The following is a 144,179-nucleotide window of genomic DNA, read 5'->3' on the forward strand; positions in this document are numbered from 1 at the left end:
CCATGTTCATCTTTTTGGGTCTGGTTTACCTCACTCAGGATAGTGTTTTCCATTTGCATACAAAGTTCAAGAAGTCATTGTTTTTAACTGCTGAGTAGTACTCTAATATGTATATAATCCACACTTTCTTCATCCATTCTTCTATTGAAGGGCACCTAGGTTGTTTCCAGGTTCTGGCTATTACAAATAATGCTGCTATGAACATAGATGAACAAATGCTTTTGTAATATGATAGGGCATCTCTTGGGTATATTCCCAAGAGTAGTATTGCTGGGTCCTGGGGTAGGTTGAACCTGAATTTCCTGAGAAACCGCCCCACTGATTTCCAAAGTGGTTGCACAAGTTTGCATTCCCACCAGCAATGGATGAGGGTACCCCTTCCTCCACAACCTCTCCAGCAAAGGCTATCACTGGTGTTTTTGATTTTAGCCATTCTGACAGGTGTAAGATGGTATTTCAAAGTTGTTTTGATTTGCATTTCCCTGATCGCTAAGGAGGTTGAGCATGACCTTAAGTGTCTTTTGGCCATTTGAACTTCTTCTGTAGAGAATTCTCTGTTCAGCTCAGTGCCCCATTTTTTAATTGGGTTAATTAGCATTTTGAAGTCTAGTTTCTTGAGTTCTTTATATATTTTGGAGATCAGACCTTTGTCTGTTGCAGGGTTGGTGAAGATCTTCTCCCAGTCAGTAGGTTGCTTTTTTGTCTTAGTGACAGTGTTCTTTGCTTTACAGAAGTTTCAGGAGGTCCCATTTATTCAATGTTGCCCTTAATGTCTGTGCTGTTGGGGTTATACATAGGAAGCACTTTCCTTTGCCCATATGTTGTAGGGTACTTTCCACTTTCTCTTCTATCAGGTTCAGTGTGTTCAGACTGATATTGAGGTCTTTGATCCATTTGGACTTGAGTTTTGTGCATGGTGATAGATATGGATCTATTTTCATTCTTCTACAGGTTGACATCCAGTTATGCCAGCACTATTTGTTGAAGATGCTTTCTTTCTTCCATTGTATACTTTTAGCGCCCTTGTCGAAAATCAGGTGTTCATAGGTTTGTGCATTAATATCCGGGTCTTCTATTCGATTCCATAGGTTCATTTCTCTGTTTTTATGTCAATACCAAGCTGTTTTCAATACTGTAGCTCTGTAATAGAGTTTGAAGTCAGGAATGGTAATGTCTCCGGAAGTACTTTTTATTGTATAGGATTGTTTTGGTTATCCTGGTGTTTTCTAGATGGTTTTTATTTCTTGTTTCTAATCATTTATCATAGATACATTAATATTTACTCACTGTGACCCCGAGAATAAATTTAGTAAAGCAGTAACACTAATTTTGTTTACTAATTTTTGAACTTATATGGACTCCTTGGCTTTTAAATTATTCATTCAAAACATCACTGTTTATTCTCTATTTGTTTTTTCGAGACAAGGGTTTCTGGTTGTCCTGGAACTAACTCTGTCCTAGAAACAGGCTGGCCTAGAACTCATAAAGATCAGTCTTCCTCGGCCCCCTAGCCCTGGGATTAAACACATGTGGTACCACACCCGGCATTGTTTACTATCTTAAGAGAAATAGGTGGTGGTGGTGTGGGCCTTTAATCCCAGAACTTGAGAGGCACAGGCAGGTGGATCTCTTTAAATTTAAGGCAAGTCTAGTAAAAAAGAAATAGTTTCAGGACAGGCACCAAAGCTATTTAGAGAAACTGTTTCAAAAAATTGACATACATACATACATGCATGTATGTATGTAAAATCCCTGAGTTTCGCATATGCCAATAGCTTTTATTTAGAGTTCTTGTTATCAGTGCCTTGTATGATTAATATCCAGGTTATCATCTAATTCAAACTAAACAGGAAATTTGTTCCTATTAGTGATTGCTACAAAATACTACTACTACTACTAACATATATTTTAAAATATTAAGTCTCCTAAGGATTTGATGATAATCACTTAGCAGTTTATTTGTGAATTATACAGGTGATCATGTTTAATGACAATGAATGAGTTGTCACATGGTTAGTAATCCCGCATCATTTCTCTAGTGAAATATCTACCAATATTTTCTTTTTTTTTCTTTTTATCATAAACCATGTTTATCATCAAGATTTTTTTTAATTGAAAAAATTTCCGCCTCCTCCCCACCTCCCATTTTCCTCCCCCTCCCCCCACTCCTTTCCCCTTCCACCCACTCCTCTCCCCCTCCACCCACTCCTTTCCCCCTTCCTCTCCAGTCTGAACAGCACTCAGGTTTCCCTGCCTTGTGGGAAGTCCAAGGTCCTCCCCCCTCCATCCAGGTCTAGGAAGGTGAGCATCCAAACAGGCTAGGCTCCCACAAAGCCAGTTCCTGCAGTAGGATCAAAACCCAATGCCATTGTCCTTGGCTTCTCATCAGTTCTCATTGTCTGCCATGTCCAGAGAGTCCGGTTTTAGCCCATGCTTTTTCAGACCCAGTCCAGCTGGCCTTGGTGAGCTCCCAATAGATCAGCCCCACTGTCTCAGTGGGTGGGTGCAGCCCTCGCGGTCCTGACTAAATCAGAACCTCCAGGATGGACTCTTGACATTATTCATATACACACTAATCAGCAGTTCTGCTCAACAGTCATTAGCCTGACTGCGCAACCAGGGAGAACTCTGTGTGGACTTAGCTTCCCTGTATATCTCAAATTCTGGCAGCTTTCCACAATTTCTGTTAAAGGATCCCATGGGGCTGGACTTGAATACATCAGCATTTGTCTCCATGGAGATGGCGTATCAGAAGATCAAGTTTCTTTCTCAGGACAGAACAAGTGAGTTTGAGAGCTAAAAGGGCAAAACAGCCTCTTCCCCAATCAATCATGACTTTTATCTTTAATCTCCTCAAGCTTCACATTTGGGAGAAAACACACAACTATGTTCTTTGAAAGGCTTATTAAATCCTACATGGCATCTGTGTATATGAGGTTCATACCTGATGTAAGCAGAAGTAAAATAACACTTAAACTAAGCATTGTTAAGCAATGTCTAGTGGGAATAAAGCACTTTTAAAGACTTCAGGCAGAAACGGGGCATAGAGATTATCTGTGTAAAGATGAAGGCTAAAGTAAAAAGATAAATGTTGTTGAGAAACATTTTTAAGTGTTTAGTTAGAGCACAACTCCACCACATGGATTTCTACTGAATTTCACTTCTGTTGGAAACACCATTCTGTGTTTTCTTAATGCATCTGAACTTTAAGCTAATAATTGCAGCCATGTCAAAAATAATCAGTGTTGAGGACTTAGAAGGGCCTGGGAGAAAATATACTCAGATGGAAATATGTCTTGGTATGGGGAGAAAATGTATTTCCTGTTTTGAATATATTTTGTGTATTTCATACCTATCTATCTCTGCATTTGGATCTATATAAATAAGCGATATCATTTTACAAGGAACTTTACAAAGTTCTCAAGACAGCGCTTGGCTTTCTGCGTGACAGAAGAGTCCCGCTGCTTCTGCTCTTGAGTCATGTTCGTAATTGGTTGTGACCTGTAATCCAATAGTTCAATAAAACCATAAGTGAGATAATTGCATTTCACTTCCACCTTCTCCGTTAACTTAGTGTGCTATTATGGGAAATAATTTAATATATCTACTCCAGTTTCCTCCTTAGTGAAATTCAGAAAGCCCCATTAACTTTTATATTTTAAAAACTTTAGTTTACAATCAATAATTTACTCAATTAGTAACTGGAAATAATCACAAATCCACCACAAAAATCCTGATTAATATTCTACTGTGTGATAACAGGAGTTTAGAAATCAAATCAACCTATTACTTTTTGAAAAAGTAGCCAAGTAAATAATGCTAAAAAGCCAAACAAACAAGATTGTGATAAATTAAATTAAAATAAACAAAATAAATGCCAGTGGAGATCTGTTTAGTCGAGGCTAAGATATGACTGGATAAAGCTTCATGAATCAGTTAAGGCAAGCTTTAAGCTATTCAATAAATAAATGCCAGACACACTTATGTTAAGATACATGCTAAGTTTTCCTTTTATACAGGACTGGTTTGGAGGGAGCCATCCAGACAAAGAGGCTGGTCGCTCATATTCCCGTGTTAAGAATTTACTATTCAGCTCTATTGTTCTGTAAAGGAGACTATGGCATGGACTCTCATACGATTCTACTGTGTTGCAAGGGTGCATGGAGAAAGGGAATGCTAAGCTGCCCAACATTCTTCATGTTTTACTTAAACAAAACATCAGAGGGCGACTGTGACTTGGATTTCTCCTCCTTGCTCTCATTCCATAGCTTGAAATTCTATACCTCTGCTAAATGATTCACACTTTTATACTTCTAACCTTGCTTCCCTCCTTAATCACCAGATTGGTACAGTAAGCAACACTTGACCTCATCTCAAACTTAACATGTCAAATCTTAGTGACACCAATATTTCCATGGAATTCGCTGTCCAGATTTTCTTCTACTTTAAATAAAGATAATTACTCATATTTTCCCCTCCTTCTAATTTTTGATTAAAAATCAGTACTTCAGTTAGAACCCATCACCCCATATTCAGGCTGTATTTCTAGCTTCCTTTGCAAAAAGATGTGGTTCAGTGATTAAGATTTTTCTAATGGAACTTAGCTTGAAATTATAATGTAACTTCCAGTTTATATCTGTGTCATAAATGGGTCAACTACTGGTTGGAATGTTTTTGAAAAGTTTGACAATTGCTTATGAAGTTAAAAATAAATTTACCTTTTCACCAAACAATTACATCTTTCTACACAAAAAACTTAAAATTCTTACTAATAATGAAAATGGTTATTCACACAGACTGTATCAAGAATATCAATAGCAACTTTATTTATAATAGATAAACATGCCCACAGCAATTATCAGAAAAAGGCTAATGTAAACATAAATCATGGCATATATCCAATAGCTTATTCTCAGAAATAAAGGGGAAAAAGGTGAAGTTCTACAGATATCAAATCTCAAAAGCATCAAGCTAAATAAGGAAGAGTTGAAAGGAAGTATAAAAGCTGTATTGTTTATCCTCCAAGGAATATTTAAATTTGTTATTACATTTATTTATTTAGTGTTTGGGGGAGGGCACAAATGCCATGGTGGACCCAAAGAGATCATAGGACAATTTCGAAAGTTGCTTTTCTCCTTCCGCCATTTGGGTTCCAGGGATCAAATTCAGGCTGTCAGAGTTGGGAGTCATCCTTTTAACCACTGAACCAGTTCACCAGCCTCCTAATAGAAGAATCTCTCTTTCTCTCTCTCTCTCCATCCTCTCTCCCTTCCTCCCTCCCTCCTTCTCTCTCCCTTCATACTCTTCCTCTCTCTCTCTCTCTCTCTCTCTCTCTCTCTCTCTCTCTCTCTCTCTCTCTCCCAAGTTCTGGTATTAAAGGCATGAGCCACCACTGTCTGGCTCTCATAAGGAACCTTAAGGGAATCATAAACCTAAACTTTTATATATGAAAAAGAATCAATCAGCTCTACTTTAAATCTTTAGAGTACATATCCATTCATTAATAGTTTTTTTATATAAGGAGATTAAAGGCAGAAATGGGTTTAAGAAATTAATCATCACCTTTTGTTATCAACCAATTCTAGTAAGAATAGTGTGTCAGTAATAATTGGGCTGCTTTATTCTTGTTCCCTGACTGTTTCCTAGTGCCGCAAATAGCAAACTCATATACTAATACACATGGAAGTGATATTTTTTTTAGTTAATCCATACTATTTTTATATAAAGGAGGCTGAACCATATCCATAACTTTCTTTTCTATCATCTTCGTAAGCACAATCTGCACAATACTAGGCAAACCTAGAAGGATTCTTGGGCACTTTCAAAAATGATCTCTGTAACGTTGTGCTTTGAAACGAAAGCGTGTTCAAATGTGCTTCCTCAAGAAGCATTTCTGAATGTGGATGAATTTGGGTTCACTGAATGAAGTGCTTACTCCTTCCCTTGCTGGATGCAGGTAATAAACCTGTCTCTGTTATTTTATCTGGGGCTCTGCTTTAGAGTGTCACACTGCACAGCAATAGCAATAGGAAAACCTTTGTGTTTAGTTACAAATTCATTACTGTAATCCTCAGCTCTCCTCAGCTGTCACTCATACACTCAGCACAGACAAGCCAATCCATCGCTGAGTGGTCACAGAGAGGATCCAGAAGGAGAAAAGAAAATAAATAGTACCAGTCCCCAAGCCTGTCTTGTGAATGCTTCAAGTCTCCCAAGCAAAATGTTTCAATTGTTTGTGTAAATGAATCCAGGCAACTTAAAGTTATAATCCATATCATAGCATCTTCAGAAAAATCAGTTGCAAAGGAAAACGCTTTTTTGAACATTGTACTCTCAAATTTAATATAATCATAGCATTTCTTATTTCCACTGAGGAACCGGTAAACAGCTGCTGTGGACACCAATAACCTCACAACTTGCAGCAATCTGCGCGTTCACTCAGATTCTGTCTTCTGAAAGGGTGAAATTGAATCCGAGAGAGACTGGTGAGGTAGCAAAGTTCAGACAAGTTCTATTGCAGAGATAAAAATGAATAAAAAGGAAGAAAAGGAAGCAGAGGCGAAAAAAAGGATGGGAAAGAAGGGCGTGAGTGGGGACTTTGCCTAAGGATTTGCTCATGATGCATTCCTGGGTCCTTAAATTCTCTAATTCTCTTCTCTTTATACCCCCTCCCTTCTGTGTATGTGTGTATGTGTGTGGTGCACACGTGTGACTAGGGGTACCCCCAGAGACTGGAAGAGAAAGTCAGTTACTTTAAAGCAGTAGTTATTACAGGTAGTTTAGAGCTATTTGACATGGTTGCCAATAATATAGCTCTGACTTTCTACAAAAGTAGGAAGCCTAAGAACCACTGTGCCCTCTCTCCACCCATCCTCACTTTGCTACTTGGTTTGGGTTATGAAGAACAAAGAACCACATATAAAATGACCACAAGGAGAATTATAAAATAATAGCAATGTTTTATATAAAGCAAGTCCAAAAATAAGAGTTCTAGAAAATTCTATTACAAGAGCATTAATCTATGATAATCTATCATAATTTTAAATTAGAATGAAATTGCAAATTAATTTTGGCATGCTTTGGAAATCATTATCCCCGAAAATCTAAAATATACAGTTTACTTTTTAACCAGTTTAATTTCTTGGTTTATTTGTCTTAAGTTTAGCTAAGCCACTTTTGCCGTGTGCAATTATTTATAATTGATGTAGCTGTAGGGAAAAGCTAATTTTAAGAAGGGAAAGGCTGGTATTTCAGTGGAAAAGTCATTCATTTCTGATCTTGCCAAGTTTTAATAAGTGTATCATCCTGTCTTCTGGAGATTTATGCACTGCTAGCTATACTTCATTTGAAAAATTTGCATTTTTCTCGTATGCACTCAAGCTGGGAGGCAAAAAACAAGAGTTACAAGGCTTCTTTGACATAAGATGTCTGACAGTAATTTTCTTTCATCAGTTTTATTGTTCTAAAGTTCTAGTCCCCAAAGGTACATTTTTCATTAGATTTTTGAGAAACATTTTATAACAATAGCCTTAGCTTCACAGTTTCTCCCCAAAATGTTTCAGAGGAGTTGTCCTGACTCACTCCACTTGAGAATACATTGATGTATCAGCTCTTACACTAGAAGGGCACCCTGCCCAGATAATGGGCCCATTTTCATGTTGATTGAGAAAAACCGTAAAGCATCTCTCTTAGTTTCTTTTTCTATTACTGTGATAAAATATCCTGAAAAAAAATCAACTTCAGTGGAGAAATGGTTTCATTTGCATACAATCCCAGTCCACCATTGTAGGGAAATCAAGGCAAGACACTTGAAGTAGTTAGATGTATTCAGAGTCAACAGAGAATGATGCAAATCCATTATTCTACCCACTTTCTCAATTCCCATGCAATTCAGGACACAAACTCCATTCCTATGCAATCCAGGACACAAACAACAGGTTTATCGTCCCAAACCAAACTAATGAAATCAATACAATTCACCACAGAAAGGCACATAGGCCATCATGATCTAGACAAGTCTTCATCCGAGACTCTTTTTCTAGGAGATTCTAGATTGTGCCAAGTAAATTATTAGAGTTAACCATCATAGCATTCAACTTAGATGGTTTGGGTAGATGAGAGCTTTATTCAGACATTCCTCAAATGCTCATTGAAATCCAACTCTGTTCCAAGTATTCTGTCAGATAATGTTTTTGATAATTATATTCTGTACAGGAAGAACACATGGTCTTGCTAAGTGATACAAATAAGTGCTCAGAATAATTATTACTAAAAACTGTGAGAACATGGAGTAAGAAAGAATACTGATTCAAGTGTTGGGGGTTAAGAAATAGTCTTAGCTTTAAAGAAACCCTACCTATCTTTGACCCAGATGGTTAAGAAGAAGAATCAGAATGATTTAATGTTGTGAAAATAGTGAGTATTCTGTGTGTAGAAAACATGCAAACATTTCTACAATAAATTAGAAAATGTATGCTTAGATTCCAGTGTAATTAAGTGGATATATATATATATATATATATATATATATATATATGCTTTCTATGTCATAGGCACTTAGTTCAATGTTACATCCAACACACCTAAAACTTGGAATGAGCAGACAAGAAAAAACTTAAAGAATTTGTTATTCAGACCAGCAGGTTCCAAAGAGGTGACAGGTTCCACAGAAAAAGATGACTGGGGGAAAAGAGAGAGAGAGAGAGAGAGAGAGAGAGAGAGAGAGAGAGAGAGGGAGAGAGAGAAAGAAACAGAAAAGCTTGGGATCAGGAGGTCCTTTTTGAGTTATGTCTTATGCCAAGCAAGTTTACTAACAAGAATAGCATCGCATACAGACAGCCGTAGAAATGAATCAAGTAGGCAGTTCATCAAGCACTGTTGCACAAAGGGAACACAGCATATTTCAAGGGTGCTACAGACTGAACATACAGTGCCTTGGGGCTGATAAAGAGAGCCACTTAAGTGGCAAGAGTTGGATTCTCAATATCTGCTGCTGTAGCTCCCCCAAGGCCATGGTGGCGGGTGGAGCTACTGTCTCTGTTAGAAAAGGAATTGTAGTCTTTTTCCATATATAAGAACCTCAGGGGAAACCTACCAACGTCCTGAATCAGGCATTTACTGGATGCTGCTGGTTTAGAGAAAGAGCCATGTTCTTTCTGTATATGTCACGTTATCAGGAAACGCCTTGGATTAGCCTAGCACTCAACAAATCCCTTGAGAAAAGGAAAAGAAGTCACTGTTGAAAAATACCAACTACGTGGCCTACGGTGAAGACAGCAAGGCTGACAGAAAGTAAATCATACTACTAGTTATATAGTAAAATTATTCACTAAACATAGAATTAATTAGGAAGAGAGTACTGAAGAATGATCCTCAAAAATTATAAGACTAACAACAGCGCAAAATTATGCAAATGACATGGACCTCCAGGGAACGTCTGTTTATTTAACACTGAGTGTCTACTCCAGCACAGGTATTTTTGTAGGAGAGAAAACATTCACAAATCAGCTGACTTACTGCTTTCATTGACTTCTTTTCCTTAATTTGAAAGTCATGAAACACCAATGTCAATATGAGAACATCTCTTAGGAAATTGAGTTTCCAGTGAGCCCATGACAAACTGGGAAGGAGCATCACTCCCCTTAGTTGGAAAGAATGAGTGTGAGTGCGGCAGATAAAGAAAAGGAAGTGAGTTATGACGACACTACAGATGGAGGGTAAGCAGATCTAGCTTGTGAGTTTAGAGATGTGGACATGGTAGGATGGAGAACAAGACAAGAATGATTAAAAGAGTGTACAGTAATGTATGTGTATAAAACTCATTTCTTAGAATGATAACTTATAGTTTATTAGAACATTGAAAAGAAATATATTTGTACAGCATTTTGGTTAATAATGAAGGTCATAAACAAGTTTTAAAAGGGAACTAATAAATAATTTATATATCCATGAGTAAAATAATGACTAGAGGATATAAGAAATAAAGGGTCAACAGGAGTCCCGCCAAACCTGAGAGAGAGCTAATGCAATCATGCAGGCAAGATTATCACAAACTGATTATATTAAGGACTTAATCATGGTATTAAGATACAGGATGGCTATATAACAAGATCCAAAGTAGCAGTAGATGAAACAAGATTATCATTGACTTCTCTCTTAAGTGTAAGCAATCCAAACTAAATTGTGTTCAGAATAAGAGGAGCCGAAAATCTTTGTATTGTGTTGCCTACTGGATAATACTTGACTTTCATTTAATGGTCTAAGCAAATTTACCCAACTCTTCTCATGAAGCTACCCTTCAAGGGCAACTAACTCAAAAAAGTAGAGAATAAAAATTGAATATGTGTCTATTTTGGTTTTGTTTGTTTTTAATTAATTAATTTTTTTTAAATGCTCTTTTCTCATTTTACATACTAATCCCAGGTCCCATTCTCTCCCCTCCTCACACTCCTTCTATCTCCCCTCCTCACTTCGTTCCTCTGTCAGGGTAAGGCTTCTTATGGGAAGTCAAAAAAGTCTAACACATTGCTTTGAGGGAGGACCAACATCTTTCCCCCTCTCCACTATATCTAGGCTGAGCAAGGTATCCCTCCAAAGAGAACGGGCTCCAAAATGCCAGTTCAAGCACTAGGAATAAATCCTGGTCCCACTACCAGTGGTCCCACAGTCTGCCCAAGTCATGCAACCGTCACCCACATTCAATGGGCCTAGTTTGATTCTATGCTAGTTCCACTGTTCTGAGTCAGTGAGCTCCCATAAACTCTGGGGGTGGTTAAGATGGGGGAAGGGCAGAGAAGGACAGGAAGGAGATATCTTGATTGAGGCAACCATTATGGAACTATTAAGAAACCTGGCACTAGGAAAATTCCCAGGAATCCACAAGGATGACCACAGCCAAGACTCCTAGCAATAGTGGAGTGGGTACCCGAACTGACCTTCCCCTGTAATCAGATTGATGACTACCTTAATTATCATCATAGAACCTACATCCAGCAACTGATGGAAGCAGAAGCAGAGATTCACAGCAAAGCACTAGGTTGAGCTCCCAAAGTCCAGTTAAAAAGAGGGAAGAGTGATAGTATGTGCAAAGGGATCAAGAACATGATGGGATACCCACTGAAACAACTTACCTGTTTGGGGATTTGTGTGTGTGTGTGTGTGTGTGTGTGTGTGTGTGTGAGAGAGAGAGAGAGAGAGAGAGAGAGAGAGAGAGAGAGAGAGAGAGAGAGAGAGAATGCATGTGTGTATATTCAACTGGGTGTCTGCAACATGTATATGGAGGTCAGATTTCTTTGAATTGTATTTCACTTATTTCACTTTTTTTTTTTTTTTTTAGACAGTCTCTAGCAGAGCCTGGAACTAGCTCACTAATTGGCTGGGCTGGCTGACTAGTGAACTCTTAGAAGCCTCCTGTCTCTAACATATATGCAACCAGTAGGAACTTTTGATATGGATGCCTAGGACTTGAACTATTACCCTCATGTTTATGTGACAAGCAGTCTGCTGACTGAGCCATGTCCCCAGACTCATTGTTTTATTTTTAAATTAATTTCATGTGAAAATTATGTCCTAAAATTTGCATTTCTGACAATGAGCTAGATTTTTTTCTAATAGGCATCCTCTCCATTTCTTTCCTGCTCACCAAAGAAAAAGAGGAAGAGCAAGAAGAAGGAGGAGGAGAGCATGTAGAAGAGGAGGAGGAAGAAGAAGAGGAGAAAGAGGAGGAGGCTATAGATCAGTTTCAGTCCATCATGGCAGGAAAGAAGTGATACGATAGAACAGTCAAAGTCATGACAACCAGGAAAAAGAGCAGAGCAGTTTTAGCAAATGGCCTGAGTAACATAAATTTCTCAGGAACATATCTCTGGAAACCAATGCTATTGAGTAGACACTACTTTACACAGTTCACTGACTAACAAAATTATATTCAAATTTAGAATATATATATGTTAAACTAATTATTGTATCTGATCTTTTTATGATCCAATCATTTTTGGAATAACTGTCAGAAATAGGGGAGTGAAGTGCGATTATTTTAATCCCTAGACATTTTTTCCAATCCAATTAAATTAATAAAATTAATCACCAAGAATCTACTGCGTGTCAATTTAACACTCTAATGCATTTTTTAAGCCATAGCATTCCATTCCTGGTCTTTAAAGGGCTCATGTCCATTTTACAATCTAAAATGAATGCAGGCAGTCTCAAAAATTCTCCATAATATTAATATTTCAACATTTATGAAACCTCAAATTCAAAGTGGAAAGTATAAGGGAAGCTCTTCTTGTGTAGACCCCCTGTATATACAAGAGAGATTGCCGTACTTCTAAGGCATAATGGCGCAGTTTAAGATTTCCATTTCAATAGGAAGTAAGAAAATATCAAGGCACAATATGGCAAAATGCAGAACTATTTCCTCCAAACTGCAACATTAACTCCAGGTGGGCTCATTAGATTAAGGAGTAAGAAGCTCAACACAAAATCTTAAACTCAGAAAAGTGGAGATGTGTGCCTAGGTCAGGGCTTTCTAAAACGGACACTCACAGGATAGGAAATAAGACAAACAAATAAAAATGGGATTTCGTGAGTTATGCTCTTGGCCATAACACAGGAAACTGTCAACTAAGTAAAGAAGTAGCTAAACAGTATAGGATAAAGTATTGAGTATTTATACTATACATGTAGCAGGGAATTAATATCCAGAATACACAAAAACCTTGAAAAACAAAACATGAAATTGGTTTTAAAAATAAGAGATAGTGATATTAATTTCATATTAAAGAAATTTCTTTCAAATGACTTAAAGTTCTATCCTTTGTGCCTATAATAGATGAAGTCAGACAAATTCTTAGACCACTGCCAGATGCAAGCATGAAAACCTAAATTCTGACCATTAATATTCACATAAAAATCCAGGGATGACACATTAAGGCTTCTCTGTGCCTAGTACCCAGCAGGCACCACTTTTCAGAGAGAGAAAGAGGAATGTAAGTCAGGAGGTGTGGGTGAGTGGGATCACCCCTTTCCATCGTCCCAACTGAAGAGCCACAGTGCCTACCCTTGAGGAAGGTTAGAGGAGAGTGGGTTACCCTGCAGCCATCAACAGCCTAACATGTTCGTCTAAATCCAGAGTCTTTCTGGTTCTTTTTAGAAGCCAATGACCTGTAAAATTCCTCCTGACCATCCTCTAAAGTACACACTTGTTAAGATGGTCTGATTTCTAGGCCTGACTGCTGGTCACTCATACATTCCTTCCATTCAATCTCTTTCCTTTGAATGTGTGAAGACAAAAGGTTCCCCAGGATGTATGAGGCCTTAGGTTCATGGCATCTACCTGCTCTGTGTATCACAGGACATGACCAAAGTGCTTGGAATCTATGCCAATAGTTATCAACCTGGTCAGTGTGTAGGACATGTACATATTCTAAGCAATGTACACTGTTTATGTATATGGGGAGATATAACAGAATACATGCTCTTGGTCCAATTAAAATTTTTTTTCTATTAAATGTACTTTTTGTGTGTTTTTGACTGTGCTCTAGCACACATATGGAGGTAAGAAGACACCCTACAGGAGTTAATTCTTTTCTACCACGATGTGGGTTCCAAGGATCAACCTCAGGTCATTAGATTTTGGCAGCAAGAACCCTTGAATGGTATTCTCCTCTGTATTCTATGAATATGTTATATGTATGTATGTATATATATATATATATATATATATATATATTAGTTTAAAAAAAATACCAATCCAAATTCCCACTCCTTTCCCTCCTCCCATTCCCTCCACACACCCTCCAAGTATGAAGTACAACAGAATCTCAATCTTTCTGTCCTCTCTAGAGAGGAAGAGATCCTCAAAGAAATAGCAGCATACCAGTCAACATGATAACAGGCAGCAGTATTTGGACCCAGTGAGTAATTAAGAACAACGGTAAAAATGACAGGAGATGAAAGGGGAAGAGACATATTAAGACTGTCTAGAAGGGTGGGGGAAAGAGGAGTTGAGCTTTGTACAATCATGAGAGTGTTCAAAATAAATAAAAGATATTCTGTGGTTTTTTTTTTTTTTTAACCAAGGATGGCAGCATGTGCCTGTAATCCCATCATTGAGGAGGCAGAAACAGGTGGAGCCATGGAGCTCACTGGTCAGTCAACCTCGTCAAATCAATGCACTCCAGGTTTACTGAAAAACTCTGTCTTGAAAAATAAAATGGAGAAAAAAGTGAGGAAGACAGACAAGACACAATATTGACCCCTGACTTTCAGGGCACTTACATATATGACCCTCATGCACACCTACATGCATACAAAGCATCGTACAGCAAACCCAAAATTTGGATTATTGCTGTTGGCTATGCCAGAGGAGCAGCAAGTGGTGATTGACGTTCCAGGTGTCAGCCAACCAGAAGGGAATAGTCTGATGGGCCAAGAGCGTTTAGGCAACCCTGGGGGACTGCAGAATAGTCTGATGGGCCAAGAGCGTTTAGGCAACCCTGGGGGACTGCAGACCTCAGAATGTCGTTTGCTTCTGCTGTGCCTTTACATGTTTGCTGCAGCTCTCTTTCTCTGGTATCTGGCATGGTGTGAATGGATGTAGAAAGATCGCCACTGCCTGTAATATAGTGTGTTGATCTCTTAGAAACATCTACATCTGTGGATTGTGTTGATGACCCCTTCCTAAGCTTTACTGTCTAATTTGATAATAAAACTGACAGCTTACACAGAGTTTTAATGAATAAAACTAAATGCAAGGATATGTTTCACAGCTAGCATCTGTGAGTCTCATCTAAGGAGCTGCTGCATGGATTGTAACTCAAGTTAATGACTAACAATTGAGTCCCAATAGGCCAGCTAGTATAAATTCTTTTAACTTAATGTTGGGAGATGTGTTCACAGATCTTGGAGTGCATCAGAGCTGAGACAAAGCTTTGAAAATAACAAAATTAGACTAATATGTTTTTGATAATTAACTTGGAGGTGAAAAACCCAAAAAGGCGAACTAAAGTTTCAGAAAAGCACATGGTTGAATGTGGAACTCTTTTCCTGTCTACTAACAAATTTAGCCATATTTTTAACCTTCTTTCTGAGTGACTTGCAGTAAGGTCTTTAAGATAAGGACCAATAACTGGTTTGAACCGAAAGTGTTGAGGTACATGTCTTTATTAATGACATAACCATTCTAGCAATTTGAAAGTTTTTATGAGAATTTCAAATTTTCATTAGTTTCAGTACCTGTATGCTGATGACCCTTTTGTGCACATTGCAACAGCTCATCATTTTCTACCTAACTCGACCTATATTTTATTTCTATTACTCCCTATTCATATCACAAAATTTAGTGACTTCAAGTTGAATTCATTCCCCTTCCTCGATGGGCCCACTGTAGTACACTTGTCCATTCTCCCATGGTCCTTTGCGTGAGTGCCAGTGCTGTCTCCGCAGGTAGGCCAGCTATCGAGTCTAGAGACCATCAGTTCCGCTGGCAGTTCCTGGCCAGTCACATTTCTTTGATCTTCAAAATTTGTTGAGAGTTTACAGTCTAATCATGTGGCCTCTGCTTTCTGCATTGCTTTACTCCGCACTTGGACCACTTTGTCTTGGACTAATACAATTATTGTTTAAGTCTGCATGCCACTCTATACTTTTGTTTCTACGTATCATGGCCAAAATCATCTTATATGCTTCTGCAAGGTTGCCGAGACTCTTATCTTCCTGATTTTAAATGACTGGAAGTTTCCATTATGGATAACGTGCTTTTGAATTTGATCTCATCACAGATTGTTATTCCTATCTATCTAACATATAAACTAATTTTGACTCCTCAGAAATTCCACTGAATGATACTAACGTTTTTACACAATCATATAATGCTTCTGTGTCTCATAATTGTTAGAATCATGCATGGCAGAGTAGATGTTTGTAAATTCTCATATAAGTTCCTTCATGGAATAAACGATGTCCTTTTCTTTCTTTACGTCCATCTTAGTGAAATGCATGGAATAGAACAAGTATTGACTATTACTGGTTTACAAAAGTAGAAATGTTCAAAAGATCCTGTATTTATTATTTAACTTGGCAAGCATTGTGTGCATTTCAGAATATGAACATATGGTCTAATGTTCCTCCTCCACTTGTAGAATATCAGTAATAATTACTTTGTGTTACAAAAATTTATTTGATGAAGAATTCTATGCCATGGGTGTCAGTTAAAATTTATAATTTTGAGAAAAATTTTTTAACTAAAATGAATCATAGATTTTCTTTTTATGTTTTTATCTATTTTGAAATTACAATGTAATTAAATAAATTCTCCCTTCCCTTTCTTCCCTCCAAACCCTTCCATATACCATTCCTTGCTCTCCTTCAAGTTTCTGGCTTAATTTTCATTTTTGTTTTCTTTCCTTTTATCAAAAATAGATTTATTAAAATAAAATATATTATAATTGTAGTTTCCTATGCCCAAACTTCTCCCAGATGATCTCCAAATCCATATCCTCTCCTCCTTCCTTTTCTTTATCTTTCCTTATTTTCTTTCTTTCTTTCTTTCTTTCTTTCTTTCTTTCTTTCTTTCTTTCTTTCTTTCTTTCTTTCTCTCTGCCCTTCCTCATCTTCTTAAGAAAAAAACAGAACTCTAAGCCCTAAGTGGGATGTCTCCATCAAATCCATCCCCTTAGGGCTAGGAAAACCAGGGAAGAAGATCTAGAAAGAGTATAAGTTCAAGTAGGGATGGAGGACACTAAGGAAATATGAGTGCCTCTAAATCAATATGCTCAAAGCTCATATGCACTCACAGAGGCTGAAGCAGGAAGCCCCGGGACTGCATGAGTCTGCATCAGGTCCTCTGCATGTGTATTATGGCTTCTACCTTAGTATTTTTATATTGTACTGAGGACAATGGACTATCAGCAAATATTTGTTGAAGACACAAATATGTGAATAAATGAATGAATAAATGAATGTTGAAATTACCTTGGCTGGTGATTTGAAGAGTATAAGGTTACAGAAAGGACACTGTGCACAAGAAACCTAAAGGTTTAATCTGCCCTATTAACATCCATCATTTTACCAGGTTTAAAGTAAGGACCAGGTAAAGTCTTATCATTGAATCTGCAATGGCAGCTACCAATGCCACGCCACCATTTTTACTATTTACAAGTACTTTCTATGGGTCTAGTAAGGGTTAGGGACTTAATATACTTTGTGCTTTGTTTTATTTAACACACTACAGGATGTATGGCATAGGTGTACTGGTATGTTATCTGACAAGTCACAATTATGGTGACATAGCAAATTTTAAAGTATTATACCACAATTTCAAGTATGTCTGACTCCAAAACCCAGGTTAACGCCTTCTCTTAGGTGGAATAATTGTACTTTTACCCAATTTCCATGGGAAAACAATGAACTCTTTCTCAAGTGGAGGTTGGTGGGTACAAGAGACCAGTGGTGCAGAGGTTACCATAGTAATTTTAATGGATAAGAATTCTTGTCTAGTACTATGATGGATGCATTGTGGCTAAGCGTTCAAGGTTATAGGGGAACCAACTGCAGAATCAATCACATTTTCTACCTGTAGTCTATACATACAGAAATTTAATGAAAAGAAACACTATTTAGAAGCCAAAAATAGAATGAAATCACTACAGCAACCTCTCTGCTCAGAACAAAAATGTTTGAGTAGTACTGAGACTTTGGAAAGTAGCCCAGAATTTCTCTGATACAAACAAAACCAGAAATAGAACCATCATCATGTGACTGGGTCCATCACTCCAGTGGAATTCCCAAAGTCCCCAAAGTCCTACTGCAGAGATGCTTGCACATCCGTGTTTACTGCTGCTCCAGTCACAATTGTTGGGCAAGAGAAGCAGCCTAGATTTAACTCAACTAATGGATGGAGAATCAAAATGTAGTCCATAGTCATAGTGGGATTTTATTGTTATAAAAAACATGATGGCCGGGCAGTGGTGGCGCACGCCTTTAATCCCAGCACTCGGGAGGCAGAGGCAGGCAGATCTCTGGGAGTTTGAGGCCAGCCTGATCTACAAGAGCTAGTTCCAGGACAGGAACCAAAAAGCTACAGAGAAACCCTGTCTCGAAAACCAAAAAAAAAAAAAAAAAAAAAAAAAACATGATGGATATGGATAGGACTGGAGAAACATTATACTCCATTAGCTAACCCAGGTCCAGACAGACAAAGGCCATATTCTCTCATATCTAACTGCTAGCTTCAATCTTTAGTTTCATGTTTTTAACTTGGAGTGCCTCTGGGAGCCACAAAAAATGGAAATAGAAAAGTTTAAGTAGGAAGAGGGCAGAGATAGGCTGATGGAGACAAGAAAGCTTGGGGAAGAGTTAATCAAAAATAAAAGGTATATGAAAATCAATATGGAAACCTATTACCTTATAATCTGATAAAATACAGTTTAAATGATTTTAAGAGACCATACATGTCTGGATAATGTTGCTTCTAGCCATTAGTTAATAAACACAAACCCCAATGCCAGGTGTAGGCTCTGTTCTTATGAGTATTGATATTAGGGAAGTCTCAGTTGCCCTGACATCCACATACTCTTTTGTTTTCCTTCTTGGTTGATAAGATCTTTGTATTCATTTGGGTTTCTATTGTTGTGAAAAGACACTGTGACCATGGAAACTCTTATAAAGGAAAACATTTAATTGGGGCTGTCTTACAGTTCAGAGGTTTAATCCAGTATCATCATTGGGGGAAGCATGGTGGCATGCAGGCAGACATGGTGCTGGAGAAGGAGCTAAGAGCTCTGCATCTGGATTAGCAGGCATCAGGGAGAGAGGAGAGACACTGGATCATGTTTGAGCATCTGAAACCTCAAAATCCACCCCCAGTACCACACTTCTTCCAGTAAGACCATATGCACTCCACCAAGCTCATATCTCTTAACAGTACCACTCCCTATAAGGCTATGGGGAATATTTTCATTCAGTTCAACACAATCTTATCGCTACAGACATGACACATTTTGATATCTACACATGTAGATATATAGGGAAGTGAAAGGAAGTTGGAAACTTCCTACCTGTTGACTAGCTTTTAGAGTCCTGTAAAGTACGATGATGTTTAGTGGGAAGAAAAAGCAAGGACCATCTTACTCAGCTCTGCAATCAACATTACCAACCTGCTCATCAAGGTACACCCATCTGTGTGATAGTTGTGTGACTGTTACAGGGCTAACCAACAACCTTGGATTAAATTCGAGGCCAGCGTCAAAGGAGACAATCCCTGCATGGTACTGTAAACCCAATAAAACACACGACTTGGTACCTTACAGGCATTAGGGGGAACTTAATACTGTGTAGTTAAATTGACGTAGTGCTAAACTACCAGAAAAATACCTGTTTATACCTGTAGATGAATGCTACTCTCAGCCTTAATCTCTTTCCATTGAATGACAGCAGATTCCAAGACTCTCAGCTTCTTCACATGCTACTTAAGCAACCAATGAGTGCTCAGATCTAAACAAAAAATTTGTACAGCCCCCTATAAGGCTCAGATAATGTGGTGGAAGAAAGGACTGGAAGGGTGGAATACCACCTTCTGGGCCTAACACAGCCCTTACTTGTAATCATGTATATACTGTCATTATCTGACTACAGGGTTGTACAAAACTGGCCCTGCCAACAGTCAGTCTTGGCAAGAGAAGAGTTCAAGAGTCCTACCTCTCCTGTCTCATTTATAGGCTATGGAGACTCTGAAAAAAGGACAGTCTTTGTCTTTAGTTTTTGTGCTTACTGGTGACCCCACCAACCACTAGGGGGTTATATAAAACCCATAGGTACACAGATACTCCTGGTTAAACTCATTTACAAAAAACAAAAAGACTTGAATGTGGGTTGAAAAGGGGTTTTGTAGGGGGATTGGTTGGGGAAAGAGGGAGATAATTAAAATGTATTATACACAATATATGAAACTGTCAAAGAGCAACTTCAATTAAAACATTTGAATGCATGATATATCTGTATTTTTATGTATATGCATGTGATATCTTTATAGATATGTCTAAAATATACATCCTTATGGATAAATTATCTGTTATCAAGTGAATTCTGCACTTGACAAGAGAACTAGATTCTTGTCCTAATTTCTTGGCAGTCTTGAAAGCAGTAAAACATACATGGGTGAAGGGCTTACTGAAGTTAAACAGCTAGAGTTAATTTGTGGGCTTGTCATTTGCTAGCTTTGTAATTTGGTGTAAATTACTTGGATTCTCTGTGCCTTAATTTTCACACATAGATTGGGTTGTTATGAGGGTTCTCTGAGTGGTACATGTAGCAATCTTTGATCCGTACTTGCAATGTTATAGCGGATCAGTAAATGTAGATCCATCCAGGCCAACCGAACGTTCTCCCCAACACATAAACCTGTTGAATATCATTGCAGTTTCCTTCCCAGGATCAGAATTCCCATTCTCTTACTCATCATAGACTCTCTTCCTCCCTCTGGAGGCAGACAACAGTACTACCAAACCCAGCATTCTGGTTGCTATGGGTACCGATGCAACGCGGTAACCAAGGGGACGAAGGCGGAAGCTTCAGGCGGCCGTGGCAGCTGCTGCAAGGAGGGTCGCAGGTGAGTTGATGGATTAAGGAGGTACACAGCCAGTGGAGGATTTTGCCGTGGAGAGGCGGGCGATAAGCTGCATCTGAGTGGTACAGAGCGTGCAGCAGCAGGTGAGAAAGGAGACCCTCCGGGGTTGGGAGAAGAGCATCAGTCAGTCTAGGAGGTATATGCTGGACCCTTGCCATAGCAGACTCCTGGGCTTCCAGATATAGCTGTGGATCAGGAGTTACACGTTTCTAAATAAAAGTCTTTGATCAATGATGTCAGTACATACAAGAACCAAGCATGATGCCCAGACAGAGAAAGCCCAGCCTCCCTCAGTTACAGCATCCCCAATTCCCTTCTTTTCAAATGCTGGTCTCTTTTGTCCTTCGAAGCCATTGGTACACTGTGAAACATGTAGCTACTGCGGAAACCATCTCACACACTCCCTTTGCATCTTTCTTTCTGCTTGTCTGTTCTCATTTAGCCACTTTTCTCTTGAAGTTCTCTTCTCTCAAGTAAAGGCAGGAGTGCCTGGTTCCAGAAATACCCGAGGCAGTGGGTGTTTCAGTCTCTTTACCTTTTTCATTCCGTTTTGATTGTTTAGTTTTGAAACCAAAATGGACATGAACTGAGACTTTGGCAAGTCGTGTCAAAAAAAAAAAAATACTTTGTGGAAGTAAATCTAGATAAGATTAAACTAAATTGTTTGCCCTTGATAATCTCACCTCTTTCCCTGATCCTGTTGTTTGACCTGGCAGGCTACACAGAAGCTGGCCCTGATTTCCATAACAATGCTAATTGTCTTACAAAGGAATTCCCTAAAATTAGTTTCCCTCTTTCCTTTTTCCCGGATGCTTAACATTTCCTGCAGTTATTTTGTTTGCTTTTTTCGTGTTTTTAATTCCTTCATCAGAACAAACATTCAGAGAAGATTGGTGTAACACTCACCCTGTTCTTTTGTACTTCATACTCCACATAGAGATATTTGATAAACATTCGTTGATTGCTCATTTGTATTTTGTAGCAGATATGTAAAAACACAAACATTTGTTGTGGGTCGAAGAGTTGATATTTTCCTTCCTAGATATGGTTGTGAAATAAGTTAGGAGTAGTGGAAAATTTTTACAACTTAGTATGAGATTTGTCCCACACTGTCAGATGTGCAGAAACTGTGACAACTCATGGAGATTCGAAGATCAATGAGAAGCTGCTTCACGAATACCTGGGCTACCTAGAAAACAGCATCTATTTAAGTAGTTATGCAAACATAGAGTCAATGATAATAAATGAAAACATACACTGTTTCTAAGCAGAAGATTTCCCTTTCTCTTATGGTGGAGGAAGCAGTAAGAAAGTCAGTCTTCCAACAGCTTAATGAATAGAATAATGGAAAACTAGAACAGGAGACTAGCAGGAAGGTGATACTTAATAGAAAATATTAATCCTAAGTGCCAGCAGAGTACTAGAGTCATAGTTATTGTATGTAGAGTATTCCTTAAAATATTTATTGCAGTGTGTGTGTGTGTGTGTGTGTTACATATGGAGGTCAGAAAATGAGTGCAGAGAAGTTTTCCTCATTCCACCACGTGGATTCCTAGGCTTGGATTCAGCCTTTTAGTTTAATTGTCAAGAGCTTCTAACTGGGGAGTCTCCTTGCTGGCTCTCGAGAACTAGAGAAGCAATTGGACACCAGACAGGTATTAAATATGTCACTATAAAATTTTAAAGTATGTAATCTTCTAAAGTGTGAAAGGTGATGACTGGGAAAGAGGAAGTAATATTTACCAATAAAACCTTGAGTGTGTTTAGGTATTTAGATTGTTATGAATTTGACTTAATGATGTTGAGAGTAAAGAACTGTAACTAGGTTTAACGTCTTAAGAGCAGCTGCCACGACTAGAACAAATAACAGAAGAGTAGTTCTGGTTATTTCACCATCTTCACATGCTTAATGAACGAATGCCTAAAACATGCGTGGGAAAACAGAGTAACGGCGGGTCGTATGAGAACAGATGTTGCTGATAAAATATTAAAGGGCCTGGTTTCTGAAAGCTCTAATCTAAAGATGTAATAATTTCATTGTGGTTCGAAATCATCTAACTTTTTATTTGATCTTAAATTAATAATTGCTTCTTTCACATTGTGTTTTTCATAGATTTTAAAGGCAGCTAGAGAAGTATTTACGTCTACAGAGTCCTCACTACTTAAAGGGGGGTCTTCTGACTTGAATCAGGTCTAACGTAAGATGTAAGTAACTTAAATTCAGTATTCTTTCTCATCATTTTTAACTTTAAAGTGTCCTAAAAGACTATCTTATGTTGCTATCTAAATACAAACCTTCCCAGTTGTTTGGGAAAGCATTGATTTGTGCAGAGTATAAAATATTGGGCTGTGTGTGTACCTTCAGTACGACTGAGCTGTGCCCTCCAGAGATCCTGAGTGGATAAAGGCTGGAAATCAGACCGCCTGACTGATGTCAGGGCCTGTCATGGGCAAACACAACATGTGCTGCTCACACCCAGCATCTTAGGCTGAAGAACATGTATGATCTCTTTACCCCTTATACCTTTTTAAAGATTTGACACACAGCCGGGCGGTGGTGGCGCACGCCTTTAATCCCAGCACTCGGGAGGCAGAGGCAGGCGGATCTCTGTGAGTTTATCCCAGGACAGGAACCAAAAAGCTACGGAGAAACCCTGTCTCGAAAAATAAAAAAAAAAAAAAAAAAAAAATGACACACAGATATTAAGTGTTAATATCAAATATATTGAAATTTAGAGTTAACATTACTTTAGTACTTTGAAGTGTGTGTTTTCTAATAAACTTAATTTTTATTTAACATTTCTTTCGTAAATCTCAGATTTCCTTGGACTATTTTACCCAATGGGGTAAAAGCGTTTAACCCTCCCCCAAAGAATCTAATCATTAGAAACTTTATAAATATGTGTTAAAGTAAAAGAAAAATAAACATTTTAGTGGTAAGCTCTTAAATTTTAGTGTATAAGGTTATTTGAAGCATTAGAAGATTCAAGTAACCCACAAAGGAGTCTTGATTATGGCAGGGTATGTTCATTCATGATCTACTGACCATATACAGACAAGGATAGCTATAATCCTGAATTGTAAGGTCACTTAAACCATTATGAGTTTTTGAGTTTCTGATGTAGCTTAACAACACAGTTCTCGAGTGTTAACTTTTAGGATTATATTATCATTTCTCAAGTTCAAACTCCTGGACAATTCTGCAGAGATAAAACGTTCCTGAATGTTTTCATTCTGCCAGTGGAAGAAGGCTAAGTTCTTTGGAAACTTGGGGCGCCTCTTAGCATTGTTTTTTCTTGTTTCATAGATCATTGTACATTCCTTTCTTCCATCGCAGTTACAAATACTCTCCATTCTGCTGGTCCCCTGGACTGGTTTCTCTCTACCCACAGGGCCCTGCTCACTAACTCCTGTAGGCTGCTTAAGAAATAACCACTTTAAGACTTAATATTAATTATATACTCTTTGGCCTATTACCTCAGGTTTCTTATTAACTAACTCTTACATCTTAAATGAACACATTTCTATTATTTTATATTTTACCACAAGGCTCGTGGTTTGTTACCTCTTGCTTTTTGGGTGGCTACATGGCATTTGCCTGACTCTGCCTCTTTTCTCCCTGCATTCAATTTAGTTTTCCTCTTAGCTATATTCTGCCAGCCATAGGCCAAAGCAACTTCTTTATTAACCAATGGTAATAAAACATACTCACAGCATACAGATCGGTATCCCACATCATTCCATTCTCTGGCAATAGTGATTGGATTTCTTTCTTAAAATGAGAACATGTGTAGAAACAGTATTAAACTGTAATAGTAAATCTGGTATCCATTGATGCATATATGTTAGTGAAAATTAACCTAAATGACAATAAATTATGCAAACTACCTAACCAGGTAAAGGAAATACATGCGAGGTAGCTTCCCTTCACCTCTAACTTCAGTTCTGGGATATCTGATGACCTCTTCTGGCTTTTGTGATCATTTCACATATGTGGTGCACATACCATATATACACACACTCAGACATACACATGTAAATAAATATATAAATAAACAAATCTTTAGAGAAAAAAGTCATTGGTATCCTGTAATTTTATGTTGTGTCTCCAGCTTTATGTTTTGCTATTTATGATTCAGATCTTGTTATAGCTTTGCCATCTTGAGGAAGATGACTAATCATTTGTTGACTTTACCCAAAGAAACAGAGAGAATAGCATGACTCACCATAATAATCTTTCATTTTTATGCATGCCATAAATTGGCTTCTGTGCACGACTTGATAAACATTTAATTGAAAAGAAGCCTCACTAACTGCATTCAGTGAAGTGAAGTGCCCTCTGAATAAGACTGTTTATTAGTTATATCACATTATCATCAGAGCTGTAAATCTGAATAATCTCATTCTAATGAGATTTACAGGTCTTTCTTTCATCCTTTGTATGGATAGAATCAATCCTTGTGTGGAAGTTAAATGTCCTGCATATGGACATGCCTAGAGAGGCACATCCCACAAAGGTCCTAATGTGCAAAGGAAATTAGGACAACAGATTATTTTGATGAACCAGAAGCATTAACTCCGGGCATCTTCTCCTTGTTCTCCTTTGGATTGTACTTACGTAAGTTTAGGCTTTTATGAAGTCATCCAGTTAGGAAAGAAGACTAACAGTTTGATTTCCTGATTAATATCAGGAGGTGAGATGGACTGGGTGGACTCTATCTTACTGTCTGGTAATATTTCTGAAAGAACTGCTTGTTTTATTCCTCTCTGTCTCTCTCTATCTCTTTCTCTCTGTCTCTCTCTCTCTATCTCTTTCTCTCTGTCTCTCTCTGTGTCTCTCTGTCTCTGTCTCTCTCTCGTATGTGTGTATATATATATGTGTGTGTGTGTATGTGTGTTTGTGTGTGTGATATGAATGTGTATGTACACTCATTCATGTTGTTTATCTTCCTCTATCACTCCTCATCCTATTCTGAAGTAACATCTCTCACTGAACTTGTAGCTCAGCCACCTGGCCAGTCATACTCCACCATCCTCCTGTCTCAGCTCCACCCTGAGCCCCAACATTGGCATTACAGACTCACACCTGTTCCTGTCTTTTATGTAAGTACTTGAGATATGAAAGAAGATTCTCATGCTTACTCAGAGAATACTTTATGGACTGAGCAATCTCCCCGGTACTCCTGTAGATGTTTAAAAGATACTTTTTATAGCCCCTGCTTGATATAAATACACAAAGCTACTTCCTACGGAGATAATTCTTAAAGGTGGAAGAGTAGATGAGTATTCCTTTTGCAAATATTACACTCTTCTCCCCCCCCCCCCAAGCCAACCAGGTATTTGTTTTTTATTCCCTAGATACCTTTAGATATCATGACAGTTGCTTTAGCCTTTAGAGACAAGACTTGGTGCCTGAATGGGAGCCAGATGCCTTCCTAGATGCTTTCTTTGATCAGAATGTGCCATAGTCCCACAATATTGTAACTATTCTGTGGACTTTCCCTGGACAGTCTCTCTGGGGTAGACATTATGCTTTTTGTTTTGTTTTGTTTTCTCCAGTATAAGGAGCATGCGGAGTAGCACAATTTCATGTGATGGGACCATGAGAAACAGCTAGAATTATTTTTGTTCATTGAAATTATAAATATACCCCATGACACAACCAGTATATTGCATGACATGCAGCATTTCTGTGATTTTGCTTTTGTACTGAAACATTCGAATTATTTTCTTTGCACTTAGTGACTTTTCCTTATATTATTGTTGGTTATTTGTATGTCTTATTTTCAGAATGTCTATTCAGACTTTTTTTTCATTTTTAAACTGGATATAAATATTAGCTTTCGTGTGGTTGGATTTCCTTGTGTATCTGGAACACTGATTCCTAATCAGATAGTTTGCAAATGCTCTCTTTCATTATTTTTGTTTTTATTAATTAAATTTTTTCATTTGTTTTATACCCTTACCACAGTTTTACCTCCCTCCTCTCCTCCCCTACCCTTCCCCCACCTCCCCCTTATTCCCCCTAATCCACTCCTCCTCTGTTTCTGTTCAGAATGGGGCTTGTTTCCTCTGGTGTCAACATAGCAAGGCCTATCGTGGTGAGGTAGGACTAAGCTTTTCCCTTGTATTAAGACTCCTAGCAATAGTAGATAGGTAGCCTGAACTGGCCATCTCTTATAATCAAATTGGTAACTACTCCAACTGTCTTCACGGAGCCTTCACCCAATGACTGATGGAAATAGATGCAGAGATCCACAGCTAAGCCCTGGGCTAAGCTCAGAGAATAACATTGAAGAGAGGTAGGAAGGGTGGTCTAAGCCTGGGGTAATGGTGGTGGTCATGGTCATCACCAGGGAACCCACAGAAACCATTAACCACTCCTAAGACCTTGCTTTTGGTTTCTGACTCTGAAAAAACAAAAACCAGTCCCTCATCAGCTTCATCCTCTCTCTGTTCCCAGGATTCTATTCTCTAGACACTCTCTGCTCATCACCCAAACTGAATCTGTCATTAGTCCTGTCCTGAACGACTTTTCTCTCCATGTAGTATGGAATCATTATCCAGCTGATGTTCTGATCTCCCAGCCCTTTGTTTCAAAACTTTATTTCAATGTGAGTCAGCCTGGCTTCTTTCCTGTATCATGTCTGTAAGTTTTATGGCCCTTATTATTTCTCCTTTGTTATGTGGCTTTTATATGCAAGTTTATATGTTCTCTTTGACTTTAAGCCATTTGAGTTCAGAAAAAAATTTTCTTAGGCCTTGACTCTTCTTACCTCCCAGTACAGAGCCATGAATACATTAGAGTTCTAGTACATATTTATTGAGGTCCTGGACACATAGCATTAAATAGTTTCAACAGTTAGGATATGGCCAATTCAGTATTTTTAGAAGAGATTTTGAGATTTTTTTTTTTATTTTGTAGATAGGGTTTTATAGAACTACCCATCCTTAAACTCACTGTATAGCTGTTGATGACCTTGAACTTCTGATTTTCATGCTTCTGCTTTCTGAGTATGGGCACAGCCACATCTGTTAACGGTCCTGTTTGGGCTCAAATACAGAGCTTTATGCATGGCAGGCAAGCACCTTTTCAAGGAGATACATCTCTAATCTTAGACATTAACAATTTTTATCAATTGTTAATTTTTAATGATATGAAATACAGCGGTAGTGCATATGAATCTAGTTCAGGATTGCAGAATAAGTTGTTTTAAAATTCTGAGTATTTGAGACACTCAGAAAACAGCGTGCTCTTAATAATTTATTTTATGGTTAACTCAGAGTTAACAAAAATATCTTTGTATTTATTTCTCATGGGGAATGTTTTTTGAAATATTCTTATTTCTTGTCTTAGACAAGAGTGTCCTTAAAGTTGCTTATATTTATGAGAATACGAGAATTCCTTTAGTTAATTATTACACAACTTAATTATTGTGCTACATAATACTTCTTGTAAAAAAGATATTTGAAGTCGATTTCTGCCATCTTGCTGGTCTTATTCAGTTTTGTCAAATTTATATTTATTTAACTTGAAATACATATAAGTATACATTCTGCATGTTAATGTACATAATACTTGTGTTATTTATTCAGGCTTTGAAGCTTTCTCATCCTAAAGATTTTGATTTTGAAGGTTTTTCTGAAGGTCGGCCTCATGACTCAGTCAGCACATGCTTGACATTTCTGAAGCCCTAGCATCAATCTCCAACACTACACAAACAAAGCAAAATAACAAAGACTTCCCTGAATTATGTGTGTGGTTTAGAATTTATAACTGCTTTAATTCTATGGTTACTCTTTGTTTATATTTTTCAGAAGTTTCTGAAGCTATGATAATATTAAGACAGCATTAAGAAACAAATAATCATGAACATCAAAGATTTTGTAGTTATTCCCTGGGGAAAACCTGGAAATTCTGTAAAACTAAAATATAAGTAAGTACAGATATTTTTTTTAAATTAAAGTAGTTGCTAAAGTTTCTACATGTTATAAATTAAACTATTATTTTTTAAACAGGAGAAAGGTAAAAGTCAAATTTCATAAATTCTTACTCCCGTTTTCCTTCATTGCTGTGTTTTGTAGTACAGACTTCAAATTTACAAACTATGTGCATATTATTGAGCATGAATTTATTAACTATTATATTTCCAACGTGAAAAAATTATTTTATCACTTTAATAATAGCATCAGTTTAGTAATATAGCTTGTAAATTTAAGGTTTATAATTGTTTTCAAAATTAGGACTAAAATTATTTTATTAGTAGTAATGGAAATGTGAAGTTCTATATAAAAGTTGGATTCATTTACTATTGAAGCAGTATAAGAGAAGGTTGTATTTTTGTGACCTATACCGAGGGTTAAGAGTTCAAAAAGAAGCTAAATTAATGAGTCAATTAGGGCCAGAGATCTTTGAGCTTGGACACTGCTCAAGACAACATCCCAGGCATGGCATGGAATAGACTTAAAAAAATTTACCCTTCAGGTAAAGCCAAGTACTTCCAGTGCCATGGCCGTCAATTCTGAGAGTCCTCAGTATTTTGTAACTTCTCCTGGGTACTAAAGGGATGCACTCACAGTTTTCCTTAGAGATCGCCTACTGTCATTGGAGGTTTTCTCAACTACTACTAAGAGCCAGCCAGGAAGGGTTGGGAACATGCTGCCCATTTAAAATTTTAGATTTTGACTTCCCTGGTTCAGTTCAGTGGTCTTATAATTATTGGATGTCCTCAGAGCATTTCATAAGTTACTCTTTCTTCACCTGTAAGTCATCGGGTATAAAAATATAGAAACTGGAAAATGTTAGGCAAACACATGCTCTCACCAAATTTAGATTTACGGTTGTTTTGCTGGTTATAGAAGTTGTCAAATTGTGAGTGTTGCTCTTTTGATCTTTAGAAACAAAGAAATGGCTGTGATTATTCTATTGGATGTTTTGTTTCTGTGTCTACACCTGCAAACCATTCACTAACAAATATCTATCAGTGGTATACGTACTCTGAGAGCAAGTGGTGGCTACAGAGGGAAGAAACAAGAATCTTACTCTTTAAGTAGCTTGCAATGGATATGTGGTATAGTTAAATTGACAGTATAGTTTGGTATGTGGTATAGCATAGGCTACATGTAGGCTCAGGGGCTTGGGAGTACATTGTCTATGTGGGCAGAAGTGAGCAGATGAGTCAAGTTCAATGGTAATTGTTGGATGGAAATGTTGTATTGTACAGCATAAACTTTGTTTTTAAGACATTATCAACTTGCCTAAGTTTATAATAATACATAGTCAGAGAGAAGGGACAAGCCTATATAATAACTAATGGGTATGCAATGGTATGATTGGGATCTATCTTTAAAGTGGTGAGTAAAGACACTGCTTTATGTTCCTATATCTCATAGAACTACAACTCACAAGAGTATGAAGAAGAGACACTATGCTTATGACCCTGTAGTTCTCTATTAATCCTTTCCTTGTTCCAAGCGTCCTTCGTGTGGCACTCTTAATAGTGGTCCTTGTATTTCCTGACCCTCTGCTGTCAGCTCACTCCCAACGTTCCCCAACATCCTCTTTTGTCTTTGCTGTGTTTATATGATCTTTTCATGGTATGCCATGGTGCCTGATAGTGGACTTGTCTACCCTTCTAGCCCAGGGTTTAAGGCTTTTTCTTGAAAGGCTCCTTTCTTTCTTTCTTTCTTTCTTTCTTTCTTTCTTTCTTTCTTTCTTTCTTTCTTTCTTCCTTCCTTCCTTCCTTCCTTCCTTCCTTCCTTCTTCCTTCCATCCTTCTTTTTCTTTCTTTCTTTTTTTGTGAGTCATATAAAACCAAGCATAAAATATGCCCATTTATCAAAAACAGTCTTTTCATTTTCAGCTTTTTCCTCTTTATCCGCTACAGTGGGGTCTTTAGAAGCAGTGTGTCTTCTAAGAAAATTAAATGACAATAATGGTTGTCCTTTTTGATGCTTCTTTTGAAAGCAGTAGGTGAACTACTGTAAGCTCTTGGATCATTGAGTATGTGAATCATCATGAGAATGTTTTGAATCCCAGCGCTGTTCTCCTGCTAGGAGTGTTCTAGTCAAGAAATGAGTAGTAATTCTGGCTGTTCAAGTCACTGGTCTGGGGTTACTTTGGATTTGCCATTTTTAATCTCCTTGGTTAGCCATCTACTTCCTATCAGCCTATGAATTTAGTTTATTTTTTAAAATTTAATGCTCCAATTTTCCTCCACATTTTCTCTCCTTAGATAAACATAATCACTACATTTAGGATTTTTGGTGCCTTTCCTTATCTGCCTGTCTTGCTTCTAAGCCTTTTTACTTCTAATTTGAATTTTCATGGTACAGCTGAGTGATCTTTATACACACAAGTCTGATCAAGTGTCTTGAAATCCTGAAAGGGATTCTCATTATTCACAGAGGAGAATTCCCAATCACTGATCACACTCTCAGGGTTCTTTATAATCTGACCACCAGCCACCCAGTAGGCCCACTTCTTGATGTTTTCCCATCTTACGCTTAGTGAGCTGAAGCACGGAACTTCTAGCTCCTTGACTCATGTGTTATCTTTTTCCTCTGTCCATACGTTTCTTTCTTCCTGGACCACTGTTACTAGCACCTCCCTCTGGACAGGTAAATGCTCTAATCCTTTATGTCTTAGCTCAGAATTCATTTACTCCAGGGAATGTTCTTTGCCTGAAGTCAAGGGTGTATTCTCTGCCCACAAGCTCGAAGTCTAGCTGTCCCTTCCCTCAGTAATAGCACAGGGACTGTATGCCTTCACCCATTTCCTTCTTGATTGTGTTCATACTGAATTGGAGGCTGCATCTGTCTTGCTGCCTTTCATCCCTCAGTTCTTGTGTGTCGTTTGATAAGTCTAACCTTTTGGATGTAATTTAAGTAACAAGCCACTCCCTCTATACTTAAGTTACTCTGGACCCTTTGCTAGTCTCTTTGAGATATCACCATGGACTATTTCCACCTGTGAATAAAAGCTTGGTGCATTTGCTTCCCAGTGAAGGTTTGTCACCTCTGTACCTTAAATCTCTTTTCTGTCTTCATCATTTCTTAGTTTGAGCCAGGCTATCATATTCACAATGATGTTGAAAAAGTTTTAAATTCACAATAGATACTGAAATCTAGACTCTTGTGTTGACTTCTAGCTGTAGAATAGTTAGGATGTAAGTCTAGTAGGAGGGTGGAGCTTCAGATGCTAATACGAAAATCTCTTAGGGATATGGAGATGATTCAGTGCAAACATGAAGATTTGAGTTCAGTACCAAGAAGCCACCTAATAAAAACTAGATATGGCGTGACATGCTTAGAATTCCAGTGCTGGACAAAGCAGAGGTGGGGAGATCTGTTTTTCTGGTTGGTTGGTTAAGCCTACTTAGTGAGTTCCAGCTCAGTGAGGGATCCTGTTTCAAAAAAGGAAGAAAGGCAATAAGTAAGCAAATAAATAAATAGGAACAAAGAAAGATGTGGGTGATACCTTAGGAGTGTTAGCCGGTTTATCCTCTGGTCTCCATAGGCAGTCACATAAATGTACACATACATACTTTTGCCTTCTACAAACAAATATGCACACACACTATGCACATACACAAGCACACACACCCCACATGCGTGCATGCGCACGCACACACACACACACACACACACACACAATCTTTTGTAGATAATCTCCTACAAAGTATTAATAGGAGGTTTCTTCCAAAGAGACACAAATTGTTCTGATGCTTAGCTTTTTATATCCACATTAGACATTTACTGAAAGTTTCAAACTGCTGTTTCAACAGAATGAGCTCATGGAGAAGGAAAACAATTGTTTTAGGTGGAGAGTATGAGTAGGTGATGAAATGTTAATCTAGCAGGTATGCAGCTCCAGGTTAAATCTCTATGCATTAAATGGTGGTTTATGTACTATGTTATGAACTATGTGATATAGTAAAGTCAATTATAAAACTATATTTTTCTTCTATTTGTCACAGATACTTGTTTATATATAACATGATTCCTATACAAAAGAAATGATGTTTTTTCTGCTTTTAGATTTGTAGAGACACATGACTCAAAGAGAACATTAATAACAGGCAAATACTCTTAAAAAGCGCATAGGAACAGACGAACTAAGTCATTCTGTAAGCCTTACTAATAGCTACACTTTAAGAGCAGAAGTCTCTATGAAATTTGCTCGCCTCGAGGCTTATTTGTTTGCTCTAAATGACTCTTCGGATCATCTGTCTTTAGAAATGCTCGGGAACTGCAAATGGAGAAAATTCAGCTAGAACTCGAGAACCAAACGATGGAAAAGAAATTCCGAGAATTCCAATCCACATGGAACAAAGGAAAGGAAGAAATGAAGTGAGTGAATGTTCAGAGAAGTTTTAGAATAAACACAACATTCCCTAATGTTATACTGGTTTAAACATTCTGTTCATTTGACTGAATTATATAAAGCTGTTTTGTATACCTTTTGTTATTCTAGTAAAAACATTTGGTGGGCTGATGACTTTTATCTGTTCCCGAGCAAGAAGGGATATCAAATTCCCTTTACTTTTGATTTTTGTGTCGCTCACATGAAACACACTACTTTTTAAAATTACCAGGACTTTGGTTTTTTTTTAGATTACTAGCTTTTTTCTGTTCCTAATTGCCTAATATGTTCAGGTCCACAAGAACGTAAGGCCTGGAATGCACAGAAAAGCAATGAAAATTTGATTCTTTGCTATGAAACAATTGTACTCAGGATACCAGAAAACCAAGCTGATGTTAAGGGCATTGTTGTGAAGTGCAATTTTTCAGTGAGCAAGTGTGTCCTTGCATGACATCAGAATTATGTAAACCTGTAGGTATATTTAAAATATTTTAAGCAAACTATATAATTTTATTTTGTTGATAAAATTTCCCTAACATTATGCTTATGTATTGTCGTGTGTTAATTTAATTTTTTATTATAACACTAACACACATCAGACTTATTTGTGTCAAGAAGAACTGACAGTTATATGATAAAAATGATTTTTTAACTCTAAGCTCACAACCAGTCCATTTCCTTGCACCATTTAATGAATAAAATTATTTTTCCCTGCAAATGTCTCATCTTTGTACAAGTCTTTGTCAGAATACATAGGTGTGTTTGGTGTCTTTATAAATGGACTAATCTATAAGTTATGAAAAATAATTTACATAATAATATTTTGGTCTGTGCTCTATCCATACACTGAATTATCCCATTTGTTAGTGGCTTACCTTAGCAATATTTTACGAATATAAATTCCACCATTGACCTGTACAATTCAACATGTACGTTTGCTTCTATACAATGGCATCTTTGAATAAATTCCTCTCTGTCATTTTAGGTTCAGAAACATGTTTATTTTATATTGTGCTTAACATGGATAAATTGCCCTATAAATGGGCTGCAGAAATTTACAGTCTCCTATAAAGCAGAAGACTACACACTTCATATGCATTTGGTTATTTTAGGTATCATTATAATTTGTAAATTGGAGTTCATGGAACCATTTCCCAGAAGTGACTTTTCTTTAGCTGTGGAACCTTTTCCTGAATGGTCTTTAGAGCGTTCTTCAACTTAAATGGGTTTTAAAAGTAGTAGGACTATTTTCTCCTAAGTTGTCAGAGACAAAATGAAGACATTCCACCCATTGCCTCCCAGGAAAAGGGAGACCCACAATTTCAGTTTGGGGTTTATTATTTAATGTCTATGTGACGTTGGGCAGTTTTCCAATGAAATATGATACTTTAGTCTTGGCATCCTCAAAAATGCTTCCTCCGCCCAGTGGGGGCTCAATGAATTCCACTTGGAAATCTATAACATTAGAACTTGCCTTCTTTATAATCTGTGTTATTTCCAATATAGAAGCTCATTCCATCACCCGGCAGACCTGCTGTATTTTAGGGGTATGAATTTGTTCTTCTTTTTATTTTCATTTGTAGATACCTGATTTTATAAACTTTATAGTCATCTGTAAATTTTTCTGTAAATTAGTAAAAGTCAATCACTGTAAATGCCAAGCAGTGGAACGCTTCTGTGTTTAGATATTTCTTTTTCAGTCACTGCTACACAGACATCACAAATATAGAGAAGTGACCCCTAAAGTGATATACTGGTGGTAAACTAGGACATTTCTGACATCCTAGTCCCAATTTATAGTGGTTATCAGGCTAACACCCAGATTTCTATTTCCTGAAAAAATGGAAATATATTTGTTTTCACTAAAAGGACGAATGTTTTCAATAATTATATTTTGTGTTATGTCCATTGAAGGTCAAGCGGATATTACTGGAATTCTGGAAGTGTGGGCAAATTGGGTAACAAGTCACATCTAACGTCACAAAGTAAAGTGAATGCCAGTAAGGTAAGAAAGAAGCCATTTTCTGAACAAGAGGAAGGACATGCATTATGTTTTCAGGTTTTGCATTCTCTCTCGTACTCAAAGATCCTCCATCCTTGCTTTACTAACTTCTGTTTAGGTTCACCATCTTCAGGTTAATACTGGCTTTCATTTTTCATTATTCAGATATGCTTTGTTTTCCTTGCAGAAGTGTTTTATTTTTTTTAAATAAAACATTTCATAACGTTCTTGAAAATTACTTACAGGGAAAATTTTGAATTCTAAGCACAGTTTTTCTGTTTATTTAGAGGACATTAAATACAATGACAGTTCTATATTAAGGTGAAGACTAATATTATATGATATGATGGATTACGAGCTTCAGTTCTGACTTGATATTATTTTTTATTTCCTTAATATTGTTACATTCTGCTTGCATAATAATTACTCATACACTCTTAGTCACATGAATATAGATGTCCAAGAAAAGATTTGCATGGCAATTCCCAAGCTACATATTTACTTTCTCATTACTGTGCCTCCTGAGTGCAATTGTAAATGATATCATGACATCACATTTATGATTGCAAATAGGTAGGTGTTTTTATATAAGGAAAACATTTCCTCTGGATTTCCTTAGCACAACATTCGTGACTTCATGAATTTTAACTTGCACAGCATTTTATTTTTATATACCTATCATTAAACTTTCATTGGGTCATTTGGCACCAACAAATATCTTACTCGGCACTTCTGTACTTTTTGGCTTCAGAGAAAGCATTTCATCGTAGAGTGCCATCCCCTTTGTGAGTCAGGTTTCTTTTACTCTTGTGTTAAAAATTTATAAGCCATATTTAACTCGTCATCTTTCCACAGTGCTGTTCTGTGTTGCACTTCAGATGTTACTGTAAATATGTTAAACATTTTGGCCGTGAGCAATCTTGGTAGCAACCTCTTGTATTCCCAGAACTCACGAAGTTGCAGCAGCAGGATTGCCAGAAGGTTGAGGCCAGTCTGAGTGATGCTCTAAGATCCTGAGTCAAAAAGAAAAGATCAAAACAAAACGAAAAGTGTTGGTTGTCATTGATCACCAAATTTGTGATCATGAACTTGTATGGAAGGGCATTTGTAAAGTGCTATTTTGGATTTTTAGCGATTTACTCCTTGTTTTCAAGGAAGTCCTTGTCTAATATAGAAAAAATGAGTCACATCAAATATTTTTAGTAAGAGCCAATATGAAACATTTGCAGTCAACATTTTGGATATGAATAATGGATATGGAAATGTACTTGAGAAATAACAGTTTGGTTAATGAGTTTATGTAAGGAAATGTTTGAAGAATAGTCAAAATCCTTGCTTCCACAAACATCATAGTTATAAAAGAAGGTAGAAGTAGATAGTGTGAAAGGGATCTACTCTAGAGAGACTGGAAAGGAGATTTTACAGAGGCTGACCAGTGGAATTACAATGTTAGAAGAATGATTTGTGATGGTTTTTCTTTTCCAACTGACCATTTGTTTGTTACTACCAGTATCAAGCGGGTAGGGTGTACACGGGTTGCTATGAAATAAAACAGTATCGAATAGACTTTGAACATGAATTTCCTATGTATATACTTCCATTTATACAGGTGACTAACAACTTTTCGCCCGAACATTAGCATGGAAATTAAAGGGAAGATAAACAAAAAATACAAAAAGTGTTTCTTTTCTAGTTCCCAGTCACTTTGTGGGATGTTTTCACTATGTGTGCTTGCTGCTCTGGAGATCAGAGGGCACAGAGGTATAGAGGCAGTAGATGGCTAGAAAAACACCATAGAAGTCATGCTAAGGAAGTCTGAATTCAAATGGAAACAGGAGAAATGTAAAGAACAGCACTGCCCCCAAAATACGGTGAGGAAAGAAAGAGGAAGTCAAATACAAAGCATATGGTATAGACTTCATAAAGTAAGAGAGCTTAAAGGAGGAAGCAAGGAAAGTCTGTGGTACAAGTTTAGGTTTTTTTATTTTAATTTTAATGTGATAGGGAAAGCCAAGTAAATCTTCCCCAAAAATTTACATAAATAAGAGAGATGTGAAAAATGAAATGCAAGGGAGGCCAAGGTGTGGTATATATGGTAGCCCTCAAAATATAATATTTACTCAGTATATTTTATACCATCTAGGACCTTATCTTAGTTGAATTTTATTTTACCAAGCACTTATATCTCTCCCAAGAGTCAGTTTCTAATTGTGGTTTCACAGATGAAGTAATTTCACATCAGAGAAGTAACCCGATTTGCTCAATGTCAAGCACAACGACCCACAATTCTGAATGCACGCTGTTAGGCTTGCTGTAAAATAATCTTCCAGTTTTCCAGTGAACATTGCCTGAAAGTAAAAGAAGGGCATGGGGCCAAAAACTTAGGATTTCTTAGAAGATTAAAAGCAAGGAAAAGCCTTTTTAGAACACGTGGAGATGCTAATGACGTCCAATATGTTGTACCATAAAGAAATTTTACTGTAGAGAAACAACTCTCAGTGAGGTAATTTTGTTTCCGCGGATATCTTTGGCAATGTCTGAAGACTTTTGCACTTGTTACTGTCAAGAGAAGTGTTCTGTTTGATTTTGGCAAAGATGCACAATGGGCCAGGACCAACGTTGCTGCTGAACTTGCTACAGTACACTGCAGATACTCCTGGTGTTAGCAGTGCTGAGGCCTTACAAATTAAAATTCTCATTCATTTAGCTATCCCCACAGTCATAGGTAAGTGAACCACTTTGATCCTCTGCTATGCATTCATAAGACACTCATAACTTTTAGAGTTCTGAGCAAGGTGAGAGATGTTACACGCAAACCTATTTTTGAATTGTTACAATATCTATATATGGAAAATAAGAATATTAAAAAGCTGAGCCACCATTAGATCATTGCAACCATATATTTCAAGTATTTAAAAAAATGAAAGAATGGGAGACAATGCAGACAAATAACTGTAGTGAACGTAAGAGCAAGAACACATAAAGATTCAGTGGGGTTAAGGAAAAATTAAGTAGTTTGGGGTTTGGTGGATTCGAGTCAGTCTGTTATAGGCTGATGAATGGGAAAACAAGTAAGGGACAAATTGAAAATGATAATGACAGAAATACCAGTGTTTGGGCTGTGGTCTTTGAGAAGGTGGATCATAAAAGACACCTTCATAAGGGAAGGGAGAACACATTTCCACTGGCAAGCAAAACAGAAAAAAAATATGTGTAAATAAACACAAATGCTAAGAATTGGTTTGACAGATGATACAGTACTGTGGTATAGAAACCTGTAATGAGAGACCAAGATTCTCATGGAGTTGAATGTGATGGCATCTGCTCAAGTGACAGACAGGAAAAAGGACAGCTATGCGTTCTTGAGAGTGGAGGTGTGGAGTAGCATCTGTGGGAATCATGATTAGGGTTCAGCAGTAAATGATTGAACTTAAGGCTAAGAAGTCCTATGTGACCTGGGGGGTGAATTCAGCATGGGCTTGCAGGAAACTACATAGCATTATTTCATCACAATAGTAGGTAGAATGGGAGAGCTGAGAGTAAAAGGAAAAGGGATCTTACCACTGAGAACTTCAGTGTTTGGAATTTTGTACGTGTGGCCATTTAGAATGATGTCTAGCTGCAGGTTTGGTCACAATGGCGGGGAGCTAGAGGCATTGAGATGTTCCCAGCTGCCAGACTGTTGTAGGATCTTCAGTGCTGGATGTCAATGTTTAGCATGACTAACGGGCAATGGGGTAAAGAGAAATATGGAGTAGGTTTCTGAGGTGTAGGTGGAAGGGGAACCTGGACATTGGTAAAGACGGTAAGTAGGAAGTGGTTATCAGTGGATGGGAATCTGCTGAGTGATGATGATGGACTAGCACCCTGGGTAAAAGATGCAGATTTTTCCCACTCTATGCCAGTGAGTAACGGGGAGTGAAACAGTATCTAGTTGTCTGGGTAAGTGGCTCATTTGGCGAATACTTACTTAGTATGCAATAAGTATTGGGAAATGGAGCAAGTGAATTAGAGTTCAGGGTCATCTTCAGCTACATAGTGAGTTGAAGATCAGTCTATCCAAACAAAATAATAGCCTCAACAAACCCAAACCCTCAAAAATGAACTAGTTTCTGTAGACATTATTTTAGAGAAGTTTTGACCCCCAAATGGGCTTCAGTTAATATGAAATGCTTTTAGGAGAGATTAGTTACATGGATTTTTAAGCAGCATTTTATGGAACCCTAAGGAACTTGCATTATATAGATAGTAAGCAGAGATGGAATATTTCAGGAGATGGAAATTATTGAAAAAGTGCTTTGGGCACAGGAAGACAGTAGTGGAAGGTTTCACGCGTCTGTGCTGTTCAAGAGACCACTGACCGTAGTTTAGTCCACACCAGTTGCTCAGATGTTAAAGATTACAGAGCCAATTAAACTGCATTGAGAAGCTCTTGTTCAATACCTTCAGGCACAGCAATAAGAGAGTGGCTTTAGCATAATAAATTATTGTTTCAGATCCTTAGAATCATGTAAACACGAGTGTGTGTATTTGTATCCGTTGGCTAACCCTACTTTATCACTCAATTATTTTCCAAACATAAAAATCATATTTAATGACAAAAATCAATTAGCTCGAAACTAGAAGCTAGCAGTTTGCTCACTCGAATATTTTTATGCAATTTAGATAATTTTAAGTAAATACGAATACATTTATAAGGACAGAGAAATATTACTCATAGCAATCAAAAGAGATTATAAAATTTCCCTAATAACTACTTTATTTTCCTGACATATCTACTCATAAGGAGCTCACAGACAGGCTGGTCACATTGCCATTCAGAATTCAGTTATATCATTAAGGCAATCATGTTGGATAATTCAGTGAGGTTAAATTAGCTATAACTTGTATAACATCGCCAACTTAAAAAAAATAAAAGTGTGGTTCATATAAAGTTTGATTATTTCAATTCTATTTTCTTTTCTGCTGCGTTTGGTACAGAAAACATCCGAACAGCTACTTCAAAGAATGTGAACAATAAGTGTATCTTTGGAGCAAAACCACAGAGAATAATTAGGCCTAAAATTTCAAAGATGACTGCAGTTGGTACAGTCATAGATATAGAGACGGCCATTGTTCTCATATCTCCATGTACAAATTGGGCAATTGAGCATGCAAATTGCAAATTGAAAGCTGGGCATGAATTGACAGTGTCTATGTAAATGCACACCATCCTCTGGGCTCACTCTGCACTTTAAAATGCTGGTTTTAATAAGACCCAGGCGAATGTGTTCAATTGGCAGGTCTCTTTTGCTGCCCACAATGTTAAGATCCAAAGGATTCAAAGGATTGTTTATATTGAAATTCACAGTATTGGCTCTTACGTTCTCAAGCATATTTGCAGTCATGTAGGAAAGTAAGAAATCATAAATAATACATAGGATTGGTTAAGACCACAATGTGGAAATGTGGTTCTCTAAACACTACAAATAAGATAATGCCATTGGCTTCTGCAGTTATGTGAACAGAGTGGTTCAGTCAGAATTCAGTGCGGATTCAGTGTTTATACATACCTTCAGGAGGAAGAAGAGACTTTTAAACCTTCACAGTATGTGAATGCTAGTGTTTCCTTAAAATCAAATCATGATGGCATATAGTAGTTTTTTTGTGCTCCAATTATATTACATACTTGCATAGAAATGTGTTTTGAAACTTTGTATAATAAGAAAAATTCTCTTGGTATGTTGTGTAATAATTGGTCTATGAACTGCATATGGCGGTTCATACTTTTATTGTCAGTGTTTAGGAGGAGTACCAGAAGGATCATGAGTTAGAGGTTTGTCTGAGATACATAGTGAGATCCTGTATCAACAACAGAACACAACTAAAAATGATTTCTGTACCCAATATTTATTAAATTTTTCTTTTAAGTGAAATTTAAAATTTACATATGCAGTTAATTGTCTTTTAGTTTCATGGTATTCTCAAATAATATGTTTTCATGTAAAATGTACCCAGAGGGTAAAGCTACTTAACATTTTGTTAGTATGATGCTTTTTTTGGGTAAGACCCAAAAATAACCTGAAAAATAACATCTATTTCATTCATGCAGCTCTCTTCTGGAAATGTGAAATTAAAAATACTGAAGGAACAGATTCAAGGTAAGCATCTTTCTGTATTATAGCCTAAAAGCAAAGCTCTTCACATATCATCTATAGAATATATATAAAGTCTTCACATATATTGGGTGTAAATTTCGGTATTGTCTAGTGACGACAGGTAAAGGTGAATGCATGGTATGGCCCTTTCTTTTCTCTCTCTCTTTTTTTTTTTTTTTGTTTGTTTTTCGAGACAAGGTTTCTCTGTGGTTTTGGAGCCTGTCCTGGAACTAGCTCTTGTAGACCAGGCTGGTCTCGAACTCACAGAGATCCGCCTGCCTCTGCCTCCCAAGTGCTGGGATTACCCTTTCTTACGAGAGCTAGCAGACATTGCTATAGGTTCTACCATGAGCTGACAGATCAGACCTTCCTCATCCAGTTATGAGGCTAATGCATCAGTGCTGTGTGAACATGTAGAAATGTTCATAGTTTCATTACATTGCTAATCTAAAACAACAACAACAACAAAGCCACCAAAAACCCCACCATACTTTAAACTGATTATTTTAATTCTTTGTTTTCCTTCTAGCACCAGCAAAACAGCAAGTGAATTATAAAATGGCTCAATCTTTTGGAAGGGAAAAGCCCAAGACTAAAAAGAAAGTTTGTGGACAGTGTGAGAACAAAGCTGCTCTCCTTGTAAGTACACAACAACTCCAGCAGGACAGATCTACGAGGGCCCCTTAGACATGCTCTTCCCCCGGGTCTGCTTCCACAGTCCTATCCCTATAACAGCTCCCACATCATGACCAGGGGACTCAGTGTTAGCTACGAGTGCTAGGCCTTATCGTATGCTCGTTTCTTACTAGATCTTATAACTTATTTCTCTTCATCTATGTTTTGCCTCGCTGACTTTTAACTTTTCTTCCCTTCTGTTTCTTTCTTTCACGGCTTCTCACATCTGGATGGCTGGTGATGGTCTGGCTTCTTGCCAGGATGCGTCCCTCTCTTTCTCCCTATTTTTCTTCTCCTCCTCTTCTCAAGCCTAAATTTCTCCTCTCACATGTCCTCTCCACCCACCAACCCCATCTACCCCTCTTCTGCCTAACTATTGACTATTCAGCTGTTCAAACCAATCAGCTGCCTTAGGCAGGCAAGGTGAAACAAACACAATTCATATTTACATAATTAAACAAATGTTTATCTTTACATACTTAGATATCCCACAACATGTGACACTCCTTTTCATTACGGTTACTCTGTGTTCTGGCAGATAAGTTTAACATCTCTGAACGTGATCCCCCCACTCATTCTTGATGGCATCATTTACAATCAAGTCTGCCCTCTTTTCAATTATGCCTAGCAACACACAGAAGCAACAATATTTTCATAGCAAATGCAATGTCCTGCCTTAATTTTGAAAGGATGGACACCTCTGACACCATGGTTCCTTTTAATAGTCTCATACCCTACCTGCAGTATCAAGATAGGTGTAAGCGGTTTGCAATTTGGAGATTTGCACGTCAGGTTTCCCTGTGAAGGACATGACCTTAAGTGAATTACTGAGTCCTTCTGAAGATGATCTGCCACCTGTGACCTATGCCACAAAGCTAGCGACGGTTATAATTTGATAAAGTGCTTGTTGCTACATCTAACACATACAAGGGAAACAATACCTAAAATGACTTTGCTGTTATCTTGTCAGCTTATGACTTTATGCACTTAAAAATATTAATAAAATCCAACACTTTCAATATTTTAAATGACATTTCAGAGGCCTCAGGCAGTTTCTTTATGCTAAAAGTAGAGAGAAAAGTTACCTATTAATTTTGCACATGTGGATGATTTAATTAGAATGAAATGAGTTCTAAAAACTAATACAGCTGCTCTGGAATTTGCCAAATCAACCAGATAGTTCTTAAAATTGCACCCGGGAGTTTTTATCATTGAGGAAACTATGCAGCAAAATGGAATCCTTATCTATGGTTTAGTATGTTGCTGCCAGTTGCACAAACTGCCTAAAAAGATTTTCCAGTTGGCAGTCATTTTAACCCAATTTAAATCCAAATATGCTTGTATAACAAAATATGCGAGCTTACTTGGCAACTCTAGCTTTGATCTTCCAGTCTAGAAATATCTGTTTAGCCGCTTTCATTAAACATTTGTTAATAAATACATGGCTTTGAATTCCATGCTGAGCCTGGATTTTCAGCTCCCTGACTCATATTATGTGGTAGAAACTGCCAAAGGTTTATGAAAAATTCAGAGAAATGTTAACAGGTATGTTCAAGAAAATTGGGATTTTGAAATATTCATTACTGTAATAATACTATCATATAGCTGTGTGAAATTATAACTTTAACATTTATTTGGCACTTAAAATTGTATAATTAAGGACTTTTTGTTCTAACTTCTTAGAAAGACTTTATAGAGCGGTTGCTTTTTCTGCTTACATAAGATTTCCAGCTTTAAGTTTTCAATTATCTTTGAAAATGTATTGAATTAATAATAGACCATGCAGTCATCTGACATATTTGATTCATTAAAGATTTTGTTAGATTTTAAAGAAAGAACTGTTTGTTACATCACACTTGAGGATCTGCCTGGATGTACAAGTTAGTGGAGAAGCCACAATGACATCCAGGTGTTTCAACTCAGAGCTCAAGATTTCAACCATGATAAGCTCCGATGTTTGCTCAGTCAATCCCTGACCATTGAGAGCAGTACTAATCATTTCTTGACACAGACCTTCCGACACTCTCTTCTTCTATATACTTCCTTCTTCATGTGTTCCATCGTTTTCTCATCCTGGGCCAATCTGAAACACATCACACTATGAAGGTGTTTAAGTAATGTTACAGCAACTTCATAATAGCGACTTCAATCCTAGCAAAGCTTTATTTCCTCTTCTCCTCACTCGCACTGGTTCCTAACAGAATCATGGGACAGGTACGCTGCATACCCAAAGTTTCCACAGTTTAGTCAGTACATTTTCCTATTACAGAGAAGCCAGAAGATAAACTGATCTGTGACATTCTCAGTCGCCAGAAACACCACATCTTGTTTGCTCCTTCCTTTGCACACACGTCTGACAACATTCCCAAAACTTTATTTTAAGAATCACCAAGAAAGGAATGCATTCATGGACACATGTGGAAAGTGTTGGAAGGGACATTATATATTGTTTTCAACTAGTGTTGATGTGCATAAAAATAAAACGTGTCATGAAATGAGAGTCTTAATGTATAATATTTCCACATCATTTCCACCGGCTCAAGGAGTTTGACCAGATGCTATTAGTTTTTTATGACTATTATAAAATGATGCGTGTATATATGTATATAATGTGTATAGCCAGAAAGACCACAGCTATTACTTGTTCTCAGAGTAAATAGTTTCTCAGTGTTAAATTTTAGCATTTCCTCACTTTTTCATTCCAATGACATCTGTGTAGTTGGAGGAATAAATACAAAGAATATTAGCATCTTCGTGCAAACCTTTTCTGATAGTTGTGCTGTCTCTGTGTCCTATCATATACACACACGTGCGTGTTTTTAAAGGTGTGCCTGGAATGCGGCGAGGATTATTGCTCGGGATGCTTTGCTAAAATGCACCAGAAGGGGGCACTCAAGTTCCACAGAACGACTCTTTTACAGGTAGGCCTCTTCCTAAAATGTTCCATCACAAATAAATTTAAACATATTTTATTATCTAAGTTCAGGAAATTTCATATTACCTTCTGAAAATCCTGTTATGTATAGTCATCCTTGACTTGTATCTTAAATAATTTCACTGAATGATAATCCAGATTCTATTTTACTGTGTAAACTTTTTAAACACAGTCCCTCAAATACTTAGTTCGATTAAAATCTTCAGATTATGCCTCTCTTGGTAAACATAAAATACTAAAATTAAACAAAACTTTTATCTGTCAAAGTTTTAAATTGATTGTTTCTGTCTTAAGTATCATTTCTAGCTAGTCTGTGAACAGGAATTTGTTTTCTTGTGTGTTGTGTAAACAGTCATTCATCTTCATGAACTATCGTTTAGATAAGCTCATCTCTCACGGGCACTCTTTTCTTTCCATATACTGGGATCTTTTATTTGTTCAGTTAAATCCATTGATTAGTGTGTAAAATGCCTTAGCTTTAGCCCTGATAAATGCCTCTAAAAAGTTTCGCACTAAAAGAATAAATATAGATATAGATATAGAAATATTACACTTAATGTTGCATTAATTTGTACTAAATTTAAATACTTTTATAGAAATTTATTCAACAGCAATTTCTGGAGTATTTTCTAGGATGCTAGGGTCTATGCTAGGGAGTAACATAACACATGCACACATCCTGCTGATAAGAACCCAGAAAAAACATGAGAATCAAAGACCCGACTTACAGTTAAAGATTTCAATAGCCATAGACAATGAAAAGGAGATGATCAAATTTGTGTTTGAAGACATCTTTGTGAGATTCGAATCTTTATATTTCCTTTCAACATAAATATGTTTAACTCCTAAAGATGCTGACCCATAATGAAAATACAAAGCACCTATAAATAAAAATACAAACTCCCTCTCTCTCTCTCTCTCTCTCTCCCTCCCTCCCTCTCTCCCTCCTCTCTCTCTCTCTCTCTCTCTCTCTCTCTCTCTCTCTCTCTCTCTCTCTCTCTCTCTCTCTTTCTTTCTCTCTCTGTTGTGTATACTAGGGGAAACCCATCATTCTTCACAAGCATAAACATTGTTTTTGCGTCTTTGTTTCTCCCTGGGACCCATCCTCACTGCTTAGGCTCTATTGCCTGTCCCAGAAGTTCTAGAGATCGATTTTCTTTACCTCCCCAGTACAAAATTTACCAATGCATTCCATCATGCCTGGAGTTTTATGTATGTGCTGGAGATTCAATTCAGGTCTATGGCTTCCAAGGCAAGAGCACTATTCAATGAGCTACTTCCTCTTTCCCAGTCCATTACTTTGAATTGACACAGTTTTTGGAGCTCACAAACAGAAAAGACAGAGAAGGTGGGAAAATCCTGCTTTTTTTAAAAAAAAAAAAAAAAAAATATATATATATATATATATATATATATATCTTGGGGTAATAAAACTGAATACGACTAGAAATAAAATTGATTTATAAAAAGGAGTCTAATTGTTAAGATGTAACTGCTACAGTTAAGATGTAACTGTACCATCCTGATGAAGGTAAATATCCAACCACCTGTCTGTAAATTTTTATTTATTTATTTATTTATTTTTTTATTTTTTATTTTTTTTCGAGACAGGGTTTCTCTGTAGCTTTTTCGTTCCTGTCCTGGAACTAGCTCTTGTAGACCAGGCTGGCCTCGAACTCACAGAGATTCGCCTGTCTCTGCCACCACTGCTCGGCTGACTGTAAATTCTTACTCGATAGTTACCAGTGGGTGGCTTATTCCCTCACCACGTGTTGGTGAGTGGAAACTTTGTTGCTTTAGAAGGAAGATACAAAGGAGAGTGAACCTCAGCTTCTCTGTTTAACCTTAGTGTCTGAGTTTCTTGACTATACAAACGGACTTCTCCTTTTCTTTGTCTTCTCTTCTCACTTTTCCTCTGTCCCCTCCCCATCTCCCACACATCCTCCACAGGACTTTGATATAATATGAATTTCTATAGATATGTGGATATGAGTCAAATCATGCTTACCAAAACCAACATGAACTAGAGAGAAATTTATGAACACCGAGCTATTTCTATTGCATATTTCTCTATTACTGAAATGGATTCTATTACTCGATTGGATGAATTTGATCGTTTTTATATTAGAATCCTATGGAATTCCAAATGTTGAATTGATCAAGAAAGTACGAAAGCATTTACTATGTATATGTTAACTATTACACTTTTTAAAAACAAGAGTATACTTACTTTGAAATGTAAATCTCCTGTGGACTCCATAGTGCCTTTGTAGAGAGTATTTATAGCGATCTGTAAGCTATTTTCTTCACTTTTATTGACATATAACTTATAGTCACCGTAGCATGTGTTCAAGCCCATTTGCTGTTTCTAAGTCTTGAGAAATACTACCCTAATCAAGTCAATGCACATTTCAATCATTTCCTTCACCGTGTTTCTTTTCCTCTTCTTTTTGTGATAAAAGCCTACAATATTGCTGGCATTGTGCTCTCTAGTTTTGATTGCAGAGAAGAAAATGTTGTCAAGTCACAAATAGTAAAATGATATTTAAGCTCCCTGGGGATTTAAAATTGAAGAAGACACATTTGTCTCAAAAAGTTAGAATGGGTGAATTTCATGTTGTATAGAAGAAATCAAAGAGTATGAGAAACCAATTCCTTGGAGGGGGTTGATGCACATAAAAGTGCTGTCAAATGACTTCTGAGAACACATTCTCTTTGGAGTTCATGGTTTACCATCCCTATTGCCTGCCAGTCTGTTGATACTGGTGCTGACACGGGACGAGTCCTAGGAAGCCTGCCTGCTGTCCTACCTTCTGACTGCCTGTCTTCCTTCTTCCTTCTTCCTTCTTCCTTCCTTCCTTCCTTCCTTCCTTCCTTCCTTCCTTCCTTCCTTCCTTCCTTCCTTCCTTCCTTTCTTCCTTTCTTCTTTCTCTCCCCTCCTGCTCTTTTCCCCTAGAGTTTCCTGTGCATTCCCACTTCTCCCCATTTTTCTTTTTTCTCTTTTCTTTTACATTTACTTCTAAGACATTACCTAGTTTTACTTAAGAAAATCCCTACAATACTAAAATCAAGCTTTTTGTTACCATTTTCTTGCTGACTAACACAATTTTAAACAATATTCTATTTTATTTATGAGTGATTAATGTTTGGCAGTGGTTGAAAATCTCAGGTTTCCATGCTTCTTCAAGCCCTGTTACACAGTCAATCATGTGCGGAGTAAAGTATAAAGGCACAGGAACAACTGCAGACTATAAAAGTTATATTTTTTTAATTAGAAAAATTGTCAAGACTGATACTGGATATTTTCCATAAGAAAATAAGGTCTTAATATAGCAATATAGCAAGCATTCATATTTCTTTTTAACAAAATACACTCAGACACAGGAGAATGCTAATCAGAAGAATAGAAGGCTGTAGAAAACACAAAAAAGGCATTCTACTGTGAAGTAAGACACGCACCAGGGAGGCTGTATTAACTCAATCATTAATTGATAGATTATAGTAAGTATCATTTCTTAATTGGAATGGAGATTATGTTAACTGCAAAGTAGAAACCTCAGAAGATGGGAGGTTATGAACAAGAGAAGAGACCGTCCAGGCAGAATTTCATACTGTTTTGTATGAGGCTGTTTATCTCCAAGGGAAGGTGTGTTATATAAGCATGGATGTAATTAGGAATATATGCTTGTAGGAATAAACTTACCAGCAATAATTTGCTGAGTATATGAATCTCTGTACTAGAATACAATATATACATACTAACTTCATTCTATTTTAAATTATATATTTAATTTGGCGATGTCCATTACCAGGTTTTAGACTCACATTATTAGTGTCCCGTTAATGTTTAAGATGATATATTTTGACATCACAATTAGTCATTTTGGAGAATGGTCTTATGAAGGCCATTTGCCATTCACATACATATTATACGTATGCTGGGCATGGCCCCCAGATTCTTATTTGCTACTTAGGTGCTCCGTTTTCTGACTGCTGAAACACAGCTGCAGATGGGGCATCACTGAGACTTGCCTCCAGAGATTTTCTTGTCTATAGCATCTACCACTTCTAACACTGCTTTAAGGGGTGGCCTGGTTTGTGTGTACTCCGCTAATATTACAAGACCCCACAGACTGGATTAAACATTTGTTCAGACCACAGTTTTGGAGGCCGGAAGGCCCACACTTGTGGGTGGGTGGGGGTGGGGGGGGTTGGCTGCATTTGAAAAGGAGGGCTTTGTGACACGCAAGACTCTGCAGAATGTCAGGTTGTGCAGACCATTGCATGGGTACAGGGACAGAAATCAACTTCCAAGATAAACTTGGAGACATGATTTAATTAGTTATAATCACATGTAAAGATCTCATACCTCCACATCTCACAAATGGGGTTTATATTTCAATGAATTCTGGAAAGAGACCTACAGATCATAGCATAACCCCCACCCACCAAATGTTCAAACATTCTTCTTGTTTCAATTCAGTCCCACTCTGGAGGCCATGACACCTCCCGTTCCCCAGTTTTTTTTTCTTACCAAATGCTCGTCCTAAGAATTAAGTGGGACGTAAATCAGTACTGATTTGCTCAAGCGGTAAGGAGAGGCTCAGAGCCAGAAGAGGTTGCGGCTCTCTTCATCTTTTCCCAGTCTGTATTATGTATTTTATTATATTATAATATATTAGTAAATGTGTTATTTTCCGTGATACATTTTGTTCTCCCAGGCCGCTCTCTTTTTATAGCTGGCACTGAGTTTTTTCTTGCCCTGCTTTTCTTTCTTCTCTTGCTTAGAGTTGGTGTTTCCTGAGCAATCTCGTGAAACACTGGAAGACACATTTTGTGAGCCACCGTGTGGTTGCCGGGAATTGAACTCAGGACCTTTGGAAGAGCAGGCAATGCTCTTAACCACTGAGCCATCTCTCCAGTCCCAAGACACATTTTACAATTATTTTTGAGGAGAACTTGATTCGTGACAGTGTAGAATTCAGAGTTAACTCATAACTCGTTATTGGCTTTGTTTTAGGGAATGAGAGAATTGTTAAAGGTCAGTGCATAGAAACTGAGAAGTTGGTATTCAAGTGCGAAGGTAGGGATAGGAGATGCAGTTGTATTACATACACAGTGAAACCTGCCATTATGCCAACGATGTTAATGCAAAATAACTTCTTGCTGCTTCGTGGAACTGCTGAAATTTCCTTTGGAGGGGAGAATTTGCCCAGAGGATCGGTGGCTATCTAATTGGCAATGCAAACCCTGTACCTGAAACGGAACAGTTGAGCTTGCTCAGTCTTATCCCTAAAGCAGTGGCTCTCAACCTTCTTAACGCTGTGACCCTTTACTATAGCTCCTCATGGCGTGGTGACCCCAGCCATACAATCCTTTCACTGCTGCTTCATAACTCTAACTTTGCTACCGATATGAATTGTAATGTAAAGATCTGATATGTAGGATATCTGTTATGTGCCCCTAAAGTCATTAGTAACGTACAAGGATGCAGATACCAAGACGTTACCCTTCAGAGGGGATTATTACATGTTCACTCGATCTTACAGTCAAACTGCAAAATTATCCTAGAAATAGTATAAATTGACTGCTTATAAATATTCATGATGTATTTCAGGGGAAAGTAAAATACTTAAAATATATATAGCAACTGCATACCGCCATTTTTCCTACTTCTTGAGTATGATTAATGTTTATCCCTACACTACAGGGCCAAGTTCACTGCTCTTTAACCAAACAATTATCAGTCTTGCCAACTCAGTTAAGGGATTTCTCAAAATTACCTTACTGCTAACTGCTCATTCTTTCGTGTCCTCTGATAAAATTCCAACTCCTGTTAGGAATGTGTCAGATTTTTTTTCAGAACTGTATTCTCAGTACCTGTACCTGGCTCCAATAAATCAATTTTTAGGAGAATAAAAATGTGAATGAATCTGTAATGATATGATTAAATTCCCAAAATAACAAAACCCAGCATTTTAGGTAGAAAAGTTTATTTTTCTCCATATTTTGAAAGCAAAAGAATTTATTGACTAAAATTGGATGATGAATATAACTTATCTTAATATGTATGGGTGAAAAACTGACGAAAGTTTTCCCTCTTAAGTTTCAAATTTAGCCTTTAGTTAAATTTGTAGTCCTTTCTTGGAGATGGTTCTGATGTTCACATGAGTAGAGCACTGTGTACCGAGGGCTGTTCCTATGAGTACATAAACATATTTTGGAAGACTTTTATAAAATAGTGAATTAAAGTTCCACATTTTGGTTTATTACATATTTAACAATATACACTCCTCCTTATTCAAAATTTTGAATAATAAAATGCTATTTGGAGAATTTTCAATGACCAACCAAATATCTAATCATTTATTTGATGACATGGTACTGGATATTTCAGGATCCTTTATAAAATATAGATACTAACTACATTGTCTCCTGATTTTTTTTACAAGGTTTGACAAACTTCACAGTTGTTTTGGTGGAATTAGTTTGTGCTCATCGCTTTTTATAGAATAAAATTTTTCATTGGTGATTCAAGAGAGATTCTATATTTAACACCCAAATGTGATGGTTTTTTTGATCACTGTTTGCTGGTGAATTTATTCTGCTATGTCTGAAAATCTGTTATTCAAATAATTGAATATGAAACGTTTGTTCTTCATGTAGTTCAAATATGAGTAATTACTGAAAGCAGCTAACTCATCTGAGTGCATTCATTATACACGTAATATTAGCTGAAAACAACAGTAAGTACTTGCTAAGATAATTATTATAGTGCATAATTATATGGCATCAAAACTGCAAATAGGTAGCAAGATTGCAGGTGTGAATTTCCTGTGTTGCTTTCTTTGGTTATCCTGGCTCACTTTAAAAATTGCTCCTTAAGAAATTCTTGATGCAATAAAAATTGAAAAGTACAATTATTTAGACACAAATCATGCCTTTTGCTTTCCTGAGAGAGGATGCTTACAGTTTTTTTGGTAACACATTATATCTGGAGCAGTAACATTCACATGTCATCTTGTCTTTTGAAAAATGTTTTAATTGAATGAGATGTGTTTTATTTCATATGTACTGTTACTTTATGATAGTATTATATATAAAATCTAGATTAAGTTTATTTGGCATCATTTGTATGTTGTGCAGTGGATTTCCAGACTTTTTATCATTTTGATTATTTCCTTAGGATACAGGAAAAATAATAATGCCTAAATCAACAATTAATAAAACTTGATAGGAACCAGTCAGTCCTTTATGGAAAAGGAACATCTAAAGGTATATGTTGCTGGAACTTCAGGCACATATTTTTATAATTCCAGGATTTGATTCCTGTCAGGTTTGCAGTTCGTGCAATAAGTTTTTCCATATTAGAATGATGCATGCTTATGCAGTTATCTCATGTTTTTAGGGATACAATGAGTAGACAGCTTCTAAATGCAGCCTTTTTCTGTTTTTCATTTGCTGAATTTTCAATGTGTGTGTGTGTGCATGGGCACGTGTGTGTGTGTGTTGCATGCACACAGGTGTGTGTGTGTGTGTGTTGCTGATGCCCAGTCTCATATGCAGAGGATAGAGAAGGATGCTGGTGATTCTGCTCTATCATTGTTTTGAGTCATTCTCAGGATATCTCACTGAACCCAGAATTAGGTCAGAGGGCAGTAACCTCCATCACTCTTCCTGTTACTCTGTTCCTGTAGTGCAAGGTTTATAACCATGCCAGTGAGGACAACTGTCTTTTTTCAGGGATGCCGAGGACTTGAATTTAAGGTTTTACGCTCACATAACAAGCATTCTTTCCCCAATGAGCTCTCCTTTTATACCCCCAAAATGCCATGGGTCCCTGCATTGCAATTTGTTTGAGTCTACACATTTGGCTTTCTCTGCTTCTGTCCATGAACACGTAGGGACTTTGATACAAATTCTGATTTTTTTGTTTCTAATTGCCTGCTGTTTAGAAAGTTTGTAGCTTTTACTTGACGATTTTTTTTTTTGAGTAAAAAGAGTAGAAGAGTAGATGAAACTTTTGACCAATAATTTATTGAACTCCTTCCTAAATTCCTAAACAGAATTCAGTTAAAATAAAGACTACATTTAGGGGAAATACTTTATACATTAATTTGTAAAAATAAATTATTCAGAAAATAATCTAGTTTACTCTATGAACAGAGGTATATTTTACTAATGAAAAATTGGAGATAACACTTAAATTTTCCATACTTACTTAGCTGTTTAAGGTGTATAAAAGCTTGTATTTTTAAATAAGTAATTTTAATTTTTAAAATATTTTAAGATACATTTTTAAAATTTTTTCAAGATATTGCTTTTAATCATAGGCACACAGACTATTACAATTGCTGTATGTATTGATAGGTAATTTAGTATGCAATTTGTTCTTCTAAAAATTATATAGTTAATGGTAATTCCAAATAGTCAATATGTATTAACTATTGTAATGAATTCATAGTACCCATTTTTTTTCCTCTGTGTGTGTATTGCTTTGTCTCTTTATCTCTATGTACAGCAGAACTCTTCTGCCAAGTTTAGAGCGATCAATTTACAGTGAACCCTAGGTTTACAATAAAAAATTTCTAAAATTTCGCAAGTGGAAAATCAGAGAAAGCTAACACTGTAGCAGGAGAGTTCGTGTGGATGTGGTGATGTGTGACAATCAGCACACTGGAGCACCAGAGTCACAAGTTCAAGACCAGTGTCACATTGATTATTTAGTGTCGCTCTCATTCCTAAATCAAGCCGTACCGAAAATATAATGAATGGAGGAGAGGAATTCCCATTTCTGTTTTCAAAAAACGTGCAAAGTAAGATGGTGTGAGCAGTGTGTTAACGTTTTTAGAGCCTGAACTTAAAGAAATATGGCTGTGTCAGTGTGATCACTGGTATTTATTACTGAACACCAAGAGATTTAGTTGACAGCGGGAGGTACAGTCCTGTAGTACCGAGGCTGCCATCAAGCATGCCATGTTTTTAAATTAAAACTTTTCCTCTTAGATTTTAACTTTTACAAGATGCCTGCCATCCACTCCAAAATGCTACAAATTATCAGCTCTCTTCACTTTGATTAATGCTGGATTGTAAGAGTGATGAATTCTTCTTGCGTGTAATTTGAAAGATAATATCACTCTAAGGGAAGAAAAGCTGAGGTGAGAATTTAGAACAGTTACAAGATGAAATCTGACCATCACACTGTGGGGTGAAAGACGTGAGGGAACATAGAAATGCTGGCAGTAGATCATATTCTGTGGCTTCAGTGAAATATACAATTTACTATGTTCTTTCAAGGCCGTGTTTATCTGAAATTAAACATTCTTAACATGGAGTATATTTGCACAGGAAAATTTATGCAATCTTAGTCTCCATATTTTGTTCATACCTGTTAGCACTGCTGTACTTAAATTCTTATGTTTAGAAGATATAAAGAAAATTATCTTTGAGTTGTTTCTCAGTTTGAAAACAATTCCTTAATATATGGTATTATGGTAAATAGACATACTAATCCATTATAAACACAATCATCTTTACAATATTATTCATTGACAATTTAGTGTCTAAGATGATTGCTGTTGTATCACTAAATGAAAGATGATGTGACTTGCATTACAAGTTTAAATGTGTACCTCTAAATAGATGCAAAATTTTCAGGGATGTGTTCCCACATGTTAACTGTAGTTATCTCTAGGAAGAATTTAAGAATTTTAAGACTTTGATATGATGGGATGTTAATTTATATTTGCATGGTTAGTCAAATACAAAAACAAAAAATAGATTAATATAAACAAAAACAAAAATTTGCTTTTTAATGTTTTTCTGAGGTTAGGTGACTACCACTGAGAGGGAGGTCATCTTTGCCTCTCAGCATCCTCACCACCTTCTCAAACTAGATTACTTTTTAAATTTATTGAATCTATTTTATATTCTATCCTCTGTTCCTCCTCCCTCCTGTCCTCCCATTCCCTCTCTCCTTCCCTATGCGCATATTCTCCAACTAGCACTTTGACTATTACAATGAATAGATATAGAGAGGGTGGGCAGCCTTATCTCCTATTTGATTTTAGTGGAATTGTTTTGAGTTTCTCTACATTTAATTTGATGTTGACTGTTTGCTTGCTGTATACTGCTTTTATTATATTTACATGTATTCTTTGTATTCCTGATCTCACTAGACTTTTATCGTGAAGGACTGTTCAATTTAGTCAAAGGCTGTTTCAGCATCTAATAAGATATTCTTGTTTGTTTTTTTCTTTCAGTTTGTTTATATGGTCGATTTCATTGACAGATTTTTGTATGTTGAATCTTCCCTGCATCTCTTGAATGAAGCCCACTTGGTGGGGTTGACGATGTTTTTGATGCGTTTTTGGATTCAGTTTGTCAGTATTTTATTGAGTATCTTTTTATCAATGTTTATAAATGAAATTTGTCTGTGATTCTCCTTTTTTAAATTGAGTCTGTGTGTGGTTTGCACATCAGGGTAACTGTGACCTCATAAAAATTATTTGGCAATGTTCTTTCTCTTCTATTTTGTGCAATAATTTGAAGAGTACTGGTATCAGGTCTTGCTTGGAATCTAACAAGATTCTTGTTTGGAATTCTAAGAAGAATTCTGTGCTCAAACTATCTGGCCCTAAATTTTTCTTGTTTGGCAGACTGCCTTAGTTATTATATGTCTGTTTAAATTGTTGATCTTGTTTAAATTTTGGTATGTGGTGTCTATCAAAAAATTTGTCCATTTCTCCTAGATTTTACAATTTTGTGAGGTATTCCTATATTTTTCCATCTGTTAAGACTCCTTTTGTGACAGAATATGTGATCAATTTTGGAGAAGGTTCTATGAGGTCCTGAAAATAAGGTATATTCTTTGGTATTTGGGTGAAACATTCTGTAGATATCTGTTAGGTCCATTTGAATTATACCATCTGTTCAATTATTTAATTCCCCTCTGGACACCTGCCTATTGGTAAGAATGGGGGTATTGAAGTCTCCCACTATTGTGTGTGGTGTGATATGTGATTTAAGCTTTAGCAATGTTTCTTTTCCAAGGGAGCACTTGTATTTGGGATGTAGATGTTCCATGAGCGAAACTGCTGGTGAATTTGTCTTTTGATGAGTATGAAACATTCTTAACCACAAAACAATTTTGACCATATTCCATTTACTTCCATTTCATGCCTCATTTTTTTCCTCCTTCTCCTTTCCATTAGACCTTTCCTTTCCCTGTTTTTCCCCAACTTTCGGTGCTTATATATTACTTCATATATCCAGAATTCTACATTTCACCCATGGGAGAAAACATGATGCTTGTCTTTCCACATCAGATATGTTTCAACTAATATGAACTTGTGTCTATTTTCCATAAGATAACAATTTCATTTATGAACAAGAATTCTTTTGTATACATATACCTCATAATATTTATATGTTCATTTGTCATTGAAAATGAGACTGATTTAATAACTTGGCTATTGTGCATGGTATTACATAAACATGTAAGTGATGGTATCTCTGCTGTATGCTGACTTAAAGTTCCTAGGGTGGTACCATTGGGTGATTGTTAATTTTTCTTTTTGACTTTTGTATTGCCCCCATACCGATTTCAACGATATTCAGTTAGTATTTCACAAGCTAGATACAACTGTTCCCTTTTTCTTTCATCCTTGATAGGATTTCTGAGGGAGTTTTAAGTTTGAATGATCATCGTTCTAACCGGGGTGAAGAATCCAAAGGTAGTTTTAAATATCATTCAAACTAGAAGATAAAAATACCAAGCATATTTGTAAATGTTTATCGGTCATTTGTACTTCTTCTGAGAAAGGTCCCATCATTTCATTAGACCAGTCATTGACTGGGTTTTATATTTAGTAGTCAGTCCTCTGTAATATATATATATATATATATATATATATATATATATATATATATATATGACAAAGATTCTTCCCATTCTGTAGGGTGCTTTTAAACTCAAATATTTTTTTCTTTAGCTGTGCAAAACCTTTGCCATTCTATGTATTTTATTTGTTATCCTAGTGACAATTTCCTGAGCTACTGCAGTGTGTCTAGAAAAACTTGTAGTATTTTCCCCAATACATTTCTGGTACTAAATTAAGGTCATTGATCCATTTTCATTTTTTGTTTGCTTTGTTTATTTGTACACAAATAGCTGAGTCTTCACCCCATAAACCTTAGCTGTGGAGTTATAGGTAGCTGATGGCTTCTGGAGGGGTCAGGTTTATTTAAGAGTATGGCCCTTTCAGGGTGATCATGCTCCAGTGGATGACTCCACATCATTAAACGTTTAATTGATTAAGATTGTTTTGACTTCCTGGGTATTTTGAGCTTTTGTATGGATAGTAAGTATTTTTTCCTCTGTGAAGACTATCATTTGAATTTTTATAAAAATTTCTCAAACCATTAGAGCTTTTCTGGTTTGATAGCGTTATCACAATATTCATTCTGCCAATTCATGGAAAAATATGGGAGATTTTTCCATTTTCTAGAAAGAAGAACCTTCAACAATTTCATTCTTCAGTATTTTAAAATTTCCATTACACAGGCATTTCATGCCCTTGGCTAGGTTTATTTCTAAAAACTCTTCTCCAACTTTTGCTGGTCCATTTCCCAAAGACCCTAGTAGACATCTCTCTATTCAACCTGCCATCTTCTAAAGGAGAGGACTACCATTTGACAGTAAATTAACTTCAATATATATTTTTGCCATAAATTGATATTTAATATGCTATTTAAGGATAAAAAGGTATTGGAATATTAGTATCAGGATTCATATTAGAACAAGAATAAGGCTTGTTGACATTTTTATCTATACTTTTAAAGATTTTCTATAATATTTACTATACTTTTGATATTTTATAAATATTATATGAAAGCCAGACAATGCGAGTGCTTTTAAGATTCACAGGCATTTTTCCTGGTAATTTTCAATCAGACTTCTGCTCAATTATTTTTTGAAATAAAAGTAATGACTAAAACACAGTTGTTTCTTTAAGGCTGATCTTTATCACTGGCTTAAATATCATCTAACACAAAAGCTGCACATATTTGTGTGGGTATTCACTGGGGAAATGTGGAGCAGCTGACACAAGTCAGTGTACGGGTCATGTAGCAATACATGTGTGTCAGGCACATAGTCATATTTTCATGGGTAGTCTATAAATTCAGTGTGAAATAAAACTGCTTGGCTTGATAATCACTGATTTATCACTAGTTCAGGTTGCAATGGATCGTAATAGATTTGTAGAAGGTCACAACTGAAGAGTTTCAATAAAATCTTAGCAAATTAATCTTTTTAACTAGGTGAATATTTTAAAATAGGAATATTGCCATGGCAGAGGAGAAAACAGTAACGTCTAAATCTTCTTGTACTCTTATTCTTTTTTTTTATACTTCCTGATAAGTGAGATCCATATTTTTTGTTCCGGATGCTCAGTATCTTAGAGAGTCTTTGGAGACTCTGTGTTTCACTCTTGCAAATTAGTTGAAATTTAGATCCAATTAGTTCAAATTTTATAGAGTCATGAGACAGAGCAGCCTACCTGCTGGTAGGAGACTTCCCAGAAAATAAACCTTTTCAAGTTTCCCCTGTCCAGAGTCATGCCCTGAGGATGCATAAGAATAGTTATTTTTAACATCATTTTTCAATTCATTTTAAAATCTCTGCAGCTCTTTTACCTCTTTTTATACATTATTATTATTATTAATTTTTACCAATCACCACTTAGTGGACACAGTGATAGCTGTGCAAGGTATAGTAAAGCATGCTTTTTCCTTTCCATGAGCTTCTTAAAATGATAAGATGGACACATGCCAAATGGTGATGTGAAATCCATAGATAGAATAAGTGATGGTAAAGATCTCCTCCAGGTGTCATAAAATAGGAGAGGAGGTGTCAGGCACTGTAGAAAAGCAGGGGGTGGTTTGAGAGAGAGACCTGGGGTATTTGGAGAACAAGAGGATGAAGATAAAGATACAGTAGCAGAGCATTTCCTGTAGGTCACCCCTGCAGTGAAGAAATAAAATGTGGAATGACTTGAAGTTTTAGGAAAGTACACAGAGAGAAATTTCTGCTCTGTACATCTGAACAGTATATGCTTTCTGAATATATTTTGTTACAAAGGAAAACTCACTGCAACAGAACTAGGATCGTAATAGATGTGATATATTTAGTATTTTCTCTTTCGCCACAGCATACACAATGTAACACAGCATTCTGTTTGAGGGTATCGTAGTAGAAAAGCTATGAATCGTTAGACTTGCACACATCACTTCTCTGCTTCCCACTGACTATGTGACCAAAGGCTAGTTATTTAAACTTTCTGAGCTTGCGTTGCTTTATCCCTAAAACAGAAAAATAAAAAGGCTGTTTAAATTTGAGATTTTCCTTGAGGACAAAATAACAAGATAAATATAGTTAGAATATTATGGGTCTCAAATTTTGCCTCAGTAGATGGCTGCCACTGTTAGGATGGTTGATATCAGATGAAACAAGGCAAACTTCCAAAGGAGGGAAGCAGTCAACAGTTCTTCCAAGCCATGGTGTCCACAAATGACAGTAACTACCAACATGGCACAATAACACTGAGGGTACAGCAGTGGCTTCCATATAGCGGCAGTAGCAACACTCTAGTTGGACATAACAGCTTCCAGTCAAAGGGAAATCATGCCTGGTATTGGAATCCTACCCAACCACTCAGAGTTAGTGAAAGTATGGATCTTGGAGGAGAACCTACAATTGCCGTCTTTCTAAGCCAACGTTTTATCTAATTACACTTTTAGTTTTTGTTTACTACTCATTACCCACAGGTCAGAGTCGTCTTCACATTGCTTTAAGGAAACTTCTCTTTGCAATAGACAAAAAAACACAAGCAATCAAAATGTAGAAGTGTGAAGTTTAGTCCCAATAAATACACCTATAAAGAGAGCTTCAATATTTGAGGAAAGGAAATCAAAAAGAGTGAAAGAGCCATAGGTTCCAGGAGTTTGTTGTGGGATTGTTTCTCCTAGTAATTTCACCTTACTAGACCTGGATGGAGGTGGGTGGTCCTTGGACTTCCCACAGGGCAGGGAACCCGGATTACTCTTAGGGATGATGAGGGAGGGGGACTTGATGGGGGAGGGGGAGGGAAATGGGAGGTGGTGGCGGGGAGAAGGCAGAAATCTTTAATAAATAAATAAATAAATAAAACTGTAGTCTTAATGTCTTACAAACATGAATGCATAAAAATAAGCTGAGCAAAGAAAATAACAATAGACATATAAAAATGCATGGGCGGCGGGGGGACAGCCCATAAGGCCTGAACAATGCACACACACACACACACAAAAAAGGCAGTCAAGTAAGAAATTGACTTCCCTAAGGAAGAGCACACCAAATATTCATCTAATACCAAATTGTCAGCCCTGAAAACATATATCCAAGTAACATTATATAGACTGAGCACGGTATATTTAGGAAAATAAATGTATGTACAAGTACATATACTTGTGTTCATGTGACAACATTAAATGAAAAATGGTATGTATTTGACTGAGAGCAAGGAGGGTATAGGGGAAGGTTTGAAACGAGAAATGCAAAGGGTAAAATTATATAATTTTATTATGATCTCAAATAAATGAAAAACAAAATGGTATTTTTTTATTTTAAGTAACAATTAAATTTTATTAAATTTCCTGAGTCGTACAACTCTGTAAACTTGATTTTTTTGTTTGTAAAATTCTTAGGCTCCTATAACCATATTGACAACACTCTTCCTTTTTTAATAGGCAAAATCTCAAATCTTATCGAACGTGTTAGATGTTGCTCATCAATTTATAAAGGAAGCAAACCCACCTAATGAAGGGAATCCGTCTCCAGAAGCATCCAGTAAAAGTCAAGAGAAACCTAAAGCCCCACTTCTTCAGGACAACAGCATTGAGGTAAACTGAGGACAAAGCAGACTATTTCCTGATCAACATCCATTCATGTCCATTACCAGAAACAGACATTTGGGGATGATACTTTACAATATTATGAGTTACTATTTACTCGTTTTAGTAATTGGATACACTCGACTATAAAAATAATTTTAAGATCACCTAGACTCCATTGAAAATTTTTTTTGAAATAAAAATTTACTGAAAATGTGAAATTCTGGGCATTTTGACCTTGTCAGGAATTATATGAATGTTGAAGAAAAACATTAAAATAAAATGTAGGATATAATATAACAATTTTGTCTTAGTTAGAATTTTCACATGCTCAAAATACAAAGACTTAGGCAATAGGCAATTTCATCAGTATATAAAGGTAGATGAGTGCCAAAATCTGGCAGTTTGTCAGATTAACTATTGATCACAAAATGTGCTACATATATTTTAATATTCACATGTATAATACATGTATATTTATGTGACATAGAGTCATAACAATATTTTTTAAAATGGATTGTATTTATTGAGGAAAAGTTAAATAAAAACTTCCCAAAAGTAGGAAGTTTCCAGGGAAAGAATCCTTTTCAATTACGTCTTTAGCAAGAAACACACTCTACATTCTGACTGACATTCTAATCCCCCTTCTCTTACATGGTATTCTGTTTGGGGAGGCCGCCATCTTCCCAGACTCAAAAGAGTCACACTTAAAGTATATTAATTGCAATACTGTTTGGCCAATAGTGTAAGCATATATCTAGCTAGCTCTTTCATCTTAAATTAACCCATTTCTATTATTTTTTATTTTACCAAGAGGCTCGTGGCCTACTGGCAAGGTTCTGGCTGGCAGCTCCTGTCTTTCTCCTCTGGAAGCTACATGACTTCTCATTGACTCTGCCTCCTTTCTCCCAGCATTTACTTTAGTTTTCCCGCTTAGCGTTAATCTGCCCTATCACAGGCCAAATAGCTTCTTTAACCAATAAAAGCAACACATATACAGAAGGACTTCCCACATCAGTATTCATTGTTTTCCAGTAGCTCACAGACTATGGTTTTCTTAGTCACAAAGCATTGTTACTTTACTAAGTTTGGGCTGAAATGAAGCCTCTTGAGTTTCAAGTTCATGTACATAAGTGTTCTATTTCAGCATGATATCTTTCCCGCAAAGGAGCTATGTGTGAACTTCTCTAGAATGTGGGCACATTTCCATGTATTTCTTTTCCCCATAGACCTGCCAAAGATGTATGTGAACCAACACTGGATGAGTTACAGCCTCATAATCGTGATATGATATATATGAAAAAAGCATTCTATTTTATCTAAATAATAGACTTTTGTCTTTCCTTTTCATACCGTATATTCTGATCATATAATCACCACTGTAATCACCTCTCAGCTCCTCTACACCTCCTACCACATGCAATTTCATGTCTTGTTCTCCTTCTTCTTAGAAAATATACAGGTTAATAAAACAAGTAAACCAGAAGAAAACAGTAAACATACAAAAAAAGAGAAAATGTTAAGAATTAGGAGACAGGGGGCTGGAGAGATGGCTCAGCGGTTAAGAGCATTGCCTGCTCTTCCAAAGGTCCTGAGTTCAATTCCCGGCAACCACATGATGGCTCACAACCATCTGCAATGAGGTCTGGTGCCCTCTTCTGGCCTGCAGACATACACAGAGACAGAATATTGTATGCATAATAAATAAATAAATATTAAAAAAGAATTAGGAGACAAAACAATGCGCATTTGGAAATGAAGATCTGATAGAAATGATTATCTAATAGAAATTTGTGTCGAGCTACTAATCAGCTTGACAATAACCTGAACTGATCTGGAGTTTCCATGAGCCTCTTGGGCAAACGTCTCAATTAGATGTAACCAATTCCTACTCCTGGAGGTTTCATTTAGTGTCAAGAGAGATCCGGTAGGGTTTTGCTCTTGGAAGCATTTTGCCAGTATTTTATTAAAGATTTTTGCATTGATGATCAAGAGACAGTCTGGTCTGTATTTCTGTTTCTTTGTTGCATTTTTGTGTGGTTTGGTATTAGGGTAACTGTAGCCTCATAAAGGGAGTTTGGCAATGTTTGCACCATTTCTATTGTGTGGAAAAAATTTGACAAGTATTGGAATTTTCTCTTCTTTGAAATTCTTATAACATTCTGTGATGAAGCCATTTAGACCTGGGCATTTTTTTTGGTGGGGAGACTTTTTTTTTATTGATTTCTTAAAGATTTCTGCCTCTTCCCTGCCACCGCCTCCCATTTCCCTCCCCCTCCCCTGATCAAGTCTCCCTCCCTCGTCAGCCCAAAGAGCAATCAGGGTTCCCTGTCCTGTGGGAAGTGCAAGGTCCACGCACCTCCATCCAGGTCTAGTAAGGTGAGCATCCAAACTGCCTAGGCTCCCACAAAGCCAGTACGTGTAGTGGGATCAAAAACCCATTGCCATTGTTCTTGAGTTCTCAGTAGTCCTCATTGTCCGCTATGTTAAACGAGTCCGGTTTTATCCCATGCTTTTTCAGACCCAGGCCACCTGGCCTTGGTGAGTTCCCGATAGAACATCCCTATTGTCTCAGTGTGTGGGTGCACCCCTCGCGGTCCTGAGTTCCTTGTTCGTGTTCTCTCTCCTTCTGCTCTTGATTTGGACCTTGAGATTTCAGTCCGGTGCTCCAATGTGGGTCTCTGTCTCTGTCTCCTTTCATTGCCTGATGAAGGTTAATATTCAGGAGGATGCCTATATGTTTTCCTTTGGGTTCACCTTCTTATTTAGCTTCTCTAGGATCACGAATTATAGGCTCAATGTCCTTTATTTATGGCTAGAAACCAAATATGAGTGAGTACATCCCATGTTCCTCTTTTTGGGTTTGGCTTACCTCACTCAGGATAGTGTTTTCTATTTCCATCCATTTGTATGCAAAATTCAAGAAGTCATTGTTTTTTACTGCTGAGTAGTACTCTAATATGTATATATTCCATACTTTCTTCATCCATTCTTCCATGAAGGGCATCTAGGTTGTTTCCAGGTTCTGGCTATTACAAACAATGCTGCTATGAACATAGTTGAGCATATACTTTTGTTGTATGTTAGGGCATCTCTTGGGTATATTCCCAAGAGTGGTATTGCTGGGTCCAGGAGTAGGTTGATCCCGAATTTCCCGAGAAACCGCCCTACTGCTTTCCAAAGTGGTTGCACAAGTTTGCATTCCCTCCAGCAATGGATGAGTGTACCCCTTTCTCCACAACCTCTACAGCAAAGGCTATCATTGGTGTTTTTTATTTTAGCCATTCTGACAGGTGTAAGATGGTATCTTAAAGTTGTTTTATTTCCTTAGGGGTTATAGGTCTATTTAAATTGTTTACCTGGCCTTGATTTAATTGTGGTATATGGAAGCTATCAAGAAAGTTGTCCATTTCTTTTAAATTTTCCAATTTTGTAGACTACAGGTTCTTGAAGTACAATCTGATGATTCCCTGGATTTCCCTCAGTGTCCATTGTTATGTCCCCCTTTTATTTCTAAAAAAAAAAAAAAACAAAAAAAACTTCCAAGATTTTAAGTGGAGAACTCTCTATGTAGGTGATATTTGAGAAATTGATAGCATGAGGAAAATCGCTGTGTAAAGAAGGCCCTGAAGAGGAAATTGACCTGATGGTTCACACTTCTCCAAGATTGTAAGAATAGCTGGAATAGGTTGAGTGATGGGGGAAAGAGGAAATGACGGTATAGGTCAAGGAGAGAGAAAGTACTTTAGGCACTATGTATACCCCGAGAGAAACTTTGAATTATAGAGAATTAAAAGGTTTTGAGCACACTGACAGGAAGGGATAAAATCACGCACACACACACACACACACACACACACACACACACAAATCTATACTCATATTAACTAATATAATTGCATACCTATAATCCCATAACTCAGAAGACAAAAGTCAGATATCTCAAATCTGAGAACAGTCGTGGCTACATAGAGAATTAGACCCTATCTCCTAAGCACAAAGCTGCTCTAACGTGAGAAGGTAAGGGGCATAAGGTTGGGGAAGGAAGAAGGATGGATAATGTGTACCTATCAGGAACAGCTGTAGAGGCGAAAGAACAGACATAAAAATCATCAGTTTATAGTTTCTTACATTATCATCTTCTGAGAAGACCATTTGTAACTACCAATAGAGTTTTAAAGAAAACAATAAAGTATTTAGATGAATGTTATATAAAAACATATTCTTCTGAATTCAATATTTCTGCTTTCAAGTCTTATAAAATGCAGGATGTTTAATAAATACTCTTTGCTACATTTTTAACTTGCTAGGTAGAAACTACAGCAGCAGAAGGAGGAGAAAGTACAAATTCAAGGTACAAGCCCTTGTGTGAAGTGCCTTTTGATGAAGAAGCATCTGCCCAGTCTTTTCGGGAAGTCTTAACTCAGTGGAGAGCTGGACAACAGGAGGAAAACAAACAGCAGAACGAACATGCAGCAAAACCAGGTATGGGCATTGTTCAAATATTCGTATAACAAAATAAAGAAATCTTCATGTCTTTCCACTCCTGGCAAAACACAAATTCTCAAAAACAATAAAGAACAATTTGCTACAGCATCTCAAGGGAGTTTTGTGCACACACTAGGTGGTCATTGGTGAGTTGTTTCATATTTATGAGGCATGCAATGATTGTGGAGCATGTTTGCGTTGGTTTTCTATGTAAATTCAGATCATCGGATCAACAGAGCATTAAAGCATCGGCTGTTCTTTTTCTTCTGCAAGGAAGCAGTCATTAGAAGATGATTCCGTTTTAGATCTACTGTTGTAATCTATCAGGTGAGGCAGTCTGTGGGGCAGGAAAGCCAACAACCCTGTAGATACATTAGGTCTATAATACTTCTTTTCAGTATAACCAAATCTCTGACAGAGCAACCTAAAGGATGAACAATTTATTTTAGCTCACAGTTGGAGATGATACAGCCCATCAAAATAAGGGAATAAACAGGTGACTTCAAAGTCACAGGAGCAGATGACTGGACTCCTTGTTTCTTCCACCACAGTAGAGCAGGCAGCAGAGACAAGGCAGGAAGGAGAATGCTGCTACATGCCTCACAGCGTGCCTCCGGGGGCTTTACTTCCTCCAGTGAAGCCTCAACCTCCATAAACTGCACAGCCTCCAAAACAGAACCATGAACTGAGCAGATGGGAGAACAAATGTTTGCATGGAAACTGTAAACCATAACTTGCAGGTTGAATATATAACCACAGGAAACCTCACAGATTTTCGTTTGTAACATTTTTTCTTTCCTTAAAAAAAATTTCTTTCTTGGAGCTGGTGGCTCACACCTTTAATGCCAGCACTCAGGAGGCAGAGGCAGGCAGATCTCTTTGAGTTCGAGGCCAGCCTGGTCTACAAGAGCTAGTCCCAGGGCAGGCACCAAAGATACAGAGAAGCCTTGTCTCGAAAAGAACAAAACAATCTTTGCAATGTTTTAGTTTCAATTTTTGGTTTACATATAAAATAATAGGTTTCTTTATGGCATATTCACATGAACTATACTGACTAATTTTTGTGTCAATTTGACATAAACTGGAATCATTTGAGAGGATCAAATCTCAGTTGAGCAAATACCTCCATTACATTGGGTTGTAAGGCAAGTCTATATGGCATTTTCTAAATGAGTTCTTAATGTAGAAATGCCTTGCCCATTGTGACTGGGGCTGTCTCTAAGGTGGTTCTATAAGAAAGAAGGCTGAACAAACCAGAAGAAGCAAACCGCTAAGTAACATTTATCCATGACTACCACATCTGCTCCTGCCTCCAGGTTCCTCCCCTGTTTAAGTTCTTGACCTGACTTCCTTCAGTGGTGAACAGTAGATTGTACATGCAATAAAACCTTTCCTCTGCAACTTGCTTTTGGTTCCTCACAGCAATAGTAACCCTAAGACAGCCTCTCTCTATATTAGTAGAATGTAACCAGGAAATTCAATGAAGAAAAGACAATACACAGAACCCCAGAAATACACTTAAATTCCAACTTTTTGAGTTTATAATAATTTATTACACATGAAGTAAATGATAGAGCCTGGCTTTGAATCTTTTTCATATTGGGTACATTGGAAATATTTTCTTAGACATAAATATTGAAAGAATCTTGCATTGCAAATCTTAGAGGTATTATAAAAGTTGAAACACTAGTACAGAAGCTCTTAACCTGCTACAGAATGTAGACATTTGCTGTAAGCTAGGTCAGCTAGTCAATGTTCTGAATGGAGTGGGAAAAAGGTCATAGACAGCACATGAATGAATGAGTGTACTGTGCTGCAATAAAGCCTCGTATTTATGAATACAGAAATCAGTCACAGGAAAATGATAAGTCAGATTTGGACAACAAGCTCTAGTGTGGTGATCCTTGACTCAAACACATTTTTTTCTATTTCTGTCACTAGTTATAATCATAAATAATGGTACAATTCATATAGCAGGGGTAAGGATGTTACTTCACTCTCTAATTCGAGACTTTTATCTCTCTTAGGCTTGGTAGCATTTTGTAGTCTGCAGCACCTTTGTTTACTAGAATCTACCCATAGACATTGGTGGGCCATTAGGTGGATGTCACAAGGCCACGTAGGTGAACAGGGAACAATGGCCTCTCACTAAGAATGGTTATACTTTTTCTCATGAAAGCTGCAGTGATCTATCTTCATGGGTAAATACACATGTCAGGTACAGATTTGTTTACCCTGCTTGCAGTAAGCTAGGTAAGATCTTGAAATATAACCCTGATATATTTCCAGGGATGTCAGTACTTGAGATGAGAACAGCTGCATTACCAGAAATGTTAATCCTCCACTAAACTAGATAAACATGAACTACTCAGAAATGTCCTTTCATAAATTGGCACTCCATCTGAAGAGTGTAAGAGTATTTTGTTGTTCTTTTCATCATGAACACTTAATATTTTCAGACACTTAGAATTTGGATCATATAATGGGGATAAATACAATGCTTAAATTGTATAGCTGTAATTGCAAATTACTTTAAGAATCCTTGAATTTAATACCACCCAGCGTATCAGCATGCTTTAAACATCTAGGTTGTCCAGTTATTTCAGTCACTGATTTTTACCTTAAATTTAGTCATCCATACACTCCTTTAGGTGCTTTCTCTGGCCTGGGCTTTTCTGTGAGCTAAGGCTGTTTTTTCTCTGCCCTTTCTTGCTGAAATGTTCCCTCATTGGCTTATTTGGACTCCTCTACTCTGGATCTTTGTGCTGTGTATTAAGGAAACTGCCCCCATCACAATGAGATAAGTGTTAGACCAGTTCCTAGAAAAAAAGGCAGCTGAGCCAACAACAAGGCAAGGGGGCCCTAGCAACAGCTCATGAGCCTTTCTCTGAGGAATGTCCTTGAATTGACTAGCATGCATGGTTTCAACAAAAGTATCTTGCTCAACGTATACTTAGCTAAAGAGTGTTCTCCTAGCGATTTGTGATTGTCATTAACCAAAGATATCAAAACACTGATAAGCACATGAAGCTGGGCCAGGCCTTGTCTTCATTTGCTGAGACTGTCACTGGTGAATGGAGAAAGGGGAACCACAGGCTATTTGCTTTCACCCCTACTTCCTTCTAATGTTTCCAGATTTGGGAGTCATTTCTCAAGCACAGTTGTTCTTTTCTCTGAAAAATGTTCTTCCTTATTCCTACCTTCAACTTTTCTGCCTCAGTTCTTTTAACTTCAGTGAGGTGTGTGCACACATATGCACGCACACACAAACACACACACATACCCCTGCCCCTCCTGCTATAATGTTCATATCCAAAATTCACATTCTTAATTCTTTTTCTTCTTCCATTTACTAGATTCTAGTTGTTGCTCTTAGGATTTCTTTTCTCTCTTTTCATCAAAGAAGTTGACTAACTCCCTTATTTTGCTTATTTAACTGCTTTCACCTGGATGCTCCTCAATGCTAGCCACTAAAGTCTTCACTATGAGGTTAGGACCAGCTTAGCACTAGAATCCCTAAAAATTTTGTTTTGAAACTTCATCACACCCTTTTCCCATTTTCTTCCAGCATTTCATTCTGGGGGATGCTGCAAGCTCGAGAGTGGGGCGGTATCTGGAGGTCAGAAAAGCGACCAGTCCTGGATTTATCAGCTTCCTTTTCTCAGATGCTTTGTTGTTTTCAAGTAGTTTTGTAGTCAGTGGAACTTCAGAAATAATAGCATTTGCATGTCTATGACTTCAAAGGCAACCGTTTGCGGGAACCCATGTTATCTTCATTCTGAATAAGATATTTCAAAGTATTTATTTTCAAAGATATTACAAAGTATTTATTTTTATTTCCCATGATATTTACATATTATTAGAAATGGCTGTAATACATACTTTTGATTGTACATGTGTCTCTGTGTGAGGATTCTACAGTGATGGTATTTACCTTGTTTCTTTTAAGAGCATGTTGTTTTTGTAAAGCTTTTGAGTCATATAGTTTTTTTTTTTGGATGAGATTTTGAAGATACTGTCCACAGAATCGTGTATTAAAACCAATGTTTTAGAAATCCTTTAACATTATTTACATCTTGGACTTGATATTATATCAACATCATATGTCATAATATAATAACAAATATCCTTACAGAGATAGGTACCAAAGAACTGATCTCCACAAACAATTGACTATCTAAAGAAAGAATATGATAATTCACAGGCATGGCTACATTAATTATGTGCAGTGTGTATTTTTATAGACTCAGTGGAGGAATGTGAAGTACAAACGAATTTGAAAATTTGGACAGAACCAATTAATATCGAATTTACAGAAGACAGTCTGACATATATGGAAAAATTATGGCTTAAAAAACACAGAAGGTATGTAGTAGAATTTTGCTGTTTGTTAGGAAATAGAAGTTATTTATGTTTCCTCTTTGTGGGACATGGCTTTATGAAGAAATTTTGTATGTATATTACTTATTTTTATATCTAATTTTAAAGCAATTTTAAATTCCTGTGAAGCTTTGACTATTAGCAACAATTTTAATTACTTAATCTATATGCAAATACATATAGGGTATAGTCTATCCTTGAGAAATATAAAAAGATATGTAGGTGCAGAAAAGGTTTTAAGAATAATAACAAAAGCATGCAATAAATAAAAAATTGCTTCAAAGAGATTTTGATGGCCAGGCATTGGTGGTGCATGCCTTTAATCCCAGCATCTGAAAGGCAGAAACAACAGATATCTGTCAGTTCAAGGCTAACCTGGTATACAGAGTGAATTCCAGGACAGTCAGGGATACACAAAAAATTATGTTTCACAAAACCAAACAAACACAAAAAAGATAGACTTTGCTGTGTTTTTCATAGTTATTTGAGATTTTATTTTACAAATCTATTAAACTAAAACTGATCTTTAGAATCAACTTAACATTAATTATATATTTATTTTATACTTTAACTCTAGTCTTTTATTCAAGGACCTATGGCCAGATACGTGGTGTTATAATTTGTTTAAAAACCAAGGTTGCAACATGAAACCAACATGATAGATGAGTAGATGTTATCATCCTTGGTAATTTTAACAAAGTTTCTGACTTGGCACATCACAAACTCAATTTATTACACAGCAGAGATGCCTACACTAAGTTCCTTCCAGCTTTCTAGAGGATGGGGAAATCACATTCTTTGGTAGGTCTGATGCTAAGTTCCGAGTTGTCATGGTTCTGAGGCCTCATGAGTGACTTGGGGCTAGGGTGGTGGCTTCTGGTCACATTTTGAAGGACCAAATGCAGGGGAAACTCTCTAGAGTGAGGCTGGAAAGTGATTGCAAGGCATGTGCATCATCATAGGGAAAACAATCTCCTTTTTGAGGTAGCCGAATGTTCTCAAACATATTTCCTGTGAGTGTTATTTTGTCTTCAAGTTTTTTCTAAGCCTATTCCTAACTCTACTTTGCCATTCCGCTGATGATTTCCCAGTTCTTTTGCATTTAAAAATTTGAGTTCTTCAAGGCAGGGTATTATTTTCCTTCTTTTATCTTTAATTAGTGCTCACCTACTGACTGTGTGTGTTGTATGGGGGCATCTGTTGGAGCATTGTCAGACTTCCAGGGACCACACCCCTAAAGAGAAGTGACCCAGCCTCCCCTAGCAGCTATCAACTATCAATCGATCCTCAACTAGGGTGGGGCTCCTGAACTCCTTTCCCATACCATCTCCTTCCCTAACAGTTACTGTGTGTTAATGTATGCAATAACCCTGTCATCCTCAGAATACATCCTTTCTTGCCACTCTTCCCTAAATTCTGTTTCCTCTTCCAGGTTGTTCTCTTATCCCTGAAAAGAGGGGGCATGTGGTAGATATTCCGCTTATGGCTGAGCACACCACAGACACTTATTCTGTACATTTCAGTCACTGCCAAGTCTTTTTAAGATGTTGCTCCACTATACAAAGAAGGTTTTCTGATGAGGATTGAGGGTTGCATTAATCTATAGGTAGAGAGATCTGTGTTCAGAAAGTAGATAAATACTATGTCTTTTGGCAAAATAATAGCAGTGGGTACTCTCCTAGGTCTAGGAACTCTCAGCCACAAATTCTTGGACAGATTTACTTTATATTTACATGGATTTCTATCAATAATACTGAGTATGAGGGATAGATAAATAAGTCTGTGAAGTACTTGTGATACAAACACAAGAACCTAACTTAATCCCAGAACCCACATAAAAATGCTGTGTGTTAACAATCCCAGTGCCACGGAGGCAGAGACAAGCAGATATTTGGAACAATTTGGCCACACAGGCAAAATCAAGACCAGGCAAAATCACGATCAGTGAGAGACTACATACAATAAAATGGAGAGTAGTTGAAAAATTACATGTATGAATGGCCAGCCTTCCCACACTGCCACACACATGAGCATATGGATTCATATACTTGTTTATACAAAACACACACATACAGAAACACACACAAACATAAAGTCATGATCAAAACTATTTCAATAATAATTTACTGAATTTTTGAAGAGCAGATGAAGAGGTGACTACTGTTAAAAGAGGCATTTTTGTCTTTATTTATGTGGGAGGTTCCAGAGTTGGAATAACAGAAATCAAGATTTTGTTTGTATTAGCTAGTTGCTTACTCATGGGCAAAGCACTTAAATATTATTGGTATAAATTTTCTCTAATTTAATATACTGAATTTAGAATAATTAATTGGTAGTACCCCTGTTATTTAACCCTGCTATTAGGATTCTTATGTTTTTACTTACAGAATCACCCATCTATCAGTAAGCAGAATATTGCTAGGCATCGTTACATTGACAATTTTTTCCAATCATTGGTTCTATCCTAAGTGTCTGGGCCATCCAACCTGTGTTCCTGGCACTCAGGTAGCGTCAGAGGTAGACTCTCTCTCTCATGGCTGTGAACCTGCAGCTGTTCTAGTCCTTGGTTGGCCACTCTTACAATTTCTGCACCACCCTTACTTACTCTAGAACATCCCATAGGCAGGACAGACAATAGGTTGAAGGTTATGTGATTGGTGTTCGAATACCTCCACTGTAAGTCTTGACTGGTACAGGTAAAAGCCAGTTCAGGGTATGTAGTGATATCTCTAGGCGTCTTAGCTGTGATCATCCCTGTAGATTCCTGGGAGTTTCCCTTGCACCAGGATTTTATCTGACTGTGAAATGCCCCCTTCCTCTTTCCAGAAATTGCTTTCAGTACTCTCTCCCTGTCCACCCTCAACCTGTTCTCTCATGTTCCTATTCCCACCCATCCCATCTCCCCAACTCCACCCATGAAGCCTTCTCTATTTACCATTCTCAGGGAGATATGAGTAGTTCCCTTGAACCCACCTTGTTACCTAGCCACTCTGGAGTTGTGAACTGTAGTATATTGATCATATATCTATTTATGAGTGAGTACAAAATACGTTTATCTTATGGTTCTGGGTTACCTCACTCAGGATGATTTTTTTTCTAGTTCCATTCATTTGCCTTTGAATTTCATGATGTCATTGTTTTTAACAGCTAAGCAATACTCCGTGTGTAAATGAACCACGTTTTATTTATCCATTCTTCAGTTGAAGGACATCTAGGTTGTTTTAAGATCATGAATATTACGAATAAAGATGCTATGAACACAACTAAGCAAGTTTCCTTCTGGTATGATTGAGCATCCCTTGGGTATATGCGCAAGAGTGGTATAACACGGTCTTGAGGTAAATTGATTCAGAATTTTCTGAACAAGCACCATATTGTTCTCCAAAGTGGCTGTATGTATTTGCACTCCTCCCAACAATGGAAAGCTGTTGCTCCTCCTCCACATTCTGTCCTGTTATTAATGCTTTTGATTTTAGCCATTCTGACAGGTGTAAAATGGAATTTCAGAACTGTTTTGATTTGCATTTGTTGGAGGAAGGCCACTTGTTTGTTCCTGGCCACTTAGCCCTGAAACAATCACACAGAAACTCTATTAATTAAATCACTGCCTGGCCGATTAGCTGTAGCTTCTAATTGGCTAACTCTTACATATTAATTTAACCCATTTCTAGTAATCTGTGTATTGCCACATGGCTGTGGCTTACCAGCTAAATTTCCTGCATCTTTCTCTTGCAGAGCTACATGGCTTCTCTCTAACTCTACCTTCCTCCTCCCATGCTATAGGTCAAGCCAGTTCCTTATTAACCAATAAAAGCAACACATAAACAGAAGGATCTCCCACACCATGCATTTTGCTAACTGCTGAGAATTTTGAAATTTTTTTAAGGATTTTTCAATTATCTGAGATTTTTCTATTGTGTATTCTCTGTTTAAATCTGTATCACATGTTTTAATTTGATTATTTTGTTTTTTGATGACTGCTTTCTTGTATTCTTTATATATTTTGGAGATCAGTCCTCTTTTAGATGTGGGGCTGGTAAAGCTCTTTTCCCATTCTGTAAGTGACTCTTTTGTCCTATTTACAAAGTCCTTTGCCATATTGAAGTTTTTTAGTTTGTTGAGGTTCTTATTTAGTTTCTTATTAATCGTTGATCTTAGTGTCTGTGCTACTAGTGTTCTACTCATTAAGTTGTCCCTGTGCCAATGCGTTCAAGGATATTTCCCACTTTCTCTTCTAGCAGGGTCACTGTAACTGGATTTATGTTGAGGTCTTTGATCTACTTGGACTTGGAGATTTATAGCATGATAGATGTGGCTGTATTTGTCTTCTACATGCCGATAACCAGTTATGCTAGCACCATTTGTTGAAGATGCTTTCATTTAACCATTTGTATAACTTTGGCTTCTTTATCAAAAATCAATTGTATATAGGTTTGTGGATTTATGTCTGGGTCTTCAATTTGTTTCTATTGATTCACCAGTCTGTTATGCCAATAGTGTGTTGTTTTGATTACTTTAGCTCTATAGTAGAGCTTGAAATCAGGGTTAGCAATACCTCTGGAAGTTCTTTTATTTACAGAATTGTTTTAGCTATTCTAGGTTTTTTGTTTTTCTATATGAAGTTGAATATTGTTCTTTCAATGTCTGTAAATATTATGTTGGAATTTTGATGGAAATTGTGTTGGAAATATAGAATGCTTTTTGTAAGATGCCCACTTTTCTATGTTATTACTATTGATCCATGAGCATGGGAGATCTTTTCATCTTCTGATATTTTTTTCTAATTTTTTTTCTTTAAATATTTGAAGTTCTTTTCATACACTCCTTCACTTGTTCGGATAGAGTTACTCAATATAAATATTATTTGTGGCTAATGTGAAGGGTGTTGTTTTCCTGATTTCTTTTTCAGCCCATTTATCATTTTTACATAAGATGGCTACTGAAATTTTGAGTTAATCTTGTATCTAGCCACTTCACTGAAAGTGTTTATCAGTTTTAAGAGTTCCATGTAGAATTTCTGGGGTTGTTTACGTACACTCTCATATCATTTGCAAATATAAATAACTTAGTCAAACTCTGGGTGGAAGGAATCTCTCAAAGAATTTTTGTAAAAGATAAAGATTAGAAATACAATAGATTTTGTATTTATGTGATTTGTACAATATTTAGAAAATGCAGCTGTTGTATTTTCAAGAAGGAAACTATATACTGCAAAATGAGACTATAGCTAGGAATGTGTGCTTGATGAGGCTAGGGCCTCAGATTCCTGCTCTTGTTGTTTTCTCTGCCTATGTAATTTAGAACAACTAGGTTCTCCACTTTTCCCCTCAATTTCATCTTTCAAAAAGAGGATCATAGTAGAGATTATTTAATCTAATGTCTAATAACACTGAAAGTACCAAAAGGAGTTAGAACTAAAATGGGCAATTTTAAACTTTCTTTTGGCGTTAACAATATCAATGAGATAGCCTTGTCTTTTCGATGGCAAACACGTGTGCTTGCAGGATCTGTGAGGGTGGAGCCGCTGTCTTTAATTACCTCACACATGAACTTTCTCCTCACAATTCTCTGAACATCATCCAGAATTAATACACACTCTTGAACTCTGAAAATTTTCAAGCTCTATCTTTTCCATTTGAAGCAGGCTGCTTCCATCCTAGATGTTAATTAGGTAATAGATGCCACAGACATTACAGCGCACATTTTTATAATGTGACCCCATTTTACCACTCTTATGGTGTGCTGAAAATTTAGCTAAATGTCCGCAGGATGCCTTAGAACTCATTACTATAGTGCTGTGTGTGTGAGATAAAACATATACTTGCAAATTAGCTTTGTCAACAACATGCCATGTATTTTGGACTCCATAAGGCTTTTGAGAGAATACTGACTTATGTGATGACTTTGGTCTTCATTTAAAACAAAACACAGTATGCAGTTGAAAAACTCCTTGGGTGATGTGGAATTGATTTAAAAACTTTCATTAAATTAAAATTTTATTAATCACAATAATCTGAGAATTAATATTATGGTGAAAATGTCATCATTAATTTTCAATTCTCATTCACTTGAGAAGTACACATCTTGTCCAGGCAAGTTCTATTGATATTTTTCTCTTTGATTATGTTTTTATTGTTTTATAGAACTCCACAGGAACAACTTCGGAACATACTATTAAATACGTCCCCACATCCCTCTGAAGCTACTATGGAGGCACAGAGCTCTCAGAATGAAAATGATGTTGATAGCGACGGTCAGTTGAGCTTTAACTAGATCTTTAACACTTATTGCTTAAAATTATATAAATAAGCAATTATTAATGCATGCTTTTAACTTTTGTCCATGTATCATTCTTATCTCAACTAATTAAACTCCATCTCCTTTTATTTGGTATAGTAGCTGACTTTAAACTCAATAGCTTTATGTTTTGCTTGAGCTGAAGGAATTGATAGTGTTTCCATCTTCGTGTTGATTCACAAATGACTGCTCTTTTATTTGAGACAGTAATATTTCTAGAAAACAAATGATCAGACATGTTGTTTGCTAATATTGTTTTCCAATTTTTCTTCCTAGTTGAGGAGATCAAAGTTCAATATCCACCTCTTTTTATGCCAGTAGAAAAATTGAATATAGAGAGACCTCCACCATCTCTAACAATAGTAGAACTGGATGGTGTAAGTAGATAATGTTCAAAGTCTTCAACATGGAAAACATGTAATAGCTATATCTTATTATTATCAGTAAGATTTTGCTAAAAATTGATTAGAGTTTAAGAAGAATTTTACGTTTGGATTCCAGATGGTTGATAAATATAAAACTATAATTTTTATTATAAAGAATAGATCTGCATGCAAATGTAACATTTCTACTTTTCATTGGATGTGAACTCATGTTTTCTGTGTTAGTTCATAGAGTATAGTTTTGGTGTCTCTTTAGTTCTTTGTTTTTCTGAGGCTTTCACAAAAAGATCAGTTTCATTACATGGAATGTTATTTAAATATAATTAAGTGTAAATGTGGTTTCTATAATATCATTAATATTATTTTCCTTTAAAGGAAAAGACAGTGTTTATAGTTTGAGAGGTTTTACAATAATGTCAGCACATCTTTGGAAGTTACAATGGAACCAGAGATAGCCAAGCAGAGCTCAAACAAAATGACTCAGATGTGATCCAGTCCCTGTGTTTTGACTTCCTACTTATCTAATAGTTGAATTACCACATTCTCCAAATCATTTTGACTTGGGGGTTTGCTGTTTCAGAAATTAAGAATGCAGAGTCTACATCTTGCTCCTTCTACGGCTGCTATATTGACAGCTGCTACAGCTTTACTTTCCTTTATCGATGTTCCATTTAGTCTCGACATAAGTGAGAGACGTTAGTCAAATACACACATACTTTCACACATACATATATACACCCATGCATACACACATATACACACCTTTTATTAAAATTTGGGTTCTTTAAATAAACTGTAGACAGACAGTAAGAAAACTGGGAAAGCTCTAGTCACTAATCTACTGGGATTGACAGTTGTTGCTTAAGTTTCTATTATTGGTCGCAAATGTGACAATTGTAAAGTTGAATGAAATATTTAGTGCCCTCAAGGAAGAACAGTTGAATCTGGTCTCTCTGAAACATGTGTGATTTAGCTAGAGTCATTTGTAGGGAAAAATATAAACATTACCAACACTTAACTGGCTAGTGAACTTATTGAGCATACTAATATTATGAAACATGTATTTAATAAGACTCAGGAAGCAGACATTGAGGAACCAGAGAACGCTGTACCTTACAGAGTTGAATTAGCTGATGCAGAGAGCCAATTAAGGTAAGATTATTTTCATTTATTTTGGTTACTCTTTTGGGATTTCTTTTTAGCATCCCTCTTCAAACACTAATCACAAAGGGCAGGGCCATGGTAGTATTTGTCTAACATGAATGAGGCCTTTGGGTTGATTTGATCTACAGATCAGCAAAAAAAATAATAATACCAACTAATATATCCATGAAATTATCATCCATCTCTCTAGTTGAATATATATTAATGTTAAATTTTCTTAAGTCATGTAGAAATTTCTACATATTCCTTTTTACATATAAAACAATCATTTCTTTGTCTAACATTTGTATTACTTTATATACAGTATTGTGAAATTTGTGATTATCATTTGAAGTAATTTTCCAAGTCAGATAAAGTTTATATCAGCCTTCTTTTCTTTAACAATCCTATTTGACTGTGCTTTCTTTGGAACTGTAAAATAAGAAGTTACATAAGTGATCAGGTTCAGGAGCCCGCTAGCATAATACTGCTCAGTAGGCAAAGCCTAAAATATGATTTGCAAAAGAAGTATAGTAGCTCACTTTACAATAGTTTTGTGCTATTGTGCCATTTCCATATAAACAATGAAATCTATTTTTTTTCTTGCTAGTAAAGTTCAATATTACCCCCCTTTCTATGAACTGTAGAATTTCTGGTGTCTAATCACAAAGCTCAATGTGACTCAACAGTGGCATGCAGCTTCTGGTAAGCACCTCCTCTGATGGTGCTGCATTTACATCAGCTTCTGCCCTTCCCAATGCATTACAGCAGCTCTGAATCAAAGTGATGCCCAGGAACTCTAGGCAGCTCTTTGTTTGAACATAGGGTCTCAAATGGTGAACAGCAGAGATGCAGATGTTTTAACAGGAGACACTTTCTGATCAGTACTTGAGAGGCTAATATCTGTTATTGTGTTTCCTGAAGGAAATGAAAGACAGTTCTGCTTGCTTCTTTAAAAAAAAATCTAGTAATTAGTTAATAATTTATTAAGTGTCCTGTGTATTACTAATTTATTAAGTGTCTGTGTATTCTGTATGTTGGCATATACTTGCATGTGAAGATCAGAGGACAGCTTGTAAGGAGTTCTCTCCTTCTACCATATAGGTTGGATTGAACTTAAGTTATAAGACCTGGTAACAAGTCTCCATTCACACTGAATCATCATTCTGACCCCTATTTTCTTCTTTCACCAATATTATCCTATGTCTTCTTTGACTCCCGTGTAATTCGCTAAAAGTGGTGAAGGGAACTATCCGATATGGTTTGGCATTAGTCTTACTGCATTGGTTTGTAGGTACCTACAGAACGATACTACTCGTTTTTCTTTGAATCGTGAGTGACCTGAGATGACATTTTGATTAAAAATAATCTGTGAGTTTTTGATTATAGAGTTTACATAAAAATCTGGGGTTGTGCAGTCTGTTGTGAATGTTGCAGTACAACTGTGTATATAGATAGTATACATTGTTGGCAACCATAATATATTATATACTGCTTTTAACTTTCACCTCCTAATGGGGGTGCAGATATATTCTTGACAAGCTGTGGTTGAAATTTTACCAAATTTTAATGTTCTTGAAAGATATCAGAATTCAAACATATCAATATATTATTAAGTAGAAACTTCTATTAGAATTTTGCAGTTTAGTTGCAGTTAATGACATATATTTCTTGTAAATAATACAACTTAGCTTATAATGTATAGAATATGTTTACTGGATTTAAAGCCAATATTATATTTTAATCTTATGTAACTAAAACCCAGAACTTTCAGAGACTATTCCTTCCAACTTGTTATTTGTGCTTGTTCCCAAAACATGAAAGTTCTACATTTCCTGATTATCAGAATTGCTTTCCACGTGAAAATGGCATCCATCAACATCTTGTTTTCAACAAAGGAAAAACAGATCTCTTAAGTCTTTGTTTGAGAACAAATTCTACATACCGTAAGGATGACTTAAAAGGTAATGTTCTCCTTTTGGCTTAATATATCTTAATAAATGAATGCGGATAATTTAATAACACCAAAGATGTAGTAGTCCAGGAACATTTTTCTTATTTTTCTGGTCATTATAAAACCAGAAAAAGTAATACTTGTAAGAAAATTGATTGAGAACATGTAATTCTCTTGTAAATAATCTTTTAATCAATAGATAACAGTGTAGTATTTATAAGCAATTACAATCTATATGGGACTCTATAAAATTTATTATGGGGTAAATGAGCATTTTAAAGCTTACACAGAAGAAATTTACATGGTGCCCATGACCTTGGGAAGAGGGTTGAAGGGGAGGGGAGAAGCAGGGAAGGGAGCAGAGAAAAATATAGATCTTAATAAAAATGAATTAAAAAAGAAAGCAGGTTGAGGAAGCCATGTGAAGCAAGCCAGTAAGCAGTCCCAGCTAAGGCCTCTGCATCAACTCCTGCCTCCAGGATTCTGCTGTTTGAGTTCCTGTCCTGACTTCCTTCAGTGATGAACATAATGTAGAAGTGTAAGACAAATAAGTCCCCCCCAAAAAAAAATAGCTCTCCATAAAAACATATGACGTGAAGTTTATGTGCAATAAATCCTTTGCCTAAGAAAATCATTCCATTTTTATTTCTGTGCTATCATTACTTCTAGCTCTCTTGAACTTTGTAGATCTGAACACTGTATAGATATTTTTCTGACTTTCCTGGCCTAAGTTTTAAGATCATTATCTACAGAGGCACACTGAAGTGCCCTGACTTGGTCATCAGATTTAATTTTCATATCTGTCCATCAATCTGTGTCACCTTGAAATGCCATCATCTTTTCCTGACTTCCTTTTATTAATCTATAATTTAGTTACTGGATGATTTTTTAAGCTTCTTTTCAGAGACTATATTTTATAAACCCAAGATTTTCAGGAAACCAGAAGAACTTGACGGATACCCAAGGGCATTCTTTAAAATAACTGATTTAAATCTAATAATAAGCTGACTGGCCAGCAGAAGGGGAAGAAGACTGGTGGTTTCCTGCCAGTCCTACTTCCCCTGACATTTTCCAACTGGCCTGACCAGTATGAACTACATGTACACATTGCAACTTAGTGCTGTGGACCCATATCTGGTTGTTATTGTCTCTAAGATAGAGTCACCTACCAGGTGGGTTTGAGAAAATTGTGAACATAAGTATCTGTGTATTAATTCATAGACATTGAGACATGTTTTTTGCTTTAAATGCTTTTGATTTACATCAAAATCGAGCAGAAAGTGCACAGCACCTCCATACTTCCTTTGCCCTTGCATCGTCTACACAGCTTCCCCGACTAGCAACATTCCACATCAAAATGCTGAGTAATATTCCCCTGTGCGAGTGAACTTCAATTTATTTAGTTTTTTAATTAACTATGAATACGCTGTTTCCAATGTTTGGCAACTATGAATATAGGCTCTACTAGATTCCATGTATGAGTTATCTTTCTGTGACTGTGATAAAATACCTTGACTCAACAATGATTGGGAATACAAGGTTTATTTTAGATTACATTACAGAACGTATAGAGTCCACTGTGTCAAAGAAAGCATGATAGGGGGATCCCCAGCTGTTAATGAAGCAGAATCATCAAATTTCATCTCTCTACAGGTAGCAGAGATGAAAAGCAAAAGGTGAGGTCAGACAATAAAAGCTCAAATCCCGCCCCTAGTGATGTGCTTTCTCCTCCAAGACTATCCCTTCCACAAGTTTTATAACCTTGCAGCCAAGCTGGAGAAAAAGTGTCCAAATGCATGAGCCTGTGGAGGGCAGCTCATATTCAAACCAAAACGTTTCTATCAGAGTAACCGAGAGATTTTGTATTTATTTCCTCATGAAAAGAAAATTCCTGTTTCTACAGTCATCACTAGCCTTTGATATTACTTCAATTTCCCTAGTGAAATCTGATAGTTAACATTTTTGATATATTTATTTATTACCGGTATATGATTTTGTTTATATGTGCATGCACATGTGTACATGTATGTGCATGTGTATTTGTATGTGTGTGTGTTGCTGGGATTTTAAACTAGATCTTTATATATCTGAGGTAAGCACTCTAATATATCTATTCCCTGTGTTATTTTCCTGACATATTTGTTCACATTTTTCTCATTTTAGTTTGTTTAGCTATTATAGAGTTTTAAGAGTTCTTTATTTTTGATAATATTCTTTGTCAGGTATAATATTTCCCCAAATGTTTTCCCTCATTTTCTGACTTCTGTTATTTATTTACAGTCTTTATTACATTATTAGTTACAGAGCATTATGAGAAGGTTTTCACCAGTAGTATTTTTCAGTCTTGCAATACATTATTGAAATTATCTGCATACTTTCCAAGATACAATACCATCATTTATTCTAATGAATCTGATATTTTTATATTTTGATCCAAGAAATAAGCATTATTTATTATTATTGCTGAGCTTTCACGGTTTTCCAGCTATCCTGACTTTCTTTTAGAAGTATATATCTAATCTATAAATTTATCTCATTTCTCATGATACTAATGATTTTATTAACTACAGCAGTGTGAAGGGGAGTTTTCATTTACTATGTATAATTGCAGAGTTATATAAATATTTGGTAATAACAGACAACATTTGGGGGCTACAATCTAGCATTTATACCATAGAAGTCTTGGTCAAAGTTTCTCATATTTTTCATAATCTAGCACCTTGCTCAGTGCTTTCCACCTGGAATTTACTTTAGTCATGCACAGGGTTTGATGGGAGGGTGTGACTAACTCTGCCCCCTAAATTTCACTTCAGGGTCTAATTGGTTGAGGTTTTCCTACACACTGACAGTTTTACAGGAGAGTGGTGATAATTCCACTCTTCCTCCCAGTGAAGACTAATAATGTAAATGAGGACATTCGAGTCAGGCATAACGTGGTGATGATTAATATTGCCTTGCTCATTTTGTGTCTTGGTAGACCAGATATCACTATTTTGCCCCTCACCGTTTTAAATCTACTTGACTTCCTTTTCCACAGATTTGTACTACATGGACCAAATAGGTAAAATATGGAAATATGTAAATAAATTTTGGTAAAATAAGATTTATAGGTTACAAAAATAACTCTGGACTTTTGTTAACAATTTAGTTAATTTATGTTTTTAATATATTAGGGTGTTATTAAATGTGTTTTCAACAACAGGCTCTTCAAATACAGATATTGGCAATAGTATGGAGTCTGGACTTTATTCTCATGAGCTCAAAAAAGTAGGAGAAACCAGCTCTTTTGAACAAAATGTAACAGAGAAAAATACAGACCCAGAAAACAACCAAAATTCTGGTGATTCCTACATGTCATTTTGGAGCAAGGATTCTAAGCCAACTGTAAATTTACATACATCCTTCATAGAGGGGAATTCATCTCAAGATACCAGCATATCCTTGGAAGGTAGCAATCTGAAAGAGAAGCCTAACTTTGAAGATTTAAAAACTACAAAGACACCACCGGTAAATAAATAATAGGTTTATTAATTTACAGTTTATAAGGATAATGTTGAGAAAATGATGTTTTTATATAGTACATACCAGAGTGTTATTTTCTACTGAAGTTAAAACGTGCTGTCTTATACTGTGATATTTAAAGCATGACTTGTATGGAAACAGACCCTATGGCCTTGCATCTGACAAAATCTCATAAGATGAATGTCTTTTTTTTTTTTTTTTTTTTTTTTTTTTTTTGAGAGAGAGAGGGTTTCTCTGTAGCTTTGGAGCCTATCCTGGAACTAGATCTTGTGTGCCAGGCTGGCCTCAGACTCACAGAAATCCACCTGCCTCTGCCTCCCGAGTGCTGGGTTTAAAGACAGGCGCCACCACTGCCTGCCTAGATAAAAGTCATTTTAACGAGCATTTTTCTATAACAAATGGTACAGAAATGGAACCACTACATATACATAATAAGAAATGGTTCTTTTTAAAACACAATTCACTTATAGAGTGTAATTCAGTCTAATATATATATTATATACATGGGTGTGTGTATGTGTGTGTAAACACACATTTGTATTATATATGTATATACACACATATGTGCATCAGTCCACTTATTGTTGGAAATACTATCAGTTAAGGTGCATAGAAAAGGACCACTGTCTATGATGCAGGTAAGGAAAGTCATGATTTCAGGATTGTGGCTAAGGAAGAAGTAGTGGAGCAAACAAAGTAGCTCACCTTTGCATTTATGCCTCTTCTTAAACTGTTTTGGAATGTCCATTGTAATTAGTAGAGGTCTATTGTAGCTGTAATTATTAGTACTAAATGCCTTGTAAATCACGTAAATCAACCCTTTTATAAGCCTTAAAATGTAAAGTCCGTTTATGCAACCTAAATAGAAACAATAACCAAAACACATGGGGGAACGAAACTCGAGTTCATGCTAATTCTGTTTGGTGTAGACTGGATTTTTTCGTGTGTGTGTGCACCGTCCTGTCAAAAAGGTAGTGCTTTTGAAATATAAAATTGGAACTGAGACTTCTTCAAAACCCCAGATTTTTGTACATTTTCTCAGATACTGTGGGATTTGGTACTAGGAGAATTAGCCACAGGTGGAACAAGATGAAAGAAACTGATCTGCACAGATCTGGGCCAGGTCTATAAAATATCTGACATGGGAATGGAACCTTAAAGCTATAATTTTTGCATAGGTCTGTATGTCCCTATCCAGTTGGGTGTACATTCTTGCCTGCAATTTCCAAACCGGGATATATGTACTAGTGTTGCTCATTCCTAGTAATGCCCTGATGTGTGTGTGTGGGTGTAAACTCAAATCCTTTCCCGAAGGACATCTCCACAAATTACCCAGCAGTTGTTTTGCCACAGAAGGTCTCACTTCAAATGAACTTGTCTTCCTACTGCCCCACTGAAGAAAGCAGTAGATAATGGTGTGGATTTCAGCAAGGAGAAAAAGCAAGAATTCATCTTTCCAATTTCCACAGGTCATTGTGAAGATCGTTTGACATGTCTGTTCATATAGGCGAGGAGTCTTGCACTTAGGGAATGCTAGCTGTGTGGGGGAAAATCTGACCTTATCTGTGCTTCAGAAAGCTCAGTCAAAAGTGGCTCAGGGAGCTGATATGGACTTTGTACTCTGACATCTAATGCATTTGTGAATAAAAAAATCCAGTTCTCAGAGCAAAATGTCTGGAGCCTTCTGACAGCATCCCTGATACCATAAAAGGTTCCCAGATGGTTGAAATCTTGGATCACTCCATTTTTTTTCTCTCTTTTCCTCTGTTTTTCAGTCTCCTCTTTTTTTTCCCAGAAAGGATCTCATATGTAAAGTTGAAAAACTAATTACTACAAAATGTGTACAGATGGTCTCTTACCATGGTTCTGTTTACAAATTATGCCTTTATTATTCCGTTAAAAGCATTACACATTTATTAGAGCCATATTTCAATTGTGAAGTTTAATTTTCATTGTCTTGGAATATTTAGTAAGATCCACAGAGACTTCTAGTTACTGTTGACATCTAGATAAAGTATAATTTTGAGAGCTCAGGTGTATTAAACCCATTTTCAGTGTAAAATACTTTTAAGCTCAAGTACAAGTTTTTTGGGGGGGTATAAAGCCACTGGGAGTAAAAAAAAATACATATTCCAAAAATGAAGGAAAGAAAGCAAAAATAAATCAATGAATCATGGACCTGGCACTAAAAGTAATGAAGACTCAATAATAAACTAAATTCAATGTATTTAGAAAGAAATAGTGATGATAAGAAAGAAATATTACAACAAGACTAGAAACTGTTAATAGTATAAAAAGATTAGTAAGACACAATTCTGGATGTACAGGCTGGAACAAAAAGTACAAAAATGTATATAGTTAATTGAAAGTCAGTTATCATTTTAAACTGTTATTATGTTGATATATTTTCAAATAATTCAAAACTTTGAAAAGAGACATAGATTATCAATCAATATGACTTATAAAAATTTAGTGTGAATAAATTTAATAATCTAAAGAGACAGATGCCATATGGTACGATTTACTTGTTTCTTCCAAAGTTCTGATGTTGGAAACTTTATCTGCATTGCAACAAGTATTAAAGTCAAGAGGTAGAGTGTACAAGCATTGATCACATCACGTGCGCATTTTCTTAGGATTGCCAGGTGGCTGTTGTTGGGGAAGTAGTTTTGTTATGTGACAGAGTTGTTATAACAGTAAGTTTGGTCTTCTCTTATTCTTTCCTTCCATCTTTCTCCGTGGAATGGTTGACGAAGAAGAATCTTAACAGATATAGACCCTAGTCCTTATACTTTTCAATATTTAAAATGAAAATAAATTCACTTTCTTTAAAAATGAGAGAGTCATATTATATAATGAAGACACAATGAACATTTGAACTAATGTTAAATGCATCTGCTTTTCTGCAGTTTTCCAATGAAACAAAGCAAGACTGTAGATCAATGTTAATAAATCACTAAGTGATTTATGTTCTATTCTAATCACTCAATCTGTTATGCAAACAAAAAGGAATAAAATTCCTTAATGACTTCATAAGACCAGTGTGCTTTTGATGGAGAAATTAGAAAATCACTGTTTTTCAGAGTATAAACTTAGAAATCAGAAAAAAAAAATGGTGAACCAATTATAGTAACTTATTTGTGAAAAGTCAATCAAATGGCTTTGAAGAACCCATATACTCAGTTGATATAATAAACCTAAATATACAAATATTTTCATTGAACAATAAAGTGCATTTTCCATTATCCTAATAAATGGCATTTTGAAAAAAAATACATAGTTTGTGGTAATTGTTACTTGTTTGCTCTTAGGATTCTTATTTTTTAAATAAATGATCTATCTATGTGTGCTGGTTACTCTTATGTCAACTAGACACAAATTAGAGTTATCTGATAGGAGGGAACCTCGATTGAGAAAATATCTCCTTAATATCTCACTGTAAGGCACTTTATTAGTGTGTGATGGGGGAGGAGTTGGGGCCCATCCCTAGGTTGACGGTCCTGTGTTTTATAAGAAAACAGGCCGAGTAAGCCATGAGCAGGAATCCAGTAAGGAGCAACCCTCCATGGCTTCTGCATCAGATTCTGTTCCTTGTGAGTCTAGTGAAGGACATCCCACATCAATTATACTTCATTTTTGAAACTATATTTTATAATAGTTATAATAGAGACACAAGTTCAGGGGCATATGTAAGAGTTTCCTCATTCCTGCATAATTTATGTGAAAATGAACTAAGACACTGATTTTCAACCCATGTGTTGAGACTCCCAGGGGGTCAAATGACTTTCCACAGGGATAGAATATCAGATATTTATATTACCATTTATTACAATAGCAAAATTACAGTTATGAAAGAGCAACAAAATTCATTTATGTGTGAGAGTCACCATAACATGAGAAACTGTCTCAAAGGGTTACAATATTAGGAGTATAGAAAACCATCGGACTAAAGGAAGAAAATAAAAGAATGAGAACAGAAAGAAAAAAATATGTTTTATTTTGTAAACTTTTTGGATTGACAACAACTTCTAGTTTATAATTCCAACTTTACATTGCTTGGATCCAATTGGATCTAAATATTGTATTGTTTTGTTTCTCTATTACACTGTGAAAGTTATTCTGTCTGAACTGGTGTCAAGATCATATTAAGTTGCTCAATGAATGAATGCATGACTTTGTTTCCATGAGCTAGAAAGTGAACTGTTAAATTTGTTCTCTAGCTGTTACAAGACATAGCCCTCAGAAAAAAACCTGTAAATGAACGGTATCAAGGACTTGAGAAGTTCTTTACAGTCGGTAAGAGTGAAAGACTCAGCTCCCTTCCTTCACCAAGCATACGAGGCAGCCATTCCTGTTCCACCATCACAGTCTCAGGTAAAATCTGCTCAGGAATTAAATGACCTTTGGGGCTACCCTACTCAAAAAGTAAGGAAGGGACAACAATAATGTAGGAGGGAGATCATGTTAAGAATTTAAAAGCATTGTTCATTTCAATGTCACAAAGTAGTAAATCTCCGAAGCACTTATCACCTGAGCAATATATAATGGCACTTTAAATTTTGTCTTAAAACGCAACATAAAAATATCAAAATCTCCTTAATTTCTAAGATTTACATGTAATTTGTTTTTTCTGAAATATTTGTATTGTCATTTATTGTTTTAAAACACAAATAACTTAAACTTGCTTTTTGACTTGTTAAGTGTACAACTCAGTGATACTGTTTACTTTCATAATGACATATAACATCAGTACCATTTGTCTTTAGAACACGTCTTATCTTATTAGATCTCATTAAACATAACTCATTAGCCTCTCATTAACCCCCAGCTAATACCATTCTTCAGTCTTCTTGTATTACTTTTTTTTATTCTGCTTAACTCATTCATATAAGTAGACCAGTATATTTTATTTAGTACAGTGTTCCAAGTTTTATCATGTGGAAGAATGTGAAAAAATTATATTTTATAAAATAAAGTGTAAAAAATATGATGAGACTATGTAAGTCACTATATATTTATTTATCTTTTATTTTATGTATGTCCCATACTTCTCAAACTCTAGGGGAAATAGTTGAAAAATCACTGTTAAAATATTGTGCTTATAAAGGAAAGCAACCCTTTCTTTTATGCTGCATTTGTTTAACTCTTGAAATTGTGTTACGTTATGTGTCTAAAATACCCTATTGGGCTAATAAAGAAGTGAACAGCCAATAGCTAAGCACGAGAAAGGATAGATGGGGTTGGGAGGCAAGGAGGATAAATAGGAGGAGAAATCTGGAAAGAGAAGATGAGGGAGCCAAAGGAGGAGGAGAGGATGACATCAGAGGCCAGCCACCCAGTGACACGGCAAGTTATGAAGTTAGAAGTAAAGAAAGGCCGGGAGGTGGTGGTGCACGCCTTTAATCCCAGCACTCGGGAGGCAGAGGCAGGCGGATCTCTGTGAGTTCGAGACCAGCCTGGTCTACAAGAGCTAGTTCCAGGAATGGCTCCAAAGCCACAGAGAAACCCTGTCTCGAAAAACCAAAAAAAAAAAAAAAAAAAGTGGTTCTTCTCAGGTTATGAGTGCGATGGTTGCAGCACATGAAGAAGAGCATTTTACGCTCCTTCTCCCCGTCCTCTGGCTTTAATATTCCGTCCAACTACATTCCCTGAACATTAAAGGTTGTGGACCTTACCTTATTTTATACTTTGTTCTATGTTATCATCTTCCTGTTTCAGAAGACAAAGTATGGATCCCAGACAGCAGCTTAAGTGAGCATGCTGGTGGTGCAGATGCCTTGCATGATCTGCCGAGTGCTGAAAATCCACTTCCAAATCTGCAACAGCAAAAGACAGGTACAATCAGTGGGAAAGCAGCAGTATCATGTTGCTGGCCTCCTCTGTTTGCTCGTTTGATTCTTGCCCAATTATTAGTCATCCGAAATGGTTTTTCTTTATACCCCACTCCAAAATCTAAAGGCAGAAAATCTAGCCAACAAATGAACTCATTATTTCTCTCAAAGACAGATTATATTGTTTAGCTATTTTCCACAGTAACATATTATGAATCATATTGCAAATATAGCTCAGAATATGGTATGTTTTGAGCAACCCTCAAAGAATATCCATACAAGTTCTTTACAGTTTTGCTGCTTTTATGCTTTATTTCATATGCTTTGCTTGATTCGTCCCGTTAAATAAAAATACATTCTTCTCTCATACAATTCATCCTGACCACATTTTACCCTGCTTTTACTCCTACAACTTCCCTCTTTTGCAGCTCTTCCAGATTCATTCCCCTCTGTTTCCCTTCAGAAAACAATAAGCCTTCAAGAGCCAACAACCAAATAGTCAAAATAAAATACAATTAGACAAGGCAAAAGCCCTCACACCAAAGTTTATAGGACGAAGCAACCCAACAGGAAGAAAGGAGTCCTAGGAGCAGACAAAAAAAAAAAAAAAAAAAAAAAAAAAAAAAAAAAAAAAAAGTGAAAAACTCACCTGCTCTCACAGTGAGGAGTCCTATAAAACACCAAGGTAACAGCCATAACACACACGCAGAGGACCTGGCAGAAACCCTTGCAGGCCAGGTGCTTGCTGCTTCAGTGTTTATAAGCCCATATGTGCCCTGCTTAATTCATTTAGTGGGACGTGTTCTCCTGGTGTCCTCCAGGACCTCTGATTTCTACTGTCTTTCTGCTTCCTGGTCCATAGGATTCTTCAAGTCCTGAGGAGAGAGACTTGAAAGAGACCTACAGATCTTGTGATTATCTCTACCCATTTGTGAAATCACTGAACTTTATTGAGGTTTCATTAGAACCAGGATCAATATCATTTGGACTTAAATCTAAGGTTCTATATTTTTACACTGGGCTCTTTCATTTTTAAAGATTATAATTACATTTATTTGCTTAGTGTGTTATACATACACAGTTATATATATTTTGGCTCTCTATTATAGTTATTTTCCTGCTGCATTTACCCCCAGTAGGGCTAGCATATTACTCTTATTCCATCATACATGCTAAAGTATATCTGCTTTATTCTGCATTTCATATGTAGTTGTAATATATAGCTAAAAGAAAAAAATCAAATCAGTTCAATACAGTTATGTGTAGCATGTTAGCACCATGTGAGGGTCTGGGGACAGAGGATGCGTGGGTTTTGTTCCTGGTCTCAGCAAGATTGCAATTCAGGAGGAATATTGGACAAGAATGCACATGCCTTTAATCCCAGCACTAGGGAGGTAGAGGCAGGTGAATCTCTGTGAGTTTGAGGCCAGGCTGGTCTACAAAGTGAGTTCTAGGACAGTCAGGACTGTACCACAGAGAAACCCTGACTCAAAAACTCCAAAAGAAAGAAAGAAAGGAAAGAAAGAAAGAAAGAAAGAAAGAAGGAAGAAAAGAAAAAATATTTTTCAAGACAAAAATTTAATTACATATAAGTTGTTCATATGTGTAAGATTTATATATCTTTTTTGCCCTAACTCCGTCAGCTAGCATTGATCCTTTCCATTTGAATTTGTGGTGGTTTCCTGTCAGATATAAAATTTTTCGTATCAAACTATCGATTTGTGATTAAAATATTTGGAGCTTTATAATTAGATGCCTATTGTCACATCAAATTGAAAAGCAGCCTCAAGTATTCTGTTTCCTGCCTCCTGAGCAGGGAGAAGGAACTGTGTTTTAAGTCCTATGTATTGTTGAAAATACATTTACACACATGCTGTGAGAACTCTTACTAAGACACATCTTCCTAAGTAAACAGCCAAATGCTTTTAGGTATCTGGGACAGCTCCATCAGTGAGGAACTTGGTATGAAACACCTTGAATGCAGCGCCTATCCTAGGCTAGCCACTTCCATTTTATCCCCAGTGGCTGGCAGTGGCTAGAAACTAAGCTTAGAGGTCATCCAGGAGTTCCCAGATGCCAGTGTCAACATCAACTAGAAAACATGTTATAATGCAAATTTGCTGATCTCATCATTAAAGATGCTGAGTTATACAGAATTAAGACACCTGATCATCCGCATCTGTCAGTCAATCTCTGCTGTGTTACTGTAGAATCTTCAAAAGTTCTCTTTTGAGAAAACTGCTAAATATAAGGACATACAAGTTAAATTATAGTATATTAGTTATAATAGTGGTGTGTGTGTGCGCATGCACTCATAGTATTATTTGGAAGAGATGATAAAATAGGTATGTCAGATATTAGAGATCATATGACATTTTAGTTGAGTCTTTAAATAATAACAGTAACCAGTAAGGGAGTTAGGAAATGGGTTCTGAACAGAGGTAGTGGCCTGAAATAAAATTAAATGCTCTTGGCAGTGAAGCAAGCTACAGAGATTTTTATACTCTGAACTAATGCCAGGGTAGGAATTTTAATTGCCAAAATGTCTTGAATATCTGCGAAGGTAAAATGTATAGAATACATACGTGTTTAGAGGCAAGCCTCTTCCTCATTCAGTCTTCCTCAAAAATTCCTGTGACTGTATGCAACACTGTGGGACATCTTCAGCAGGACCCTTAAGTCAAGTTGACTTGCTCTAGCTTCATCTATTCATTTGTAAACGCTGCCTACCTTCCCCTAAATGCAGCCCAAATTTAGCCACTTAAACTTTCATTTCTCCTACTGAGTGCTCTGTGGGTGTCTGTTTCTATCGCTTCCACCAAACACCATGACCTAAAAGCAAGTTGGATTGGAAAGGGCTTATTTGGTTTACACTTCCTTTTTGCTACTCTTCACTGAAGGAAGTCAGGACAAAAAGTCAAACAGGACAGGATCCTGGAGGCAGGAGCTGACGCAGAGGCCAGGGAGGGGAGCTGCTTACTGGCTTGCTTACACAGGCTTTCTCTGCCTGCTTTCTTGGAGAGCCCACAACCACCCACCCAGGATGGCACCACCCACAATGGACTGGGCCCTCCCACACTGATCGCTAATTAAAAAAATGCCTTACAGATGGATCTCATGGAGGCATTTTCTCAACTGAGGCTTCTTCCTCTCTGGTGACATTTGCTTGTGTCAAGCTGGCACACAAAACCAGCCAGTACCATGTTAAATTTTGGCATGTGCTCCAAAATGCCTTTTTTTTTACTCTTTGAAAAACTCTCCTAATATGATTAATTTTCTAACAAATTCTGTTTATAATAAATAAGTTGTTTATGCTTTCAGCCAGGAGATTAGTTTATATATTTTATAACTTATGGGGTTTATATTTTAAAATGAACAAAGGTTGTGATATTTAGTTGACTACAAGAATACTGCAGCTACCTGTGGACGGCAACACACACACACAAAACCTTCTTCCTGAGGAATAACTCCTACCTGATGTGCTCCCTCTGCTCTCCCCACTGCATCTCCTCCCAGCCTGGTCTCTCCCTGGCTCCTCTATGTTCTAAGGCAGATCACACGATTATTTTTAGCCTAGGGATGTGTTTCTCTCTTTCATACAGGATGCTTTGCAAACTCCCACTCCATCCTTAGATCCTCCTGGGGATGCTTTCAATCTCAGATCAGATGATGCCTCAGTGAGGTCTTTGAGGAAACCCTACATATTGTTGGTCCCCAAGTCCTTCACTTTCCTTCACTCTTCCTTCTCCTGGAAGCCATGGTATAACACGACTTACATTTCTCATGCATTCTTTCTTGGTAAGAAAGCAAATAGTAGCCTGTTTACTCTTTGGTGACTCCTCAGTGGTGAAGTCTGGTTCTGGTATTTTGGTGCAAATTGACATCAGGGACAATATCTGATTTGTTTTAGAATGTCTTGATTTGGATAGAGAATTTGGCAGATTTAGGAGTTAATAAATGATTTTTATCATTGAATTAAGTATTAATTCACTGCTTCTCAGAGTTGGATTGAATTTAAGACATTACACTAATCCTGTATTTTGAGGGTGAGATTTAGGTTATGTGTCAAATCACAAACTGATTTCTGACTCAGTGAGTAACATAATAAGTTTCTTAGCAACCTAGCTAAGTATTTCCCCCGTAACCCATGCTTACATGTTCCTAGAAATCTTAGAAAATATTTCTAGTTTTAATAGTAATGCTTTGAAATATGCAGAGTGACAAGTATTACAATTTTTAAAATGTAATTCATGGTTAAAGTATTGGGATCTTTGATAAAAATATTGTTACTAAAATGCTACCCAAGGAGGCTGGAGAACAGTTCAGTTGATAAATTACTTCCCATGCTTGCAGAGAGACATGAGTATAATTCTAGAGCTCATATAAAAGTCAGGGACAACAGAATATTCCTATATCCCTGACACTAGAGAAGGAGAAACAAGACGATCCCTGGAGCTAGCGTGGTCAGCCAGTCTAAGCTGAATCAGTTTGAGAAATACTGTCTCAAAAATATGAGTGGCTGAAGAAGGAATTTTATATGGACCCCTAGCCCCTGTACACCTGTACAGAAAGAAAAAATGCTACTCCAAAGCATATGCTATAATTGTGTCATCAAATTCTATGTTACACATAGAATAGCTGTAACATTATTTGATGATTGATTTATGTGTTATAACCTCATCAATAGTTTTGTGTCCAGTAGTCACTATGTTTTACCTTTTCATAGTTAGCCTAGTTACAATACTTAACATAGAGAATACAGTCAAACCATGACCACAGAGAATTTATTATATCTAGAATCTGACTGGAATCAATCAATATTAATCATGTTCTGATACTCCATTGCTGATGATTCTCCAGTTTCTCCAAAGGACAGATGTGTGTGTCTGTGTGTGTGTGTTTAGTAGGAGATGATAGCTTCAACTGCCATTTTTCATCAGTGGTATCTTTCATGTTGTGTTGAGTAGTAAATTTAAAATGTTCAAGAATAAAATTCTAAAGTGAATCATAAGTCTACCTCAAGGAAAATAAATAAAAAAATAAAGTCTCTATGTTTTAGTGACTTCAAACTCTAGTGGAGCATATTTTCAGCCGAAAGATGGTCTGTCCTCTTGCTCTGTGGTGAGCATATCTGATCTATCCCCTGGGTACATTTTCTTTCAATTGGGATCAATTAGCTCCAAATTCAGTGGTAAACAGATGCTGCTGAGAGCACCAGCCAGTGCAGTCCTGAGTTATCTGAAGGGCATCCATGGAATTTGATAGTTTTCTCACTTCCTTTTGTTGCTGTTGCTGCTGTTGTCAAAATATCAAGCCTTACTAATAACTTCTTCCTTTTATTTACTCTGTTTCAATAAGCAATATAAATTCTTTTACATTTTGCATTTGATGCAGCACCATAAAACAGAAGAAAGAACAATATTTCTTGAGAATCCGGGACGTTTGATTTCTGTAAAGAATTACTGCCGTACCTGCTGTTCTGCTGGGGGATGGCATAATTCTGGGTGAGGGGGCAGAGTGCTGCTTTCTGACTATGAATGACTTATTGAATCATTCCACATTCTATAAAGGGGAGACCACTTTTCAATTCTGATCATCAAAACATATTTCTTGAGGGCATTTTAACAAGAACGAACACACAGGCATAAGCCTGCTGATTAACTTTCTTTAAAACTTCCTTTATTTGCACTGTCGCGAAAGGGTCAGAGACTTAATTTATTCATAATTTCATTTAGCGAAATCATTTTAAAAACTGATTTCTGCAATATTCTTTAAAGTCAGTACCCTCTGTGTGTTATGGTGAGTTGTTATGAACTATTTACATGCTACAACCAGATGCTCATGAGAGTGTTCACATACTCACTATAGAATAAGAAGGGGAAGAACAAAGGAAGACAAACTGATTCTTAAGTTTATACAGGGTGACTTCTCTAGTTACCATTTTGCTTTTTACTTGTAAATTTCCCTTTGATTCTATATGGTTACATGTCAGTGTATCCTATCTTTCCCCTCTCCAAGGCAGTGCGGTATTTTTCTAGAATTTAAGGAACATGTAAGGGCATCCGGCTGTCGGGTGGACTGGAATGGAGAATGAATGCTGGGCTGCTATGAAGCTGGCTTATCGGATGGGCATTTTGTCTAAACTGCTGTAGATTAGATTCTCTTTTCCTGACTGAGTATTGAAAAATGACTCACCAGAGTTCTTTATGTCACTGTGAATGCAATTTGGGATTAATTAACTGTGGGTAGCTCAAATAAGTGACAGCCAAAGCCACCAGCATTATGGCATGCTTTGTGTCTAGGAGTGTAGTCATTTGTATTGTAAACATACAGTGGGCTGGTGCATGCTGGATGGTTAGGCAGTAAAGTGTGTGCCGTCTAAGCACTGGGTCCTGAGTTTGACCCCTAGATCCTGTGTAAAAATGTCAGGCATGCTGGTGTATGCTTTTTCTCCAGGGCAGGGAGCTGGGATGGTTATTGTAAGAACAACGGTGGTACTCACTGTCCAAACACTGAACCTTAGTTGGTAAACCTAAGCCAACGAGAGGATTTCACTCAAATGAGTTAGATGGTGTTCGTGATGATGATAACTCCAGTCTCCATCCAGAAGCACAAACATTTGTGTGTGTGTTAGCACATACACATGCATGAACACTAAATTAAACAAACGGGTACACACTTGGGCTCTTAAAGCAATTGTCTGCTTTCTTTTCTCATCGCAGGCCAGAAATCACAGAGACCTTCTACGGCGAACTTCCCTGTTTCCAGTTCTGCTAGCAAAGGCTCCAGCTCTCATTTGTCCTCTTATCCCCGATCAAGAAGTGTAGCTGCTCAACCCCTATCCAGAGCTGCTTCTGAAATTTCAGAAATTGAATACATAGATGTCACTGACCAGAACGAGCCTTTCCTAGATAACGCAGAAGATCAGCAAGCTTTAGACAGTTTGGAGAAAGAATTAAACACACTGAAAAACCTTGCAGGTAAATGATAGCCTTGACTTATGATGCTGTAAAAAACTGTTTTCTGCTTCTGTCTTTACATCTTGCTTTACAACAAGCAAATGAAGAACACATTTCCTTCCCATGTTTCTGTTTCCTTAGATATCCCCAATACCACACAAAAGTAGTCTTAAAATATATGCTTTCTTAACACACAGAAAAGCTAGTCCTTTTCAACCCATGTAATACTCAAAAAATATTTGACATAAGAACTCTTATACTTAGGGCCAGCATTTTGTGTTCAAGTATAAAGTCATTTGACAAAGACTGACAACTAGAATTTCATCCCAGGTAGAATTCCTCAAGTTTCTCTCTGACTTCCTTATGTGTGTAGTGGTATGTATATATGTGAATTCACCCACACAAATGAAATGTAATAAAAAACTAATTTAAAAGCAAAATCTTTTTGATCTTTCCTTCAAGTGCAATGAAGGGTTACTGTCTTTATCTTTGTGGAACTGTCTGTACAGCGACCTTGTGGGAAAATTGAGCTGTTAGAATTCTTGAAGCAGTCCTTTCCAACCTTACTGTTTTCAACAGAATACTGCCTGGTTAGCTATTTAAAATGGCCTTTATAGACCAGAAACAGTAGAAAATGGACAGTTTCTTCTAATTTTTGAGTACATTTGTTAACATTTAAGAACTGGATGAGGAAAAACTAGGAAACTGATAGTATTTCTGCTTTAGTTTTTATTTATTTTAATTCATCTCTAAAATAAAGATGAAGAATCATCTATTTGTTCACTTTATTAAATCCCGTGCTATTCTAGAGTATAGTAAATACATCTCAGTGAGTTATCACTTGTTATCTTGTCAAGATTTCCTTCTAGTTTGCTTCTTGGTCAAGATTCTGTGGATTAATTTCTCTGTCCTAACCCAAAGGCCTATTATAATGATGTTCTTGAAAATACCTGGCGTTGGAATGTCTTTTTAAATATTTCCTTATATATTGTGCGTGCTTGGGTATATGTATGATGAGGAGAGAAGGGGGAGGGGGAGTGTGTCATGACAAGGGTGGAGGTCAGAGGACAACCTTGCAAAGCCTCTTCTCTGGCTGCAGCTTTACATGGGTGCCCCAGCTCTGCCTCGGAGCCAGGCTTGCTCAGCAAATGCGCTACCTGGAGAGGCAGCTTGCTGGCCCACACACTGTGTCTGTTATGACTGACCACTTCATTGTACGTAGCTAATAGATCTGAGCTTTCTTTCCTTTGCACAACAGCAGACACTCACCATCTTCAGTCCCTGTGTTCCCATCGCAGTTCTGATTGTTTGAGCCTAATAGTCTTGCTGTTTTGTTTCCCAAAGGGAGGGCTATGTGGCTCTGTTACCTGATGTGGGTCCAGTTTAGAAACCCCTGAGAACTTTATATTTATCAGCTAGAATAGTAACATTTTGTCTCTTCTTTTAACCCTTCCACGGGGATTTCCTTGTCTCTGGATTCTACATCCTGTCTGTGACATGATCTGATGCTCTCTTACTTTACAGCCTCATCATTTCTTTCTCACACTTTGTTCCTGGAAGAATATGTTAAACATCCTTTGTTTAACTGTTTTATTAATTTTTAATTTTGTTCATACACGGTATTGTAATCACATTTTCTCTAAGCCCATGGCCTATCGCACCTCATAGCCTCGGTCACTCAGTGACGGGACTAGGATGATTCCGTTTCACTACTCTTAAAGTGGCAGCCTTTCTTTCTGACTACAGAATAAATTCCTTATTTCCAGAAAGAAAAAAATTCTGCTTTTGTATCTTAGAATTGGTTTCTGTTACAGTCTGCTTTCCCCTGCTGGGAACCTATTTCCTTTAGTTGAATCCACTTTTAACAATGTATTTCCAATATGTCCTTCAGTTACTTTATTATCTGAGCTTCTCCCAGTTGCTGTCTTCGAACAGAAAGTTCAAAAATCTGATTATTGTTCAGTTCACAAGACTGAATGTTTCAGCTAGTCTTCAGAATATGCCAGCATTTGGAAGAAGTAGGCTCTAATGTCAGTGAAAGAAGGGGCTTCCTACTGAGAATGGGGGCCAGCAGGCATAGAATGAGCTTTCTTTTTTATATCCTTTATATAGGCAGCCACCAGAAGGTGTGGCCCAGATTCAATTAAGGTCGATATTCCTATCTCAAATGATCCAATCAAGGAAAATCCCTCACAAGTGCACCCAGCTGCTTGAGTTTTAGCTAAATCCAGATGCAGCCAAGTTGAGAGCCAAGAATAACCAATATGGTTGCTTTGCAAGGTTTTTATTTTCACTTGTATTTGGTGTGCTTTTTTCATTGCTTTATAAATAATACCATTCAAAATTTCCCCCTTCTCCCCTCCTCCCATGTCCCTCTGCTCCCTCTTCCTCCTCCCCCTCCAGTCCTAAGAGAGGGCAGGGTACCCTGCCCTGTGGGAAGTCCAAAGACTTCCCCCCTCCAACCAAGCCTAGGTAGGTGTGCATTCAAACAGACTAGGATCCCAAAAAGCCAGTACATGCAGTAAAATCAATCCCAGTGCCATTATCATTGGCTTCTCAGTCAGCCATTGTCAGCCACATTCAGAGAGTCCAGTTTAATCACATGCTCATTCAGTCCCAGTCCAACTGACTTTGGTGAGCTCCCATTAGATCAGTCACACTGTCTCAGTGGGTGGACCAACCCTTCGCGGTCCTGACCTCCTTGCTCATCTTCTCCCTGCTTCTGCTCCTCATTTGGACCTTGGGAGCTCAGTCCAGGGCCCTGATGTGGGTCTCTGTCTCTATCTCCATCCATCACCATATTCAAGATATTCATCAGTATGGCTATGGAACAAGGCCAGTTTGGTGTGCTTTTTTGAAGCTTAAATTCTATCAGGATTTTAAAAACCAGTTTACTAATGATATCGCCTTCACTTTTTCTTTGACATCTTGAATTTTGCATGCAAATGGATGGAAATAGAAAACACTACCTGAGTGAGGTAACCCTGACCCAAAAAGATGAGCATGGTATGTACTCATTCATAAATGGTTTCTAGACATAAATAAAGGACATTGAGCCTATAATTCATGATCCTAGAGAAGCAAAATAAGGTGAACCCCCCCCCCAAAAAAAACCATATAGTTATCCTCCTGGATATTGGAAGTAGATAAGATTGCTGGGCAAAAATTGGGAACTTGGGGGTGGGGATGGGATGGGAGTAAGGGGAGACGGGGAGATAAAAGTATGAAGGGGAGGATGGGGAGAGCTTGGGAGAATGGGATGGTTGGGATGGAGGAAGGGTAGATATGGGAGCAGGGAAGTATATATCTTAATTAAGGGAGCCATTTTAGGGTTGGCAAGAGACTTGACACTAGAGGGGTTCCCGGGTGTCCATGGAGATGTCTTCAGCTAGTTTCTTGGGCAGCTGAGGAGAGGGAGCCTGAAATGGCCCGATCCTATAGCCATTCTTATGTTGGATCTTTGACATTAGTTTTGTTGTTGTAAAAGTAGTTTGTTTTGTTATTTCTTTTGTAGGCAAGAGATTTGTGTGGTATACTTTCAAGAACTTAAAGTATGTTTTCAGCCAAATTAATTTGTTTTTTTTGTTACTAGTTATACTATTGACAGGTCCTGTCTCCTCCAATTCTCTAGTGTCAGGTGTTAGGCATGTGGTGCAATGTGTGGCTTTCATTTAACATTTAATAAAGGCAGACTGGGGGAGAAGAGAATAGCTCAAACCTAAGAGTTAGACACTTGAGCTAAAGGAACTTGGGTCTAGTATCATTGTATAGTGAAAGACTATTTTGTGTGTGTGTCTCCTTTCTCATTTTCACAAGTGAGGGTGGTGATATTTCTTTTAAATATAAGCCAAACTTTTAGGAGTTTTGTTTCATAGTAAATCTTATCAAGAGTCCTCAAATATAAATGAGATTAGGTGACTCTGTCTGATTGCTTTGGGATTGTGAGGGAAGAACATAATCTCCAACTTAATTTATCTAAGTGTATCATAATTTGAAAATCACTGAGCTAAATAATTTTATGGAAGTTTCATTCTGTAAATATATTGAGGTCTATCTTTCAGTGGGAACAATGTAATTTAGTTTTGGTGGGGGAAATCTCCTTGCTCCAAAACTGAAAGTTACTATTAACTCTCAAAAGCTAACTATTTTTAAGTCTAGTGCTAGAATGTTGTTTGTTTAGTGTTTATTCCTTCCAACTAGGAAGTTAATTATCTGACACTTTTATAAACATGAAGAGACTAGCACCCAGTGAGGGTGATGATCTAAAGTCATCAAAATATGTTGTGGTAACTTAGATGGCTTAACGGGCTGGAATATAGTTCAGTTGGTAGAATGCTAACATATACAAAGCTCTGGATTCTAACTCTACTACCTCATAACAGTGGCTCACGTCTGTAACCACAGCACGCAACTAGTAGAGATAAGGGCATGTGAAGTCAACGTGATCCTTTGCTACATAATGAGTTAACCTAGCCTACCTAGACACTAAGTTACATCAATGTACGAAAGAATGAATTGAAATCTCTCATAGAAATATTTATTTCCATGTTGTATTTCAAGTAAAAGTTTGTATAAAGATGACTTAAGAGTTATCTGCTCCTCTCCCTCCTTCAAATACAAAAGATCACCTAACACTAAGAAGCCAGAAAAAAAGAAGAGCATTGCAGAACAAACAAGCACATAAATAATAAAGAATCTAAGGAGCAGACAAATTTACAAACTGCACAGTGATCTAGTGTTACAAGGGATTACTTTATTTCATTTGGAATTTTGTGAATGGTCAGGATATTTGACATATTTCACAAGCAGCACGTATATTCCAAAAATCATTATCATTATGATAACTTGACACCACACCTTTGTTTATTTCCCTTTCTCTTTTCCCTCCTTCCTTTTTCTTTTCTTTCCTTTTGGGGTTAGTTATTGGCCCCAGGGTTTTCCACATGTTACCCAAGCACTGTATCCCTTACTCTGTGCTCCCTGGAATCTCACCACCTGACAAGCATTAAGAAATCGATGGGTGGCAGCAAGTCTGTGCCGACCATCTTTGTGTGCTGCTTGTCATTCATCCTGGGTAAATTCCAGCACCATACGATGTTCACATGTTTCTTGAATATACGTGCTAGTGACATATGGAAACACATGTTTCAGATCCTTCAGAAAAACCTCAGAATCTACTCTCAGAAGAGTTACCAGCCTTCACCCGCTATTCTCTGGATTTCAATCAGATGTCCGAAGACCTCCTGGAGATGCCTTGTGATGATAACAACTGTGAAACTGAGATCAGGTAAGTAATCCTAGACCTTCCCACAGACTGATGGCACATAAGAGGTTAGATGAGCTCCAATCAGTTTTCTTTACTATAAAAGAATATTTGCTCAAATATGTGAAATTTATAACCATTTTTATTTTATTTGTTTGGATCTTGTGCTGACCAAGTATTGTGATTTAGTAAAAGACTTATAAAATTGTTACTTTAATTGGAAGACATTTCTCTGCTATGTAGTGTGGGTCATTAAAAGGGGACAAAGCAATAACCTCCCCCCCCCAGGATTATATTGAAAGGAAGATGTCTTGCTTGAATTAATTAGTATAATAAATTTCCATAGTTCACATTAATAGAATCTTACCCAATGTAAAGATTAAAGACTAGAATATTGATTGAGAAGTTTTCCCTTTAAAATTGACTCTAGAATTTCAATTTGCATAACTTTACTCTTCTTTGCAAATGGGAATCACTTTAAAAAGATATAGAGGTCAACTTGACACATGTTCAACAAAGCAATGAGTTTGGCACTGGAAATTTTGAAGGAGGAACTTTCTTTTGAAATAAGAAAATGAATTCAAAATAAAGATCCGTTAAATATAAGTCCCTAGGATTGGCTTGCAGTCTACTGTTCAACTCTAAGGGAATTAAGAGTATGTAACTATGTCTTTCTGAAAGAGAAAAGCTTTGCCTGAGCTCTTGAACTTTTTGCATGTCAATATAAATAACACTTTAAAAATGAATAGCATAGAAGTAGTTTTCCCCATAAAATGTTATTAAAACCCAACTAAGTCTATATGTGTTTTCATAATCATTTCGCAAAAGAAATTTAATACTAAAAATACAGAGGGATGCATGATATAATGCTGGATGTACAACTAAAAGGATCACACAATAACCACCTGGAAGCCCTTGTAGTCTCTTCCCAACTGGTTCACAGGTGAGTAAGGAATTGTTAATTGAGCCTGCTGTGGATTTAATAAAATTGTCTGTAAAGATGTCGTGTCTATCAGAGAATGAACATTTTCACACTTGCTTGCATACATGGGCTGGAAATCCTGGTAACTTTGGACCCAATTATTTGAGTAATACAGAAAATTTTGTTCTCACAAGCTATGTTTGTTTCTAAACCACAGACACTCATGTGTTAGAACTTTGGGCAGTCCACATCTTTCTACAGATAAAATACAAAACAAAACAAACTGAACAAGAACCAAAAACAGGCAAGTAATTAGTGTCATTGAATTTTAGCTTTGGTTGATCGTAGTGACTATCCATATAGTTTTAATTTACTGTACACAAGGGAGTGATTTATCTGAATGTCTATTCATTGGGATTCTTTTAAGCAGCCAATATTATGATGAATGTTCTTAATGATGACCCCGAGGCTCTGCAGGTTTTAGAAGTTTCTTCTAAATCATGAGGGAAGGGCACTACTGGAGCCCCTAAATATCCTCCCCCTTTGCTACAGTTGTAGTTTGGTTTCCTGGAAGTGAGGCGATAATGAGAATTTCTCATTATGAGGAGACTTAGTATATCCTAGGTGCATGAAACCTTACTTCCCCATTCAGCCTGCTTCCGATGGCTTCAGCATAGGTAGTATTGATTAGAAGACAAATGGAAGATGAAACTTGGTGCCATATGCTGTGTACTGATCATCTTGTGCATTTTCAGCACTTCTGGAAGAAATACCGAAATGCAGTCTTTGATGTCACTTGGTGATTACAGTACAGATGAGGACGAGGACGATTTCCTTGACAAGCAACATGGGTGAAGGATGTATAACAGATCGTTACTTCTCCACTTTGTACCCAGAATAAACGAAACAACTGAGTGACTAATGTGTCCAGGTGTTGGAGATTATTAGTGGCTCAAATATTTTCAAGCTTGGAAACAAAGAAGGATTAACGACAGTAAAAGTGGCAGATTCTTTTCTTCCAGATGACATATTGTATGTCAAACACTCATCTATATTGCAGACCACACTGGTAATGGGTAAATTTATGTCAATGAAACTTACCTTAGAACAGAAAACTATTGGGTTTAAGCTAATGAATGTTTCTTATGTAATTATATTTGATAATTACATCAAAAGAGAATATTCTCTATGGCCATATCAGCACGGCATCATCAACTCACTTAAAATTACAGTGCTTTTACCTGTGAATTGTTTTTGAATACTGAGTAATGGCCAGCTTCTAAAGTTCCTCTTAAGGGAAACTGGTAGAGTTGACGCAAAGGGGAATAATAAGATATAAAATAAAGTGGATATAATATTTCTTTTAGTTCAGTACATTTTTTAAAAAAAGATCTCAAGGTGGACTGAGAAGCCAATGATAATGACACCGGATTTTGATTCTACTGCATGTACTGGCTTTTTGGGAGCCTAGTCTGTTTGGATGCTCACCTTCCTAGACCTGGATGGAGTGGGGGAGGCTTGGACTTCCCACAGGGCAGGGCACCCTGACTGCTCTTAGGACTGGAGAGTGAGCGGAAAGGGGAGTGGGGGGAGAGGGAGGGAAATGGGAGGATTGGAGGAGGTGGAAATTTATTATTATTATTATTATTATTATTAAAAATTTTCACCTCCTCCCCTCCTCCTTTATTCCTATTATTCATAGATTTTTATCTTTTGTAATGTTACAGATTTCCTCTCTGTTTTGTGCTTGGAAGTTTTTATACTTAACACTTTGTTTGAGAGAGTTATATATACTTCTATCTTGTCCTCAATGCCTGAGATTTTCTCTTCCATCTCTTGTATTCTCTTGGTGACACATGCGTCTGAGTTTCTTATTTATAATCCTAAAACTTTTATTTTCATATTTCCTTAAGTTTGGATCTTCTTATTTGATTTTATTTCTACATCAATGTCTTGAATTGTTTTATTATTTCCTTCAACTGCTTATTTGCCTTTTCATAGATTTTTTCAAGGGGCTTATTCATTGCTCTTTGAGGATCTCTATCATATTCATAAAGACATCATCATGAAGGCCCTTCTCCTATGCTTCAAAGATGTTGCATTTCTCAGGGTCTACAGTAATAAGACTGATAGGCTCTATAGAAGACATGTTTTTCTGTCTGTTATTGATTATGTTTTTAATGCTGGAGTCTTGGCATTTGCATTTACGATTATTGTCATTCTTTGTATTAATATGTGGTCTTAAATTTGTTGGATTTATGTTTTATTCATTGATTTCTGTTGCCTGCTCTCATTCTTGTGGAGTGTGTTTGCTGTGTATAGCCTGATAGGGCATTCTTCTGGGTTTATGCCAGGCATGGCTACTGGAGTTTTCTGATTAGAATTTGTATTGAGAACTAATTTTTTGTTTGTTTTTGTTTTTGTTTGTTTGTTTGTCTTCGTTTTTCGAGACAGGGTTTTTCTGTGGCTTTGGAGCCTATCCTGGATCTAGTTCTTGTAGACCAGGCTGGCCTTGAACTCACTAAGAACCACCTTCAGCTTGCTTCCAAGTGCTGGGACTAAAGGTGTGTGCCACCACCGAGTTGCTGAGAACTAATTTTAAGACTGGGATTGGCTGATAGCTGGGGGTGGGGTTGAGGTGGTCCATAATCTCCAGAAAGAGGGAGGAATGCAGGATGTTCTAAAATGAACTGCTTAGTTTCCTTGAAATAAAGGTAGAGAGTGAGGAGAAGTCACAGGAGGTGGTCTACTACAGATCTGTGGATGAGGCTGCTGGGCTTTCATTTAGAGGAGACAAGGGAAAGTGAAGATCTGAAGCTTGACTTCGAGCTTAGCTAGCCTAATTGCTTGTCTGGCAGGGTTGTCTGGGATTTTGAATGGATTCACCTGTTGTAACTGGGGCCTTGGACAACCGTGGATAAGTCCAAAGGAAGGCTGGAGGAGAAGATCTGATGGACTTGAGAGCAGGGAAGGAGGGACGGCCTTACCAGGTGATCTGCGTGGAACTTGGGGCAAGTGGTTTGTGGGAGGATTGTATTGGGAAAAGCTCAGGGAAATGTGAGGATCTTCTAGAAGCCTACCCCCTTGAGCACTAATTTTGATTTTACTTTTAACACGTCTACTTTCACAATTGCATAGACATAGCAGTGAGTCATCCCTCAAATCATCACAGTTTGTATAAAAGTCCCTTTGGCATCCTTTCTTCTGCTACTGGTTATCTGAGTTTTAGTATCTGTAGTCAAAATATATTTTGGCCCTTTTTAACATAGAAAAATACTTCCTATTAGCATGTTAGCTTTGGCTTAAAGATATTTGACTGTCCTTTCCAGCCCTTGCCCCAAAATATAATTTTTAATGTAGAAAAAAAGTTGTTCTTCCAGATATGTTTTCTAAAGCTCAGTGGTTTTCTCAGCAAGTATAAAAGTGGTTTCTGATTTTTGATGGAGAGCTGTATCACCCCTGTTCCTTTCATGTAGTCGACCATGGTGTTAATCTGTTATGCACTATTTTTGAAGGTACCACATTTATATTTCCTGGAGCTACCTGAACAGACGTCTGTATTGCTCACATGGGGTCCCAATGTCAGTCAATAACAGTTCCAATTAATCCCTGCTCGGTGAATGAATAAGTTTAATGGGATTGCAGATCAAGGATGAGGGTTTCCTTATACAGTTGGTGATCTGAAAGCTTCTTCATCACAGCAATGTCCCATATCATTGTAGATGAAGACCTTATGGAAACTGCATCATGGAGTTCTTCATTTTATTCTTATTTCCCATGTCCTGTTATTTCAGAGTTCAACACCATAGGAAAGACCACCCAGACAATCAAGTTTTAGCACACAAATTTTGTTTCAACTCTATTTGATCACAAACTCTTGGTCAGCTCCAGGACTGCAGGAACCATGCCCCTGACAGAACCCAGGATAGCGAATGGTGCTGCTCACAGTGGTCTAGATCCTAACATACCTAAGACAATCCCCCAAAGGTATGCCTTTAAACCAATGAAGATAGTCCTTCACTGAGTCTCAGGTAATTCTAGATTGTTTCAGTTCCAAAATTAAAGTTTGCCATCCAAAATTAGGGAGTAAATTTAGGGCCAAATTGGTATGAATAAGCCATCCAACATCAACATAAAAAATCAACATCAAAACTACTGTCATCATATGGCAATTAGACTAAATGATCCAGGGTGCCAGATTGTAGCAGGAATTCTAATTGATCTTAGTAATAAAAACCCCGAGTCAGATATAGGGATTAATGCTGAAAGGTCAGAGAAGAGTAGATCAAAGCAGCCACCTACCGGTTCTTACCTCAGACTGAACAGGGTATCCAGTCTCTACAAGTCCTCAGACTGAATGCTATGAAACCTTGTTTCCTCCTTCCTTATATTTCTCTCTTCACCCAGCCATATCCATTCCTGTTTCCACCTCTCTAGTGCTGGGATTGAAGGCACTTGACTCCTAAATACTGGGATTAAAGATGTGAGTCACCACTGCCTGACTCTGTTTCTCTTTGAGACTGGATTAATCTCATATACCTCAGGGTGGCCTTGAGGTCATAGAGATGCCTCTCTTTGTCTCCCCAGTGCTGGAATTAAGGGCGTGTGCCACCACTGGCTGGCTTCTATCCCTAACTAGTCATTCACTCCACATTCTGATTCTCTGGCAAGCTTTATTTGTTATAGCCCAAACAAAATACCACCACACCAGGTTTACATTTATAGAAAAAATATGAGCCATTGTTCTCTATGTTATCATATTTTTGCAATTTATAAATTAAAATTTTTAAACACTGAAGTTATTCCCATTTATAAACACTGTGTGTATCATGCTTTCAGAAAAGAAAAATCTTAAAGCATCCCTTTCACGCTTCTCCATCCCTGCTTTTATATAATCTTCTACTTCTTCCTAATTTTCATCCCTAGTTATTTATTACCAGCAGCATTTGCATGAAAACAGCGTTTATTTCCACAGAGTTCATCTGTGCCTGTGGTCTATCCTTTACCTAAAGTCATAATTCTTTGTTAGTGACACACTGATTGTTCACTAGGTAAATGATTATGATGTTGCAAACAAGATTATGACTTTAGCTGGGGAATAACCAGCAGGCATAAATGAATCCTGAGGAAATAAAGAACCTCCTCATTTAATGCAAATGTCTTACATAGTTATGGAAAACAAGAGGATATTCTTAACAGTCTCCTTTAGGTGACAGTGATCTATAAAATGAAAAGAATTAATCGACTGACAAATATTCTTTCTCAAATGCATATAATATACAATCACAGTGATGCAAACAGTTCTTTTTTTTTTTTTTTGGATTTTTAGAGACAGGGTTTCTCTGTAGCTTTTTGGTTCCTGTCCTGGAACCAGCTCTTGTAGACCAGGCTGGCCTCGAACTCACAGAGATCCGCCTGCCTCCCAAGTGCTGGGATTAAAGGCATGAGCCACCACCGCCAGGCTGCAAACAGTTCTTAACAGTGTTTATGCTCTTGTTTGTGGCAGAAGGAAGAGATATGTGCATATCTTCTATCCATAATACATACATGTATGTATATATATAGTGCATAAGTAATATATATATAATATATATTATTGTAATATACATTCTTTTTAAAATTTTATTTCAAGAATGATATTTCCCCCTAGCTTCATTTAACATAGGCACAGACATTCAGATAACTGTGAAAGAGATGTTTAAGGTTAATTTCACTTAACTCTCTCTCTCTCTCTCTCTCTCTCTCTCTCTCTGTGTGTGTGTGTGTGTGTGCCCATGCATGAATGTTCATCATGCTGAGGTCAGATAAAGATGTTGAGCATCCTGATTACCACTCTCCACCTTCTTCTCTTGAGACAATCTTACTGAATTTGGATGCTACCATTTCAAGTGGGCTGGATGGCCAATTAGCCCTAGTGACCAACCTGTTTCTATCTCACATAGTGCTGGGTGGAGAGATACAATGGAAGCCCAACCTCACTTTTTCTCTGTAGTAATAGGAGTGGCGGGCTGCATCCCCGGCATGGCTTTACCTGAAATAATTACACGGAAACTGTATTCTTTTAAACATTGCTTGGCCCATTAGTTATAGTCTCTTATTGGCTAATTCTCACATCTTTGATTAACCCATTTCTAATAATCTGTGTAGCACCACGAGCTGGCTTACCAGGAAAGATCTTAAAGTGCATCTGTCTGGAGTGGGAGAATCATGGCGACTGCCTGACTCAGCTTCTTTCTCCCAGCATTCTGTTCTGTCTACTCTGCCTACCTAATTTTCTGTCCTATCAGGCCAAGCAGTTTTCTTTATTAGTTAACCAATGAAAGCAACAGATAAGATACAAGACCCACCTCCATCATTTCTCAGCACCTGGGGATTGAAATTCAAATTTTAATGTTTGCACAGCTACTGCTCTTACCCACTGAGCCACCTGTTCAATCTTCTGTTGTTTATTCTCAATGGTTCTGAAATTAAAATGTGAGCATTAGAAGCACAGACAGTAGATGAGCTTCCCATCTATTTTTCAGAAACATTTATCTTATGTACTTCCTTCTTTGACCTGTGCCACAACCCTGTAAGAATACCTTGCAGCTGGATAAACTGCAGTTTGGTATAACTTCATAAGAAACACCAAACTACAAAGTAATAATCCAGAATATTATTTCTTTTTTTTAATTTAATTTTATTTTTTTATTAATTAATTAATTTATTTAATTATTAAAGATTTCTGCCTCTTCCCCGCCACCACCTCCCATTCCCCCCCCCCCCCAATCAAGTCTTCCTCCCTCCTCAGCCCAAAGAGCAAGCAGGTTTCCCTGCCCTGTGGGAGGTCCAAGGACCACCCACCTCCATCCAGGTCTATTAAGGTGAGCATCCAAACTACCTGGGCTCCCACAAAGCCATTACGTGCAATAGGATCAAGAACCCATTGCCATTGTTCTTCAGTTCTCAGTAGTCCTCATTGTCCGTTATGTTCAGCGAGACCAGTTTTGTCCCATGCTTTTTCAGACCCTGGCCACAGAATATTATTTCTTTACATAGAAATTAAGTCTGGCCACAGGTAGTCAGGCACTGCTATAGCAACAACATCTTTTCATCCTGAAGGTCATTTTATCATCCAAGGCAGTGTAGATTTCCATCCATCACCATCCTAATCTCAAGCTTCAGAAAAAGTGCAATAAAAAGACCCAATTAAGGACCACTTGGCTGTCATTGTACTTTGCTTACATCTTATTAACAAGAATGTAGCTATGTTTAGATGCAAAGAAAAGACATGTAAAACAGAGCTAAGGTTGTGTTATTGGGGAAGACAAGAAGAGAGGATAGTAAAGGCATGTGCCATCCTTACTGTTTGTGACACTGTCCTTACGACTATAACTGGTTGCTTTCAGAACCTATGGTCATTACAGCTATGGAAGATTGAAATATGTGATAAAAGTCAGTATTTGCACAAGTCACATTTTGAGGCACTACTATGCTTTAACTGCTTATTATATAAGCCACCCCTCCGCTGTTTTGTTGTCTATACAAAGACACACCAAACACAAGAAAACTCAATCATTATTTAGATTAAATTTATCACCTTCATTCTTCTTGAAATACATCCCACATCTTTTAAAACTTTAGACTTTGGGCTAATGCCCAAACCCAAGCTTCCTTGGCAAAGACTTCCAGTGCAAAGTGTTAAAGAAACATTGTGATATTAAATATTGGTTTTAAATATAATACTAGGGTATCTTGAAACTCATGATGTTGGAATGTTCACAAGTGCACACAGAGAACAAATATAAAATAATAGCTTATAGAAATGTTGTATATTAGTGTAGTAAAGCCAAGATTTCCAGATGGCTGTAGCCATTTTCTCACTGTATGTCCCCATAAGCAAAGCTTAAGTCCTTTCTATAACAGGTATAAAGTGGGAGACTGTGTTTAACCTGACTTCTGGGAAACTTAGGACTTCTCAATTTGCTGAGATGCCTGAAATAAAACCGATTTCTCAAGAAACACATACGTGCCTAGATTTGATTTATATAAAAGAAGCCTATGAAGGATTGAAGAAAAAACACTCTGTCTTTAGATCTGAGGTGCCTTCCTAGAACCTCCAGACCCTGAATCTCATTCTCATGCTAGTATTCTGACATTCACACTGCCTGGAATTGTTCAGACGAGCAGCCGGGCTTATATTTTTTACTGTAACCTCAGATTCCATAGAAGGACAGATAGAAGATAGTTCATCCAGAATTCACTGAAATCTCTCCAAGTTTTGCTCAGCTTCAGGCTGGTGCCTGTATGACTGATTTTTAGATTATATATAGGTTCTTCAAGCACAGATATTTACTGAAGATACTAAAAGTGATAGGAATATATAATGACAATAGAATTGAGTGTGAACCTGAGAATAAGAGCTACAGAGAAACATAGTTTTCTGGTTTCAAGGGGGCACTGGAGATTCCTGGGATCTGAGACATCTCTGTCATAGGACAGTTAAGGCCATGGGTACATGGACATCTAGGGACATGTGTGGCTCAGCAGCTCTGTGTGCCAGCTTCTGGCCACTCCTCATTTCTGCTTACGACCAAGGCCTTGCTTTACTTGGGTTCATTTCTCGTCCTATCTCATAGCCTTCCTTTCATCCAAATATGACAGTTTTGTTGTTCAAAATTAGGCTTCAACCTTAAATCAAAAGGGAGTCATTGGAACTCTAACCCAGATAAAAATAATCTTGGCATAGCTGTAACAAAGAACCCTCAGGAGGAGGGAAGAACTATTTGCTATAAATTATAGCCTGTATCTACCAACAGTCCCCGACCTATGGTTTAAGGCAGGTTTTAAATAGTGACACCCAGTATATTATAGACTTCTCTGATAGACTCAGGGAAAGGACTCAGTAACAAAGGAGAAGTTTTATAGGACAGCATTATGAGTGCTATGGTAGGTGTGAAGAATGGAACAGTAAAAACGGGTTATTAAAGTTAGGTGGTAAGTCAGGATCAATCTGACTGTAGGGTACAGTGCAGTCAATGCTGTTTGTACTAAACCAGCACCAACTCAGGAGTGGTGTGTTTGTAAGGCTCTCCTCATGGTCACTCTCTCACATGTGATTTGGTATGTTTTTCACTCTATTCTCATAAACTGTGGCTGGAAATACATAATCAGTATTTTCAGTTTTAATGTCTCTATCAAGTCTTCATTCAGATACATCTCAATATCTAGGGATGATTTTCTTTGTAGGCCATGCACTTAAATTTAACACAGAATTCTTCTCTGGGCAAAGAATTCTCTGGACGTTCCAGTAGATTTGTCAAAGACTGTGTGGCCAAAATAGGAGGTGGTACCCCTATGCTTTCTTGGTTTCAGGGCCAGATGATTCTTGAAAGCTCAGTCCATGGTCATAGAGATACCATTTTATCAGTTCTTGAAACAGCCCCATTTTCTTCTGAATGCAGGAATCCTTGGGCAGCTGTTCCTGATTAAAAGGAGAGCTAGTGGTAACAGCTGTTTAGCAAGGTTGTGTCTCCTCTGCTCTCACATCAATCCCAATATGAAATCGAGTCAGTTGTCAGTCAGTAAGTATTGCATTTTTGATAAACCATTTATTTCCTAAGTTTGAAACAATTATATTTTGACAGCATCACTCTTTCTTCATGATTTTAGGTTTACTATAAGGTCATTGAAGATACATTTGGTTGGTATTAGTGATACATAGTTCATTGCACTGTCATGGAAGAGGAAGTTTTGTTACGCAGCTGGTAAAAAGACAGTCTCAGTTTAATTTTAAATAGTCTCAAGAAACACATTCTGCATCTCTTTGAGAGCCAACACATGATTTTCTGAACCCTCAAAAATCTATGGAAATTTTCTTTTTTTATTAAAGAAAGTCAGTGGCTACAGTCTTCAACAGATAGTACTTGTTGCACTGAAATGTAGAAATAAAACTCAGTTTTTAAAATAATGCCTAGGAAACATTATCTTAGTTTGTTTTTCTATATTGCCAGTCAGCTAAAATGCTGTTTGTAACATTTCTTTTTGTCTCAACTGTATAACATTAAAACTCAGGTTTGAAAACTCATATATTTTAGAGGAACTATGCTTTGGGTTATCCTTCACAGAAGCAGAGTAAGTGTTTATGAGTGAGGCTTACTGTATGTTTTCAAATGTCCTTCCAAGGAAAGGGAGAGAAAACCCTTCTGCTAGGCATTGCAAGTATTTTTCAGTCCAGATCATATTTATAAATTTTCCAATATAACTGTTTTTCTGCTTTCATTAATTAGTAAAATTCTTCTATAGCATGTCTAGTCAGAGTCCTATTTTCTCAAGTTATGGATGCTTTTTGACCTATATGAGTTAGGCCCTTGCTCTCATTACTTGAGTATAGCCTTCCCTGCAATGGCCTATAGGGCCTTTACCTCACCTCAAAAGGTATCAAGTAATCTTTCAAATATGGAAATTGCATCCCATAATTCCCAGTACAAACTCCACCATAGAATTTGCACTGCACTTACCACTTAAGCTGATGTTTCCCAATCTGGCTCAGTCAAGCTTTTCCCCAGCTTTGGGATCACATACTTTGCACATCTTTCATGAACACATCCTAATTTGGAAATGATGGCCTGCTGCTATGTTTTAGCTTGAAATAATTAAGCTTCGAGAACTTTATTTTCATTCCTCTGTCTATTACATTCTGCCCTGTTCGGTAGAATAATTTATCTGCACTCATGTTTCAGAGATCTTCACTGACTGCCACTTATGGGGTAATGTACCTCTAATCTATACTCTTATGTGTTGATATATTTTATAATTTTGCTTTGGTAATTATTTATCCATCTTTCTACAGAATTGTTTATTATAATATGAGCCTCGTAGTGTCACAGGCTGTCTTACTGATAACCATCTTCTGAGTGTACTTCTAGCACAGAGAAAGTGTTCAGTGAATATTGAATGAAGGAAATATTTTTTATCAAGACCTATGGGGACAGAGGTTGACAGAAAGCCTTTCCTTTGTAATTTTCTAACATATTAAGCATCTATAATGTATTTAAGTATTTTTCATTAACCTTAGAAATGTCTGGCTCAGATGTTTTGTATTATTAGCTCCCATAAGCTATCTGAGGAAATTCAGATATTAAATGGTATAATAATATAATCAGTGTTACTAAGCCACCAGGTACAAATAATATGTCAAAAATATAGACTTTAATTGAAAAATCCAGACTTTATGCTTGAACAGTCTTTTCTCCCACATCAATGAAAATCATAATGGTAGTTTACTACTGATTAATAAAATTGATCTCGACCTTAGGATCTATGACTGAACTTAGAGGTTTCATATTAAATTGTCTAAAGGAAACTTTACTACCCATGACTGATGCCATAATTTTGAAAATGTGCTTCCTTGGAAAAGAATTAAAATATAATATTTTTCATATCTTGAGTCTCTAATGCAATCAACAAATTTCGGTTAAACAAGATATCTAAGCCAAATGGTAAATACATTTTTTTTTTAATTCTAAGCTTCAGAATAGCCTTCTTGTTTTTTCAGGCAGAAACTGTCAATTTCTGTTTTTCAAGCTAGATCTTAAAGTAATGGTGTCAGGATATAAAAACAATCGGCAGATAAGTTTTTTAATGTCACACTGGCAAAAACTGCAGCCAGTCATATGTGGCAAGTATGTGTCATTCAACATAGCAGCAATGAGCTTATTTGCCTTCTAAAATTCCTGGAAAAACACTTATTACCAGGAACCATCAAAATGAGTGATGGGGTCACGATTTGAAGCAGCTGAACAGTTACTGAGATGTTTACTTTGTCATATGCCACTTGGAGTTCAATGCAGAATGAAACTCATTATGCCAATGCCTTTGAAATGATACTCCTCAGAGCTGGAGCTCCAAAGCCTCATAGGATGCAGGGCAGCAGGGGAAAGGCTTCTAAACTTGCACCCAACTTTCAGTTAGAAACTTTCTTTCTTTTTAACGTCACTGTTTTGTGTACGATGTCTTCCTGTTAAAGATTTATCAACTAGTAATAGCACTACTTAAAGTACAGGTTATTGTGAAAAGGACACTTTTGTGGCTGTTACTTTGCTTGAATGGAATTTTACTATGCACATGCTTAGTACAGCATAAAGCACAGATGCCCCAAACAGACTGGAGAGCTCTTTGTGTGGATAGGAACTTAGCTCGAGTCTCAGATGACTCATTGTTCTGATGAAGCACTTCCATCAGTTGAAGAAGCACTTTAACTCTTCGACTTCTGCTGGGAAAGAATTAGAGGAAACACTTAAATGTCTTAAGCTACTCTACAATCTATTTTCATTCACTCACAAGAAACTGAACAAATCAGAGAGATTTTAAAACATTCTTGTGTTTGAAGGTAATTTGGGGTGAAAGTGCCGAGGAAAAGATGATCCAGGGCCGAGAATGCAGTTCCTATGTAGCTTAGGGAAGGGGTGCTCTAACCTCGCAAGTGTCGTACTGAAAGTGATGGAGGAAAAGAGTTAGTGGGATTACTTCTCTCAGAATAAGCTTCTGTATTTACTCACAAATTTCACAATTTCATTTTTTTTCTTTACAGGTATAGGTATCACATTTTTATTATCTATTCACCAACTCAGACATCTATGTAGCCTCCATTTTTAACTATTATGAATATAAAAGCAATAAGCATAGATGTGCTTGTTGTTCTATAATAGGAAATAAAGTCTTCTGGATATAGATTCAGGAGTGGTTCAGCTGGGACAGCAGTGGTTGTCAGCAAAAGACATGCCCCAGATTAAGTAAATCAATATTCTCTGATTATGGAGGAAAGTTGTAAAATCTCCATCTTTAACTAAGGAGTTATTGACAACTGGGGGCTGCTATGGTGGGAAGGGTCTGTTTTGCTTATGCTTGTTGATCCTAGAAGGTTGACTATGCTTCCGGGAATGGTTTCACACCCATGCTGTTATAGGGCAACAGTATTGAACTTAGTGAGTTCAGTGGATGGTTTCACATCCGTACAGTTACAGGGCAACACTACTTGGACTTAGTGAGTTATTTTTAAAAGTATATAAAATTGGGAATTTCCATTCCAGGAAAAATATACCTGACTTTTTACTTATTCAAAACCAAAATTATATTTATGAAGATCTACTGTATTGTAGTATAAGCTTATAATTTTACACTTAAGTGAACAACTGAATATCAACTATGGAAGCAGAGTGAAGGTTTCTCAGAAACACCTACATATTGAGCTGCACAGATATTGCTGCTGCTAAACCGATAAAGCCAAGGTTTCTGCATCGTAGAAGAGATGCACAGACACTTTCACATCCATTCCTATTTCCACCCTATTCACAGTAAATAGGGAATGGACCTGGTCTAGATGTTTATAACAGATGAAAGAGTAAAAGCAAATGGGATACAGGCACACAGCAAAGCTTTATACGGCCATAAACACAACAGAAACCGTGATAGTTGCAACAAAAGAGGGGTGAGTGTAAATCAGCATATTTAATGAAGTAACACACTTAAAATGACAAAAAAACAACATGCTTTCTTTACCCATGGATCTTCAATTCTATTTTTATATATGTTTATTGTTTATCAGTAAGTGGATGAGGTAAGCTCTTGAAACTAGGGAGGCTATTAGAAAAAGGTCATTAAGGGAGAAGGGTAAAAGTGGACAATAACATCCCTGTTCTGCTAGAGCAGACAGGATGGCACTAAAAAAGAAGAATGAGAAAAATCTGGGCAGTTAGAAGAGGCAAACAAACCAGAATAAGGCATGGGAAAATGCTGCTATGAAATCCATCTTTTGTACGCCTATTTTAAAACAAAACACAATGAAAAGATAGAACAAATGAATCCTAGCCTTTAAGGGATTCTCATAAAATAAGTCTTGTGGGTTGTATAAAGGGTAGCTCAAGCAGGATAAAGCATCTAGGGAGGGTGAGGAACTTGAGGGCAACAGAAGGCTCCACAAGTGCATGGAGAGTCTCAACATAAGTAAGGCAATGGAACAAAATTCGGGATACCGATCAGAATTTTCAGAAGTGTAACAGTTAAATAGGCCTGCCCTTTGGATAGTCGTAGTCACGTGGGTTGGTGAAAAGAACAAAGGAGAGTGATGGGATCTCTGTTGAAACCATTCCCTGATTGTGATTCTTTAATCAGAGACAGACTAGCTAAGGAAACTCATTTGAAAAAGAACGCAACCTTCCATCCCATCTCAGAGGTCAGTAGTCACATGGGTCATTTTCCCATTTTAATTGAGTCATGTATTTTCTCCTTAATTTGTTTGAAATAACAGATGAGATATATTTCCTAGTATTTTCTCCCTGCCCATAGTGAGAAATATTTCTTTCTTTGCTTTATGGCACAAGACTGTTATCACAGCACTCAGGAATCAGGGACAGTATGATCACCAGCTCATGAATGACCTCTATGGCATAGTGAGAGTATTGAAAAAAGAAAAACTTTAATGTGGCTATAGTAAGTTGATTTTCTACTTCTTTAGATTTTAAAACTGCTAATAAGATATAATTGAAAATGAAACTCTGAATAATCAATTTTCATTTTCTTTTTCAAAAACATACTTTCACTTCTGGACTTCCCTTATGATCTGGCTTGAGCCTCATTAAAGTGATAATGAAGGGGATCTCTAACAGGTGCTTTCTAGCTTCTAATTTTGACTTTGGATTCTTTAATTCTGGCAGCATTTCCTTAAAATAGAATGTCATAGTTCAATCCTTAATCCTTCCAGTTAGTGCAGCCTTCTAAGTTATCTGCAAAACAAAACTAGAGAGATATTAAATCTAGCAGTGGTTTTCTACTAGTGGTTGTACGGTCTTGTCTGGCCTGGCAGCCCACAGTTAATGACACCAAGACTTCTTACTAACTACAGAAGCTTGGCCATTAACTTAGACTTGTCTCACTAGCTCTTACAGCTTAAATCAATCACATTTTATTAATGTACATTCTACCACATGACTTTTACCTCTCTCCAATTCTGTGTGTCCAACCTTTCCACAACTCAATGGCATGTCTGAGCCTTTTCCTTTCTCTCTTCCCCAGAATTTTCCCCATACTTCCTGTTTAGCTATTGACTGCTCAGCTCTTTATTAAACCAGTCACAGCAATCTATCTTCACACAGTATACAAATATCCCAGAACATATTTTCAACGCTATTTTTCAACTCATTAAACCCATGTCTTGAGAACACCTCATAAATCTTAGAACACTTTGCGAAAGTTTGGTCTAATGTAGTATTTTGTGAGAATACATTATTTATTTATTTATTTATTTATTTATTTATTTATTGAAACTAAAGAACTTCATGATGTGTTAGGATCATGGATTTCCTATCCTGAATTTGCCTCAAACCCTGTCTGAAGCTTAGATTCAGGGAACATTAGAGATTTCCAGTAACAAAATTAATCTTGATCATCAGAATTGTAAGACAATACTGATTCCAGTCCCCATCACTCCCACACGGATGTGCCGCCATCTAAGAGGAGCAGTGAGAGTTATCTCAACCTTATCAACAGACAAATACACATGTCACTATGCCTCTGTCTAGATAAAGATAACACAAGCATATGCTGGCAAAATTGTTGTGAGTCACCTCCCCTGAGGTATAGAGGACAGGAATGTTTCCAGTTAAAAGGCACTTTCACGTGTCATAGAGCATCTCTCCAAAAGTTCACATTGCTGTTTTGTCTATTTTGTGAATTTTTTTCCCTTTCATTATTTGAAATGCAGAGACACAGCAAGCAGCAATCTAAATCAACATTTTCTGGAGCTTGACTCACACTGTTATTTTTAGTCATTCAAAGTGTTATTTTTAGACACCGTTTTGAGGCAATTTACATAAAAAGTGAGGCAATTTCTCTAGGTTAGTGCAATTTACCTCATGTACTCCTGACTTACTTGTATTAGTAACCTAAAATAAGTAGCAATTAGTCTAGATTTGGTCACCTTCTAGAATGTGGGATATTCTATCTTCCTTTTGTTTTACTAATTGGAAAGATACCATTCAGTAATGGAGCATGTTCAAATTAGTTTGGACAAGGGAATTACTCTCTCACTCTTTAACAGCTTAATAAGAAATGATTAACAAGAAAGGCATACTTGTATTTGGAGAATAGAGACTGAAAGAGGCTTGTATTAATGAAAACCCTGTTTGATACACAATTCTCAGATACGAATAGACCTAAAGATTACTTATGATATGTGATCACGAGGTAAATTTACTTTCTGCCCACTTCTACTCCAATCCCAGTCTAACACATCCACTTTGGTCTGTTACATGAAGAATTCACGAAAATAAACTGTATTTGAACCACAGTACATTTAAGTCTACGTATTGATTGACCATCCATGGTAGAGCCTTTACAAATAAACAAACAACAAACAATAGACAAAAAATATTCCCATCCTATTGAACTGACATCCTTTGGAATGAACCTCGAGAATTAAACATGAAGAGGGATACTGAGAGAGAGTGAAGTTTGAGAACTATTAGCTAACGTGACTCATTCATCTTTAAATCTTCTACATTGGGTCAAAGCTTCTCTTCTCCAGAACAACTTCCAGTTTCCATTCTCACTTCCAGAACTGCTTCATGAAATCTGACCTGAATTTTGCAAATTTTGGATATCGTTGTTTCCTTCTACTTTTATGGTGTTGCTTGGTGGTCGACACTCTGTTGCTCAGCAAATGTTTGGTCTCTCTTACATTGTTACTGACCTAAGTCATGGCATGATTTTAATTCTATTCTTTTACCATTTTACTGGGTCCTCATTGTTCACTTTCTCACATACTTTGAGTATATTCAATGAATATTTGCCAGATAGAACTCAAATGATGACTTAACTCCCAAGAATAAATGAGGAAAAAGAGGAAGGATATTTTCCTAGCTACTCAGGCCGTTACTTAGAGAAGGTGTTTCTGAGTTTAAGTTCTTGGACAATTCTGAAAGCTTTCACACATTTTCTTGATTTCAGGATCTGGGTTGTTTTGGTCTTCAACAGGCTTGTATAAATTAATGAGATTATGATGAAATTTATTTCTTCATTAGGGGTATGCGTTCTTAGGACACTTAATTTTAATTTCAAGTAAAATATGTAGTAAGATTATGCCACATGAAATATTTGAGGCAACTTTGAGATGTTAAATGACATTCAAATCGAACTGATAGCCTGCATTGAAGTATGTCCCCATCCTTCATGTGGTTTTTAAATTCATGCTATCTAGAATCAGTGAATATGATTCTTATTTGAAAATAAGACTTTCCTAAATGCAAGTAAGTAGATACAATTAACTTCAAATGAGGTTAGTATGCATACGTATAAGCATAAATTCAAAGGATGATGTCATTAAAGAAGACAAACTGCTATATGGAGAGAGACAGACAGAAAAGACATGTACATAAGCCAAGAAACAGAGAGCATGCCCAAAGTCCTAGAAATTGGATGGAACTCTATCCAGACCTCTCTCAGAGGATGGTTATACATACACACACACAGAACAATGAGAGAAAACTTTTCTATTTTATTGAAATGGATTTTTTCAGACAATATATTCTAATTATGGTTTTCCCTTCCTCTATATCTTCCAGTTCCTACAAACCTCCCCTGCTGTCTGAGTCACCCTTTTCTGTATCTCTTTAGAAAACAAAGCAAACAGATATATAATAATAATAACAACAATAAAACATAATAAAAGCAAACAAATATAATAGAACAAAACAAACAGAAGGAAAATAACCCAAGAAAAGGCACAAGGAACTGTTATAGAAGCAGAGACAGACTCATTTACACTTTCAGGAATCCCATAAAAGTACAAGTAAGAATCCATAATATATTTGGAAGACAGCAAAGTATAAAATAAAATAAAAACCCAAATAATGAATAAATAAATATAGAAAATAAATTGAATTGTGATTTTTACATATATGTTTGTAAGTGAAGCTAGTCTGTAATTCTCTTTCTTATTTGATCTTCATGTGATTAAAGTAGCAGGGTAACTGTGTCTCATAAACAAAATAAAAATTATTCCTTCTCTATTTTTTTCTAATGATTGGAGGATTATTGGCATAAACTCTTCTTTGAAACTCTGGTAGAATTCTGTGCTAAAACCATTTGACTCTGTGCTTTTTCTGCTTGGTAATTTCTCATCAATGCTTATATTTCACTAAGGGTCGTCACTCTGTTTAAATTGTTTATCTGATGTTTATTTGATTTTCGTGAACGTTTATGTTGAGAAAATTTTCTGTTTCTTTTCAATCTTCAACTTGGTAGATTTCAGGCTTTTAGAATATGTCCTTATGATTCAATTGATTTCCTGGTTTCTGTGTTATTTCTCCATTTCCATCTCAAGTTCTGTTAATCTGGACCTTTTCTCACTGCCTTTTAGTTAATTTGTGTAAGTGTTTGTCAACCTTAATGATTTTTTTCTCAAAGAATCAACTATTTGTTCCAATGATTCTTTGTATTGTGTTTTTGTGTGGCTGGTTCCATTTTATTGACTTCAGATCCAAGTTTGTTAATTTATTTCCTTCTACTCTTTTTTGGGTGTGATTTTTTCTTTTTGCTCTAGATTATTTTGTGTGTGATGATAAGTTATTAGTATAAGTTTTCCTACATTCCTTATGTAGACACTGTGTGCTATGAATTTGCCACTTTGAACTTCCTTATTATGTCCTACAAGGTAGGGTATGTTGTGGTTTTGTTTTCATTTAATTTTATCAAGTTTAAATTTTGTTTTTGACTTATTTTGATTCAATACTGAGTTGTTCATTTTCCCTAAATTTGTAAGCTTTCTGTTGTTTCTTTTTCAATCTAACTCTAATCAATGGTGGTCAGATAGGATAAGATGCAGTGTGACATTTCAATGTCTTGTAACTGTTGATATTGGTTTTGGGTTTATGCATGTTGTTGACTTTAGAGAAAGTTACATGAGATGTTTTTGGTTTATTGGGACAGAGTTTTTTTGTAGACTTAGAGCCTGTCCTGGAACTAGATCTTGTAAATTAGGCTTGCCTCGAACTCACGGAGATTCACCTGCCTTTGCCTCCCAAGTACTGGGACTAAAGGTTTGTACCACCATTGCCCAGTGAAAAGCTATATTCTTTGTTTTGGGGAAAATGGTCTGTAAATATGTGTTAGGGTCATTTTATTTTATGATGTAAGTTCTTGTATCATTCATATGTTTACTTTTTGGCTAAATGATTTCTATTGGCGAGAGTAGGATATTGAAGTCACCTGTTATCATTCTGTGAGTGTCAACATCTGATTTAAACTGCATTTCTTTTGTGAATTCAGGTGTCATTGTGTTTGATACATGGATGATAAGAATTACAATGTGTTCTTGGTACATTTTCTTTAGATAAGTAACTAATGTCCTTCCTAATATCTTTTATTTGTTTTCATTTGAAATCTATTTTGTCAGATATTAAAATGAATACCCCAGGTGCTTCTTATGTACATATGTTCAGAATATCTTTTTTCTTGTTTTAATCCTGATCTTATGTCTATCCTTGATGCAAAGGTTCATTTCATGTATGCAGCAGAAAGATGCATCTTGTTTTTTCCTCCATTCCTTTAGCCTGTTTCTTTTTTATTGGGAAATTAAGACAACTGATGTTAAGAGTTGTCAATGGAGTAGAGTTCATTGTTTCCTGGCAACTTATTATTATGGTGTGTGTGTGTGTGTGTGTGTTTCACTTCCTGTGATTTGATAGTTTGGTAATATTTATTTCTTGTGGCTTTGTGTGTATGTGTGTGTGTGTGTGTGTGATTAACCTCTTTAGGTTAAATTTTTTTCTGCTAGCACATTCTGTAGTAGGTCTGGATTTGTAGACAGATACTGCTTAAATTTGTTTTTATATTGGAATATCTTTATTTCTCCATTTCAGGTGATTCAAAGCTCAGTTAAAAATAGTAGTCTGGGCTGATGTCTACGGTCTCTTAGCTTTTGTAGAACATCTGCTCTGACCCTTCTGAATTACTGAGCCTCAGTTGAGAAATCAGGTGTTATTCTAATAGGTTTGCCTTTATATGTTACTTTTTTTTTTAAGTTTTAATATTCTTTCTTTCTTTCTTTGTAAATTTAATGCTTTGATTGTTAGTTGCTGAGGAAATTTCTTTTTTTGGTCCAGAATAGATGGTGTTATTTATCCTTTTTTTTTTTTTTTTTTTTGTTTTTTTTTTTTGTTGTTTTTTTTTTGTTTTTTTTTTTTGTTTTTCGAGACAGGGTTTCTCTGTAGCTTTGGTGCCTGTCCTGGAACTAGCTCTTGTAGACCAGGCTGGCCTCGAACTCACAGAGATCCGCCTGCCTCTGCCTCCCGAGTGCTGGGATTAAAGGCGTGCGCCACCACCGCCCGGCTTTATTTATCCTTTTTTATCTTGATAGATAATGTGTTATTTAGGTTAGGGGATTTTTTTTCTCTATGACTTGGTTGTAAATATTTTCTCTGCCTTTGATCTGGGTTAGTTCTCCTCTTTCTATTCCCATTTTATATACAGATTTAGTCTTTTTATAGTTTCCCAAATTTACTGAATATGTTGTTTGAAGTTTTTTAGATTTTATATTTATTTGACTGGAATATTTTTTCTTCTATCTCCTTTTTAATATCTAAGAATTTCTTTTATATACCTTTTACTTTGTCAGTGAGGTCTACCTTTCAGTTTTCTGTTCAACCTTCTGAATCTTTCATTTCCAAATTTCCCTCTGTTTGGGTTTTCTTCTTTGATTCGATTGAGACTTCTAAGACTTAAGCTGTTTTATTCATTCTCTTCCACTCTGATTTTTAAGACTTCTTTAAGTAATTTATTCATTTCCTCTTTAAAGCCCTCTACCATATTAATAATGTCTATGTTAAGGTCTTTGACTTGTGATTCAGCTATATTATATTCATCAGCAGCAGAGTTGTTGGGCTCTGGTAGGGACATATTGCCCTGGCTGTTATTGGCTGCATTTTTATACTGGTGTCTAGGCATCAGGATCTGGGATAATTATAATTATAGGTGCTGCCTTTTTGTCTTAACTTTGTTGGACATTTTTGTTCATTGATTTCTTTTATCCTCTCTGGATTTTAGAGAGTATTTTGTTTTTGTGTTGTCTGGTAGAAAATGCTTCCATGATTCATTTACGTCTGGTCCTGGGAAGTTACATGTAAAATATGTTTCTGGCTTTTGGGATCTAATACTTAGAAATGTGGATAGGCAGAAATGGAACTGGGACAGTCTACCAGAAGGAAGAAATAAGGGTATTTTTACCAGGAAAAGCTTAGTCCTTTGGAAATGGGAACAGAGCCAAGAAAGGCTGTAAAATGTAGTTTGTAAAAGATCTGGAGATGAGATTCATGGACTGGATTTAGAGGACATGAGGGGGGCTGTTGATCTGAAGTTTGCTGACCTGTGTCACTGGCATGTTTGCTTCTCTGATTGGCTTGGCGGGCAGGATCCCAGAGAATGACTGAAGGAGATTGTCTGGGAATGACCGAGACAAAGGGGTGATTGGAAAGGAAGGTCTGATAAAGTCTATGTGATCTCATGGAGATGGGGGGAGAGAAGAAAGCAAAATCACAGCAAGTGTTGTGCTACAGAGCCAGAGGGAGAGAGTGGAAAATAGGATTTGGATGAAAAGAGGGAGAGGTGATGATCTGAAATCAGCCTAACTGCTTCCCTGGCCTGCATCCTTTGCAGTTATTCTAAGCCACCAGAGCTATGCTTTTAATTATGGAATTCTCAGAAATGCATTCACTGGTTTTGTTGTGTTGTGCCTGTCAAATTTCAAAACCTGGTAGAGGATCACAACTGACATTTTATATCGATCAGCTATTTAATGATAAAATGCAGTCTATCATCATTTGCATATCATTTTATTTAGGTACGTCAGTACATAATTGTGTAGTGCATATTATATGTGCATATGTGTGCATATTCTATGTTGTGAAGGACAAAAATAAACTTAAGTGACTTTTCTCATAAGCTGTTATAGTTTTTCTTCTTTTCTTTCTGCTCTCTCTTTTTATTTTGTGACTACATCACTTTTACTTATGCCTTAGTTGGTTGGCTAGCTATCCCCAGTGGTCTGTCTCCACCTCACCTGCACGGCACTTAGAACCCAAAACCACACACATCTGCCCCTGGCTTCTTACTGGGGTGCTTGGTATTTCATGCTTGCACTAAAAGCAATTTACCAACTGAATTATCTTTCTCGCTTTTATAGCTACACAGTTTAGAAACAAATAATTAAGGAGATCATAAATTTATACATATTTCTATTATTTGTAGTAAAATATGGCTTCTGATAGCAACTCACTAATAGTTTGTACATCCATATCGGTAAAAGTCTTATTCCAGAGATTCTGTTATAAGCATTATACTGTGAGAACCATTATTACAAATGTGATTTCATATGTCATATGCTTGCAATGACGTCCATAAAATTCCAGTAGTGAGTTTGCCTACACACAGTATAATTTAGTCGCATTCTTCCGTGCCTGGGAGTCCCACTCTTTGACTGCCTTCTTTATGCTCCATAGGTGCCAGGTTTGACATCATTATGGCAGAAAATTCACAAGTTCACATCCTTGCTTCTCAGTACAGAATGGATAAAAAAAATTGAATCATTCAAAAAGACCCAATTAACTGTTTCTCTTTCTTTCTAAGTGTTCTATATTCATAGACAGCCTCACACATTCCGAGCAAGGACTTCTGTCATTGGGCCTCTAAATGGTTCAGTTGTGAAAAACTTTACTTGTTCCCTTGGATGTCTACCAGAGGATTGCGCTGTAATGTCTTAGAAACATGACCTACTCATTTTGACTTTCTTCCTTCTTCATGTGTCATCCACGCTGGCCCAGGCTCTTCAAGAAATTACTTACTGAAAGGGCAAATTTATGTGTCAATTTTCACTTCAGTGTTGGTTTGTTCCCTCTTTTCATTTGTTTCTTTCATCCTTTTCTCTATATCCCTCTCCTGTTTTTGCTTTTTGTGTGTGTGTGGGGGGGGGGAGAATCTACGTAAAAACAAAGAGAATACCCAGTTTCAACTGTTCTGTACAAGTAAATATTCCTAAATTACTTCTGAGAAAGTTGAAATTATATGCACTCTCACCAAAGGACTTTGATTTTCACTTTTAAAAATTCAATTAAACCTAGCCAAAGCTCTGAGTCCTGCGTGACAAAGATAACTCTTGGAGGTCTAATAGGAACAGAGCACTTTTTGAAGGTACCATGCCATGAACAAATCCAGTGGCTGAAATTTTAATGAAATTCTTAGAATACCTTTACTCCAAACCTGGCTTTTACTCAGTGGTTTTTAATGCTCTGTATCTGATAAGATAAGATCTGATAAGTATTTTCATCTCTTTCATCTGCTGGAAATCTGGCATAATTTTAAAGCAGACCATTTAGATAAGACTTTGCATTTAGTCTTTTAATTCTTTTTTTTTTTAATTTTTTTATTGAAAAATAAATTTTCGGCCTCCTCCCCGCCTCCCATTTCCCTCCCCCTCCTCCCGCCCCTCTCCCCCTTCCCCCACTCCTCTTCTCCTCCCTCTCCAGCCCCAAGAGCAGTCAGGGTTCCCTGCCCTGTGGAAAGTCCAAGGTCCTCCCCACTCCATCCAGGTCTAGGAAGGTGAGCATCCAAACTGTCTAGGCTCCCACAAAGCCAGAACATGAAGTAGGATCAAAACCTCGTGCCATTGTCCTTGGCCTCTCATCAGCTCTCATTGTCCGCCATGTTCAGAGAGTCCGGTTTTATCCCATGCTTATTCAGTCCCAGTCCAGCTGGCCTTGGTGGGCTCCCAATAGATCGGCCCCACTGTCTCAGTGGGTGGGTGCACCCCTTGTGGTCCTGCCTTCCTTGCTCATGTTCTCCCTCCTTCTGCTCCTCGTTAGGACCTTGGGAGCTCAGTCTGGTGCTCCAGTGTGGGTCTCTGTCTCTATCTCCATCCATCGTTCTATGGTGATATGCAAGATATTCATCAGTATGGCTATAGGATAGGGTCATTTCAGGTTCCCTATCCTCAGCTGCCCAAGGAAATAACTGGGACAGTCACTCTTAAACTGTGGCTCCAGCTTGTTTAATGTTCCTTTATTTGAAATCACCACAGGATCTATGCTAATAATAAGCAATTGGCTTTCAAAATGGGCACACTACTTGAGTACAAAAATACTGTTTGCTCTTCTGTCTGTATTCTACTATGTAGGTTTCAGGAATGCTACAAATGTTTACGCATTAGTGTACTAGATCACCTGCGTGTTGATGACAATTAGAATAAGTTAAAAAGAGGCTTCTTTCAGTTATACAGCCCTTATACCAATACCACTCAAATTCAATCATAGAAAACCACAGTACGTCATAGAGGGAAAGAAAGCTTAAGTTCGATTCTGAGAAGCTGTTTTTTGGCATATAGGCTGGAATACAAGTGAACGCCCTCTTCCAGTTCCTTAGATGACTGAAGAAGTGTTTGTTTCCTTTATTTTCGGTTTTTAGCTAACTCTGAGATTCCATAAATTTAGAAACATGAACACTACTCTTCTAAATGATGCTTCATATGACTGCTATGTCACTATTATAAGTCTTCTAACTACATATATCTACCTGTAGCTTAAACTTAAAGAAGTCTCCTTTTGCAACAGACATTGCTTAACACAGAGAATAAGAATTGGTCAGGCCAGGCAGTGGTGGTGCCCGCCTTTAATCCCAGCACTTGGGAGGCAGAGGCAGGTGAATCTCTGTGAGTTTGAGGCTAGCATGGTCTACAAAAGCTAGTTCCAGGACAGGCTCCAAAGCTACAAAGAAACCCTGTCTCGAAAAGCCAAAAAAAAAAAAAAAAAAAATTAGAATTGGTTAGTGTTTAGAGAATGAGACTCTCTAGACAGTTGAGACCTAAATGAGATAACCCATCTATGTCAAGAAACATGTCAGAAGGACGTTAAAGATCGTAAGAGTCAGAAGTCCAGGGAAAACGCTATAAATTGCCTTTGAGTTCACAAACTCTTGAGTCTGGCTGCCTGTAAGAGAACTACCGTATAAAACCAGTCAAAAACCCAGCATGAATGGGGAAAGGCAGACAAAGTTCTACTCCCTAGCTTAAGAGATCTGTCAGGATGCTGGGACAGGCAGAGTCAGTTGTCTTTAGGAAAATGTAACTACTGCTAAGCCTAAATGAACACATACACATGGACATATGGATACATCTGTAAACCACTTATTGAGATAATTGGAATATAAAAAGAGCATATAAACTTGGGGGGTGGCAGAAGTTCTGGGGAGAGATGGAGAGTAGGGCTTGATATGCACAAAATACATCGTATATACATATGAAATGATCAAATAATTGATTAAAAGACTTTTGACTAATGAATTAGATTAGCTAGTAGTAAGTATACAAAAACAATAACTATAGCACCGGACTGACTCAGCCTCACATCTAAGCACTGTCACTAATTCCAATAAATTGGCATGTCTACTTTTTATAGGGCATAAAAGAAATTTGACTGGGAATCATTAGATTTGTTTGTTTAAAGTTTTCTCTTTTTTGATCCAGAAATTTATTTTATTAGTTATATAATCATTGTGATATCTGAAGCTTGCTGGAATAGAATTGAATTCTTAAGGAAGTTTGCAGACCCTCCAGAATTTTGATAAACTAAGTCTGTGTTTATTCTAATGATTTTCTTAATCACATCACAGAGACTAAGGAAGTAGTTTCAATGGGTCCTTTGTGATAAGGACACTTTGTAGTTATATTGTAAGAATACACTTGTGCTTCACTCTGGAGGAAGGGATCTGCATGTTCAGCACTCAAAGACCTTGTTGTTTTTGAAGTCCCTCCCCTACAACCTGTTAACAGAGGAGATGAAGAGGAGAAACGCACAAACACTATAATCAAGACAGACTATCTTACCTGTGGCGCAAGATCAGGCTTTGGAATGACTGACTGCCTTTGCTTCTCCTTCTTATGCTGGCTACAGATGACAGGTAGCCCGATCTTCAGAATTGTAAGTCACTGTCTTCTCAGACTGTTGGCTCTCTAAATAAAACACAGCTAAACAATTCAATTCTTGCTTGTTACTTATGTTCTAGTGCCATGGACTTCTTCATTGTTCATAACTAATCGGGTCAGTTGAGGGAAGTCAATGGCTATGTTTAGTATTAATTGTCAACATTCCAAGTGTTACAGTTGCCTAAGAGATAGGCCACTGGATATATTTGTGGGGGGTTAATGTGATTATATGAAGGAGGAAAGATTTGTTCATTGCAGTTGGCACTCTTTCTTAAGCAGAAGAACCTGTAGTGTATATGAGTGGAGAGATCAAATTGAACACTTGCACAAATGCATTACCTCATTACTTTTGTTTGTGTTTATGCAATGTGACCAGTTCCTCTCTCTCTCAGCACTGAGACACCTTGGCACAATGGACTGATACTTGGAACTTTGTGATATATTAACCTTTTCACCCTTAAATGATTTTCCTGATTATTATATTTGCCACAATAACAGGAAGGTAATTTAAGACAGCAACCCTCATTATTAGTGTCATCAATGACACAGCTAAATGATTGGTATTATACAGGAGAATCATAGGCAGTCATAGAAACTTTAATAATTAATAGTCACCTCACTGATTTCACGCATACCTTATGGGTTACAATGTAGTTAGTTTGTTTCTTGGTTTCAGAAAAACTGTGGACTCCAAAGATGAGTTCATGCAAGTTCGTGAAATCTCTAAGTTTCAATGGTTAGTGGAGACTTGGGGTAGGGGAAGGCAGATGGCTCAGCTCCTGTGACAGTTAATGATTAGTTTATATTAGAAACTACTACTTTAGATTTTGATGCATGTGAAGATGGCTTGGGGCTTTCCTTGGGCCATTATACACAGCAGAATTGATGCATCTGATGGCTATCATTGGTTTCAATCTTATAGCACACACAGCTATTTTGTAAGAAACTCTGAAAATGTTAATGCCACAACAGATGGTGTGATTTTGCAATATCAGAATAATTCCATTTCCAAGGGAGAGAAAATTGTTTTATTGATATACAGTTGAATAAGGACTAGTGCTGACTAGACATAGGGTATCCATAGAATTGCACATCTTTAATTTCTTTCTAAAATATTCTTTTGAAAATACTTGTTTGGCATATATTATGTTCTGGTTATTAAAAAATCCTTTCTACTGCTTTCTGGGATTCTTGTTTTATTCTGCATGAAAAGAAATATCCCAAATATTCCAGCTCAGACTTTCAAAAAATAGATCAATTTCTTATAGTTGGAGTTTAAGGAAGACTTTGTAATGAATGTGTAGACAATAGTATTGATGAACGTTTTTAAAAATGTCATACTAAATTGTATAGAAGAAGAGACAAAAATAAAAGGAGTTAGCAAGTTTTTTTGTTTTTATTTTTATTTTTTTTTAAACTCAAGGAAGTGTGTTCTATCAGCACAAAATTTTCTGGCACAGTTCTAATACAAAGTCATGAAAGCGAAAAGTCATTACCTAAGAAGTCTCTGACTACATAGTAGTTTTTAATGGTATGTTAGTCTGGATTCTCTAAAGGAACACAGCTAATAGAACAAATATATGTTTGTGTATGTATGCATATGAATTAGATTGACTTAAAAGATGCAGTTTGGTTAGTTTAACGACGGCTGCCTTGTACTAGAGGGACTGAAGGACCCAGTGGTTTTGCAGTCCATAAGGTTGGATGTCTCAGAAGTTCCAATCATGTGCTGAAGGCCTAGAAGATTCCTGAAGAGTTGCTGGTCTTCAATCTACATTGCAATCCCAAAGATGGTGGTTTTAAAATTGGTGAAGGAACGACACAATAAAGGGATAGATGAACTTGTCAATCAAAGTGAAGGCAAGCAAGGCAAAAGCAACATTTCCTGTTTTTATGTCATTTTATGTGGGCAAACAGACGAACAAATTACCACCCCACAATAGATAGATAATGTTTACTACTATGCAATTCCTGGCATCTATTTGGGATCATTAACATACAACTCACAGCCGGGCGGTGGTGGCGCACGCCTTTAATCCCAGCACTCGGGAGGCAGAGGCAGGCGGATCTCTGTGAGTTCGAGACCAGCCTGGTCTACAAGAGCTAGTTCCAGGACAGGCTCCAAAACCACAGAGAAACCCTGTCTCGAAAAACCAAAAAAAAAAAAAAAAACAAACAAACAAAAAAAAAAAAACCATACAACTCACAGAGAAAGGGTACTCCTGTATTATATTGCAAAGCTATGATTCTTAAATTAGGTTAGTAGTGAAAGTACATTTTCAACCTAAGATGCGTTTACTGAGATGTGCTCCTCTGTAAATTAGCTTTGATAGTTATTGAGATTCGATGTGGAATTCGGGGATAGTTGGAGTGTATGAGGACTTCTACTCTAACATATGTCAAATCTGTTGTTGTAATGGATGAAGTAATGGAGGATGGATTGTATGATGGATGGTGGATCTTGTCTAACCTCACCATTATGGATATTATGCTCAGGACACTTAGTAGAACCTCACATCTACCACCCTAGTCTTGTTTACCTGGGAGTTCTATTATAGACCAGGTCAGGATTCAAACTTGCTTCTGCAGAGTTCTAACAAAGGACTGAACAATCAATGGGCAGAGAAAACCAATATGTAGTAAAGTTGTCAATCAACCCTAGGAGGTATTCAAAGGCAAGCACAGCAAGAGAAATTAAATGAGTTATGTTCTAATATAATCATCACATTAAATATGAGCCTCCATCTTGGTGTTATGATAATAAAAATTTACATTATTCTGTGGAAGAATTTTATACAGATGGTAGAAAAATCATAATTATAGCATTCATTGATGTTTGAGAATTTTGTTAGGCACCACAACAAACCAAGGGTGTATACTAACTTTCTTAAAAAGTGGCAACTGTTTCCCTTTCACATATTCCCACCAAAGGATTTACCTTTGTTTATACTTATTGCTTGTATCTGCTCCCCATGGGTTTATAAAATCACCTTTAAAGCATACTTTTAGGAAGGATATATTTACAAATTGATCACAAGGTATTAACAAAGAGGTCCATTGTAGACACTGAATAGTGCTTTGGGAATTGAGTTTGAATGAAGAAATAAACTACATCTTCCAAAATTTCCTTCAACATTCCTTGACAACATTTTATTTATTCCCCTTCTCCTGCTCACTCTCTGGCCTTCCCCTTATCTGCCCCTCCAACACCTCTGTTCCCTCATCGCTGATCTTTTGTTCTGAAGGTATCTCATGTAATCATAGACAACTCTCGCCATAAGCCTTGGTCTCTGAGTATTTGAACTACAGCTATGCACCACAATGTCTGATTTAACATTTTTTTTCATTGTATTGGTTATCACTGAGATATCACTAAAGAACTGACCGAACATCTTAGAAGGAGGAAGGATTTATTTTGTGTTACAGATATTGATTCAGTCTATTGCCTCGAATAAAGATCAAGTCACAGGGAGGGTGGTGGACCACAGCTATGCACATTACAATGGACAGGAAGCAGAGACAGTGACAGGAATCTGACGATAACATCCTTTCAAGAATCTGTATCCAAGGGCATACTTCCTAGAGTTGGCCACATTTTACAAAGTTTCTAGAACGTTCCCAAATAAGATTACCAACGTGGGACAGAGTATCAAATGAACACACTGGAAACAATGCAGACTCCAACTCTGGTAATTTTTTTTTTTATCTCACCTTCATTGTTTAGTCTCCAAGTATTTGTTTAGTGATAATCCCATTAAATAGAGTTTTACTACAGGTGTTTTTAGTTTTCAGTTAGATGGTGTTTCTCTTTTGACTTCTTGTAATCCTGAATGCTTTCTTTTTCTTTAACTTTGGAAAATATGTTACTACTTAGATACTTAAGGTTGACTTTTACCTTTCTAGCCCTTGTTTCCACATTTTTAATGAGAAAATTTGTTAACAATATTAATGAGTTTTTCTAGTATGTTCCTGTTCCACTTCAGAGAACAGAAATAATAAGGCATTTAAAAGTTTCCATAAATAGTGATGACAAATATTGGGCAGTTTCATACTCACTTCTAACATTTATTTTTAACAATTTAACATATATTTGTATCAACTGCCAAGCATGGATAGCAGCAGCTTTAAGTATTGATGTTCCCTCGGTAGCAGTCTTCAGACTTGCTGTTCGTGGGGCTCCTTAATGAATTATTCAAATACTAATTGGAACTGCCAAATTTTGCATGACTTACAGATAATGTTCTGAATAATGTTTGCTTTCAATTTACAAAGTTGCTGCCCAGAGAAACTTAGCGTGAGGGCAGGGTGTAGAACTCTGCCCTTCACAGCGAGCGGAAAGCTGTTACTGCTGCTGGCCTCCCCAAAAACCTTCATAGTGGTACCACTTAAAACTTCTTCCCTTGTCAGGGTTATTCCAGCTTTGTTCCGATGCACAGCCTATTATCTGGCATTAACAGAATAGGCTCTGAACCCTCCAGATAAGGCACTACTATCCCACAAACTATTCTGTCAGGGACAAGGTGGGAAAGAGGACTTTGCTTAGTATAATTCTTACATGAGACCACAGATCTACGGTTCCTTCTTGTCAGAAATGGATTTCCCACTGCTTGCATCTGAGTAAAGAAGTGTACGTGGCGCTTTCGCCTTTTGCTGTTTTAGTATTTATTGCTATATGCATATATGTTATGTCCATATACATATATATTCATAAATACAACCTGCTGATATTTCATGTATTGAAATATCATTTAAAATCCTGGATATATGTATCATGATATGAAATTGTTCATAGTAAACTGAGGAAGGCTAAGAGCTAGAGAAATAGTTTCCCTGGGGAAGATCATGCCAATTGGTTATCCAGTATCAAATGATCATCCCTGAAAATATACATCGTAACATACTGTATAACATACTGATATAACATAGTAATATACTTACATAACATACTAAGTAATATAAGAGAGCTGACTGAGTAGACTGTATTTAGGAATATATATGTATATGTATATATACATAAATGCATATAACAATGTGCAATAAAATAGTCGTGAATTTTAAACAAAGCAAGGAAGGATATATGAGAGGGTTTCTGGGAAGGAAAGTAAAATAATGGAATTATAATCTCAATAAAAAGAATAGAGTACAATAAGAAAAATTCATATAAGAATATTTATGCTTGCTTACCTGTCTGCCTATGTCTCATTCTATCTGTACTTGAAAGAAAAATATGTAGACAGAAAGCAATGACCATGAGTACATTTCTATTAAAAATGCTCTTAGCATATACAAAAAGCACAACACATACACACACACATACACGTCATTTATGGAGGGTTAAATAGGCAGTACAGGGAAAAATGAAAGAACAAGAATCTTGGGAGGATAGGAACAGTTAGATATAGTAAATAATGTGATAACCAAAGTCTTACTGCTTTTATAGTCCATAAGAAAGAGAATGTAATCTATGTTTTATTTTAACAATGGATCCTAAATATTTAGGAAGCAATGTAATATAGCTCCTTTATTTTTATTGGACTATCTTTAATGATGACACATATAATATGTAGCAAAATTCACTCTTTTTATTTTATAGTCATAAAATTTTGCGGTGGAAAGTGTAAAGTTGTATAACCACCACCCAATCCAACTATTAAATGAAAATAGAAAGATCTCTACTCCTCTAAAACTTCATTTAGGTCTTCCACAGCCAAACATTGCCATATCCCAGCATGATATCTTATTCATCTATAGTTTTGACCTGGAAAAGATATAATACAATATGTAGCCCTGGGTGCCTACTTTCTTTCATCCAAAATATTTCTTGAAACTATTAAATTCTGTTGTATATATTAATGGCAGGAGCTGTGTGGCCTAGTGTTGGGTCAGTGTATGAACACTTGTTCAATGACTTGACTCCATGAAGACAATCTCTCATTCGGCACGTACCAGTGAACCTCAGGACAGCACAGAATACCATTGAGACTTCGTGAGTTGCATACTCTCTTTTCTCACAATGTTCATGATTCTCTTGATGGTTTGTAGTTTCACTTTGTCAGTCATGAATGAGACAGATGTGACCATTCCCAGAAATCCCACCCACCACCAATATTTTACTATAAAATTCTTTGGGTATTGTGCTTCTCAGGTTTCCTATCTGGAAATATCAGCTGTCACTCCAGACCCTGGGAACATTTTGGTTCAGTCAGGGCAGGATAGGTGGCAATAAAAGATTAATGATCACTTGTAAGAAACCAACACAGGGGACATTAACTAAATCTCCTAATAATTCTGAGGAAAAAAAAACATTAAGATGGAAAAACAGTGCCTTATTGAATTGTAACTTTTATTGTGAGGCTTAGGCATGTAGAACCATTTTGTAGGATAAGAGAATAGTTGGAGAAATACAAGCTAACTGTATGCTAGCAGCTTCTGGGAAATTACCCCTACTTATGTAAATATGCTTTATTAAAATGTGAATGATATTGTTGTTCTCAAGAATATCTGCCTATGTTTATCACGTTTTAGCTTGGTAGGGACAGGATTTGCCTGGTTTGATATTTAGTCAAGTTACTAAAATGCTGGGCATTGGTTTTGGTTTAAAGTTGTTTTGATGTAAAAGTTGGGAAAAAGCCGGGCGATGGTGGCACACGCCTTTAATCCCATCACTCGGGAGGCAGAGGCAGGTGGATCTCTGTGAGTTCGAGGCCAGCCTGGTCTACAAAAGCTAGTTCCAGGACAGGAACCAAAAACTACAGAGAAACCCTGTCTCGAAAATCAAAAAAAAAAAAAAAAAAAAAAAAGAAAAAGGAAAAAAAAAGTTGGGAAAAAAACATGTTTGTTTCTCAAGGAAGTTAATGCTGATGGGTGGGGAAACATGCTTGCTTTTGAAGTAGAAACAAAGATGGATTGAGCTATTTCTGACAGTCACTTGTGTGAAATTCATCTGGTCATTGGATACTTCTTCATGCTACACCCCTTCCCATCTCAAGATCTGAACCCAGCTACAGGGGGACTGTAGCATATTAATGCTTATATTTTCCCCGTTTATATTGCTTATTGTTTTCTTATTATATCAAGACACTTAAATGCATTTAACTACTTTGCAGTATATTTCCTGGATGGCAGGGATCCAGATCCTGGATGGCCCAGAGTCCTTGAGTAGGACCAAATATTCCTGGGCAAAGTGGGGTGATCAACCTAGTGATGTTAAATGATGTTCTGCTACACTCATAGATCAGTTGGGGGGTGCAAAGTCCTAAAGTCAGACGTTATATGGAGAAGGAGTCAAAACTGGTGGTTAAATCTTCATTGAATTTCTCTCCTTGAGTAACCCCATGAATAAGATGAAGGAAAGATTGTAAGAGTCAAAGTGGACACCAGAAGAATATGGCATACTGAATTAAAGAAGCATGACTCATATGGGCTCACAGAGAAAGAAGCAGCAAGCATGAAGCCAGCATGGTTCAGAACCAGGTCCTTGCATATATGTAATGGCTGATAGCTTGGTGTTTTTGTGGGATTCCTAACTGTGAGGGCTGGTGTTTCTTTGACTCTTTTGTCAGCTGTTGGGGCTCTTTTTCTCCTATGATTTTCCTTGTTCAGCCTCAACACGAGGGCTTTTGCTTTGTTTTATTGTATCTTGCTTTGGAGTGTTTGACTCTTGTCTCTTAGAGACCTGCTCTTTTCTGAAGGGAAATGGAATTGGGGGAGGGAGAGAAGAGAGAAGAGGGATGAGAAACTATGGTCAGTATTATTGTATGAGAGAAGAAGAATCTATTTTCAATTAAAAAAAGAAGAAGAACAGAGCATTTTGGTTGGTCCTAATTTGTTCAACCAAAATAAATTTCATATAAGCATTTATGTAGAGAGTTGAATTACTTCTTTCTCATTTTTAGTTAGCATATTAATTGAGATCATTCAAGATTCACATGCATATATAAAAAATAATAAAGACATGTGTCATATATATTGCCTAGCTTCCCCTAATAGTGTGATTTAAAGAAACTGTGGTATACTATCTATCTATCTATCTATCTATCTATCTATCTATCTATCTATCTATCTATCTATCTGCTGTGATATATATGTACATACATACATATATATGCATATGTGTGTTTATATAAATACTCTCATATATATATATATATATGGTCTTATACGAAAGTTTCACTGTAACAGACAGATCCTATTTTTTATAAGAATGGATGCTCTGGTTGAGTTTTTGCTTGCTCCTTTGCCACACTAGTTTAATTTTTTGAGTCTTTACAATATTATCGTAATGGTTCTTGCTTGTCAACTTAACTACATCTGGAGTTACTCAAAACTCAAGTGGTTGGTTACACCTGTTGTGGATTTTTCTTAATTACAGTATTTGGAGTGGGAAGACCCACATCAAATATTTTGAGGTGGGAAGATTTACCTTAAATCAGGGCGATAGTCTATGTACAGGACACAAAAGAAACAAAAAAGGGAGCACTTGTTTGTCTGTTTGCCCTTGCTCTCACAATCATGGGCGTCCCTTCATTGTTTTTAGAGCCTACTTCTTTGGGATTCCAAGAAATACTGAAGACCTGATGAGACAGACAGCCTTGTAGACTGAATAACTACTGGGTTCTTAGACTTTCCATTGGGCAATAGTCATTGTTGGAACAGTTGGACCACAGCTTGTCAGTCACTCTTATAAATACCATTTATGCATCTATACATTGTCTATTGGTTCTGTTTTTCTAAAGAACCCTAACAAACACAGCTATTTTGGTCCACCTCAATCTATCTGTACTTAGTGAAGCTCCTTCTGGCTCTTAATACTGTTGCTCACAGAAATGGAATAGGTCTGCTCATGTCAGTTACTTGATATCTCAGGGTTATAGACAGGAACTACAGATCCTTGTAGAATTTTGAGGCCTACACCTGCTGGTCTATTGACTATTTTTTTTTATTTTGTGGTATGGCATTTTTGAGTATAGAGTTATTAAAAAGAATGAAACACTATGTCAATGGGGAGCACGCATTCATTATATGCTTTTAACTTTCAATATATTTTCAAGTCATTTGGTGTTGGTAAGCTTCCCTTTACTGTAGCAAGAGACCAGGGGAAATACACTTCATAAGAGGAAAAGTTTATTTTACCTTGTTACTCTAGAGCTTTTATTTAGGGAGAATCAGTTTGTTTTGGTACATGTGCCAAGATATTATATCACAGTGCCAGCACATGGTAGAATAAGACACTTACATTAAAGAAAGTGATTAGAGACAGAAAGAGGAGTTACAAGAGTTCCACTACTCAGATCATCGGCATTTCTTTATATTCCTGGATGGCTTCCAATGATGCCTTCCATCTTGAAATTTCTGCTGCTTCCCAGTTACACTATAGACTCAGGATCAAGCCTTTAACATATAGTAATTTGTGGGCACTGAGCCACAGTGGCATATGGTTTAGCATTCCTAACAAAAGCCTCTGAGTATTGGCGACTCTTATCTCTTCTTTTTAAAATTCTTTTCACTTTTATGGATTTTTTGTGTATTTCACATCTTGTATCTTGATCCCACTTATCTCCCTGTCCTATCCCTTGGCATCTGGCCTCTGCCCTTGTGAGCTCTCTCACATCTCCCCACTAAACAGAATAGAATTATAAAGAAAAAAAAAACCAAACCATCCAAACAAATAGAAAAAAGGGGGAGGAGAAGCACACTCTCATCATGGAGGCTATACTGTGATTCAATGAGTCACACAGCTTTAGTTCATTTATTTCTAATTGGAAGAACTCTTTGCTATGAATCATTGGTCTGGCTAGAGGGCTCTGGCTTCTGCTACACCACTGAAAAGGGCTCTCACTGAGGCCCCTCTTAGATATCTTTTTGTTATCCTGTGTCATGGAGATCTTGATGTTTTGAATCTGTAAGTTCATTCCTTCTCATGTTCCAAAAGTTCATTCATGAGGTAGAAGTTGGGAAAGGCTAACTCATAGCCCTGGTTCTGGGCCTGGCTAATAGCAGGGCTCTTCAGTCTGCTAGTTTTCTATCATGGTGACTACCGAGGTGAGCTCTTCAGCACTGCCTCAGCTAGCTTACCCAAGGCAGCCTGCGAAAGGTGGGGATCACTTCTGCCGTTCTCAGGCCCTAAGATCTGGTTCACCCACACTCACACCACCAGGACCAGCTCTACAGGCAAGGTGCAGGGTCTTCCAATTGTTGTAGGGGGCATATGGGGGGAGGCAGGGTCAGTTCTTCTGCTCTCACAAACTCAGGCCAGTTCACCTGTATCACTGCCAACAGAGGCAGCTCTCCTTTGCTTCCCACATGGTGTACAAGGTTGACTCTCTTGTGTCCTGCTTCTGGTGAGAATCAGGACTGCCTCTCCCACTGTCTGTGACCCTGGGCCTAGCTTCCTCAACCACAGCAGGAGGTGAGGGGTTGGGTGGAGGCCTTTCTCTCACCTATGCCACTGCATAGGAGATGGGGTTGGGGTGGAAATAGGGTCATCTCTCATGACCTTAGTGCTGGCTCACCTTTTTCAACGGGATCAGCTCTAGTGTGCTGCCCAGGTGAGGTACATGCCTGAGGGGAATGGGGCCATCTTTTCTGAGTACAGAAGACAGGTTTCACCTGAGGGGCAGACCAGCACCCCTGTTGGTTGCGTATGCAGTAAAGGACAGGGTCACTTATCCTAAGGCCAGTGAAAGGCAGGGCCATCTCAGCATGGCCCTAGGACTTGAAAACGCATAGTTCCTGTGACCCTTTGTTGTAAAACGGTACATGGATGATATTAACACAGTCCCCTGCGGAAAGACCACAGACACAGACATGGCCCTTGGCAACAACTCAATCCTGGAGGTTACCATGGCTTCAGGGGCATCACAAGACACTAAGATCAGTGTGACCATCTGGTACCAACATGGTCTCAGGTGACTGACAAGTCCCTGGCATTCCACAGAGTTCTTGGTGGTAACAGGAGCCACTAAGATCACCCCAGCCCCTGACCTTTGTAGGGCCAAGGACCCAGACATAACCTTAGGGAGAAGGCTCAGCTTGGACATGTCTTTGGCTCCATGTGCTAGTGCAGGCCACCCAGGTCAATATGACCCTGCTGGTGGCATGGCCCTCAGATACCCACATGGATGCAGGTTGCAGCTTAGACTGCAGGCGTCTGTGTGGCCTTTGGTGACAACATGGCTCATGAACACCTAAACACACCCAGGCTATGGGAAGACATTGGAACCAGACTTGATCTTAGGCAGCAGCCTGGGCTCAGGTGTGGTGACTCTTACCTTAAGCAATACTATGTATCCATTTAAATTGAACTGCTGTAGCATAAAATGTACTGTTGTTTGGGTTTAATTTGCATTTTTCTACTTAATAATTTTATCAATTGTATTTTAAAGAATTTATTTTGTATCCCTAGTTCTTTTCTGGTAGAATTTTTTGATAGAGCTTTTTTTTTTTTCATTTTGTTTTATTATTCTCAGTGCTTTAGTTCTGAATATTCTCATCAACAATCCCTTTATTACATTTATGGTGTTTGAAATTATTTGCTAATATGTGACTTGTCTTTGTATTTTATGTACAAAGAATCTTTATCTTTCAAAGAATGATGTTAAGTTTGATCATGTGGATTTTTTGGTCTAGTCTTTAATGGTTCAGATCCATGATTTCTAAATTATTTTCCTAAGTAAGGTAAACAACATGATATAAAGTTCTTTATTGCTATTCACGAGACTATTGACTTTTTAATGGTTACCATAAATCTATACCCTTTCAATGTATGGGTTCATTATATATAACCAACTGGAAATGTATTTCCAGATGCAAAACTCAATTCTATTGGTCTATAGATACATCCTTTTCTAGTGCAATAATATTTTGATAGTTATGAATAGTGGAAAATCTAAGAATGATGCAGTGTAGCTTCCTAAACCCTATTATTTTTCTATTTAAAAAGTTTTTTGGTTAATTTGGATTGTCTTTGTAATAAACTCTAAAAAAATCATCTTGTCAGGTTTATTTAAAGATAAGAGCTTGCTGAGATACTTAATGGCATGACCAAGGGCACTATATCATTAATACTGAATTATTCTTCTGTTCTCTTCACCTAACAACAGTGATTACTCACCAGTTCCCCGAGGGTAAGCCTATTTTGCTGTCTTAAAGCAGATGCTTAGTTTTATCGTGCCTTTAGTATTTCATCAACGAGACAGGAGAGGAAAGGCTGGGAAGATGTGTGCTTTTCTACCCTATACTCTTTTTCTTCTCTTCATCTCTACATGGTAAGGGGGATTTGTCCAATCTCATGACCTTGTCCCACACTTAATAGTAAACATCACATGAGGGCTTAGGAGAGCCCCTCAACAGATATGAACTCACCTGAGGATTCAGAGACACCCTGTTGTCAGCATTGCCTTTAGAACTGAGCTAATTATTTTTTATGTTCTGAGTTTGTTTATTTATTTATTTTGGTTTTTGGAGACAGGATTTTTCCGTGTAGCCTTGGTTATCCTAAAGTCACTCTGTAGAACAAGCTGGCCTCAAACTCAAAAGAGGTCTTGCCTCTGTCTTCCAAGTGCTGGGATTAAAAGTGTGAGCCACTACCTCCCGGTTTAGGTTTTAAACCTTAATGCTTTATATAATATTCTAAGGCTGAAATTAGATAATTCTCAAGATAGCTAAGTGCACATGTTCTTTTTTTTTTTTCTTGGAGGTGGCTTTTCAGATACTTTAGTTCTTAGGTAGTGATGAGAAAGACAAAATAATATTCTTTTAAACTTTTTGCATCTCAAGAAGTCACAGGTTGGTTTGGCACAATGTAAGGATAATCCAATTTTTTCATGAATTAGTCTTTCAGATTATTTTATATAGTCATATTGCCTTTAACCACATCTAATATCAAACACACACACACACAAACACACACACACAAATTTTACATCTGCCCTATCATGTACAACATAACAGTGAGTCATGTCTAAAGTATTCTAGTCAACGGTGCATGATCACATAGTTGAGAACAAATTATCTAGAGATGATTGTTAGTATTAAATGTAATAATATGCAATAAACTGCTTTTAACCCCTAAAATGCCAAGTAATTTGCACGTAACTTCTCAAATTTTTCAATTGTGAATCACAATTAATCCTTGAAATATAAACATATTCCCAGGTAATAAAATCAAGAAAGAAGAAAAGTATAATTTGACTGTTTAGTTATTTCTAAAACAAGCCTGATTTATTTCTACAAAACTTTAAAATGTACTTACCTCGGGTTTTACTATATAGTCACAGATTTAAGGACGCATGGGAGGGTCAATAGACTTTTAATTTCCTCATCTGTACTTAAAACAGAAGTTACAAAAATAATAAAAGTTGGAAGTTGTTCTTCCCTTATCCTAAGGATGTCAAAAGAGGAGAGGTTGAATGACGGTTCAACGTTTATCTGTTTTATTTTAATACTCTAAAATATTTCAGCTCAGATAAGTCTGATTTTCATCACAATCGCTGACACTTGCTCAAATGCTAGTATGAAAACATTTATTATTGTTACGATGATGATGATGATGATAACGATATGTGATCTGTGTGGATGGTGTACCCAGAACACGTCAAAGGAAACCTTTTTTTTTTCTTACCTTTATATGGATTCTGGGAATCAAACTCAGATCTTCAGGCTTATACTCCAAGTACTTTACCAGTTGAATCATTTCCTAAGTCCTGATTCTTAATTTTTACTCTGTTGAAATATGATGGAAAAGTTCATGCAGATTTAATGTTGTTTCACCTCTTTCAAAACAAACATACAGATATGATTTTAATGGAAACAATGAATTTACCATGAAAGTAAAATCTTAAAATTGAGGATCTATCATCAATCCCTTCTTTGATCGTTTGTTTCTTAGTATGGTTGTTTTTCACAAAGTTGAATAAAGTTTATGCCACACGAAATTGGTTCATTGGCTCTGATCATAACTCACCTTTATAAATATTTCCTCATTCCTTTTGTTTAACCAGGTGTGTTCCTTCTTTACTTCTACCTATCATATATTCTAACAGAAAATATATTACTTTTTAACTAAAAGAAAGCATTATATATGTACCATATATGCATACAATGACTATTAGTGAAAAAAGAGGTCATAAATTTGGATGTGAGCAGGGAGAAAAGGGGAGGGAGAAACCTTGTAATTATTTTATAATCTCAAAGTATTAGAAAAAAAGAAGGAAATATTATATAAGACATGCTTGCAACAACAAAGTTACATCCCAAGTGACTTGGCAAATTGTTGAAACATTATGTTAGATAATTACCTAGATTTATGTGCTCTTGAAAGTTTTACATTGGAAAATTTAAGTTAATTGCCAAGAAATTCTCAAATATAATGCTATAGAGAAAATACAGAAATGAAATCATGAACATCGTCTTAAACAAGGTGTAGTGAACTACGTGAATAAACTAAATGTGAATGCAATCAACTGTATTTAGCTTTAATCTTTGTCCAAGCTGTTTTGATGACTGATAATTATGACAAAATATCATTGTTGCATATAACCCCACTTAGCTGTTGAGAAGAGCCCCTTTCTTACATTTTAAGTGACAATTGTGATTTGAAAAACCCGAAGAGACAAACTTGTTTTGATACAAGGATTTAATGAAAATTAAAATGAATATCACTAAAAATTCTTCTAAATGCAAGAGATAAGCAACGTCAACCTAAATTTTATATGCTAAATGGCATGTCCCTCTCGAATGTCTGAACCACTTTATTATGAATGATAAGCTTTATCTACCTGAGATAATAATATAAATTTATTGAGAGTGACAATATTTAAATGATTTTCTTCTGTTTCTAGCAGATTTTTAGCAGAATGAACATGACAATTCATTAAGAAATCTCAACATCTTTTAAATCTTATACACAGATTTGTACCACATTCAGCATCTTTTCGGGTAAAAATTTTTGCGTGATTGATATAAAAACAAACAAACAAGCAACAATAACAACAAAATCCCTATAAAAACCAAGATGGCTAAATGGGTTAAGGTGCTTGCTTCCAATTCTGGTGAGCTAAGTTCGATCCCCAGAGTCTGCCTGGTGGAAAGAGCAAACTAACTCTTGAATGTTTTCTTCTTCCCACCTCAAAGGCTACTAACAGTCTTTTGTGCAACTAAAATTGCACCTAATCTCTACCCCCACACACATCAACAAATATAATAAATGTTTTTAAGTCATTGCATGTCTGATACCAATCTTAAAAGAGAAAACACAAAAGCAACAATAGTTTTCAGCATAACAGTTTTCATTAAAATAACACATAAAACTGAGCAAAATTACTTTGAATTTTAAAACCATAAACAATGTCACTTTGATTGAAAGACTTTAATTAGTTATAAGTGGAATATTTCTTTTTAAAGATGAAATTTTCATCACGATTTTTCCATGTGCCATTCAAGTGTCTCATTCATTTAAACCTAATTGTCCCAGTCAGTTGTGAGTTACTGTCTGAAGGACAGATGCTTTCATTGTATTTTAACAGAAAAGCGATTGAAGTCATAACGAATGTGTTAGAAGTCTCCTAGCAGTTTATAACTGGAGAATAATGCATACATCAATAAAGAGAATAAAAAAGTAAGTTTGGGACTTTAGCTCTAAGGGATGACGACAACAGCATAAACGAATTGACTGCATTTACCTTAGTAAACAAGCAATGAAGAAACTCAATAGCTTTGCCGGTTGGTAAATAAAAGAGTAGTGAGTCAATGTGATGGTCAGTGCTTAATACTGTTAAATAAACTGGATACGCAACCTTTGTAAATAGATCTTTGCATTTCCTCTCCTTTATCATTAAGAAGAGGGTAATGTGAACATTGGGCTGGCCATTAGCACAGGCAAAATGGTCCAATTCTAAGAAGATGTTTATACATCACTATGACATGATCACCAGTTCCTAAATCCATCCTTTCCGTGGATGTAAATAATAAGCCCATATTCTGAGGAGACTTAGGAGATAATTGTGGTGGGAAAAAATGGGTTGAGCACAGAGAGGAGCAGTAGAATTAGGGACTGAATTGTAAAGATGAGAATCTGAAATAATAGGAAGAAAAAATACATTCAAGGAACGTGCTGTAACAATGCTCTGCTCCTAACCATACAGCACTGAGCACTTACGGATTGGTAGAGGCATAGAATTCATTCTTTGTTCATTCTCTAATTTTTTCTACATGGATGTGCTGCGCATCTCAGCGTCTTAATGAAGCACATTTGGATGAGTCTCTTACAATTTATATGGGAAAGATTAAATGGAGGAAGGTTTAGTAGTTCTCTGATTTCCAAATTACATTTTTAACTCTATACAGTTACTTGTCAGCCATATTTTTT

At 36.8% G+C, this 144,179-nt stretch overlaps 1 protein-coding gene across 1 annotated transcript; it reads left to right on the top strand.

The window, feature by feature from the left end:
- The first annotated feature begins 28,492 nt into the window (after window positions 1-28,492).
- On the top strand, window positions 28,493-102,877 carry Zbbx (zinc finger B-box domain containing). Its single transcript, XM_057757120.1, has 20 exons — window positions 28,493-28,560; window positions 32,861-32,974; window positions 34,902-34,992; window positions 41,081-41,129; window positions 41,656-41,765; window positions 44,627-44,722; window positions 60,526-60,678; window positions 64,980-65,154; window positions 69,402-69,522; window positions 75,681-75,790; window positions 76,111-76,211; window positions 77,290-77,369; window positions 79,185-79,324; window positions 79,746-79,748; window positions 82,517-82,821; window positions 87,057-87,210; window positions 88,555-88,671; window positions 95,390-95,647; window positions 100,778-100,913; window positions 102,567-102,877. Exons 1-20 carry the CDS (start codon window positions 28,493-28,495, stop codon window positions 102,664-102,666), a joined length of 2,481 nt encoding a protein of 826 aa, XP_057613103.1. The 3' UTR covers window positions 102,667-102,877.
- Window positions 102,878-144,179: the final 41,302 nt, after the last annotated feature.

Source organism: Chionomys nivalis, chromosome 24 (genome assembly GCF_950005125.1).
Source record: "Chionomys nivalis chromosome 24, mChiNiv1.1, whole genome shotgun sequence".
In the NCBI taxonomy this organism is placed as follows: domain Eukaryota; kingdom Metazoa; phylum Chordata; class Mammalia; order Rodentia; family Cricetidae; genus Chionomys; species Chionomys nivalis.

Coding starts and splice junctions, on each gene's coding strand:
- Zbbx (XM_057757120.1), top strand. CDS start 28,493: ATGAACATCAAAGATTTTGTAGTTATTCCCTGGGGAAAACCTGGAAAT. Junction 76,212..77,289: donor CAATAGTAGAACTGGATGGT/GTAAGTAGATAA, acceptor GTATTTAATAAG/ACTCAGGAAGCAGACATTGA. Junction 88,672..95,389: donor TCTGCAACAGCAAAAGACAG/GTACAATCAGTG, acceptor TTCTCATCGCAG/GCCAGAAATCACAGAGACCT.